Here is a 136254-nt window from a genome sequence, read left to right on the forward strand (position 1 = left end):
AACTCCCCAGGCACAGATCCTGCTGGTGCTCACAGCCCCAGCTCCACAGATGCTGGTGGAGCACCGAGATTACTGAAAACAAATCCATGCCCACCTGCGTTGTTGAAGGAGCCCTGACAACAATTTAAATTCACATTAGCTGGAATACGTGCTGTGCTATGGGAAGTGGCTGAATCTGTAACATAAGAGAAATACAGGCCACACCTGTAACATTTTGCATACAGAATTAAAGAACCACAACAGTACATGGCCCTTTTTTCTGGCTTTAACCAGATTAAGGCAAACATTTCTGCATTTTAAATTACATACTACCTGCCAATATGATGTTTTCATCAATTATATTTGCACCTGCCTGCCCAAAGCAAGACATATTCTGTATAGCATCAGTACACTATCTTGTATTTTATAAAGCAAATTAGCAGCTTAGATTTACAACATGGCTGTACCTTTTTAAAACACCTGGGTTGCACAGCACTGCCAGTGTGAATTATTTGCCTGAGAAAAATACCAGTTAAAAAAGAAAGGTACCAAAGAGCTTTAAAGGCTGGGCAGGCAGCACTTGCTGCCTGAACCATGCAGGGTCAGGGATGATGATTTCCCAGCAGCAGGCATCCAGTCAGCTTCATGGGAGCCTCCAGAGGAGGAGATATCAGGTGGAGTGCAGCAACCATGAGGCTTTGGAAAGTTTTTCAAAATGTCCAACATAAATCTTCTCTACTCTTAACTAAACCAAAATTTGCACACTGCAGTGAGTATAAATATTGATTCTACTTTTCTGAAACAACTTTTTATCCTTTTTTCTTTTTTGCTGTTTCTTTCATTTTCTCCTCCCTAGGGAAAGCAGCATCTAGTTCCTCACAGGTCGGTTTGGAGATGTATCAGTGATAGTCTAAATTCTACTGTTTTAAAGAAAAGTTTAGATTTGCACCATGGTAAGAGGCCATTCCTGGGGAGGAGGGAAGGCAGTGCCATACAGCAGCACACAGCCAGTTTGGCAGTCACCAGGGATACACTCTGCCCCCAGTTTGACAAGGATTTTGAGAGCAAGGGTGTCACAGACCGAAGCTGGAGCACGAATGGGCAGGACAATAAGATCTGCAGGCACCAGCATACAGGGGCTCCACAGGAGGATGAATTTCACACGTAGCTTCATTAAATCCATCTCCCTGCAAGACAGGAAAAACAATCACCCAAAGCAGCTAGATTATAGTGACACAATCTGACACAGAGCCAGATGACATCTTCTGATTTTATTTGAAGTTGACACCTTGAGACAAGGCGTAACAACTGAGATGATCACACCAGTAAGAAGGTAGCAGGGACCTTCGTGCCTCCCTCCTCCCCAACTCCAGTGCAGAGTATTAAAAATAAACCAGCATAGCCTAAAAAATTGCAGAAAGTATTTAAGTCAGAGTGGGGCAGGGAAAGAAAGAGAGAGTCTAAAATTTGAAACAATAAAGACTGTTGCTAGAAACTTATTTTAGAAGCTTCAGGAGTGACGCAAGGAAGTCCTCAATATCTAGTGAGTACAAATAACCACTTTCCAAAATCAATGGTAGCAAGTTAAACATGCACAGTTTTTATTCCTTGTATTTTCATGCAAAATATGCAATAGTTATTTCCAGTTCCATATTTCCAAAGTCATGGGAGAAAACTAATTATCACAACACCCATAGAGTTTTGCTGATTAACTCCACAATGAGTGCAAGTTTCCAGCCCTGCAGAGAAGTCCTGATCCCCGTCTTACATTTCAGCAAAGAAATGAAAGGGCTTAAATCCAAGAATGAGTTTCCCAAGAACTTTAGCCACTCCCATTGCTTAATTTTTTCCTTATAAAGTGATGGCTCAACCTGTAACTAGAAATGGTATAAAGAATCTGATCTGAGGAAGCTCAGATCACTCTTCAGACTAGAGAAATACTACAAAGCTGTTACATCCCCTTTTACCTGATCCATTAAAGTAAAATAGCTTTCATCTGTATTACTGCATATCTCATAAATAAAACCCACAGTGCTTCAGTTTAGAATGACATAATTTATTCATATAATTCACAAGTAGTTGGACACTACTTAATCTCCATATGCAAGTGATTTACACAAACATATAATACTAAAATTGATTGCTTAGAAGGTAAAAAATACCATGGGTATGAAATGCCATGGCAGATGCTGTTCAATATACTACACAATCTTAGTGTCAGACACTTTTATTCATTTATGTTTCTAGAAAAAAGGCAGTTTGCCATTTTAAATTTTTTTTTTTTTATAAGTACTCTGGGAAACTTAAGTGGTTTTGCTCTAAACCTTCTAATCAATTATTTCTCCCAGTTCTTAGGAACTGAATTGACAACCAAAGCAACATTTCAGTAGTTCAAAAAAATATATAGATTTTTGCTCCCCTGAATTCACCAAGCACAACGTGACCAAATCATGTTGCCTTCCAACATGCGACACAAAATACTAACCCCTGTATATTCAAAGGAATGTGCAGGAATTTAGACCGTGCTTCAGCATGGTGGTGGTGGTGACAACAGCCCAATGATATAATTTTTGGCCCCTGCCACTATCCAGTAGTTGTGAGCGTTTTTGCATTTCACTGTGAATGTATTAACATCACCAGACCATTTGGTATTCATGCAGCTGTGGAGTCTGATTGTAATTCTGCATAAACTCTTCTCACTGAAACTTGTATCTCATAAGCCTCATTAATTCTGCATTAAGCATATAATGGCTGCATGGAGAAAACTGGACTTTAATGTGTTTGCCTGCATCAGATTAAGTTACACGCATTATCTTCTAGACGAGGTCCAAACATATAATTTGCTTGAAATGCCAATAGTTATCTTAAAACATACGAAGAAGTTAAAAAGCTTTCACAATACAAGATCCAGCTACTTATTCCACATATACAAAAACACAGCTAGAGAAATACAATTCAATTGTTAATGCTGAATTATGAGGAAAGTCTAAAAAAATAGAAAAACTCTGATACCCGGACATCAATTTAGAATGTAACACTGTATAATGCGGCAATATGAGCACCCATTTGAAATGAGAAGTCCCCAACAAGAGAAGCATAAGGGGACCTAGTATGTGTGACAAAAATAGATGAATACTGCACCAAAAACATGCATACAATCTCCATGGTCATTCAGTATGCTAGTGATGGTCTAAACAGTGATCTAATACAAGAGCGAGACAGTGTTTCCAAATAAAATCAAGTGAGTAGCTACATATTGATTAAACTTTCTGATGCAGCAAAATGAGGGCACAGAGCCATCTCTGGGTTCTGGAGCTGTTTCAAGATTCGCTTGTGAAATTTCTCTCTGACACGATTGAACTCCATTATGTCCAGTGGATCCTCTTCAATCCAGAATTTGTGGAATTCATGCATTAAGTAGCCTGCAAAATAATAAAAAAGGAGAAGAGCTAAATACAGTAAAGATCACATACAAAATTAGAAAGAAACCCACAGTTCACAGTTATGATTTACACAGAGAATTCTGGTCACTGAGGTCTGACACCTCACAACACTATGCAGGGACAAGGCTAAACCCATTTTGGACAACCCCAAAATTTGATAAATATTATACACTGGCAGAACTTCTCACAATAAATACAAGAAGTCACTAGCTGCCTGGACATATGGATACATGAACTAAAACATTAAATTAACAAGTGTAAAAGCAGGGGAAGATACTGCTGATGCTGCTCCACCAGCCTTTTGTTCATATTCAACTTCTGACTCACAGGTATTTCCTCATGGGAATGTTGCTTACTCTCCACTAAAAGAGTGTACTTGTAGGTAACTTAACAGTTGCCATCATGTCTTTCTGTATTAACACTTCTTCCTCACGCACAATTTTACCTTGCGTGTACATGACCTTGCTGGAAATGTTGTTTAACACTCATGCCTATGATCCTGAAGAGGTGAATAAGGTGATAGGCAGAACCACTAGCTTTGGTAAGACCTCCCTGTTACAGGAAGAAACCTGATTCCAAAGCGGGTTTAATACACAGGCATATTTAGTATTTAGTTCTGTTCCGTCCTTGGACAGGAAGATCACCGACAGGAAAAGCATTACACCCAGCACTAGGGCTTCAATGACCTGGACCCCATCTCTTGATCCCAGCTTCCACAGCAGATGAACCATTGAAGAAATATAATCTTTCATCCCAACACAGCAAAACGTGCAGGTAAGTTTTCTGTATTCCAGAAAGTGAGGGTGTTTGTTGTAAAAAAAACCTTAGTTGCGTTTATGCATTTACTTCTATTGTATGACAATTACAACACACTTCTAACTTAGATTTCATGATACATTTGCATAGTTATATTTTTTCCCCATGAACAATTTGAGAAACTTCATTCAAAAGGTATTTTAAGTACATCTTCAAACCTCTTCCATATATTCCAACAGCCCCAGGCTGTTTCATTCCAACAGATGTTACTTTCAAAGAAAAGCTCAGTAAAACCCCTTTTTTCTAAAATCACTATATAAAATGTAAAACACTGTTAGATCTTCACCCCCCAAAATCTAGATTTCCAAGAGGTACCTTCTGTACTTCAGCAGTGACTGTGCTGAGCATGCCATTGAGCAATGAAGTTTCACACATTGCTTGTACAATCAGAGAAGGCAAAAGAGCCCACGAGCAGTGTGGCACATGCAATTCTCAGCCTTATGTGTGTCCCCATGGCCCAAGGGAACAGAAGGGTGCAGATGAGGTGATGTGGTGGTGCAGCATTTAGGAGATCCATGTAGTACAACCATTGTGTTCCTCTACCAGCAAGGCTGCTGGCTGGGCAATGTAATTTTGACTTTCCAGTTCAGTCAGGCAGCCCGTAGGCATTTAATGGAGCCTAATGGTGGTTGGGTTTGAAGGAAATTTGAAGGAAACCTAGAATGACTGCTGTAGGGAGAGGAGAGAAACTGCAGGAGATAAGATCAGGGATTTGTCAGATTCAAACAGATAATCTCTGGATGAATCATCCTTGCTCCAGGAAAGTTTGTCTGTTGATATTTTCTGTACAATAAAGTCCATTTGATAACCTCAAATTTTTCATAGGATAATCTCAAGTTTTTCCTAGGATGGCAGGCAGAGTGTGTAGGAACATCCACGAACTTTACTGGCCTATTACTACACCAGATACCCGTGTAAGTTTTATCCTGCTTCGTAACTCATACAAGCCTGGGCTGTAAAGGCAAGAGCTGTCAGTCGGCATCATTATGATGGACTGGCCATGCTGGACAGCAGACACACTGGTCCCAGGGCACAGTCCCAGGCTTAGCCAGCAGAACAGTCCCTCCTGCAGCCAAAACTTGGGCAGTAGCAACAAGACACTGTAAAGGTACTAAAACATGTCTCTTCCCCCCAAAAAATTCAGTGGTGGGGGATTTTAGACATGGCAGGAAACCAGAACCAAGAACAGGATACAGAATCATAGAATCAGTTAGGTTGGAAGATACCTTTAAGATCAAGTCCAACCATTAATCTGACACTGCCAAGTCCACCACTAAACCATGCTGCTAAGTGCCACATCTCCACGTCTTTCAAATACCTCCAAGAATGGAGACTCAACCACTTCTCCAGGCAGCCTGTTCCAATGTTTTACAACCCCTTCCATGAAAAAAATTTTCCTAATATCCATTCTAAACATCCCCTCTCAACTTAAGACCATTTCCTCTCTTCCTATCACTTGTTACTTGGGAAAAGAGGCTGACGCCCACCTTGCTGCAACCTCCTTTCAGGTAGTTGTAGAGAGTGATAAGGTCTCCCCTCAGCCTCCTTTTCTCCAGGCTAAATAACCCCGGTTCCCTCAGCTGCTCCTCATAAGACTTGTGCTCTAGACCCTTCACCAGCTTCACTGCCCTTCTCTGGACACACTCCAGCCCCTCAATGTCTTTCTTGTAGTGAGGGGCCCAAAACTGTACACAGTAATGGAGGTGCAGCCTCACCAGTGCTGAGTACAGGGGGATGATCCCTTCCCTAGTCCTGCTGCCCACACTATTTCTGACACAAGCCCAGGATGCCATTGGCCTCCTTGGCCACCTGGGCACACTGCCAGCTCATATTCAGCCAGCTGTCGACCAACACCCCCAGGTCCTTTTCCACTGGGCAGCTTTCCAGCCACTCCTCCCTAAGCCTGTAGCATTGTGTGGGGTTGTTGTGACCCAAATGCAGGACCCAGCACTGAGCTTTGTTGAACCTCATACAATTGGCCTCAGCCCATCGATCCAGCCTGTCCAGATTCCTCTGTAAAACCCTCCTACCCTCAAACAGATCAACACTCCCACTCAACTTGGCATTACCTGCAAACTTACATTGTCTGAAAATGTACTGAGAGTGCACTTGATCCCCTTGTCCAGATCCTTGATAAAGATATTAAACAGAACTGGCCCCAATACTGAGCCCTGGGGAACACCACTTGTGACCAGCTGCCAACTGGATTTAACTCCATTCACCACCACTCTTTAGGCCCAGCCATCCAGCCAGTATTTTTACCCAGCGAAGAGTACACATGTCCAAGCCATGAGCAGACAGTTTCTCCAGGAGAATGCTGTGGGAAACAGTGTCAAAGGCTTTTCTAAAGTCCAGGTAAACAACATCCATAGCCTTACTCTCATCCACTAAGTGGGTCACCTTGTCATAGAAGATGATCAGGTTAGTCAAGCAGGACCTGCCTTTCATAAACCCATGCTGACTGGGCCTGATCATCTGGTTGTCCTGCATGTGCCATGTAATGGTGCTCAAGACGATCTGCTCCATTACCTTCCCCGGCACCAAGGTCAGATTGACAGGTCTGTAGTTCCCTGGATCCTCCTTCCAGCTTTTCTTGTTGATGGGTGTCACATTTGCTAACTTCCAGTCAACTGGGATCTCCATGTTAGCCAGGACTGCTGATAAATGATGGGATGTGGCTTAGTAAGCACTTCTGCCAGCTCCCTCAGTACCCTTGGGTGGGTCCCATCTGGCTCCATGGAATTGTGTGTGTCTAAGTGGTGTAGCAGGTTGCTAACAATTTCCCTTTGGATTATGGGGGGCTTCATTCTGTTCCCCATCCCTGTCTTCCAGCTCAACTGGTCTTACTGTTAAAGACTGAGGCAAAGAAGGCATTGAGTACCTCAGCCTTTTCCTCATCCTTTGTCACTATGTTTCCTCCCACATCCAATAGAGGATGGAGATTCTCCTTAGCTGTCCTTTTGTTGTTAATTTATTTATAGAGACATTTTTAATTGTCTTTTACAGCAGTAGCCAGATTATTCCTAGTTGGGCTTTGGCCCTTCTAATTTTCTCCCTGTGTAACATCAAGACATCCTTGTAGTCCTCCTGAGTTGCCTGCCCCTTCTTACAAAGGTCATAAGCTTTCCTTTTTTCCCCTGAGATCCAGTCAAAGCTCTGTTCAGCCAGGCCAGCCTTCTCACTTGCCAGCCTGTCTTTCAGCACATGGGGACAGCCTGCTCCAGCACGTTTAAGATTTCCTTCTTGAAGAATGTCCAGCCTTCCTGGACTCCTTTGCCCTTCAGGATGATGGCCTCCCAAGGGACTCTGTCAACCAGGCTCCTAAACAGGCCAAAGTCTGCCCTCCAGAAGTCCAAGGTGGAAGTTCTGCTGACTTCCCTCCTTACTTCTCCAAGAATCGAAAACTATCATTTCATGATCGCTATGCCCAAGACAGCCTCCAACCATCACATCACCCACAAGTCCTTCTTTGTTTGCAAACAACAGGTTCCCTAGCTGGCTCACTCACCAGCTGTGTCAGGAAATTATCTTCCACACATTCCAGGAACCTTCTAGACTGTTTCCCCTCTGCTCTATTGTATTTCCAGCAGACATCTGGTAAGTTGAAGTCCCCCACAAGAACAAGGGCTAGTGATCATGAGATACGGGAGCCAGACCAATCGTACTAGACATATCCATTCACAAGGCCACAAGCACATCAGGAATGTGGTGAAAAGAAAGCGTAACTCTTCCAATGAAAAGATGACCTGAAGATGCATAAGTGGATATTTAGGTAGATACTTATCTGTCTTTTTTTTATTTATCAAGCTAACTGCCAAAGACAAAAGCCTAGCAGCTAAACTGCCCAGAGTTCCTACCAGCCAGTCTATCTAGGGCAGCAACCCAGAAACCAATGCAAAAAGCAAGAGCCCTGTTACAGTATATCTGCTCACACGAGTCTTATTATATAGCATCCTTGTTCTGAAAAGCCTATACTATTTAATGAAAGAGATGCACAGAACACTAATATTTGCCATTTATCCAGTTAAGCAATAGAAAAATATTCTAGTTGCAAAACAACAAAAAAAAATCTGTTACCTAAATAGCCAAACTTAAAAAAACCCCAAAAAACAGAAGAAAACCTTTGTCATTGTCATAAATGTGGAAAACAGTGCATTTTGACTTCTAATGTTTTTTAATGTATAGGGAAGAAACTGATAACTAGAAGTGTTGCTCCCACTGTGCAAGGATGCACAGCAGGTCTGTGCTGCAGGAGGGATGCTCAAATACAGGGGGAAGGGCTGGGAAAGCATTATTTTGAGGGAGGACAACTCTACTGAAGGGTGGAGCATAACACTTGAATGTAGATGCAAATATTTTAAGACAGTTGGATTTATGGAGAAGCAATCTCCAGAAGCTCTTTAAAGTACCTTTAGTTTATTATTATTATTTAAAACCAGTCTAAGAAGATAGGAATGTCACTTGTTCAGGCACTTGGTGGTTTTTTGTTTGGTTTTTTTTTGGTTTGGTTTTGTTTTTTGTTTTGTTTGTTTTACCTCTTGGTTTGGTAGTGGCATCCATGACAACAGAACTGAATGCAAGCATCCTAAAGACAGGAGAGCAATTAGCATATAGTTTCTGTGCTGTGTCAGCAGATTTTTTTTTTTTTTTTTTAAAGTATGGGTAGTGAAAAAGGGTTTAGCAGGAGTACAAATTCCATATTTCCCAACCCCCTGCGACTTACAGAACGTCTGCTGAAAGTGAGTTAGTGTTGGTGCTTCTGGAGCAACATTGTAGAAATGGGTCTTCAGAGCTCCACTCACAAGCAGGTTGTATGCGAGGTCTGTTATGTTAATGCCCACGATAGCAAAAGAATAGCTGTAAGAAAGAGAAGTAGCAACATTTGTGCAGTTTGTCTTCTTTCAGCACACTATAAGAAACACTGATGACACTGATACTGCAGATTTTGTGTGCTGCTGAGGTGTATTTATTCTCTCCTTCATAAGCTTCCAAGGTAGGGGGGTGCAAAACAAGAAAAAACATTTATCCTGCCTGCTTTGTACACTCTAATGACAGCGTTTCCCTTGTGAAACATATGGTCACAGTGAAAGCAGGAGTTTCATCACTGTGCCAGCATTTTCAGTGAGGCAGCACGGATTCATTCCTGCAGAATAAGAACAAGCCCAGGCATCCCTGTGCTCCTGCGCTCACCTCTGACAAAGGGCAAGCACTCCACACAGTGACTGTATCTGCAGGGTGATCCATCGTTTGCTATTTTAACCCATCTGCCCCACTGGAATTCATTACCCACAGTTAGGAACATCAGGTTTCAACAATCAGTCCTATAAAGACATTCATATGGCTAAAAAGCCTGTGAAGAAGATCCAGCTGAGTCATCTCCAATTTCTTCCTAACAGAAAACTAGATACACAGGCCAGAAAACAGGCAAAAACCTAAATCAGAGCATGCTAGAAACAGAAAATCAGACCAATGAAGCAAATTCCTGTCCTGCTAAGAGATATCAACAAGGAAAGTATATTCAGGCACAACAGAACTCAGAAATTGGAAGTTATTTCTTAATTTGTGAGCCTGTTGCATAAAGAACTTGACATTTCTGGCAGTGACTATTTCCCAAGAAAACATACAGTGTCCCACACTGACATTTAGTGATAAAAGCAAACTTGTTCCATGATTTTCCCCCCCCCCCTCCTCTAAACACAGCTGTCTTCTGTAGGTTGTCCTGAGTATTTTTTCAATTATCACTATCAAGCAAACCAAAATACTTTTCTTTAAACTTTTTTTTTCCCCTCCTGAAATATAAATCCTGAAGTTTACTGCAATGTGAGGTCTAATGGCAAGTTTCACAGAAAAATGAAATATGGGCATTAAAATGTTGTATTACAGATTTTCAGGTACACTCAGAAGGAACATCCAGTTCCACACTCATGAATAATGCAGCTATACCAAACCCACTGCTTAAGAAGAAAACACCTCACTACTATTTCTTCCCTATTATACTTTCCTGAAAGCAGATCAGAACCTGGCTCTGACAGTAAGAAGTGAGACTTAATCACGTTATGTGTCAAGAAGAATTAAACAGATATTCATCACTGCACTATTCATAGCATACAGAGAAAGCTTCTCCTTGCTACAACATCTGTGGGTTATTTTTCATAATTCTTACTTCAAACTGTTTTTCCTGTAATCTTTGATCAAAATCAAGGCATGGTTAAGACAATACATATTAGTATGTACACTGAAGTTTCCTTTAAAAAGTAACCAGGAAACACCTTTTTCCCCTCAAATATACAGCATCATTGTTAACTGCTGTGTTTGTGGAAACTTTAAAAAGAATTTTAAACTTACCCGATTGCTTTATCAAACTTTTTTTTCTCCCATTCGGCTTTGCTGAATTGGCTGAGGGGGGAAAAAAAAAAAAAATCATCCAGATATTGCCATGCATTACTAATCAATAAATATCTTCTTTGCATTTCTTTGACATTATAACATTGACGGAACACAATATTTTACCTCTATTGATATGGCTAATCACATTTAACTCTGCTTCTGACCAAACAGATTGGTATAAAAAGACTTGAAAGGGGTAACTGGCTTTATAGCTTTGCTGATAAACTTGTCTCATCATTACAAAGTATGTGCCTATGTCAATGCTCTCAGTAAAAGCCAGTTATTTTCTACATTGACCACCAAGATAATCTACTTCAATTAAGCCTGAGCTATACAGAAAGTTGAAAATATTACATTTCTTTTAACTAATAAAAGGTAGCTTCAACCTTTTGTGTTTTCAAAGATATACATGACACTCATCACTGGAGGCATGATTCACCTGAGGCAGCAAACATGAAAAATACTCCTCTGATAGAAAATTTTTATGTCCAGCCAAATTAGAAACCACTCAACAGCCAAAACCAAGGAACAGTATTTCCTATTATTTGACACAATAATTCAGAGCTTTTCAAGGACACACAAGGTCTCTCCTTTAAAAGAAAATTAGTTAGGAAACAGATTGATTTTAGACTGAATTTCTGCTGTTCAGCAACAGTTTTATTTAAAAGAGCTGTTTGATGCAACCAGTCAGCCGACATCCCACTAACCAGGTTTTAATCTACTCAAATGGAGCACGTTTAGCAGAAATCATTGCCTGCATTTGTCACCAGCTAAAAGCAGGCATGGAACCAACCCTAACCAGTGGGCTACAACTTAGATATGCCTGTGGGTGTTTTGCCTTGGTAAGGCAGATGAGAGTTTGCAAGCTTTAGATCCCAAATTCTAGACAGCTATGTATGAAAGAGTTGTTCTTGGACTATACTTGAACTACAATAAATATATATTACACTAAATACAATCCCATGAGCTTCATGTAAATATAGTATTTAAAAATTGTTGCCATTAAGTATTTAAGATGCTAATAGGTTCATATCCATCCTGACCTGAGCGCTACCAGGTGGCATGTGTGAGGACAAAACTTCACCTCCTAAATGGCTTAGTGTATAGGAATATATCAGTCTTCACTCATTCTCTAAAATCTTAACCATCTTTGTAGGCTGTGGCATAACATCAGTTAAAAAACCCTAAGCAAACACTGGATAATAAAGGTTGTACATGTAGGATGTGGACAAGCAATATAGTTCAACAGATATAGAAATTACATTCATCATGATCACACTGGAAACCAGCACAGCTGTTGAGCAACCACACCAAGAACACCACCACAGGCACCATCAGCAGCATCTATCTTCTGCTGAATGCTCTTTCAAGGAACAGAAATTGCTCATGCTCACACAGCACTCCAAGACAGCCCTTGGTAATCAAACATGTAAATGAAGAACATTAATGTGTTCGAAGTGCTTTTTGTCACAGAATTATCATTGGGAACTCAACCACGAAACACTGAGGAGATGAAAAACTTCACAGGATTCAGATGTGGACCTGCTATACGGATATCTACCATTACTGGCAGAAGAAAAAAGTATTTTAAGGCAACTGATTACTATATAACTGTCTAAGAAGCATTCCTCCCCCCCCCTCAGTTATTATGGAATAAATCTCCTTTTCATAAATCATTCATGACACAAATTTTTTGCCGCTTGAAGGTACCTGATCTCTCAACAGTCAGGACAATGGACTAGCCAGATTAGACCCATCATTAGTCAAGGTAGACAGAGTATGTGACTCTAAATAAAGGGACTCTTCAACTGTGCTAACAAGTCCTTGGCCTAGACTACCTCTGATTATCAAGTCAGTCACAGCTGTTGTGACCATAGTGGCGCTGCTTAGACTTTTTTCCCCACAAGTAAAAATCACACAAAATTTGTTTGTTAAGCCTGGTACTAAATAACTAAAATACAGTGCTTTAGCTACATCAAGCAAGGTTGATTTCATTCTTTATATATAAGCATGCTCAGATGTACCCAGTGTTGCACCATCAGCTACATTTGTATTAATTCTGGAGAAAGGAATATGGATCTCTTGGTGTTGCAACAAAGACTTTCAGTTTATAACATCCCAAATTGCACTATGGTTTGATGTTTATTTACATGTAGTGTCTCATAAAACTAAGAGAAAAGAAAAAAAAATACCTTAGTTCCTTCTTAGTGACTTCCCTTCATTATGAAAAGACAAAAGAATTAAAAGAAAGGTAAATAAAAATACAAAATCACTTGAAATTAGAAGTATAAGTGAAAACATTTAACACTAAGTTTAACTGTTTCTAAGATTCAGTATACAAGTTTGCCTCTTCATCAGTTTTCAGAATCAGTACTTAAAAAAAGATTGCATGTGGCAATACCCAAGCATATGCCCAACAAAAAGAAAAGAATACAGCCCCCTCCCCCAGACACCAGTCAGCACAGTGCGCTCTCAGGTTGTTTTTTCTGGTCTCAAGCATTACCTGTATTTAGGCTGAAGAGAATCAGAAAGAACTTGCTGAGCTATCTCAGTGTCCCATTCAGCAAAATACCTGCAGATATATGTTTAGGGTGAATTGTTAAAGAAACACAACAAAAAAATCATCTTAAGCCATATTAAGCTGTCCATACACATCCTTTTAAAAGTTCACTACATGTGTTATGCAGTAGGAGTATCATTTAACATGTTAAATTCATTAATCTACCACTCAGACCCCCAAAATGAAAGATTAAAGCAGCCTCAAATTACAAGTGCAATCCTATAAGCGTTTAGCGAACGTGTGTTACCAGAGTCCCCTTTCTACCCACCCTACAGAAAATCAGTTGCTTATTACTAGAGCATGTTGGCTGCTGAGCTCAAGAGAAAGCAGTTCAGGCTTCTTGATCTGGCAGATTAATTAAGCAGGATAAGAGTCATCACAGGAGACTAAGAAATGAAATATATGGTAGGGATTCAGCTCCAATGGATGTTCAAAGCCAGAATCAAGAGTCCAGATCCTCAGCTAAGCTTTGTTAGAGAACGATATACGGACAGTGGATGATTTATGTCCTTCAATCTGTAAAAGCAGGAAATATTTCTTTTTCCCCTCATAGGGAGAGGTTATTTTACCAAATGTTTCTATAACAGGAAACGGGCATTGATTGACCCTCAAATTACCAACCACAGATATGGTACCAACACTGGAGTGCATGATACAGAGGAAAAGTGATGTAAACTCACTGCTTAATTTTGAGTATCAACAGAAATTGAAGTAGTCCAACTACAGAAGTCTGCCATCAGTGGCTGCATTTGAAGTGTTTTGCCTAAGAATTTAGCATGAAATTCCCAAACAAGAAAGCTGAGCAGTAGCATAACCCTCCCACCTACTCACTTCCAGATCTACATATTGATGAAAATATACCTTAAGGTTTCTTTGTTACGGGAAGAGAGTCCTAACTTACTATGTCACAGAGAAACTAAAAAAAGGGTTTAGCCAGCAGTATTACTGAGTTGAATTAGGAATACCTAAAGAAAGGAGACCCCTTTGCAAAGAGAACACCCCACCCCACCCCACCCCCAAATTGGGCTAGCAAATACATTTTCAGTTTTTTTATATGAAGTCCCTAACACTTTTATAAATTATTCCCACAGACTTGCTAAGAATCTTCAAGTAATGCTGTTTTTCATTACTTCAGACACACATAAACCCATTTACAGAGGAACATACTTACACCAAGTTATATAAGCCCAGGAGACCCATCCCTCTAAAGTCTGTTTTAGGATCGTCACCTTGGAAACCAATTTCGCACCACTGCTTCGAAATCCGAGCTTTCAGTGGTGAATTGGGCTTCAAGCATTTCCACAACTAGAAGGATTACAGGTAAACCATAATTAAACTTTCACACATTAGTATGGCTTTTTCTTCTTTTTAAACCAAGCTAAGTTCTGACGTAGCATCACTGCATTGCTATCCCAGCAACCCAAACCTAAAATCAAATTAAATTCCTGGAGGTGAGGGGAAATCCCAAACCAATCAAGAATTGCAGATGTTTCAGCCCTGCAAGGCCCTTCTGACCTTATCAGCAGCTGCTGTAATGTCTCACACAAGGACTTGTTTTGTTCACACTTTGTGCATCAAACTAGTGTCTGCCTCCATAAGCACAAAGATAGGAACGGGCTGGAATTTGGTTGTAAATCACTGACAGAGTGGCAGGCAATCAGCCCTCAGGTCCCTGTGGCTCTGCAGCAATCTTTTCTCCAGCATCTTTTGCAAGTCTCTGGAAGGGTTATAAATCAAGGGTGCTGACTTGGCTACCACAGTGCTGAAAAGCAAATCAGAGAACATTAAAAAAAAAAAATCCATACAAGAATAGCATGTGCCACCTTCATATTTAACGAAGGGGTGAATCATTCATTGATCTCACATAAAAAAAGGACAAAGTGATTTAACAAGCCAGATGCTCAGCTGGAATAAATCCACTTAGCTGCACTGGTCCAATGACTTTAGGGCCTAAATATCATGTTGCTAGGCACCTAAAAGCAGCCTAAATTGACATGTCTGACAAATACATACCTTTCGGCACACCTCATGTGCCATATCACAAACTCACCCTTTTCAAAGTGTATTAAGAAATCATGTGTTCTCCATAAACCACGAGTTGGTGAGCAGGGTCTCAAGAAATGTACTTAGATAAAGCCTACCGCAAGGGAAAGAGCTGTATGCACATTTCCCAAATAAAAACCCCAGTAATCGTATTAATTTTAGCAACTCTAACTGCTTTTAAAATGAAGTGCCTTAGGAAGGTTAAAATTTTAATTATTTCATTTTGCAATGACTGCATAAAGCATCATTGTTTAAGTCATATTTGCTACCTTTCTTGTTCATCCATCAACAGTAAATACAGTATTATTCATTAGTTCAATCACATTAAGTTAATCTTTCTCTCATTCATAAAGTGCCTTCCTGGTAAACATGAATAAGTGACAGACATTAGGAACCTGAATTACCTATTGCAGAGATCACTTAGCAGAATACCTAGAAGGAATGAAAATCAACCAGCCTATTCTTCCCCAGCGTGGGTTGGAAACCAAATTAAACCTTGGACGTATTTCCATTTGACATGAGAATTCACAAAAGCAAAATGCCTGCTGCAAACAAGTGCTAATACACAGGTTACACTGGAGGCAGATGGTGAAACTGATACTTTCTTCAACATTACAAATTTTACAGCATAAACTGCACTGGTTAATCTCCCCTCAGACAGGCGCTCAGTTTCCCTTCTGTTTTTATTCTCACGCAGTTATGTTTTTCAAGCACTTGCATGACTACACATCATTGCTGATGTGATTCTCAGGAGCATCTAAGAACCAGGACCTTGCCCTCACAGGTTGGGTGGCCAGGAAGGAGACCACAGCCAGTTCTTTGGTGCTTCTCACCTGTGATCCCACCCTCAGATCCAACTTCTTGCACTCTGGGCAGTGTAGATGCCCGATGTATTTAGGAATGTTTTCCTGGTGTCAAAGGCCCTCATTAAACCTGCAGCCAGGTACCCGGTATTTTCAGGGACCAACACTGTAGGCTGGCACCTGGATCACCCACCTCCAAGACAAAGGCTTCTGCACTGGGTAAATCTGCATGACCTTTTAGTTAAAACCCATCCTAGTTAAAATCCCCAGAAATTTGCATGTTTGGCTGCACAGGGGCAGGACTTGAACAGGAATCCATCTGATCCATTCCACCTGGTGACTAGAGCATTCCTTCAAGAGGAAGCTCTGGATTTTGACGACTCCTGAGCAAGACTACCACCTCCCAGCAAGGAGCCAACCTTTGGAGCCAAGACAGCTTTCCAGACACCTGCAGGAAGTCTTTCACCATTTGATGCGTTTTTTTTAGAAATAGTTATTTGCATTGGTAAGTGCTTATATAATATACCTACTGAGATTTTTGGAAGTACCTGGAAGCCCAAGTAACTAAGGTAAACTTTCCAGAACCTCCCACTGTAACTTCTATAAAGCACTACACTGCAAGCTAGAGTGTGGAAGACAGCTTCATCATCATGTGCTATAAAAATCCCAGCTGAAGTCAGATGGAGGCAGAAGCACAGGTTGTATGTGTTTTCAATACTTTTGTTCAAGATAATTAAGAAAACCTGAAGCATGTAGTATCTTCTTATAAGACCTCTAAAAATTCTGTAACAAGGCATTTTGATTGTAGATAAACTCATTATCGCTATTCTTTGTTTCTTGCCATTTCTCTGAAGCATCTCTCACTAGCTACAGTCAGAAACAGGATCAGAAAAAATTCTGGGACTTGCTATTAGACTATTTTCCACCCCCTTCAGTCTTTCCTCAACTCCTTTCTAATGTAAGAGCTCTCTAGCTCTCCCTCTGCTTATGGCTTCAAGATTATGTTCCTGAAAAAATACTTTCATTATCTGCTCCAGTGCAAGGCTTTCCTGAAAACATGAAGTAAGTAAAACCCAATTGGTATGGTTTTCATGACTGCATTTATTATCTAAAGAATGGTTTCATTTTATTTTCGTTTGAAAATATAGTCAGTAAATATAAATGTGTAAGTCATCATCTCCCACCCTTCAATCCCACACAATGAAAGCTAGAGGCTTGTCATTGGGATACACAGACAAGGTCTTCAAAAATAGAAGAAATGGAAGAAAAAAAAAAGTTTATTCTGGTTAAGAGAGAAAAATACCCTTCTCAGGCTGAAGAAAGGTGTACTGAAGTAGGACAAAGGGCTATTTTTTCAGAGCTCATAGTGTAGAGCTGTTATCTACAGTAAGAGTTGGATATCCAGTGCCTAGATATAGTCAACCAAGACACACACGTTCATCAACTAGGGACTGAGCTGCTTGCTTGGCAGGTGTTACACCCAAACCAGATTAATATGCTGTATAGCCTTATCTTAAAAGAGGTACACAATAGAGGAAGGTGACGATACCTCTCAATGTTTTAAAAAGGTTTATAAACTAGGCCATTTGGAGCTGACACGAATAAAGGATGCCCTCTAACTACCTCTTAAGCACTTACCTTCAGAAGCATTTCCTCATGTTGCGGATTCTCCGAATCGTACGGCTCTCTACGCAGCTTTTCAACCTCTGCAATCAGATTTCTGTACCCCACAATCTGCAGCAGGCATGCCTGAAGAGATACTCCCAACCTGAGGGGGGCAGGGAAAGCAGCAACATAATCCAACTTAATCATATGTAGCCATGAAACAATACTACCACATACATACCAGTTTAATTCACATGAGAAATGTTACAGCAATGAATTGACAGTCTAACACTTTAATGACAATGGGACAATTTCCAAAAGATCAATATTACATTAAACAAGGTCTTGTGAAATGCATAGCCTTATTTAGGGCCTTCCTTAGATTATAAAATTTGGGATTTTTTTTTTTTTAAAACTTTGACAAGTGAATTTTCACATTTAAATCTCATTCTAACTATACACAGCAGCATTGAATGCCTGCAACAAGCACATCACTGAATCTTTCCACTCATTCAAATGGCAGCTTCTCAAATAATGCCCCGAGACCAGAGATGTGAACTTGAAAAGGGGCAAGGGGGAGACGAAACTCAGCAAAAAGCTAAAAATATTCATTTTGCTTCTATGCCACAAAAGCTAGCATAAAGAAGCCAAAACCCTGAAGTAATATAGTTCAGAGATCTGTCTCTAGGCAGCTTTTTTTTTTGTCTCATGTTAAGAATCACCATAATGGCTCTCTTTTCGTTATAATGTAGATGTTTTCTTCTTACATTTCCTGATGAATCATTAAAAAAACCCCACCAAAAACCAAACTACACACATGAAAAAAAATCACCCCAAAACCAAAACAAAAAACCCCACCAAATGTGTCTTCCAAGGCTTTAAATTACAACAGCTTATTTGGTTTTAGGTTAAGATTTAAAATTATAAAATACAAGTTATGCAGTATACAACAGCCATGCTCATAAGAATACTTAATCATACATGGGAATAAACCCTTTAATTTTTAATAATGTCTGAAATTATCTGAACATCTAGTATGAATTTAGAGGGTACAGCTAAATCTGTACATTCATTCCTCTATGGAACACAGGCTCCACTGATAATAAGCTGCACAGGTTCCTCATCTGTCTTGTTTGATATACTGAAACATTTTGTTTATTCCATAATACTGTTAAACTTTGAGAATAGGGATTTTCATTGTTTATCTTTTGAGATTAATCTACAGAATCAGAGATGTCATCATTAGGCCATTTCTCTTGCTGCAGTTTCATGCCATTTGTGGCTATAACCCTTTCAGAATAACCTATGCAGTGTTTTTCTTCCTTTGATGTTTGGGTTTTTTTGTTTTGTTTTTTAACATGCTTCACTTGCTATACCCCACAGTTTTACAGAAAGGCTGCATTTCAAAGCTGAAAAGCCTGACAAGACTGCACGTGAATTGCTGTAGTGCACCACTGAACCAGAGCTATAATGTTTTTAACTACTATACAAACTCAGAGTAGATTAGAGCAGAACAGCACAGGCAGTGGCAAAGCAGAGCAATTTTATGTTAAAAAGAGTAATAATTTTTAACTTCCAAGTTGCACATCACACACAAAGCAAGTCATGTTTGTGCTTTATCTAGAGCCAGTCAAATGCTCCGTGCAATGTTATTCATGGGGGAATGGTGGATGGGTGAAATTAGTTTCACCACTCTTATTTTCATTAAGTTTTTGCTCTCCTCCTTGCCAAACAGAGGATAAGGGTGAGCTGCTGGTGCCCCACATCTCCTCCCCTGCCATCCCTGTGCTGGCAGTGGCCAGGAGCAACCAGAAGCAACCTCAGAACACAGGACTAACCTGCCTGGAGTTGCACCCCCACTGCCCTCAGCTCCAGGTGTTCCACCAGATGGAAGCAAGTCCAAATTGGGGAGTATTTCATGGACTGCTTCCATAGTTAGTGCAAACTGCATGTGTCACCACCTGGATATTCAACCTACTTGCTCCCACCACTAAATATACACACATCTCAGAGTCATTGATAAAGAGAAGTTACTGTGAGCCTCCTCCTCTTCAGGTCATGGCAGCCCACAGCCTTCAAGAACAGCTCAGTGCAAACAGCCCTGTGATGCTCTGCAAAGGCGCTACATTAACAAAAATGACTGCATACGGATTTGCAGAAACACATATAGTATGACACATGTCCCCTTATCCTTACCCCAGGAGATTTCAAGTCTCTACTATGTAAGGGAAGGACAGAGTTTCTGAGCAAGACAGTCTGGATGCAGGTTTTTTATGTCCAATATTAGGCTAGCCAATGGATATTCCTTAATCCTAAAGAAATAACTGACTTGCTTTTGCTGAAATTTCTCCAGAAAAACTTCAGTATAAAATAAATAGCTCACATGTAAAAATTCAGTGCAGATGCTTAACGTTTAACAGAACTATGATTAATTTAATATAAGGCGCAATTCAGTGGCAGGGTGTGTTTCTATGTATGTGGCACCACCTTGCACATCCCAGGTCCCCACATTCCTCACTTTTGAAAAGACATTTCACCAAACTGAGGAGGAGCATGAGGGGGGATGGGATGGGAAGGAAAGACTCAGTCCTGTAAAATGTTGAGTGCAAGGGCTCTAGTCTAAAAACAATTAAGCATTTTTCCATGCTAAGCATATGAACATCATCTGGATTAAACAAAAAATAGTTCAGTTTTTGGTTTTTGTTTGTTTTGGTTTGTTTGGGGGCTTTTTAATATTAGGACCAGATCACTCAAAATGTAACTTAAGGTCTGGGGACTTGATACAAGCAAGCAGAAATAATTTTCACCTCTGCTCTCTCTCTCTTCTGCAAGACAGCATTTCTTCAGAGGCCAAAGGCAATGCCATGAGGAGAATCAGATGGTGATCTCTGGTGTCACACAACATACTATTTTAATTAATTCCTTATTTTTTCTTGGAATTATTCCACCCAGTTACCCAAGGGTCCAACACTAAGAAGTGAGTACTTGAGTCAGCCTGATTGCTAACACTGCAGTTACTGATGTCCACAGGCCAGGCTCTGAGCTGTGCACATTTACATCCTGCAGTTTTCCCTCATGTCACCTTCACTAATTTTGCCATTGCTGATTTTTTTTTTTTTCCTTCCCTGAATTTCAGCTATCAGCATCCTGTGCAATACAAGACTGCCAGAGCTGTGACACCCTCCTCAGATGGGCAGCCTCAGTGAGGCCTTGCATCCATTTGAAGCAGCTGCTCCTTCATCACCCTCCCTTTGGAGGTAATGTGGGCAAGGTCCTGTGAAGAGACACCCTGGAAAAGCTCTGGTCCCACTCCCATAAAAACTTCACAGGGCTTCTCATCTATGAGAATGAGATGTTCTCTTTATTTTGTTTCTCTCATTTTCTTCCCTTCTTTAATGGCTGGGTTGCCATTTGTTCAATTCAGGTGGACAGTGGTCGTGTCCACAACAGTTGTTTCTCTAACTTGAGAGACACCCAGGGTATTCTATTTCCTTCATAATCAGTGAAGCCTTATTTTAAGACTACCCAGTTACTATTCTTTTCACTGGGGGGTAGGGTTGGGGCGTCATTCCCGTAATGAGACAAAAAAAAAAAATTTTACAGTTTTCCAAATGAGCTTTTGGGTTTTGTTGTTGCAGCAAGACCTTGGGATCACCTTACCTGTTTATGCTGTTGACCACTTCAAGAAAAGTAGCTATCAATTTATGGATGCCCATTTTGGATTATGTACATCGACTTCAAGACTGGGAAGTGAAGTGAACATCAGACTGATCACCTGAATAATACAACCCTCAACATTTCTCTCACTGATTTCTGACCTAGACCATCTTGTGCCTTAAGCTAGGGTCTGAGAGGTAAGGCAATCACAAAAGCATTATCACTTACTCTTGAAATACACACTTGTAAATTTAATGGTTTGTTGTCAATCTCTTCTTACCACTAAGATCTTGTAGCGTTACAAAAATATCAGCTATGTTGTACCATTAAAACTTGCATTTGGATAATTAAAGGCAGTTTTAAAATGTAAACCAGTATACCGTTTATATCAGTTACAACAGGATGATTTCTTCCCACTCGAAAGACCGCATACAGCCTTGCTAAGAAGCCATAACTGTCAGGACCACCTGCCTCGGTGGTATTTTATCCCTGGGGAAGTGGCTCCCATAAATCAATGCATCAACAATATTCTAAGACAGCATGATTCAGGAAGCAGCTAGATAAACAGACTCAGGACTTGCCTATTACAGTCACCATAAAAGATCATTAATATTTCCATCAGCTTTTTGACAGCAAAGCTTAAATTGGAGTTTTATGCTGAGAGACAGAATTAATCTTCAAATTGTGTGCCACAATAGCTACAGAGAACCACTTCTCCATAGACCTAGACACTGAAGAAATCAATAATTCCTATTTGTTTTGTAAGGAAGCCATGAACTTACTGTGGATTTATATCTGGATTAATCCTTTTCAGCTCCATGATGTCATCTATCGTTTTTTCAATAGCATCAGGGTGAACGCTTACTGAAGTTTGCAGCCGCTAAAAAGAGGTTTTAAACACATTAATTCTTATAGAACCTATTATTCAATAGAAATTAACAATGGTAAATTTGATACCCAAAAGCTTCTACATTAAACACCCAGAAGACCCAACTCAATATATATATACACACCTTTCCAGTCTATTCAACCCTACCGACTAGTTTCAGAGCACTAGCCCTATAAGAACTCTAGTCCTCGCCATGTAGTCAATCACATTTCTGTGGTGGCTGCCAGTGAAGATGATCTGCACTGAGGCCTTTGATCAAGAAGCAGCTTCAGATCATCTGCCTAATTACACTGGAATTGCTAGCCTTCATTTGACATCTCCTATCCCAACATGTTGCAGGAACACAGCAAAACATTTTTCCTTTCTCTTGCATGTCATTGCACTTTGTAGAGATGCCCCTGGAAGTTCAGAATTCAAAAATCAACATGCTTTCCAAAAAATTAAGAGTTTGAACTTCCTGGTGCTTTCTCTCAAAATTACACAATAGCTTAAATGCAAGCTTTTAAATGAGATTCTGCCTTTCTGTTTGTGCTAGAAGTACATTTGGAAGCACTATGCTGAACTACGAGGTATGTGACATCATTTTTGCTAATGCTGAGGTAAGCTTTTCAACATCACTGATTCTTATGCCAAAGAGAAATGAATGGCCGAATGATGCTATTTAACACACACCCAAATGGTTTGCAAGAAGAATTTAGGTTAGCACAACCAGTGCTGCAGTGAAAGGATGAAGTGACAGAGGCTATTCTCCATTAATATATTTAAAAGGAAAGCAGAGAACAAAGTTGTCTTGACTATCTAGCTACTGCTGCCTTCAGCCTCTTTTATCCCTGCTTTCCAGACAAAAAAAAAAAAAAAAAAAAAAAAAAAGAGAGGTGTAAAGTGTGTAAGTGACTGACTACAGATAACAGAAATTCTAAAACAGGATGAGGAATCAAGCCAAGAAACCCCAAATTAGAACACATCCCCCTCGTCATATCCACCATGGTCTGTTGTCCCCTTCATCCCATCAGTGCCACAACATGCCTGTCCCTGGAGCACAAGACACTCTCCCTGACTTTGCAAGATCACCCGCTATTGTGGACACAAGATCCTCTTCAGCAGAATATGGTTTTAATGTAAAATCATATCAAACCTTAAAGTGATTTTTTTGGGCTGAGCGAACAGCAAACTGAACAAACCAATGGCACAGGACACAATAGAAAAGGTGAATGATGAGGTGTTTCACTCACCTTACTTTTTGAGCCTTTTAGCGATGCCTCTGTAAGAGAACAGCATTTGAAAGCATCATATCAGACAAGCTAAGTCTATATTGGATTCATTTAACAATTTATTTATTTACAAGAATGAAGTCATACTATTTTTAGCACATGCAGAAAGGTACAAAGGCATGCAGAACTAAGTATTCTGCAGTTACCTATTTTCATAGTTCTGGCAGCTCCAGGTTTGGTATTGTAACAGATCCTTTGCAATTCACATTGACCTGTTAGTTTCCTGACCACGAATTTCAGGCAGCGCCACAAGCATTTGCAGTAGAAGTACAGGCATACCTGGACAAACATCCTGGCAAAAGAAGAAGCCTGAAAATAAGAGTCTTGAGCAGAGTTTCAACAAGTTTACCACCCAAAGAGAAGGTACTTCCTCACCCCAAATTCCCATTGCCTAAGGCCGCCTTTAAAGCAAAAGCAGCATTCACACTGAAAATGTTTATCCTGGTAAGTGTTAAATCATGCTTTTTAGTCTTAGCCAACAAAAAAAAAAAACCCCACACAAAACACCTGAACTGGAAGCACAGAATAAGTCAACTCCATTGTTCTCAAGAGTATTTCTAAAAAAACTCTGTTCTCAAGAGTATTTCTAAAAAAACTCTGTCCCTTTGAAATAAAAGGCCGTATAATTCCTACTAATGCTTTGGGGAAACAGGACTAGAAGAGAAGACCGCACAGCTCACCCTGTCATCATGGCTGCTGAGGATCCAGGGAGCTACTACAACCTGGCTTAGCTTTGCCTCTTCATCCAGCTGCTCCAAGTAGAGTGGCTGGTTATCCTGACAATCACCACTCTTATCAGGTCCCTACAAGCAAAGAGTGACAAGGAAACCAAAGCTTCCTCGCCTTCAGGAGAGAAGGTGTTTAAGAACCTGTCCTGAGGACTGGAAGTTCTTCCCAATATCAGTTGTTACACAGCACTGATTCTGTGCCATTTCTCAAGGTACAAAACTGACAGTAAGCCATTACTTAGATCCTGTATCCAGTTTTGAGTCCCAGCAGTACAAGACAGACTTTGACAAACTGTATGGATTTCAGTGGAAGCCCCCGAGACAGTAGGGCTGGAGCACAGACCCTGCAAGGAGAGGCTGGGAGAGCTGAGCTTGTTCAGCCTGGAGCAGAGAATTTCAGGGGGACCTAACAGCAGCCCACAGTGCCTGTGGGAAGATCATGGAGGAGACAGAGCTGGGCTCTTCACAGATGTGCAGGGCAGGAAGGCAAGGGACAACAGTCATAAGCTGAAACATAAAAGGCTCAGCGTGGATATAAGGAGAGGCTTTTTCCCCATGAGGGCAGGCCAGTAGTGGCACAGGTTACCCAGAGAGGCTATGCAGTCTCCTTCCTCACAAGTTTAAGCCCTGACTGAATGAAGCCCTGAGCAGCCCAGTCTGACCTCAGAGCTGACCTACTGTGAGAAGGAGGTTGGACCAGAGACTTACTGAGGTCCCTTCCAGCATGAACTATCCTGTGATCTTATAAAATCCTGAAAAAGGCTGCATAAATGAGAAAAGCTCTATTTTAAAGTTTGTTAGCATTGCAGCTGCTACCAAAGCCCACATACTGCTACCACAGTTACATAACACACCCCAAAAACAGATTTCATGGGCTACAACATATTTGAACACTATTTAGCTTTAGTGTTTCTATGGCTATGAAGGCACAGATCCTGCCATGTTGCCCAGGTGTCAACCCTCATGGGGTGCACCAGGACTTGAGGGGGTGGGGGGGAAATCCACCCAGGATCCTTGGGTTCAGGAGCACATCTCAGAAAAGGCAGCTTGCAAAGACATGACAATGGGAACACTACCATCTGGACATGGTCCTGGGCAACTGGCTCTAGGTGGCCATGCCTGAGCAGGGGGGGTGAACTAGATGACCTCCAGAAGTCCCTTCCAACCTCAACCTCTCTTTGATTATGTTCTATGATTATATTAAGTGAAAACATCAATGCAGCTTTGATATGCTAGCTTGTATATCATAGCTTGGTCAAAAATAATTTAGTCCATTACGTTCTGAGCCTGTGTGCATGCGTATTCATTGTTAGCCCATTATTTCCTCCACATGCTGTTGATACTTTCAAGGGACAGTTATTTGTTAGGAGACTGTATTATCCTTTTCAATGGAGTACAGTGGTTATTCTGAAATACTGAATTCCAGATACTCAAAATCAGTTATAGGTTTAATAAAGCTTGAAGAGCTCCACCACTTTCTAAAAACACCCTGGAGGGCATGGTGTCGAAGGACATTCAGGGAAGGGAAGATAAAGTTAACTCATGTTAATGTCCACACAGGAGTTTAATCTGCTTTATGTTCACTTCAGCTTAATCCCCTTTGAAGAAGGATTAAGCTAAGGGAACTAAAACCATTTTATGTCTAAATAGAGAGCATCCACACAAGTATTTAACATACTTTAAAAGCATTCACTTTATCTTCACACTTTTAGTTAATTCACTTAACACTCCCAAATGCCTGCCTGCAGACAACTCCCTTGTCTTTATGCAACAGGAAGCCTCTATTTTAGATATGAAGTGAAACCTAAAGAATGAGGAATCACTCCCACACAGGAATCAAGTTTTAGACAAAAAAGTTTCAGTTGCTGACACTGAAATATTTGGGTGTCATCCCCCCCACCACACAAGATGTGCCAGAGCACACTACTGTGAGGAGTTCATATGTGCTTCACAGCAGGTTATCACCTTCAGTATTATGAACAAGACCAGCTACCAGGAGGCAAGTCCATCACCAGCCAAGCACCCATTCTTTAAGTTTGCAACAGTCAGAAGTGTAAGTCAGTTAAAGAGTCAAATCTCATATAAAGTCAACTAATGCCTTAAACTGCAACCTTTAATAGTGGCTTGAAAAAAACCCACAAGCTAACATTGGGCATTTTGGTTTTCCAGCAGACATTTGATAATCGACCTTCACAGCTTTGACTAGTCCACCAGCCCTGACAAATCCAAACACAACCTATAGCCATCCCTCAGCATTCTCAGCACACCTCAGGTCTGTAATCAGGCTGAAGGTCCAGAGAAACGAATGCAAGAGATTAATGCCAAACTGGAAGGTGGAGTGTGGTAAAACAAAGTTTTGGGTTTTCAGCACACATTTGTAGTAAAAATTAAAGTTGCTCTCTTTTGGGTGGCTTTGTTTCCAAAAGTTAGGTCTTTAATAGAGCAGCTCACTACCCAGAGCACTCATTTATATGAAAGAAGGGAGGAAAGACCCACTTAACTTCATGTTAACAGCCCATGTAAGAAGATTTCCTTCTGATGAGCAAGATAACTCCCATAAAAACCCCATGTTCTTTAAGAAAGTTCATGCCTACACATAATCGCCTCCAGGGCTGACATATCACAACCCATTTCATTACTCAAAACCTTGTTTCTTAATGCAACCTGATCTAGTGGAAGGTGTCCCTGCCTACGGCAGGGGGATTGGAACTAGACGATCTTTAGGTCCCTTCCAACCCAAATCGTTCTATGATCTCCTATGATTGTGTGATGTGGCTAAGGTTCGGGGAGGGGGCGAAGGTGTTAGATGCACTTGAATTATATGTTGCTGCCTTTAGGCTCAATGACAGATTTTCAAATCAAAGGAAAAACTCTAAATGAGATAGAGCTGTGACCACATGGTTGCAACCACCTTCCCCATTGCACAAAGATTAACTAATAAAAAAGGCATCTGCTAAAAACATGTCATTACAGCACACAAACACTACACCTGTGATTCACTAAAATATACTTAGCAGCTATTACTAATAAAGCAAACAAACACTAGTTTTGACTAGGTAGCTTAGAGAAGAAAGTTAGCCTTTGTGGATACCTTCAGTTTTCTACTACTCATCCATCTCAAGCTTACAACAGTTGAAATCTTCCATTTGTGACATGAACGGCATAAAAAGTAACACAAGTTTGTTTTCAAAGGGTTGTTCTTTATAAAAGGAAATTCTTGCTTGCAGAAGTCCTGTAATAAAAGCACACTAGTGATTAAATAAGACAAGTTTTATGTTAGCTGTTATGCACTTCATGTAAGCAAAGTGGAGACACTGGCAGCTACAAAACGAAACAGCGTATCATGAACCCACACGGAAGTGTAGCATGAGCCACATGTCTGACTCAGCACCGTGGCATTAACTTCCAGTTTGAGAGTCCAATCTCAAACCTCCTGTCCACTCAATCTCTTCTGTGTTTTTGTTTCTTCTCCTTCTTGCCTTTGCAGGTTTTCTCAGCACATAAAACAGTGTGCTTCACCAGCAGTTTGTGTAGTCATGTACAGCAATACTTCAGATGCCGAGGTGAGCTTTAAGAACGAAGTATTACAGAATTGAAGGTGTTCCTCAGAGACTTGCACTCTAATCCTCCCCATTCCGGTACAAGCTCCTTCTCCTCCTGCATTACATGCAGCTGTACAGACCTACAGAGTTGTGTTCATACGTGCAAAGTGCATTACAAGAGTTCATATGAACATTTGTTCAGGTAAAACAAATTAAAAACTGCATAACAAGATGCTGATGCGCACAAGCCCAATCAACAGGCAGTTCCCTCGCCAAGGATGTTGCATGAGTGGAAACACATGCAGCCAATCTCCCATGAGAAGTCAGGGCTACACGTTCCCAGTCGTTGATGCCTTGGACATCAGAAGCTACCTGTTAGCTCCTGAGCAAGACCAACACAACTCAGCATAGTTCTCCAAACTTGGCTTGCAGAAAGGGTCACTGAACTCTGAGATCAATACTACAGAAAGTCGTACTTGTTACCTGGACTCCAAGGGCATGGGGGGGGGGGGGGGGGCGGGGGGGAAATCAAGCCAACAAAATATTCTGAAATGAGTATTTCCTTGCATGCTTGGAAGAGACTTATGGAATACTACCCAGTACTTAAAGCTAACACCACAGTAGCCTGAAGTGCCACAGAAATGTAAAATCTTCTGTATAATTAGCAAACATCAGTTAAGGGCTGTTATATGCACCTATTTCATCACTCCTTCTTCCTTGCTCATCTACTTTTAATTCTTTCATGTCTTCCCTGCTGTATGTCACTAATTCTGAGCTCAATTTTCTGCTAAGAATAGTTTTAACAAAAAAAGAATTAGGTAGTCACTACCTTGCAAGGACTACCAGGAATGCTGCAAAACCACACAAGCCACTGATCACTATCAGCAATAATGGGGCTCAGCAGAGGTTCTGGCGAGCTCGCTTCCATGAGGGAGAGGATGAAGAAAGGGGGTTCTACAGTTGCTAGGATCTTTGCAAGACACAGAGAAATTTAGATCCACAAAGAGCAGAGTACTGCTGCTGCAGTCACAGCACTTCTCCACAGCACATGCTGCTCTGCCTGGGATAAGAAAGCATATGGCAGCAAGGAGCAGAGATAACTGAGCATATTGTTTCCCACCCTGACATTGCAAAGGGAAGGACAGAAGTGATTCTCAACAGGGGGTCTCAAGGTTTGCCCTTGACTAGACCAGCTGATGTTGGGTCAGTGTGATGGGAATGGCACACATGATGGTTACTAGAATTTACATCTCTTTGCAATGACAGTATGACATCACATTTTGATTAAATCTGGCTTTTTATTTAAAGGTAACTGGCTCTAGGCAGCCTTCTCCATTATAAACAGGCAGAAGCAAAATTGAGCAAAGGTTTCCAAAGTTGTCTAATATTTCTGTGAAGCTCTTCCCTGTGTGAGGTATGTTTGCCTAAATAGCAAGATGTATGAATAATGCAACATGCCATATTTCAGTGACATGAAAGGAACTAGAGATTAATTACTGTGCAACATTTTTGAAACTAATAAAATAGAAGGGTGCTTATTCCCTCCCTCTGGTAATTTAAAAACCTTAGTATTTTCAGAACAGAACAAATACTTTTGGTAAAATGAAAACTTCAACTAGATACCCAATCCTAGTGACTGTACTTAAGGTAGGAAGCAAGCAAAAAACAACAAAAACTTCCCAAATCCACTAGTTTAAAAGAATAAAAGTCACTGAGTCTACTTACACATAATTTTCTTTCCTCTGTGTCCTGTTTTAGATCCTATGGATAGGAAAGATTCTTACACAACTATTTTTCCTGAATTACATACTCAGCTCAGAGAATAAAGCATTACACATCAATATTTCCTTCCTGAGAATTCTGATTATGGCTTGAGAAGTCAAGGACACACTAGTTATGGATGACTAGCTGTCCAAATAGGTAAGCAAGTGATACTAACCCTGTTAGGAGCTAATTAACTTGACTATCTTTGGTTTATTTGTATAACTTACAGCGTTTACACAAGGTCAACCACGAAGTAATGTACCAATCACCATTTCTGCCATAGGCAAACCAGCTAACAGCTCCTTTAAAACACAGGAATTTTTTTTCATTCTGTGCCTTTGCAGACTTGACAACTGAAAGCCACCTTATCTCTCCATTTAGACATGAAAGCAAGTCACCATGACAGCTAAGGAAGACTAAAGAGTAGTTTTTAACAGCAGCTTTCCACACTTTCCCAGCTCTTGCTTTTTGCTGACTTGATTTTCATTTTATCTGATGTGACTCCAGTAAGACAGAACTTATGCTTAAAATCTGCTAGTGCTTACAGACTGTTTTGCTGTAGATCAAGAGAAGGTGTCAAGTTTCTAGGATTTATTGAAAAAACCTAAGTATCTGCTACAGTTGGTTCTCCAAGTTGTTATTATTTCAGGTGTTTAAGATAAATTACAAAGTGGAAGCATCACTGACAGACTCCTCAAAACCTCTTTACAAAAAAAGAAAGCACGGAAAGATTAAATATTTCACTGAGAAACAGTTTTATTTCATAAGTAATATTTCAGATTTAGGAATAATTCATATCAGAGCAAGCTGAGAAAGAAAAGAACTCTGTAACAGCTATCTTCATTTAGACATCACTTTGGATTAGAGATGAGCGTAAGTTTACTGTAGTTTAAGTCCTGTAGTTTACTGGCCAACAGCACTCCCCTAAATTTAGGGATTTAGAGCTATTCGAAGCCCTAGACTGTCTGTTTAAAAAAAAGCTTCTTCCACTGGAAAGCAGTAGCTATTGAAAGCAGGTAGATGAAAAGCCAGAGATCAGAGATGAACTTCTGTTAGTTAAGGATCCCCCAGTCTAAAAATTATATTCTTTTAAGAGATCTAGATGTGAAAGTAGCTGCCATTTGTGCAAGCACAGCCCCTTTCTTTGCTAATCAGATGTGAAATACAGTCCTGGGAAAGGCAGGAACATAGGAAGTAATTCATATTGAGAACTGAGACTGCACAAGCAACCCATTCAATTTAGGATTTATTTTGAAGTTTTGCTACTGTTCAAATACTGTAGGACTTCGATTTATTAAAATCGGTCTTAATACATTGCACCACAACATGTATCTACTTGTATCTTTTTATTGTCTCATTTAATGGCTGAACTTTATGTTAGAAACGTACTGAGACATTTTTAAGTTACTTTTACAACAATTTTACTTTCCAGTTAAAGCAGAGCTGGTAACTGTCAGCAAAGACAGATAATTTCATAGTTGAACCATTTTGCAACAGGTAAAGACTACCTTTCAGAGTATGTCTTAAAGACAAAAACCACACTCAAACAACCAACCCCTCCCAAAACTTAACCACCCACCCCACACCTCAAGTAAACACACATGTCAAGAGCAATAACACATTATTCTATAAGTTTTTTAAGGGATACTGCATACTTGTCTATTGTTCTAAATACCAGTAAAAACAAATTCATCACCTTCATATGAAACATAGTTTAGCCAGTGTTGTCAATGGCATGACGCAGACATCTTTTTACTTCCTTTAAATATGAGGATGTACAAGTGTTACTTGTATAAAACTAAGCAAATCACTTCAATTGTGGAAGAGCTGTCAGTGTCCAAAATTTTATCTTTTCCATTGCCTTTCATATGAGTCCCTTAAAGCTCCGTATATTTGTGGATCATACCGATTGTACTCAGCCCTGCTGAGAAACATCTGGAGTGCTAGGTTCAGGGCTGGGCTCCCCAGTACTAGAGAGACATAGACATACTGGAGAGAGTCCAATAAAGGGCCACGAAGATGATGAATGGACTAAAGCATCCGTTGTAGAAGGACAGACAGAGCTAAGGACTCAGGGGAATCTTATACAGGTGCATAAATACCTGATGGGGCAGTAAAGAAGACGGAGCCAGACTTCTCAGTGGTGCCCACTAACAGGGCAAGAGGCAATGGGCACAGACAGAAATGCAGAAATTACACTTAAACATAAGAATTTTTTTAAAAAATTTTGTTTTGTTACTGTTTTTAAATTGTAAAGGTCATCAGACAATCAGAACAGGTTCTTCAGAGAGGCTGCAGAGTCTCCATCCTTGGAGATGCTCAAAATGTGACTAGACACAGCTGTGAGCAACCTGCTGTTGCTGACCCTGCTTTGAGCAAGGGGATTGGACTTGGTAATTTCCAGGGCTGTCTTTCAACCTCACTAGCTACAGAATGGTTAAAGACTAAACAGGGCTTCTTAAATGGAAAGGTCTGGGGGGGAAAAAAAAGACAATTCACTGATATTAAATACAAAATAGACTATGTCAAGAGAAAGACAGGAGATGTTGAACTGATTATAAAAACCCATGTCAGTGGTCCAACAGATGAGTAGTAGGCACAGCAAAAGCAGCATGCAAATTACACTAACTCCTTATTATCTGTATGCAATGTTTTGTTTAGAAGACAAACTCCAGTAGCAATCAGAGAGCCCTGATGCAGCATGGCCTTTGATAGCAGCAGTAGAGACTACTGTGTGCCTCCAGTACACAAACCTAACTCAGAGCTGAGTGGTGAGTCTGTCTACAGGTGAGTCTTCTCTTACAAGCAGCTTGATTTGAAAGCCACTGTTGAAAGTCCTCCTTGGGTCTCCAGGTGAATAACTGCTGCATGAAGTTGCTGCAGGTAAATGACTGTCACTACTCAGGAGAGAGCAACTGAGGTTATCTTAACTTTACAGATGAAAGCCCTGCTCCTCTCTCCGTCTGTTTTATGGAATTTTCTGTGATGCAGTCAACAGACTTGCAGTTTGCATAGACTTAACTAAGCTCATTGGTTTTAAACACAGAGATAATCTATGCCATCAGCATCAGCTAGTACAGTGTCTGTTCCATGTTGTGCAACAAGGAAAACACTGTGCCACTGAGCAGTCCTTGCCATCACTACACCACATTCAGCCCTGCATTTGATCTTCACAAAGTTAAGGATGTTTTTAACAAGCTCCTGGGGGGCTGCTGCTATGGGTAATGGACAAATACTAGGGGACACAATATATGTTAACTTGTCTATTTTCCAGCTGATTTCCAAGCTAGAAGGCTTAATATCCTTGTCTTCCACATATTGCAGGTGCAAACCTCACTGCCTTATTCCCTATGACACAAACCTGCAACCACAACACATACTGGGGATAGTGAGTTTTGTTGCAAGTGCTTTTCTTGGAGGACGACCCCAGTTTATTTCTTAATCTCCACATATTTCTTCTATACTCATATTTTGTAAATATAGTACTCATATCAGTTCATGTCAAAGGATTAACATAAGAAAATCCAGATGCTTGTAAGCAAACAGAATAGCTTTCCTGTTTCAACAGTGTTTTCCTATTTGAGGTGCTCTGTATTCCCACCCCCACCGCTTAATCTGACTTTCTGTTCAGCATTTGGAATACTGGACTTTCCATAACAAAGTCCTAGACTGTGATATTTAGATAAGCAATTACTTTTCAGAAGATCTACCTTGGCTACTTAAGAGAAGCCAACACCATTAAGACTTCTCAAATCCTCTAGGATTCACTGACTTCAGAAATACCATGGAAAGAAGGAGGTAGTTTCTTCAAGACAGCCTCAGGGACCCAAATATTCAAAACACCAGGCTTTCTCCAACATGGAAAAAACACCAAGGGCCCAGGACAGCCAAAGAAAGGCAAAACAGGCAGTTTAAAGAGAGAAGCAAAACATTTACTGTAGTTAGGGAAGAGCTGGCAGCTTAGAAGTTGTCAGCAGCTCAAATTCTCCATCAGGAGGGAGCAAAATACATTATGCTCAAAAGATACGAGGCCATTATGAGGGCAAAATGTAACACTCTCTGTGACCCCAGCTGGAAGCTCCCACCCCACCCACAGGATGGTAGAGTCCCATTTATGCAGGATTCATGGACTAGATCCCATATGGCACCAATTTGTGACCTTGGGCCAGGCTGCTGAGCAAGTCCATACAGAGACAGAATGGTAAAAATTAGAGATGCAGGACTATTGAGATGGAAATCATTAGCAGGATCCAAGAAGGAAGGCTCCAACACAGGACATTGTAAAATTGTAAAGGGAAAAAGCACCACAGGGATGTTAGTCAGGCTAATTGTGAACCATCAGGTCACTGGACCAGTATCAATGGAGTTGGTGGAAGACTTAGGACCATCCAGGATCTGGGCCAGAGCTGCAGCGGCCAATCCTTTCCCTCCTGTCTGGTGCCAATCAGGGTGGTAAGCACACTAGTGCTTAGCCTAATGACTCATTAAACTTAGCTGTCTTTTGTGGGTGTTAGCAAATAAATAATTGCTTTATAGTCTTAACCTGTGTATGTCCTGCTTACAGAGCTCTTTTGCAGCTGGCTCAAGATACCTGAGGAAATGGACCCAAATGCTCCACAGAAATGCTGAAGCCAAGGCTGGTTTAGCAGCAAAATCATTACAGATGATCAGCCTAGAGGTAATGATGTTGATATCCACAGTGTACAAGATTCTTTGCTATAAACAGTCTAAAACGAGAAAAATATAGTGACAGATGCTCTCTACAGAAGCATATGTTTCAGCCCTCTTTGAAAAGGTTTTTCCCATCCACACAGAATATGATTTCTTTGGTTTATACACAAATTAAGCTCTTGATCTGTATTAGTTTCTAGGAGTGATCAACTCTCTCCCCTGACTATAGAACAAAGACAACATGGGCTTTCTGCACCTACAGCTGGTGTCTGCAAGTCCCCCACTTACCCCTGGTTTATAGAAAAACAACTGCAAGTCCTATGTAGGAGCAAGTAATAGACGTTTTTCTCCAAAGCAAGCACAATTGGCTTCAAAAACATTTGCACATCTTCACCAAGCATCTCCCCTCTCTACTTTCACAAATAACACTCCAAAAATCCAGACAGCAGACAAGAATGGGAAAGAAAGAACCCAACATTTTACAAGCACTGCTCTGTTACTGTTTCTCCTATCTTCCCTTGACATATCAGGCCTTGCTGATTTGATACATCACTGCTCCAATCCCACAAGACAGTTCCCACATTTCTTTGCTTCTATAAAGAACGGGAAAGGAAATTTTAAATTAAAATAGGTTTAATTAGTGAAATCTAGGTGAACAGAAAGCAATCTAGTATAAACTAGTTTACACACTTAACTCATTGCAGCACATAAGTAATTAGAATAATTTAAGACTTTTGAAAAGATACAGAACAGTTACCTCAGGAAGTGTTTCATGGTGATGGTTTGGTTTGTGTTGCTGGAGCCGTAATCTATTGATCACTGATGACCTCTTCTTTGCAGGTGATATCAGTGCTGTAGAAATAGAATTGAGATGTGTTTACTAACAGGAAAAAAACAAAAGAAGAAGTGATACTTCAGTTTTCTAAATTGCACTTCAAACAAACATCTATGGAAATACACGGGAAGGATGTTAAAAAAATCTCACGTCAATAAAAACAAAATGAAAAATCATAATTCACTCACACTCTTCAGCTTGAGAACATACTTTGACCAGACTGTACTACCCATGTCTCTTTTCAGAAAAGTAAAAAATTTGAATAAGAGTATAGAAATAAGTGAGAAAGCTTGAAGAAAAATCTAGACAATTTCAAACACTTGTTGTGTTCTTCAAACACCTGTCTGGATCACAGCAGCTTCAAGAGACACTTGTCTCTCCCATTAAAGTCTCTCCCTTCCCCAGAATTCGCAATAGCGTTTGGAGACCTCGGGTAAAAGCAGCATGTAAGCAAAGAGCTACTACTGGGTCCCGATTTAATACACTACAGGAGATGTCAGATAATCAATTTTCCTGGTGACCAACTTTATTAAATTATACATATGAGGTCTTAAAATAGATACAGTTGACCAGGTTGCCCATCCGTTCTGAAATCTGGTGTACTACAGTTAATTTTCATTATGATTACCATTTAGTTCAGGTAGTGGAAAGGAACAGGAAGAATTCAGGAAGAAACAATAATAACCATGCCCATATACTGCAGACTCTCCCCAGTCACCACCTCTTTATTTCAGGGTTCTAAGATGCAGTATTCACATACAAGTGGCATTTGACTAGGAAATGCAGACTTCTCAGATTACTGTACTTCATATCCTGTAAAAGGCAATAAAATATCTTCACTTGCTGCCAGAAAACAGGGTACTGCTACACGTCTGCTACTGGGACAGCTTAATCCAAGATTTAAAGGGAACAAAACCACACTTTCAAGCTCTGTACTAGTACAAATCACACACAAAGGCCTGAATGAAAGCTGTGCTGTCAAGAAATCATTTAAGAGCCCATTCTTCATTAACACTGCATGCAGCATGCTGACAGGTACCTGAAGGCCTTAAAAAATCTGGCCTCTTTTGTCACAAAGTTATAAATCTAGAGAACCTCAAATCTATTTTCTTTTGCAGGACCTGTTGGCACTGATGGGATAAAAATCTTCTCACCCTACCTTGTTCTCATATTCTTTCCCTTTTGTAACTTGCAAGTTTTACATTATGCTGCTGCCTGCTGACAGGAACAGAACAAGCATTTAAGATCAGAAAAATGCAGCTATCTTGTTGGATTACATCACATACAGCTTGCTAAAAATACATAATCCCTGAACTGTGAAAGGTTCATTCATTTATATGGTTTTTGACTGGCTGAATCATGTTGCTGTCCCCTGAATACAGCTGTAATTGGTGCTGGCTGCAGTGACACCTGCTTGCAAGGGCAGAGAGATGCTAACATCAAACTCTGGTTCATTAATGAACACAGTAGGCAGGTTCCTAACACTTCCTGCTACAGCTTTTGATAGGTCTTCAATGACAGCAAGCACAGGACACAGGCAAAAACTGGAGGGGATGTAACCTGCTCCCCTTCTCCAGTCTAATAAATTGCTGTTGAAAAGATACAGTTTGTGAAAGATTCTCACAGCTGAGTCTCAGCTTTTTAGCATCAACTTGAACAAAGGAAGCTTCACCACAATATTTGACCCATAAGGGCAGCACTGTAAGGAACACACCAGAAATGCCAGGAGCTATCAAATCAACCCCCTCTAAAAGTGTGTGCTGGCCTCAGCCTCTGAGGTCAGCTCGCTCTTGATTCTGATCAAGGTCCTTGCTGAAAATGATGCTGCTTCTTTACTACTGGTTCAAAGGGAAGAGAAGTTCCACTTGCCTGAACTCCAGAATTGGCTCATTCAAGTGTGGCATGGTAGGAGCTTCAAGACTCTCTCCCTTCAAGAACAGTTACCAGTTACAGCCAATTATAAATTTGTTTTGAATGCTCATTAACAATTAGATTGTTTCAAAAAACATTTTTTAAGTGGTCAACAGTGCTGTTCATAAACCCCTGGCTTGTACCCAGAAAACTAAACTCAAAGGAAGGTCACTGGCTGCAAAGAAAAAGCATAAGTAAGTGACACAACAAGCATGACAAGTGGTTAAACTGTCAATTTTGGATCTCTTGAAAAGCCCATCCTTGGAATTACAAGAATAACTATCCTTGCTCTCGCTCTTTTAATTAAAAAGGCGGGGGGGGGTTGTGGGGGAAGTCACCAGAAAGAAAGAAACTCTACCACTGAAGTCCTTATGCCACAGAAGTCAACATCAAAGCCCTCCAGATCAGAGAGGAACAGATCACCCTGCAGGCTTCAGCAGCTAGTCCCCTACAGCACAGGCCCAGCCAATAACCAAGTGATAGAAAGGCTATGGCCTCAAAAGCAGTTTCCTCCACTGTAGCCCAAAGCAATCAAATTCCACTTGACTCTACCCAGAAGGTTTTCAAGACCTAGAGACAAGACTTCCAGCACAAACTCCAGTACAGTGAGTCTATGCTGCTGTCTTGGTTCATAAAGTAGAAAGTTTAATGTCTGGCAGAGAGGCTTTGTAAATGCTGTCATCTGCTAAATACAGGGATAGAAATTAATGCCATGCTCTGGGATTCTTGCAACAGTTCACTTATGTGGACACACACATACATATGGCATTAACTACTGACATCTAGGCTAGACTGGGAAGCCAAATCAGAGGATGAAAATTTATACTCATCTTCAAACAAGTAGGACTGGAGGGCAGCATTCCCCATTTCCGTAATACCTCCACAAGTGATCCTCTAGAGGAGTTCAGTAAAGATTTTCTCTGAAGCATTTAAAGTTACTGCAATTCACAGCTGAGTAAGTTCTACTATTCATAAACTTGTAGAGCCACAAGATCTAATTTCTGCCAACCTCTTTTCCTCTCGAAATGTATTAGATTTCTATTAAGTGAAAAAAAGAAGTAAAATCCCATACAAAATAAACTAGTACTCTGTTTTACTTCCAGTAAAGTTGTTACAGCATCTCAATGAACAAGAGCAGCAGCTATAGCTTTGGACAATATTTACATCACTTCAGAGTTTGGCTGAAAAATTTCAGTCAATTGCCATTAGGTGTGTTTAGGAAAAAAAAAAAGTATTTGTGGTCAGGGAAAGGGACTTGACTTACAGCCTTCTGTTTTCTTAAGGAAAGAGTTTCCTCAGCAAGTTGGATGTCTGCAGATCAGGAAGGTTTTCAAGGTCCACTTGTGGGAAAGGAAGATACATATGAGAAAAAGACTTCTACAAGTGACAGGACAATGAATGTTTGTGAGCTTGTTGAAAGAAAGAGAACAATTATACAATTTAATTGAGAAGTTAATAGCAGTTATGGATTTGGGGAGACTGAAATACAAGTTTCTGAAGACTCAGCTACCTGCACTTTTGAAATAACACTTTTGTCAGAAAGTGCGAGACTCACAGCAGAACACCCAGAGCCAGCAGGTACCCAGAGGGGAGCAGCCTGTTGGACACAGCACCCACCCACCGCTCTGAGCGCCTGAGCTTGCGCTTTTACATGGTTTCACTGATGTGAACTTGCAGCTGTGTTTTTATGCAGCTTAAGAAAATGCTGCAGCTTTAAGTTATAGACAAATTTTCTCACTGGGGAACCTGCAAAATACTTCCCCTCTTTTCCTTTTGTAGGCAGCTTTTCAGCCTTTTCTGATTTTAAGTCATGCAGCTGGAGTAAACATAAGGACAAGTAGGTTTGACTTTGTTAGCTATCTTTCATTAATTCCCTAGAAGTAGCTTACACCAACAATACAGATCTGCCACTGAAAACCTCTTGGCCCTATATTTAAAGTTTGCTCTTTGGCATAAGGAGACTCATGTTCTAAGACTCTAGATTGAGGATGACTGAGCAAGGACACAGTTTGGATCTCCCATATGCTCCAGTTTCTCAGCTTGCAGGATTTTATCCCATACCACACCACTTCCACAAATCAACCTCCTCCTCCCTCCAACAACACACCCACGTACCCATTCACTGCCAATTGTTTAATCCAGTTTATCTTAAACCAGATAGGAGTTTCCCCTCCTAAAACTAGTGGCAGCTTTTCTTGGAAGAGAAGCAGTACTACACAGAACAGCAAAACTATTACTAGATCTGTCTCAAAATATAAATGAAGCTTTCCTTAAATAAACATTAACTATTTGAATTCTTGCAACTCTACGATCTTTTAAGTAGTAGCAGAACATGCATCAATCTGAAAGGTTAACAGCTGCTGGAGGCTGAAAGAACTCAAGAATAAGCCTTAAAAGTCACCTCTTTATCTGAAACTGAGGGTTTGCTTTGTTTGTCTTCAAGAAAGCTGAAGATACAGCTGAGGGAAAAAGTTGGGTTATTTAATATAAATCACCATATTTGCAGAGTAAAATGTAAAACCAAGGTAATTTTTTCACAATGTTTGTCTTGCAAGATAATGACTCACCTGGCATATCAGAAGCATTTTTAGAAGGTTTATATTCTAATTATAAAGAAAGAATAGCTGTGCTGAAGAGACAAATTATCAGAACCATTAAGATGAGCAGGCTGAATATAGGTCTTCATGTGGATCATTACAGTTCATCCAAACTTTCCTTCTCACAAAAAAAAAAGAGGGACATGTTTGAAATAGAAGGCAGTAATTGCATCTGCCATCTTGAGTGCAGAGAAAAAAAAAAATCATTCATTTATTTTTAGGTTTAGTTGTTACAGTTTCAAAGTAGATTCTTCTGAGCTGAATGCCACCAACTACCATCATGATGCTGATTTCAGGTTGCAACTTTTCTTTCCAGTAGCATCCTGTGTTGCCACTTATCCCTCATTCACCTCAGAAGTCTACGTGTATTTATTTGTGAGGGACAACAATTATGTCACCAAAAGTGTTTTGATACTGTATATTACTTTTTTTTTTTCTGATGGGAATGTTAATGCTTCTCTGTCCTGAACACCAATCTGCGATAACTAGAATTAGAAAGGGAAGAATGGGTGATATACATTACGTGATGTCCCTTGAGGTCCTCGTGGATAGCAAGCAGGCCATAAGCCAGCAGTACCCAAAGACAGACAACAGCACCCTGGGCTGCAAGAACACAAGCAGAGCCGGTAAGTAGATTGAGGGGAGGAATTATCTTCCTCTGCTCAGCACTTTTTTGACCGCATTTAGGCACTGTCTAGTTTTGGGCCCCAGCAATACACAAAAGACAGCAATAAATTTGAGACAGTTAAGCAGAGGCCACTGAGATGATGGGGGCAGAGACAGCTTTGGGGAGCAAGCATAACAGCACCTCCAATGCATACAGAGAGGTCAACAAGAGGTCTTAGATGGACTCTTCAGTTCATGCAGGAAGGTGAAAAACAACAGGCATAAACTTAAACAGAAGAAGTTCAGCCTGGATATAAGGTGAATTTTCTTCTCCCAAGAGGACAGCCAGGCAGTGGCACAGGTTTCCCAGAGAGCTTGTGCAGTCTCCATCCTTTGATGGTTTCAAGCCCCAATTGAATGAAGCCCTGAGAAGCCTGACCTCAGAGCTGACCTTGCTGTGAGCAAGAGGCTGGGCTGGATACCCTCCGAGGTCTCTTCCTGTCTTTGATTCTCTGCTTCCCCCCCAGTCACTATTATGGGGAGATCTCGGATATATAGAGTGCTTGGGTATAATTTAGGATAACAGTTAGGGTGCCTGAGTCCTTGCTATTTTATTCGTTTAAGAACTACCAACTTCTCACTAAAATCCTGTCTAATTTGCAGTGTTTTCCATGAAACAAGCTTAGCTTGAGGATGGAACAAGGTTACTCCCTCTACACCTCATCTCTACCCACTGTTCCCACCCAAAAGCCTCCACCACTCAGTTTGACCATAAACGAGTCATTTCAGGGAATCTACAGTTCAAGAATAAGAGTCTACAAGAGTCCTGCCAGTATCAACGTAACACACAAAAACCCCAAATACAAATAAAGCCCCAACAACTCTAGGACCCCAATTTGGTCAAGCCATACTAACTCTCAGCAGGTATTGTTTAATCAGGCTATCCCAGGGAAGAGATACATACCTACTTGCACCTTCCAACTTGCATTCATGCTCAGAAGTGGAATAAAAGTAACTTTAAAATGTATTTTTAAACCCAATAAAAACAGAGGATCTTTGACCATCTCGGTTGCAGCAGTCGCAGCACAGTCATTTATAGGTCTTTCAATGTTATAGCAAGAACAGTGCTTAGACCTCTCCAACTCAGAACACATCCTGGGAAACGACTGTATTGCTGAAAAGGCTCTCAGGAACAGGTCACCTCAAACCCCAGTTTCATGGAGTTCAAAAGTGCTTTGTATTGGCTCAGAAGTGGCTTTGCCCGACACCAACAGCCAGCCACTGGCAGGACCCACCTCAAAGATCTACAGTGGATGCCTGTTTTGTGTGAGTTCAGTTTCCCATCTCACGACAGAAGGGTATTTTCATTTTTGTGTGCCCAAGATGAGGCTGTATTCAAGCATTCTGTAGAAGAAAGTCTTAGAACAAAATGTCACACTTGATTGATGAAGTTAATAAGCAAGACTTGACTTCAGTCACACTGTCACAGATAATAAGATTTTTTTTCCCTCTCCTGATCTCCATCACACATTGACATTTTATGTTTCTGTATTTCACTAGGAGAGTGAGGGAAACAGTAGACATGAAGGCAAAATTCACTGAATTTTATTCCTGTCTAAAAGAGCCTGTGAGCATGAGGACATACAACACAATTAAGCAATACAAAGAAAGGGCCCTGAATAAAAGCTTAAAATCACAGCAGAGTTGGGAGGGTGAGAGCACAAAAAATCCCTTCCCCCAAGGCACAGAACAGTGCTTCAAAAGTCTCTAATTCTATAGTCCTAACTTAGCACTTCATTTCAGTCCATTACTGCCACTTTAAAGTGATAAATAGTGTCACAGGTGTAAGTCAGAAATAAGGAAGCATCAAGAGGGTCTTACAGTCCCTGTAAGAGACAGTCACTTAGGACTGCATTTGGGTTCAAGAAAACTTACTTGTCAAATCTCACATGGCAAGTTACCTCTAATACCATCCAGTTCAGCCTACACACTGCAATTTCTCAGTAGATTTTTGCTCAGTGATAACCCACAGTTTGATGAAGATAAACCAAAATTCAGTACTGTAGAAGCATCTCCACAGTTCACTGTTGATCTCTGCCCTTTAAAAGAAAAATGCTATGGTTCTGTACCTGGCTTTTTAAACCAAATTAAATCCCAAAAAATCAACAAAGGAGATGTACATGCATACAGACATATTTTGCATGCAGAACTGTGGCAATAATCTACTTTTACCAATTTCTATTAGCTCTGCTCTATTACAATGTTGAAAGAGGTTGAGGAGAAAATTATATTAAGTCACTTCAGGTCACCAGCGAAGACTTCACTGGGTACATTCTATTTCTAATACTAAATAAAAAGTTAAAAAGCAGAGGAAGCTCTCCACACCCCAGAGTACTGTAAACTTCTAGAAATGTAATCAGATGCTTAACTTCAACAGGACTTAAAGTATTCAAGTGTTGCCTCTGTCTATAACGTTTCCATCCTTAACAAGCCTACTTTACTTATTGAAGAAAGTGTATTTTATTCCAGAGAGGCCTGAGTAAATGATATACCAGCTAAAAATTAAGTCTCATACTTGAAAACAGCCTTCAACACCCAGCAATCCCCCCTCACCTTCATGCATTATAAAAAGGCATCGTTTTTAGCCACTTCTCATGAACTTTCAGTTGATCACTGATGAGTTCACCCAGGAGAACAGCAGCATCATCTGGGTGACTCGTGTGTGCCTATATGATTTGCAGTGCAGTGTTTCTGGCCTACTTGCTCTGTTTCCAGACGCACCGTACAACAGCTTGTACTGCGAGAAAGTCTGCTCTAAATAAAACATCACACTTCGTAGCAACATTCCTTCAAGTTTAGAATAAATTCTACAAGACTGGATGCATAAAATCCAAAGGGCCTGCCTGGTTAGCTCCCAGACTAATTACTGCAGAAGCTCAATGGAAAAAAACCCAGAATGACTATTTCCAGAAGTGAATGACTGATGCTCTTTTGCCTTTCCTTCTTGGTTTCCACCTCATTGCGTAGATGAGAAGAGGGTACAAGGTAAAAGACAAAGATTAAGTATTCACTTGCCACAGAAATTAACTAGTCTAGATCTGCTTTAGAGCCCTACCAATTCCTAACATGCAGTAGTTTGTGGGGAAGAAACATCATCCTATCAATGGGTCACATGCGGATCCACAATGTCAACAGAATTACACCAGAGATGCTTGTTCCATCCTTTCCCCTACCTTTCCAACATCTGTTATATTTGCTTAGACTAGGTAGAGTCAATTCAGCTGTTGGATCAATAAAACCTCACACCAAGCATCAGCCTGAAAGCATGTAGAACTAAGGACTTTCATATTTATTTTGTTATCTGACAAAAAAAAAAATTAAAACAAGGACACCAGAGGTGTCGGGACAAAAGCCAGAGAAAGCTTTCAGGCTAGAGGAGCATAAAGCAATTTATTTACCAGGAACTTGGTGAAGGTCAGACAATTCATACTGATCGAACAGAAAATTGCTCCCTGTGGTGCCCATTTTTCCCATCACTGCATCCAGATTACTTTGGCATGCAAACAACAAGTTTTCCACAGAGCTCTCTGAGACAGACACGCAAGAGTAGGGTACATGAGAGTTTCTGCATTCCCTTCTGTAATTTTACGGATGCACTGTTCCCTAAAACAGGATTCAAGAATAATGACCTCCCATGCAGTAAGCCAGTTAGATGATGTCATGAAACACCACATCTGTGAAACTGTGAGCATCCTATAACAAGTGTTATGTACCGGCCGTTAGCTGCCTGCGGTCCTGCAATCTGCAGAGGGACCACAATAAATGAGCAACATACTTAATCTGCAGACAAAAGGTCTGAAAATCCCACTTTTTTTTTTTTTTTGCAAACTTCATGGCCTACTATTTCATCTCCTGTTTGCTGCTCAGTGAGATGTTCTGCATCCCAGGAGACAGGAAACCAGGACAGCTTCAAGTACATAACCTTGCTGGGAAGCTCTGGTTACGCGCTTGCTGCCCAGAAGAACACACACAGGGTAGATTGCTCTGGTTTTACCAATGTCTGGGGTGAGGAGAAGTGGAAGAAATAATCTATTTGCCCATGGAAACCAGAAGGTTTACTTGAGTTTCTGCAATAAATATTGCAAACTCCATGCTTTGGTTGAAACAGGTTTAAGCCCTTCTTGAGGGAAAAGTTTTGGATTGCAACATGGTCCAAAAAAAAAAAAAAAAAAAAAAAAAAAGAAAAAAAAAATCACTTTAGGGTCATCTTCCCAAATCTGTTGTTCAGACAGGCCTATGTACCAGCAGCTACCAGTCAACTCGAAAGAGTCACAAGCATCTTACCAAATTTTCATTTCCATTAACAAGGGCTGTGAACGACTGCAAAAGTGACTGTATTAAGACTCACTACACCCTTCTGTAGCTTAAGCTAACTCCAAGCAGCACCAAAAATCTATAAGTAGTGGAGAAAGAAAGCTAGGATAGAGTTTGGCAACAGGGACATTCATAGCAAGGAGGGATGCAGTAACACAAACACCTCTCTAACATGGTAAAGCAAAATGAAGAGGTGAAGATCTGCAAAAGGTAAAGATGGAAACAATCGTTTGAAGGTCAGTAAAGTTATACCAGCTGGTAAGACAGGCTTATGAAACACACTTTCAGGCATGGCCCAGGAACCATCCTTATGTAGTAACTGCACAAGATGCCTTTGCTCAACCACGCAGGAAAAAAAAGTCAGTGGCAAGGGAAGCGTGAGGTACCATGGTGCTCTCCTTCCCTCTGCCACTTCCTGCTTGGTCCTACCAGGCATTTGCTTTCTTTTAGGTGCCCAGTCTCAGATAGAAAAGGATGCTGGCAAGGATTTGATAGCAAAAAATTGGAAAGAGGGGAGAAGACAACATGGGAAGAGAAGAGAAAGAAGAGACATGAAGACTGTTGGAAACTGTTCCTGCAACATCATTACCGAGGTGAAAGAAGAACAGCACAAAGCCAGGAAGAATACAAACTAGGACAGGATGATTGACAGCACTGGCATAACACACTTATTCTTAACACAATGCAACACTGAAAGTCTTCTTCCTTCAGCATGTCTTTCTACTTGGAATAATGGGGCATACATTTTTTATAGTTTTACCCTTTACCTCATAAGTGTAAAGTGAGTTAGAAATATTTCTAAAAGAAAATAAATAAAACAAGTTTCCAGAACACTAGCAGCAGATACACCCATAATAATTCAGTAATATGAACTGATCTCATTCTTGAGATGGCAACCTGTATGATATAGCACAATGTGCGGACCCAAATTTTCTCCAGACTCAGTGGGTTGGTTGTTTTCAGTGGGTTTTGTTGCTGTTGGGTTAATTTTTGCACTGAACAGTGACCACAATCTCATCTTTCATGCTTTAGCTCTAGTCCCAAATTGTTTGGCTTGCATATGATGTTAACTGGATGTTCAAGATGCACAAGAGCACTCCCTTGCTCATGCTGCAGCACTCAACTCCCACTCTGGAAGAAAAATATCCCCAGAGTTTCAAATAATCCCTACAGCAAGACAAATAAGGAGGGTTGGGAAGAAAAGCCACTCCAGCTGAAACAGGCTATAGTATAAAAAAAAAAAAAGCTGAAACATTTTTCCCTCCCAAAGGGAAAATCTCAATCCAGCAGTTCTAGGGCATCTCATTAGCATATAGGTGCCTAAAGACTCCAAAGACTATGTATAAAAACAACAAGCCCCGATTCAAAACATTTGTACTGTAGGTGGTCAGGTTCAAAGAACATCGTTACTATCTCAGATCCTTGGAGATATTGTTGTGGTCCTCCACCAAATAGTTGTAGCAGATTGCATGGCCTTTTCTTAATTTGCGCCCAGGGTATCTCCTGTTTTCCATATCTTCCTCTGGAACATCATCCCTCCTCTCCCTCCCTTCCTTCCTCCTTTCCCTCCTCTCCCTTCCTCCAATGGTTCAGCAAGAACTCCTCTTTTCCTCCTTCAATCCATCTGTTCTTGTCAGGCTGCCTTAACACTGACAGCATGAAGGCCTAGCAAGCCCAAATTTAACAAACCCCACATTGATCTTAGTGTTTCAGAGGCACAACCTGTTTGATGGCATGCATCCAAGCCAATGTTGATATGGATGTGGCTTTGTGAAAGCAGAGTGGGAGAGGGAATAAGAGACTTGCTCTTATAACTGCCTACCAGAGCTATGGAAGAGGACTACAGTTTCCATGACCACAGGACTGCTTTGTACTAAGGCGCCCAATTCCCATCACCTGCATGCCCATCTAGTTGTACAAGTATTATCAGTGCAGTAACAAACTGTTGCTACACCATGGACAAATCTCAATACCTGAAACATCCTGAAGGACAATGAAACGTAGGGATTTCTTTTTGGTTTTAAAATATAAATAAGACTACTGAAAAGAAAAAAAAAAAAAAATCAGAGGCAAAACTGTTTGCTATTAGTGCAACCTGGAAGTGGCCACAGGAGCTCTTGCTCAATATGCTGATCCCAGTAGCATCACAATTTGGGGGTTCTAAGAAACTTCTCAGTTCACTTTTGGCAGACTCAGACACAGGCACGCAATATGGGTTTGTGTGGCAGATGGTGTATACGCTAAGGAATAAGACCTATGTTTGTGAAATTGATAGCCAGTTGTACACAGTCCTAAATAAGCATTCTTTACAGAAACAGCCTTTCTTCCTTATGCACCTTCAGAAGACTGTTAACTGAGTGGATTAGCAGCATGATACAGGGAGCTGTGGAGACAGGATGTCATATAACTAATTTTCTTAGGTTTGGTCCTGTCCCTTAATCTCTCTACCTGAACATTCTTCCCTGGAGAAGCAAAATACATACCTACCACAGGAGCTACAGCTACATCAATGCATAGCACAGACCAACTGAAGTGGCTCTGCCAAGGAAAAAAATGGTGCCAAGCATATGAAATTGAAACTGCATAGATGAGGGAAAGGCTGTTTGTTTTTTAAACAAAACACCCAATACAGATGCTGGAGTAGCTCCAACCTGGTCCCTGGGACTGAATGCCAAGTTGCAGTTGGTGTGCTCCCAGAACAGCCCCTCCAATTTATTCTCAGGTGCTCCAAGACTAGTCCACAAAATGAGATAAAGAACAAAAAGGCAGGGACAACTGGGACATTTGCTTCAAAAACACACTCTCTGTCTCAGCTAAAACATTAGTGTAGATATGTATATTAAGACTAAAAATGCCTGTGAAGTAATTCTAGGTACAGTATCACCAGAGAGGGGAGAGCTCACAGGTACACAGTTTCCTATACACAGCCATGGGGACCACAGTATCCTGTACCTCCTAAATCTGCTCTAAGAAGTTGCAAATTCACCTGCTCAATCTGCCAATTGTTTTCAATTCCAGTCTTTGCACCTCCTGTATCTCTCCTGTTCTCCAGGCTCCTTTGTACGTCTGTGACTGTAGCTGGCTGAAGCAGAATGGAATGATCTGCAGACAGATTAGGACATGTTAAAAACACCATGCCCAACCACTTGGTTCCACTCAGGTACTATACCTACTGTAAGAGCTGGAAACTATCTTCTTGAAGGGCCTCTCAGCTGTAACAGAAAGCTGAGAAGTGTTTGCTCACATTCTGAAGGGGAGTGGGACATAGCACTCCAGAATAAACTGCCAGAAATGTCTGAAACTACAAACTTGGTGTGGGGCTCCTCATTAGTTTTATGCTAAAGTGGATGAGAACTGCTCACTCAATTACAGCTGAAAGGTACTTTTAAGAATCCAATATCTTTCATGCAAGACTCAGTAATCGACTGGGAGTGCTCCCTGAGCAGGACTGCTGGTTTAGCTTCATTGGGAGAGTTCAGGTCTCTTGTAGTGAGACCGCTCCGAGACAGGAGCCACCACGAGGCAACTGGAGAAGGTCTCCAGAGGACGTGTCAGATACTCAAGCTGGACGCAAGCCAAATCGCTAGTGTAAACATTGGCTTGAAACAAATTATGGGTAAGTCAAACAGGTCAGTTTACCACTAAAATGCTTGCTTTGCCTTGAAAAGGAGTGCTCCCACAGTCCAAAATGCAACTGAGGAAGCTGTTCCCACAGCCTCTGCTGTCAGACTACTTTTTCCACCACCTGACAGGAACAAGCAGAGTTTCCACCTTGGGCTCAGGCTTGACAAATCCTACGGTGCAGCACAGCTTCTCACTCAGGCTCAGTTACCTGGCTGAACTCATATCATGTTACATGGATGCTGAGGATGCTAAGCCCAAAGCATAGCCTCAGTCCTGCACTACCACAACTGTTCACATCTCTTTACATCAGTCTCATTTTTTATTTTTCCTTACTTTATCCTTCTTTCCTGATTGGAATCTCACCACCTTGATTCCTTCCCAGTATTCCAGCAAACCCTACCCTGGAGTTTACTCTTCTTGCCTCCTGGCCAAAGCTTGCATTCAAGGAGGGTAACAGATAGTTCATGCAGTCTTTTGGCCTACATCACCGAGCAAAAGATTTCAAAGGAATGTCAAATAAAACAAGCTTTCCAATGAACAAGATTTTAATTTCATTAAAAAAATTAAAATAAATAGAGTCTCATGAGCCAGAGGGCATTAAATTCAAGAAGATTTGATCTCCAGGCAGCCCAAGCTTGCTCTTCCCGCAATCTTCTGCTAACACTTCAAATGACCCTTTGGGAAAAATAAAGCTTGCCTGGCTCTGTATAGCACTTATGCCGTGTCTGTACAACTAAACAAAATTTTTGTTAACATTGGTTACAGCTGATCACAGCTTAACTGTAAGTACAAGTTCTCCGAACACCTTTAAAATACAAGATGATTTAAATACTAGCAGCAGTCTGGAGCCCTACACACACCAGCATTTTTGCAACAGCATTTTCTCCGCTTCCATCACTGCGAGCAGCAGCAAGACTCTGTTTGTGCAGGGGAAATTATAGATAACAAAATAACCTCCTAATGCAACGTAGCCCTGAAGTTTCCCTGCTTAAGTATAGCTTAGCTCAAGGGACAGTAATTCACCAGCAAGAGTGACAGAAAGATGTTTGATCAGAGGCAATTCTTAGGTTCACAAGTGTCAGCACAGCTAATGTGATGCTGTCCCACAGCTAATAAAGCCCTGTCTCAAGAGCTGAGCAGGCAAAGGATTCGTAGATACTTTGGTTCTATGCTTTGCCCTATCACGTTTCACACTAGCAGAACATGTTTTACTGTATATCAGTGAACCTGCAGGAAAGTTAACAAATGTATTCTGTTACATTATTTTTCCATTGTTTAGTGCTTTCCTGGAGATATTTTCTGCTGGTTTTCTGTCTAGAGTGATACATACAGCATCAGATGCTGTCACATGATTTCACTCACGAAAATCATAGGCTTCTGTCTCCGAGCATCTATTAGGCTTGGTGATAAGTCAATTGTAACAGCAATGTGGTTTAGCATTAGTTTTAGTTAAAATGCTGCTTAAAATGATATGCAAATTATGAGACTTGATCAAGTCAAAAGATATTTCTAGATGTAACTCCACCTGTTCAGTTTGGAAATGCAGCGGTCCACATTTTTTAAGAAAGTCGAAGAAAAGCAGGCTCTCTTAAGAATCAGTAAGTCTCCTCTGTACTTCCTCTTTGCTAAATAGACATAAGTATGCTACACCTACCAAATTACTGCACATTACGAGTCTTTTGCTGTTCTTGTCTTAGAGCCATGAGATGTTCTTATCACAAGCACACTCAACGGCTTCAACTATTCACAGATCTACCAGTACAAAGTAACGTTCTTTAAAAATGCACAATGAAATGTTTGAAAGAAAAGGCAAACAGTAAGCTTGCTGTAGTGTATAGGGATGATGCGGGATTTAAGAGATGCCATTTCTTCTATTCTGCTTCATTTTAGGATAAATTAGGATAGCGGGGGGCGGGGCAGAAGAGAGAAGAATGAAAACCTGGATTTACTAAAGCATGCAAGCTACAAAATAAATTTCTTTCAGTTTCTAAAATGGCTCCTTTGTTTCAAACGCCTTTGTCACAAAAAAAACCAGCTTGTTGTGATCTGAATGTTGAGTTGACTGAACTGGGACAAAGGTGTTGTCTCACCCCCCCGCCCCGTCCCCCGTCCCCATTCTGACATACAGTTTAGCTACTCTTTTAGCCATCTTCATGGAAATGGAAAGAAAAGCTGAAACGGTGAGGACAAAGAGAAACATAAAAGACTACAGACATCAATCCTAGAGTTAACTCGGGAGCAAGTGTAACTTCAATACACAATGACCATGCGGAGGGATGAAGGGGAGGCAGGGAAGAAGAGTGTCACGAAAAAAACCCCAAACAAATCTCATCAGTATCATGTCCACATGTCGGTGTAACCGAGGTCCACACGCCTCAGGGCAGCTGCGCGCCGCGGCGGCGGGGCAAGTCAGGCCGGGGCAGGGCGCGGAGCCCACTGCGGAGCCGCAGAGCCCTGCGCCTGGCGGCCGCCCAGCGCCGGCCTCCTCCGGGTGCCCCTTCGCGAATTACACAGGATGGGGGGGTTAAAAAAAAAAAATTATTAAAAAAAAAGAATAAAATTGAAAAATTGTGAAAAATCTACACGCCCTCCCCCTGAAATGCGCAAACCACCCAGCGTCCCCCTCAATTTCCTTACGCCGCAAGGTCTTCCTAGGGAAAGTCCCGCATTCAGAGGGGTAAAACTTCGCTGCCACCACCGGGAGGAGGGGGGGGCAGCGCAGGGGGCTGCGATGCGATGCCCGGAGCCGCCTCCGGTCGCTAGGAGACCCGCGGGGCCGCCGGCAGGGCCCCCCCCGCCCCTCCTCTCCCCGCTGCCGCGCACTCACCGCTCCGCGCCGCTACATCCCCGTGGCGCGGCGCAGCGCAGCGCAGCCGCCGTCCCGGGCCGTCCTTCTCGGCGGGCGGGTCTGGGGCTGCCACAGCCACCGTGATCTGGGTCACCCGGCGAAGGTGAGGAGGAGGCGGAGGAAGGCGGGTGGCGGTGCCGCCTACCGGCGAACGCGGGGGGAGGCTGCGGCGGGGACCGAGCCCGCCCCGCGGGGAGGGGAGGGGGCCGGGGACCGCCGGCCCCCCGGTGCAAAGATACACCTCTCCTCGCCTTTTTGCCCTTCCCCTGTCCCCAAATGAAGCTGAATTTCCCAGAGCTTCCCTCCCGTCCTCCCCACGCGTGTCGAGGAAAGGCGGTACCTGGGTGCGCTCGACGGGAGCCCAGCCATAGGGGCACAGGGAAGATCCTAGAGGAGAGCGGGGAACAGCTCCAAGGTGTGATGGTCCCGGCTAGCTAGGGAGGTATCCAGCGAGTATCCTGCCTCCATATCCCATCCCACCTGCTGTTAAGGAGATCGACGGCCTTTCTTCCCCAGCAGTATCTCCCGGAGGCTTTTGATCTTCAAGTGTAAAATCGGCTAATCAGAATCACGGGCACGCCCATCTACTTCTAGGGCTCTCCCCTCCAAGAGAATAACGACCGCTCTCTGAAGCATCCACAGAATCATTTAAAGTTGCCCAGTGCTCTAACTACTGCCAGTAGCCAAACAGTCTGTGTTTCTGTGCATCCTTACTGCTGCATGCATCTGTCCAGATGTTCCTCTGAAGCTGCAAGTAGGCTGTCAGGCCACACTGGCATCCCCCCATTGTCCAATAGTCTTGGGTTTTCAGATGTCCTTTGGAAAGGCTAATTAACCTCTTTTTCGAAGTGTGTTCCATGCCTAAACTGAAAATAGCTTTCTGCATGCCTGTTAAAAGGACGTGGTTTAATTTCTTCTGAATCTCCTTTTTCAGTCCTTTTGATCCGTCACATTCACACAGTAGGTTCACTGAGTTAAACATTTAATGACTAGGAAATGCTGTTCATGTCTTATGCTCGAGGCCAAGCGGACTGCTAGTTAATCCTCCTCCTAGCTAGAGCTATGCAGTCCCTCTTCCACTCCTGGACATCAGCATCCCTGATGCACCTGGCTGGCAGATGCTGCGACCTTGCAGAGCTGACGGAGCAGCAGGGACGGGTCTCAGCAGCCTCTGCTATGGCCGTGCTGTCTGTCAGCAACCAAAGTCCAATGCTCAAAGGAACCCACTAAATGATGAGTATCAGACTGCAGCTCTACTACCTCATCTCCTATTTGTGTCATGTTTTGCACACTGAAGTAAGCTTTCAAGCCTAATTCCATCCATCAGTGCAACTAGAAAAGTAGTTCTTTCTCCTGTCTCCTGCATTATGGCAGTGTTTCCAGTTACTATATCCCAATGATTTCCACCCCCAACACACAGATCCTTGGTCTCTGTTCCTGAGCCTGCCAGGAACTGCTCTAGCACTAGGTTGGAGGAGCCACCACAGGTGACTACATCTCTGAACAGAGTAAACGCAGTATTGTGGAACTTCGCAGAGGCTTCAGGAGCCTCCCAAATAAGTTCTTCCCAAAATAAGTTTGGGAACAGAGCTTTATGAGACAATTCATTCATAATTATGCAAGATACATCAGAAGCATGAAAAGCCAGATCCATGTTACGGAAGTAGCCTTACTTTCCCATATGCCATACTTTTGTCCACAAATGTGGAGGAATTAAAAAAGTAAACTGGAAAGGCTCATTGACTCTAGTTCTTTACTGTTACAGCAAATTTAGGGGAGCAGACCAATGGGTTTGAAGTTTCCCCGATGGCCTCCTGCCCATTCTCTGGAATCACGTACTAGTACATAGCCATACGGTAGTCCACAGTGCCATTTCAGACTTGACTGGATTTTTATGAGGCCCTTGTTATCAAGTTGCAGTTTGATGTACCCCTTCACTCAATATCTTGTGATGGAAGTTACCTGGATTACTATGCCTCCTCTGTTCAGCATCATTGTTCTCATAGAAAGTTGAGGCAAAACAGCATTTTAAAGATAACAAGGGCCTGGAATAAAAAGCCCCCGACTCTTTTGATTATAAGCAGTTTACATTTTACTATGCTGTACTTTCCTTTTAATGGCATAATTATTTTTAATTTATGGAAAATGAAAGAAACTGTGCATGACAGCAGAAATACAGCCTGTACTTAGAAGTGTCAGCGAAAAACATATTAGGAAAAATAGATACAGGACCCCACTAGTTGAACAATGTCACGCTTTTCCAGCAATAGCTCATACAGCCTGCTGTGCGTAATAAAAACCAGCAAGGTCACCTGCATGATTAATTTGGCATTAGAAAGAAGGTGACAGAAGCAGCAAAAAAACCCAGATAGCAACATACCTAGCTCAGTTATTAGTGAAAAATCAAAACCTCAAGTCCCTTATTGTTTTGGATAGAGGTTGTTGTTGTTGCACAATTTACTGATAAAGACAAAATTGATAGAGAGTACACATGTTATGCCCTTGTGAAGAACCTAATGTGTTTTGACACCATCCAGCACTTTTGCCAGAAAATGTATCACCCAAGCATTATTAAATGCACTATAAGGAGTTACATTTTAGTTAATGCTTTTATGGTATTAGTTTTCTTTTTAACAAATAACATTTTTCATTTTGTGACAAGGCAGATGGTAGCAGAAATACTTTAGTTATATTTGTATTCTTTTATTTAAAACAGGCAAGAGAAAAAAAAAATATTTTTCCTAACAACCCTAGTATTCCCAGAATAGTCTTAAAAGTTGTACTAAGGAAAGATAAGGAAGGAATAAAACATAAAGAAATTTCTTACCTCAGTTTTCAAAACCTATAGTCCAGATTATCAATCAGTTTAGGTTTTACTCAGAATGAGACAGGCTAGTCTCTGGATAAATTAAAACCTTCTCAAACTGCTTTCAATCTTCCTCACCTGCCCTGGGCATTAGGGGACCCTTTTGTCAGCTGGGCATTATCAGGGTGTCACAAACCACACCCTTGTCTTTATTCTGCTAGAAGTTTTTCTGAGATCTGTGGATCAGCTAAAAGTTTTTATTTTTTATTTCTTACTGTTTGATCTTCTGGCTCTATTAACCCAAGCATGATTTAAGAGACCATAATACATTAGGCAACTGGTGACAGTGCTGTGCATTTGAAAGAAAACTGCTGTAACAGAAGCATACTGCTAAGTATAATGGTACTTGTGATATCAAAGGAACAATAGTGGATTAAGTACTGCAAGACCAGCTGCTGTGTTTCTTTATTACTTTGACTGAACTGATCAAACTTTTTTGCTCGTGGGGAAAAGCATTGCATTAAAAAGTCTATACCCTTCTCCTAGTACTCTTGGCTACTAGAACACATGAAATCTGATTTCACTTTAAACAGCTATTTGCCCTCACTCCATAGGGAAAGGCATCTCACCTCTTGTTATTTGGAAACCCATATGTTTATATGAAACTGTATGGGATGTTGGTGTTAGACCTCTGTAAGAAATGACCAAACACTAGTATGTGGTGAAATGGAGCATTTCCAAAGCCAGTAGCAAGCAGATGACAAAAGAATGCTGTAATTAGTGAGTCTGATAGTAACTACAGCTTTTGTTCACAGAAGAATCAAGCTCAGATTACCTTAGATGTAGGATGTCATCAAGATACATCCAGCTATGTCTTCTGGGAGGTGTTATGGGGTCCAGGTGAATGGGATGCTTGGGTAAAGGTGCAGATGGGAGGACAACATTTGTCTGAACACATGGAGCACCTCCCATGCGAGGACAGGCTGAGAGAGTTGAGGTTGTTCAGCCTGGAGAAGAGAAGGCTCTGGGCAGACCTTACAGCAGTCTTTCAGTACTTAAAGGGGACCTACAGGAAAGATGGGGAGGGACTTTTTACAAGGGCATGAAGTGATAGGACAAGGGGTAATGGCTTTAAACTGAAAGAGGGAAGGTTTAGATTAGATATAAGGAAGAAATTCTTTCCTGTGAGGGTGGTGAGACATGGAAGAGGTTGCCTGGAGAAGTTGTAGATGCCCCCTCCCTGGCAGTGTTCAAGGCCAGGTTGGACGGGGCTTTGAGCAACCCGGTCTAGTGGAAGGTGTCCCTGCCCATGGCAGGGGGGTTGGAACTAGATGGTCTTTAAGGTCCCTTCCAACCCAAAGCATTCTATGATTCTGTGCATTTAGGGTGTAAGTTTCTTGCTGAAAAAAAAACTTCGGTAAGAATCATTGCAGGGGAGGAATCTGGAGTCTTGGAGGTTGCCAGTGGGAGCAGGAATCATGTGAGAGGTATACTAACTATAGCGAGCTCTGTAGTGAAAAGTGTTTATAGTAAATCAATTTTTAGCCATGTACTACCTATGTAGCTGGACAGGTGCTCCCAATACAGTTCTTCCTCCTATGTCAGCATAGCCAGAGACTTTTATATATCTGCCTGGAGCTTTATAGTTCTAATAAATAAAGGATATAAAAGATTCAGAAACAGGCCCTCTTGGGGATCCATGAGAATCTAGAAACAGAGTGCCAAACATCTGTAGGTTTGCTTATATGTAAAAATTATTGCCCTTTTGGAGCCCTTCATCTGAGGATACTCATGCACTAGCAGGAGTTAGCATCCCTGTTTTATGTTTGATACTACGCAACATATGTAGGAGCCATTTGTTTTTATATAATCAAATATACCCATGCTGGGATTTACTGGGTGGGATCTGGGGTTTGTAGTTCATTCCTCCCCATTCCAAGCAGTGCTCAGGTAGTAAGCATGATCCTGAATTATGTAATTCAGTCATGGATTCCTCTGTTTGGTCTCCATGCACATTCAAGTAGGTGCTGATTCCACTCCTAGGACAGTGTCCCGTGTAATTGATAGGTGTATGGGGACTTCCCTGCAGATATACTCCTGCCAAATGCATCCCTACAATTGAGCTGCTGAACTCTATAGAAGTGAGTTATAAAGAACCATCCTGCTGTGGTGAAGACAAGGATGGGGTGAAAAAATATATTTCCAATCTCTAACTCCTATAATTTTGTTTGCTTAAGCAATCTGGTTCCCCAAATTAAAAACTATTTTCTTGCTATGCCTGAGTATCTATTTCAAGTATCACAATGTTTTCATAATCATTGTGATACTTCAAATCTGTGTCAACATTCTACTTTGAAATATTGAGGAGCTGGCAATTCTTTGTGCCTAGCTCAGGACAAGTGTCAAACACAGAATTGTCCTGAGATGGTGTATTACACAGCTCTCATGCACTGATATTATAGCAACTGAAGAAGTCTGCACACAAGCTTTATGATCATTTCTTAAACCTCTCTCCTAGTTATTTTGTTCATTTACAGTGCCACACTTCGTTTCACTTGTATTCCTTTGACTGAAGATGCCATAAAGTTTAACACAGGAGACAATAACAAAAGCATGTAGAAGATGTTAACATGAGAGATGAAGTGTGTCAGGCTTACTCATATAGCCTTTAGAGAGATGAAGCTAAGGGAAGCAGCCAGTATGCTCATTTAGTTTACCAATCTCTTGAAGCAAAGAATTTTGCCAGAAAAGACTTTGTCTACATATGAATTAAGAGCATTTAATGTTATGATGTTTTAATTTAAATAATTCCATTTGATATTTCTATACAGAGAGAGTAAAATAAAGTGATGTAGACATGAATTTCAAATACTATATGCTAACAACGCTTGCTTTTTTATCTTAATAAAAGTGAACAAACTTGAATATGCTGATTAACTTCAGACTGGGTCCTAATCTTCTTCACTAAGATGTGTACCATATTATGTCTGTGTGAAAAAGAAAGATTTTCATTTGTAACAGAGAATTTCTTTGGAACCAGTTTTGAACAAGGGAAAAAAAAAATGATATGATCATTTTTTATCTATTCTTTCCATTTATCCTCTGCCATTAATCAGGTCCATACTCTGAATGCATATGCTACGTTTCATTCAAGGATTACAAAGTGTTACACAAACAATGATTCATGAACATTCACAACCCTTGGCGAGTTGGGTAAACATTTATGTAAATGTCATACAGATTGGCAAACTGAGTCACAGAGAAGTGGTGTTTGCAAAAAAATTTCCACTAAGTTTGGTTGCGTCTTTTTTTTTTGGCCTATTCAACTGAAAAACTTACAACTTCTATTTTTCAGATGTTTTGGTTACGTGTACAGATTCAGAGAATCCAATGAAAAATAGATTACAAGAGCAGGAAGTGGGGTGACCCAAGAAACTGACCGTGTTTTCATGTAGAAAATTTTAACTTATGGTCGCACAGCTATTTTTCTTCCAAAGAAGGCGAATCTATTGCATGAGCAACAGCTAATGAGACCTGAGATGATGCCTGAAATGGGCTAAAAGGATAGAGTCTCAGTCTAAGGAATACATTGCAATATTCTCTCCAGTCTCACTGAAGGCACCAAGGATCTAACTTATGATGGAAATGCAATATTTTGTTTGCTGTACGTAAACAATACTATGTCTTTAAAAATTAACTTTGCAGATTCTTTCTGGACTGCAAGCACTATATCCTTAAAAATGTATTGACTGATGAAGTAGACAAATTCACTGCATGATATTCCCTGATTGTCCTTATGATACATTTATGCCTTGAAGTCATAACTGTGAGAAACAATGTGATATGCAGGAAAGCAGACTGCCTGCCTAGTGTAGATATCAGGGAGGATCCCTGTGTAGGGTCGCATTGCTTTCTGAATGCCTACCAATTGCTTGTGACAGAACTGGGTTTTGCCAGGTTAGTGTAAAATTTTGACTGTAGGGCTAGAAGAGAATAATATAATTCAATCAGTAATTCCAAAAACCAATTTTCTCATCATGGAAAACAGGCATAAAGAGCAAGGGGAGAATGTAAAATATGTGCAGGCTTTGAAGAAGAGATGATAATTTTCAGCCTTTGTGCCAGAGAAAACAGAAATCTTTCTAACAACGTTGCTTTCAAGGCTAAACTAAACCATGTGTTGGTGGGTTCAGTGATTTGGAGGGAAATCAATATTTTGTATGGTTCTTTCAGTACTTGATATTACTTTTCTGACACTCTGGAAAGTGTACTAGACTGGTACAAGAAGATCTTCCCTAAACTTTGCCTGAATTGCAGAGAAAGAGTCACCTGGGCAGTGAAAGCAGTAGTTTCCTGTACAGCAGAAAGCCCACAGAGGATTCAGGAATTTTTTTGGAGAAGTTTTTCCAGCAGTGATTTATGGATTTAATAATCTCCAAGCTTCTGGTAGATGGTCCATGGAGCTATCATGTAGTATTGTCGTTTTTTAGTATTTTCAAACAAAACTGTGATGATAAAGGTCCATAGTGCCTGAAGAGAACCTGACAGTGGCCCATTGCTCAAAACTGCACGAGGTTGCCTGTTCTAGAGAGTGGAAATGTCAGTAGTATTCTTGCAGCAGAGAAGGCACAGCGTTGGAAAGATTTAAAGCCCTAAGTCTCCAAGATTACTCGTGGCCAGAGAAAATTTAGAAAATGAAAAGTGAGGGCAAAAGAATTGCCTGCAAGATATGATTTGCTTAGTGGATGCATGTGGGACTTCAAAGGCTGGGGACCATTCACTGAGACATTTTATGTGAGCAGAAAAAGCTGGCAGGAGAGAGCATATCAGGAGCTGCACTGGGAACTTTTAGTTGATCTTCATGGACATTATGCTTTCTAGTAAGTGTGCCTAGGGAATTTACATCTCTTAGATTCTTCCTTAATCAAATGAGGAAATTCTCTGTTGACATCTGTATGCATGTGTTGCATGATCTTCTCAAGAGCTGGAGCTTTGGACTGGTGGTATCTATAATGAAAGGTCTTCAGACTTGCAGCATGCACATCATAATTACAGTAATTTCTGTCTTCTGCCTGAGAGTTCACAGGAATTTTCTGAGGACTCTCCAGGCAGGAATCAAAGATTTTCTGTTTATTGAAGCCTACAGAATTGTGCTCCTAGTTCTAGTGAGATATTAATGGTGACCCAGCAATGTGGGCACACCTCTGCGGTGTGTCTGACAACAGAAGTTAAAGCTGTTCCACCCTACCTCTGATGATGCAGGCTTAAATTTCATTAATGCAATCTCATGGCAGAGCAGAGGTGCTCAATTTAGCTAACCTCTGCCCAATCCTAAACATTCACTGATCAGTTTGGTTCTCTGGATAACAAGATCTGTAGCTGTCCCAGCTGAAATCTGCCTACTCAGAAAAAGTTGTGTTGTTGTGCCTAAGAAACTTGCTTCACAAGAGGATGGTACCTCGTAATGATGGAAGTGAACATACCAACAATTGTGCATTTGTGCCACAAAACCAGTGTTGCCAAATCTTACAATTTTATAATGAGATTTATGCTATTTAATGTATTTCTTAAAGTTCCAGTACCCCGAGTCTAGACATTTCAGGAAAATTTCAGCTTTTATTAAAGAAAAGCAAAAAAAATGTAAAGTCTTATGTTTGTGGAAAAAAGCTTGGAGGCATGAAGAGAGTGTAGCTTAAAGCTCAGAAATCAGAAAGCATACTAATATTACTGCACTTTTTAAGTCTCTTGTGAATAAAAGATTTTTGTTTGCTAGTATTTGCAAAAAAGGGTAAAACCTGCCTTCATTGTAATAACTGGCACAACTCACATTGATTTTATCAGGGCCTAGAATTCTCACGTCTTTTTGGTCTTATGCAATTGCTAAAAAATTCTTAAAGTTGTTTTTTGGCTGTTTTTCTTTTTTAGAAAGAAATATGAAATTTAGCATTGAACAGCACAAACGCAGAATCAAAATGACATGCAGCACAGAACAAGCCTTGCTATCTTCCTGAAAAATATAAGCCTTTGACATTGCAGAGGTTTGTTATGGAGAATTTTACTATCGCAAGCAGCAGCAGCACGTTTCGAATTTAGGTCAACAGATACTTGTCAAAATCCTTCTATTACGTGAATCCCATCCTAAAACAATTAATCTTGTGTTTCATCATTTACTATGGTACTCCTCTGCAGTACTAGTGGTGGATGATTTTGGGTTGGATTCTGTGCTAAGAGGTTTCTTATTTCTGTAACAAACTGCTATCCTGAAACATATCCTATTTGTCATGATTCTTAAACTGCAGCTTCTTAAATCAAGAGATTTGATACAGCAAATCCTACTATCTTCTTGGGATTTTCTTTTAATTGGGTTTGAAAGTGATGGAAATCCAGTGTGATCACATTAGGCTAAAGCATGGCTTGGCTTCCATTGGTATAAAAGACAGTAGGATTGTCTTTGCACGTATGGACCAGTAACCTCTAGTCTGTTGAGGGAAACAGAAATGTTTACTTACTACATATGAAGTGGATGGGGAATTAGAAGGAACGGACAAATGCCTTGACTCTCCCTGGGAATGTGGCAAATGTAAAATAGCTAACAGCATAGTGAGTATTGTAATTTGCTCATGTGAAAAGTCAGCAGCATTTTATTACTCACCCATGAGTAAATGAGAGCATGATATTCTGCTTTAGAAGACATGTTTATTGGTTATCAATTAAAAAAAAAAAAATTAGAGCCAGAGCCAAGATTTTATGACAGAAACATCTTTTTTTGCTTAAGAAAACTATGAAATTGGGTAAGCACAGCCCTACCTAACAGTATGGGTAGACTCTTCCAGAGTGTGGATCTGGGACAAAGTTGAGGAGCTGGCTTCTGACTACAGGTTTACAGGCTCATCAGTCACCTTACATACCATCCACCTGGGAATCCAACACCTAATGGAACTTGAGAAAGGTTAAATACCCACAGGAGGTTGAGGGAGGAAAAAAAATCAGCTTGGTATTTAAATAGAAAAAAAAGGGCATGTTTTAGGTAATAAGCTACAGAGAGAAGTAGATTATTTTTCAGGTAAAGACAGCAAAAGTACATAATGCTGAACTTCAATACTTTGGATGAAGAAGAGGGAAAGGGCTGTGTTGATCTAGGGGGCATTGTATGAAGCTCAGTCTATGATGGCAGAAAAAAATGAAGAGAAGCCAAGACCTACATACTCTCAGATTTAAGGGATCATTTTCTTGCACAGGGAGCTAGTGAGCTGTGAAGATGCTTTCTTTCAGTGAGGTGCAGATTAGTCAATAGTGTGGGTTTACTAAGCAGCCTTAGTGGGGTTGCTAGCGAGCTGAAGAGTGGTGTGAGGAAATATGTATGTACAACCAGAGGCTTGGTTTTCCCGTGGCCTTGGCTGCACCGCATGGTTTTGTCTTCTATCCCTTGTGTGGGGCATGCCAAAGGCATAGTGGCTGTGATGGTGGCCTGCCTAGGTGATGGTCTCTTTGGGGGAGCGCCTCAGCCTGGGGGAAGCTGTCTTCAATCCACTGTGTGGATATGGCTGCCATCAGCTTTTTTTGGATCCCCTGTGCTGGAAAAGGCTCTACCCCAAATTGCTCTCACTGAAAAGCAGGCAAAGGATGGTGCCCCACTGCGGGTGGGGTTCAAACATTGCTTTTCTTCAGTTGCAGCTTCAGAGGAAGACACTAGCGATGGGAAGGAGGATGACAAGGAGCTAGTTCTACTGACAAAGTGGCAAGGGGAGGGCCCGCAGGCAACTGAAGCTGGGCCGCACAGAGCGAGCAGAAATAAGGATATGGAACAGTTACAGTGTGTGTCCAAGGTAGGAGGCTGACGAGGGCCACTTTCACGCCCTTCCCCTCGCTACACGGGCAGTGTCCCTCAGCGCTGCGAGCACAGGCCCCGGACCCACCCGGCACGGACGGAAGTCCCTCCGCCGAGCAACCGCCCGACGGCGACCGCACGCCCCAGAAAAACCCCGCCCTAGTCGTCAGGAAAACTTGGCGCAGAGCACATCTTGATGTCGGAGAGTTTTGACTTCCTTCACCGTGTGATAACGGTGATTTTTATCTCGGTGAAAATCCTCAGGGGCCTTGCCGCCCGCCCGGCAGCGCGAACCCCCCTGCCCAGGGCGCGCCGGGGGCGGGGCGCCGCCATGACGGAGCGGCGGAGGCGGTGGCGGGCGGGTAGCCTGCCCCAACATGGCCGCCTCCAGCCAGGTAACGTGCCGCGCCGGCCGGGCCCGAGGCTGCCGCGTCCGCCCTGCCCGGCTCCCGGCTGGCGGGAGGGCACCAGGCGTGACACCCCGGGGTCTGCGGGAGCGCGGGCGGCCCTTGCCGCGGGCTTCCCTCCCTTCCCCGCCGCCGTGGCGGGGGAGCCGAGCTTGCGGCGGCCTGAGCCCGGCCCCGTCAGGGCGAGGTGATGTGAGGGGGGACAAGGCCGAGTCAGCCCCTGCGCCTGCCTCCCAGCTTTTACAGCCTCCCCTGTGTTTACTCGGGGCAGAACAGCGCACATTCCTGTTGTTATTATCGTTATTATTTTCAATGAGTGCCCAGTGCCCGTGAATTTGAGGAGTTTAAGTGCTGGCTGTCACTGGCAGAGATGGGGTGGAGATAGCCGCAGGGATGTACTGGCGAGTTTGGTCAGTGCTGCAACTCTTAAATCACCCTATCAGGGCGCCTGAATTTCGTTTTTTCCACGGGTTTTGATGTCTGTGTATGCAGTGTCTGTATACATTTATGTTTAGTGTCTGCGGCACAAAAGCAAGCCAAAACTGAATAATAAACTGACAAACTTCATAACTGAGCGTGGTGCTCCCTCTACTGACGGTTGCCGTTTAGCTCCACTCCAGTAACGATGCACTTCCTTTTCAGAAGTGGCTTCTGCAAATTATGTTCCCCCTATATGTTAAAGCTTTACATGAACCCTTGTAGTAATTTCGGGCCAGTTGTGTGACCTGAGCTAGCATTGCAAGGGGAGATTGTTTCAATGTATTTTCAGGAGCTACTTTTTAAAATACTTGTGAATGGAGGTGGTAATAGTACCTGCATGCTTTTTCTTCTGTAGTTGTGTTGTCCTTATAAAGGGGGTGTGAGATGCTACCAAATAAAGTTTTCTGCTTATGTACAGTTGAGTGAGATTCCTTAACTCAGAAATCAAGGCAGGCTGTTGTTTTTTGTGCCTGCAGAATTGAGCCTTGGGTAATGATGCAGCAGACGAGGCCAGAGAGTTTAAGGCCCAGTTCAGACAGAGACTAAGGGAAGGTTCCGCTGTCTCAGCAATGCAGGTAGTGCTGTTTGCAATGCCTTCAGGGGCTGGAGGCATCTGGGTGATGCTGTCAAGCATGTCACAGCACGTAGGGAAGGTCTTCAGCTTTTTGAGCAGCTGGTGAAAGGCCAGGCAGTGTGGGGTAGGGCATCTCTGCCAGTTTTAGTTGTTTAGGCATCTGAGTCACACCTCATCTGTACCTTGTTCTGTTGTTTAGTTCAGAGGTTATGAAAGAATGGAAAGTAGTCTTCTAACTTCAGTTTCTGTGCTAGTTTGCCAAATACTGGGCTTTTTGCCTGGAGAATGTGGGGGTTTGTGAGACCTGACTAAACTCAGAGCTGCTTTCCCCTGAGACCAGATGAAGTCTTCCAGTGCACAGAGGTGTAGATGTTATGGGAGACGCCTGAGCCTTTCAGTTCGATATCCTTTTCTTCTGGCTGGGTTGGTTCTGCAGACACTGCATGACAGTTGTCTGACTGGTATGGGTCATGTATGTAGCCTCCATGCTTTTCCATCTGAACCAGATTTGCATGGTTCCAAAGAGTAAACTCATCTCATATTTTTACTCTCTTTCTGTAACCCCACCTCACCAAATCAAATCTATGTCTCTCCTGTACTTTCCTGTGAAGTAGTTTGAGATTGCTTGTCCCCCTCTCCTGAAGGTAAGAACTTGCACATGGGCGGTCTGTAAACCTATTGGCCTCTGTTCACCTGTGTATGGCAAATAAAGTTGGGCAGGCCAAGCCTTTTGGACTTGATCTTTTCAGCCTCTACACGTTATGTTTCTGAAGTCACATGAAATAATTATTTCAGTAGTCTACTCCTTTTTCTGAAACTGTGCCCTGTCAGAGTTTTGTCACTTGTGAGATTTCCTTCTCATACATTTTGCCTCCATTGCACATTAGCATGGTGACGCTTGAATTGGCTCTGAGCAAGAGACCCTAGGAACTGGCAAGAATCTGATGGTAGTAGGATGGATCTTGGTGCTGAGTAATTTATTAGGTTTTTTTGTCAGGCTCGGATGTAAATGTGATCTTTATATGGTCAGGATATGTGTAAAGACTTGAATAATGCTTGTTTAAAATGCAGGAGGCCAGGAGGTCCAGGTTCAGACTGTTACAGCCATGCATGCACCATCTCAACTTGACAGCAGGCATCTGAAACCATTTCAGAATAGAATTGTTGGAGTCTGCTATGCCAGTAACTTGCTAGGTTTTCTTGAAATTGTTGTTGCCAATTAATTTTCTTTGAGAAGTATTTTAATTCATTTGAGACTGCTGTAAAATTGGATTTGGGAGTGGAAAAGCAAGTGTAGGAGGAAGAACCAACAAATGGTAAGGAGTGGCAAAAGACTGAGTCTTTTGGCAGCATTTATTCTGTTCCTTTTTTGGAATATTAGAATTTGTTATTTCCATGGGGTTCTTTTGTGATTCTGATTCCCTTTAAAGGTTTTTCTGTTTCGGTGCAGTTAATAGTTGTGCATGTTGATGGTAATGCTGCAGCAGCCACAGGGAATACACACCTACAGATCCTATGCAACTCTTTAATATTTTTCCAACAATTTTACTAGCATATTTGTATTTGTTTAAAAGAAAAACTTGCTAAGTCATTCAATACAAAGTTGCATCAAATACTAAGATGAATTTTTTTTTTACCTTTTTAGTTTTCCTGTGGTACATCATGATATTATCATGATTGTGTCTGCAGTTTAGGTATGGGGAAGTAGCTACGCGGTCTTGCAAGCCAGAAGGTACACAAGTGGATGACCAACTCTTGGAGCAGTTGACACGTTTAAATAAATACATATAGAGGTGATTGGCATAGTTGTTAGTTGTTTTTTTTTATTTTCTTAAAACCCAGAAACAAAAACATTTCTTGAGGTGAAGAGAAGATGAGGTGGAAGGATTGTTATCAGATCAATGATAATAAAAGATTGGAAAAGGAACTGCAGTTGGGTTGTCCAGTGTACTGTTAGGAGAATTTTTGGGAAAGAAGAGAAGAAACCCCTGAAATGTGGGTAAGGGATTATGCTATAGGCAGAGAAAAAGAGAAAGGCAAAATCTATCCACATCAGTGTCTGGGAGCTTTGTCATAGTCTTATGTGAGGTCTGGACTCTTCCCTTGGGTTTGAGGGTAGAAAGGGAGAAAGGAAAATAAAATAGGCTTAGAAGAATATAGGAAGGTACTGTATGGTCTCAATATAGCAGTAGACCAGAAGTGGCAAAAGATGCCGACAAAACCGGGAGAAGGCCAGTGACCCTTAAGTAACTCACTGGTAGGTAAATGCTGTGTTACCACTAAATTCAATAGTTAATATCTGTACACAGTTTTCCATTCCTTCTCATGACAGGAATGTGATTTGCCTGAAGTTTGCCCTCAGGAGATGTACTAAATGAGGTGTGGAGCATCCAGTTTGCTAGTTCTTGCACATCTAAGTATTGAACACATTTTTCTAACCTCAAAAAAAGCAATTTTTGCCAAAAGTCATCTTCACTTGAAAGTGGCAATTAGGAAAAAGGAGCTGAATGGGAACAGTTCATCTCCAACTCAGGCATTTGGTGAGGCATGAGTAACTTGCTAAGATAAGACAATACAATACAAATCTCATGGCAGTTCCACATATATTTTTTTTCTCTTACTCTGCTCTGGAGAGACTGTAGAGAGAAGGACATTAACTGAAACTACTATGTGAAAACAGGAGGGGCAGGCAGGTTAAAAACTGCAAACGGGTATAGTGATACTGGGAATAAAGAAGTAAAGAGGAAGAGAAGAACTGGAAAATGAAAATCTTGGAAATCTTTATAAAGCTTTATTTTTGGGAGGGTTCCTCTGTTATTAAACTCTGTTTTATTAAGAACTCCAGAGATGGGGAAAACCATGCTACTGACTGAGGAAGAACGTACTTTGCAGACTCAGTTTTGTCAGCCCCAAATAATTAATAAAATCTGGAGTTATCTGAAGTCCTATTATCATCCTAGAGATGACATATGAGGTGGGGAGGCTATCTTTCTAGAGCAGACTGAAGTATTTAATTTTTCAAGCAGGACAGTTACTATGTGTTTTTATTCTTCTTCCCAGATCACCAACATGGAAGATAAAACCAGCAAAGATCATTTGAAAATCCAAAAACTGAAGAAGAAGGTATTGAGGAAGCAGGTCAGAGCTCAGCATACATTGATGAGACATGAGGGCATTGAATGCATCTCCCATGCCACACAGGTGACTGGTAGTTCTGATTTTGATGGTAGCATGAAAATGCTGCTTATCTGTTTTCTATGTATTCTCACATATGCTTTGTCTAAAATGCAGTTCTCCTCCAAAATTCACTTCCTGAAATTGAAGGTTTTCTTGCCTCTTTGATTTCAAAGCAGAACTGTACTTCATCAATTTAAAGTCTGTGGAGAGACTTTGATGGCCTTTGGATAAGTTTTTTTTGAAATCTGAAACTGTGGTTCCTTGGGTTGGGGAGGAAGAGGAAGCATGGGTAACGTTACCTTGTTGAAGTCAATAAACTTTTCTTCTCTGTGTGATTTCCCCCCCCCCCCCCCCCCCCTACTCTGGCTTTATTCTTTCGTATCTTTCTTTTCTCTGTTTTTCTCTGTCATGTATAATTTGTCTTGTCTAAACTCTCTGTTAAAAACATGTCTATCTTAGAAATCTTTTCCACATTGTTTTCTTCACCTAAATTGATTTAGGCTGTGTGGTTCTGTGGGAGTTGAACTGATTTGACTGACTTGCAGCTGTTGAAAAGGGGATAACTTTATCTTCCCTTGCGCAAAAGGGCACAAGATAGGAGGGAATTCTGCTTTCTTATGATGCTCAGTGGCTTTTACCATAAGCCACTTTATTTCCTAACCTAACCTTTTTGATTTTTAGTTTTCTGTCACAGTAGAGAGTTACAGCAGATCAGAGGGTGACTTCTCGGATACTGTGTAGCAAAAAGTGACAGGAACACGCAGACAGAAAGGGAACAAGTTAGAGAAAGAGTTTATAATTTCCCTCTGTCAGTTGCGGGGAGATGCTAATGGCTTGAAACAATGTAGAGCAGTATCATTTACTCTAGCCTTTTTCATCTTGATCCTGCAAATTCTTCCCATTCAAATATGGAAATATCAGTTAGATTTTTATGCTTTTTAATAACAAAATTTGGCTTAGTCTTCACTTGGATTTCACACCATGTGGACATATGCTAAAATGACCCAGCAGTCTTGTATATACTGTAAGCTCGTTGGAGCAGGGACTGTGTTTTTCTAGTGTTGCTTGGAAATGAGTCCGTAATCCGGGACTTGTTCCCCTCCTTGACGGTGCCCCAGATACCAAATTATCCATCTAAGAAACCCAAAGAGTAACCTTGAGATTCAGCAAGACCCTCATTGATGATAGAACATTTGAATAAGTGATGTATGAAACAGAACTGTAGTGCTAGTGATAAACCTGTGTCAAGAATACAGAAAATGCTTTCAGGCTTTGTGCAAGAGTCTATGTTGAAATTGCTCTGTCAGGAAAACATGATCAGTTGCTGTACATGTTGCTGTTGTGTACTGATGGTCTTTGTAGATGAAGTGCCTACAGCCAGTGAAAGCACTGGTTTGAATCTGCATCTTCGCTACAGACATGGGCATCTCCATTAATAACATTCGAGAAAATAACAATAATAATAGTGTGGTCACCTTAGAAAAATGTGATCAGTAATGGACAGCCTGATGCAGTGCTAAGAGCAAGTGTTACCACAGTCATCACAATAGGCATAATCATAGCAGTACTCACTATATAAATTTTCATTTTAATAATCCTTCTCTTCAGTTTTAAATCTAATTTTCTGTCTTCTAAAGAAGTGAAATGCTGTCATTTGAAACAATTGAACGCTTTACCAGCTGTCTTCAAAAAAGGTCATAGAACATTTATAGACTTTAAGGAAAAGATTGTCTGAAAGCTTTCTGGAAAGGTATTACATAGAGTCAATCTGAGTAAATTGTTGCTAGCAGTTTGAAGTCACTAGAGCTCAATCGAAACTTGAAGACTGCATCCTCATTTTGCCTTAAAAAGGGACTTAAACTTCCTTCAACCACCATGATTAGATTGAACATCCAGTTATGGCATATAGCTATTTAGATGTCAAAAGAACTTGTTAATTTATTTTGAAAAGGCCTATGTATTTCCAAAGGGTATCTCTCGAATAATAGTCCTTTGAAAAGTTCTATTTTGTTGTTTGTTCTAATATTTGGCAAACCAGCAACAGTCCTCACAAACTACATACTCCTTGATAATTCTGGACATAAATCACCATGGAAGTGTAGAATTAAGCAATTAGGCATTGTGCATGAAGTAATCTGTGTTAACTAAGGATGGGACATAAATCCCTTTTGCTTATAAAAACAAGAGGGAGAATTTTCGGATAAGAGTGCTGGAGCAGAACTAGATGCTCTGTTTCTAGAGGCTGCTGCTTTTTTTGGTGGACCTGATACATGAGGAACTTGAGGTGGAACTGGGAATATCAATCTTTCTATGCTTGGAGAGACTCCTTGACAAAGATGAGAGAACTTTTCTTGAAAAAAAAAAAATCACAGTCTTCAAAGGTTTTTCTGTTTGTTTTTGTTAGTGGTAACAGGTCTCTGGAAAAATTCCATTTTTGAAATGTCCAAAATTTTGTGTGCCAGTGTCCTGCTTGCCTGCAGTACACTTGACACACACATGCTGGTTCAAAGCTTAAGCATCTTGTAATAGTAACTACATGCATTAATGGAGGAGGTATCTTTGATAGAGGTTGTAAGTCTTTCTGCCAGAATATGTGCTGGGCAAACAAAGGTTCCCTTAGGCTCATATACCAAGTTAATGGAAATGTAAATATCTTGTGTGGAATACATAAAAGAGTAGTCATGGGCTTAATTTTTCTTTATAGAGCTGCTTTCTTGGTAGAGTGTTAGCTTTAAATGAACAAACAGTAATCACTAATTCTCCATTTTTTTTAAATTCCTCTTCAATTAGAGCCTGGTTATTGCCAATGCTGGTCTTGGTAATGGGATGAGTAGACACCAACTGCTCAGGATAGTAGAAGAATATGGATTGGTGGAAACACTCTTAATGCCACCAAATAAACCATATTCATTTGTGAAATATGGGACAACAGAAGAAGCCAAGAAAGCCTTTGATGCCCTTAATGGAAAAGAAGTAACACTGGAAGACTTTGGCCAAAACATTGTTCTATATATTAATTTTGTGGAAAAAGGTAAAACTTTTCTGCTCTCCTATATATCCAACTTCCTGCATACTGCTTCCTTTTGCTTTTACTTCCTAGGTTGTAAATATAGCTAAAAGCACACTAGTCTTTGTAAGCAGACACAGAGGATGAAAGCCAGAATTGAAGATTCAGGACATAAAATAATCTTTGCTCCTTGTATTTCATGATGGGATACTCTAATTTTAACTCCTCTACTTGGAGGCAAAAGGAAAAAGGATTTAGGTAGTTTCCAGACCATTCAATACTGCACATGAAGGTTTTGTGATTAAGGAGCTAAATTGGAACCCAAGAGATCTCTGGACAGTTCATTGGATTTCTTGTGTAAGCTTAGTCTTGCAATCTCTATCTCAACCCCAGGAAGGAAAATAGGCACAATATGATTTCTGGCTTTTTTTTTTTCCCCCGCTTCTCACCAGGCTTTTTTTATGGCTGGCTATAAGCTATTTAATACAAGAACTGTTGCTCTTTCTATGAGCTTTTAGAGTGTTCAGTGAAAAGGGTTTCTGGTGCTGGTCTGTACATGCTTTTTAAGCTATTAGGATAGCAAACTGAATGTCCCTCCATCACCAACATTTTGTGTTCACTTAGGTATAGCATTATACTCCTCCATATTTGATTTCAGACTGCTTCTCTGCACAGAGAGTAAACCTGGTAAATCACCAGAGTTCTAGAAGATTAAAATGAAATACAGGTAGAATCCTGAAGTGATTGGGAAATTATTTTTACTATTATTTTGACAGGAAAATCACAAGTGGTTTTGCGTTTGAGTAGTGTGGAATCTTGTTGGTCTTATGCAGTAAAATTTTTAGAAGGTGTTTTGCATGATGCAAAACTTGGGCCTTATCCTGTTTTGTCATGCCAAAAAGGGATCATTCATTCACCAAATAAGACCCCAATGAGGGCTTCATTGTATCATTAAAGTAAATATTTCTACAGCTGTACTGTATTCTCATACATAGCTTTAACCGGTCAGATGGAATAGGGTACCCATGGTTTTGTTTTTAATAAACAGTGACAGTATTCTCTTTTTCCATACACCCTAGTTTTCTGGCAGAATGCTGCTCCTACAAGCTTGCCTCCAGGTCTGATGGTCATTGAAAAGATTATTTCTCCAGAGGAAGAAAGGAGGATGTTGGAAAGTATTGACTGGACAGCAGATGAAGATACTCAGAATGGTGGGCAAAACCATAGAAAACCAGACCTCCCGTACTTTTATGCTGTTTTTTCCTACAGTTTCAGTTGACAAGAAGTCTCTATCTTGGTAAATGTATTGTTTGAAATCATTGTGTATTGGTTCTTAGCATTTTAGAAATTAGGTCTTACATTGCAGGTGATGAACTCCTGGGTGCAAGTGGTCTGTATTGGTATTCTGGTATGGATATACTTGAATAATGTTCCTGCATTCAGAAGCATTTAAGGTCTTTTTTAGATGTCTTTTGCCAAGCACAAGACTGTTCTGTGAAGGTTACCCTTGTAATTTGATGTCCAGCTGAGGAGCTGTGTCTCCTCTTAAATCAAATAGTCAGTGAGACACACATTCTGGATGTTTTGGTGCTTTCACTTGGGCTCTGTGGAGTTAAATATCTTAATAAATGAATTGTTCTTGGAATTTGCTTCAAGGTTTCTGGGTAAATTTTGTTCCTTAGAACAACACAAGAGGTTATATTGACCTTAGCTAACATGTAACTTGGTGACTGGTGAAAGTGAAGGAGCCTGGTGTATCCACAGGATATCAATCAAGTGCAGGTTCAGAGATCAGGGCAAGAATAAAGATGCATTAAACATGGGTCAAGAGAATTGGTACTCTCTACTTCTTGCATGTATAGAAACACCATCAGTTTGACTTCAAACAGCAGTGAATGTGATACTTAATGAAATACAAAAGGTAATAAGGCAGAAGAAGTGTGCGCTGTGAAGGACAAGGGTCACATATATTGTGTTAATTAAAGAATGTTTGTGTTAACGGGTCAGATGGAATAGGGAAGAATAGCAAATTGCCTACACTGTTTTATGTAGTCTAATCTTACTTCAAATTTGTGTGTTTTTACAGCCCAGAAGACTTTAAAGCATAGAAGAGTAAAACATTTTGGATATGAGTTCTGCTATGATAACAACAATGTTGATAAAGACAAACCTTTACCTGGAGGTAAGAACTTCCCTGTTAAATCATACTTAATTTTGCACTGATGTTTGAAGCATTATATAAAGCCTTTAAGCCTCACTGAGAAATGGATGTGAGATTCTAATTAAAGGAGAGGTGAGATTCTCATGAAAGGAGAGCTTTCACTGCATCTTAAGCACACACTGAACCGTGCTTTTCAATGAGATCCATTCCAAATTACTGTGAGTGCTTGAAGCTTGTTTTCCAATCAGTTGCAGCCCTTTATTGAGGTCCAGTCAGATCAGGCTTTTGGGTTTGTAATTGTCATTCTTTTTAAGCTTTTGTTTCATAAAATAATTATGTGTTACAAATTAAATATTTGTTTGGGGGGTTGTGATGTATCTTGTGTATATTTATCTTGACTAGCTTCAAGCTTGCTGGATTCACACCAAAATAAAATTTCCTTTGGACTGAAAGCAATTTTGAGAAGGTTTGAATAACTTATTTGGAGTTGAGAGCTGTGAGTCAGAGCAAAGCGAGTGAGTCATCTTATAGTCTTAGATTTAAAAATAGTAAAATAGGGGAGTTAAATTCCTGTTAAACTTGAAGGTGTCTAAGGTGACGTACGTGTACTGGGTTGGATGTAGCTTCCAACAGAAGGATTCTGGTTATATTGCTGTTTTAACAAATTAAGCTATAAAATCATTGATATTTGAGCTGTTCTCTAGTTTCACAGCTAAACTATTTTGTGTGAGAAAAGCATAAACATTTCATTGGGGGAGAGCAAATAGAAAATAAAAGTCAGTAGATTCATGGAGGGGCTATTACTGACATGTTTGTGGGTGTTGCCTCCAACAGAATTCTACAATGAAGTCCTCAGGTAAAATAGCACACCAGAAATTCAGTGAAGGACTGTAATGTTCATTCCTATTTCAAGACCAGTTGAATCTCAGCAGATTTTTTTTTGGTGATACTTAATCTAATTCAGTAACAGCTTTTTAGGGAGTAAGTTTTTTGGAGAGCTCTCTGCACAGCTTCTGACTTTCTGCATAATAATTTTGCTTCTTGAGTGCAACTTTTTTACTGTAGTTGGTGGAAACTTTGCCTCTGATTTGATGTGCTTTTATTTATGCATAGAGATAGTGCAGTTTGTATTTGTAAGGAGTGATCCAGTTCTGAATGTGGAGACCTTGGAGGAACAGTCTTTCTAATTGGTAGATGTTATAAATATATCAGGTTTGCACGTCATGCCCCCAATTCTGATGTGTGTGTTACAGCAAATGCAGAGTGATCATTACTGAAGATGGACTTACATATCTACAAAGCTGTTTCTGTGTATTTTGTCCAGTTATTATGTTTATTGTAAATAAAAAGGATAAAAATGTAAAAAGATATCCCGTCTTGCTTACAGTTTTTTGTTTCTATGACTAGGTCTTCCTGAAATTTGTGACCTATTCTTGGAGAAGTGCTTGAAGCAGGGATATATCCAACATAAACCTGATCAACTGACTATAAATCAGTATGAACCTGGACAAGGTAAGTTTGTTTATCCTTCAAAAATTATGAGCTCTTTACCTTACATTGTGATTTAACTCTGGTAGGCAACTAAGCGTCACACTTGCTCACTCCCCCTCATTGAGCTAGGGAGGAGAATCAGAAAGATAAAAGTGAGAATACTCATGGGTTGAGATAAAGATAGTTTAATAAGTTTGGTTTTTTTAAAAAAGGAAAGAAAACAAAGAAAAATAAGTGATGCAAAAATACCCCCAAAACAGTTGCTCAGTACCAGCCAACCAGTGCCCAGCCAGTCCTTGAGTAATGGCATCCCTGGTAAACTTCACCCCTAGTTTTACTGCTGAATGTGACGTCATATGGTATGGAACATCCCTTCGATTAGCTGTCCCAGCTGTGTCCCCTCCCCACTTCTTGTGCACCCCCAATGGACTCTGACAGGGAGGTGTGAGAACCAGAAAGGACCTTGATGCTGTGTAACTAAAACATCCCTGTATTATCAACACTGTTTTCACCACAAATCCAAAGCATAGCACCACACAAGATACTGTGAAGAAAATTAACTCTATCCCAGACAAACCTGTACAACTTAACTGAAAATCAGGAGGGAGTATCATCTAAATGTGACATGGTATAGGAACAGGGTTTAAGCACATGCTTGGTGTATTTCCTCTGTGACCAGAGATACCTTGAATCAAAACTGAAGTCTTCATACTGGTTTCTGAACCTGGGAACTTGTGTTTAGAAGTACAGTTTTTGATACCACTGTTATGGAGATTGATGGTGTTTCAGAGTCCAAGGCCATAATATGGAAACTAACCATAAAAAGATATAGTAATAAATACTCACATTTGTTTTTGTAGTGAAGTGCATTTTTTCACTCCAAACTCTTCTTGTTCTGTGTACTGTGCATACAGTCTCCAGGAAACTGCTCTTGCTGTTAGCACATGTGATACAACATTAGTATATGTGATATATGGACTTTTAAGTATGATGCAAGCAGTGTTCCCATATCTGAGGAGTAAGAAATGACTCTGTTTCTGTAATCTTTCCCAAACTGGAGACATCTGAAGAGAAATTTGCTCCTAATCACACCTCTAGGGAATAAATGACATGCTGTGCTTTTTGCTAAGGTCAGTCATCAAGGCTAAGTATCTGGCTTGCTTTCTAGAGTGGATATCTCATTTGTCCTTAGGAAGAAAGGACAGCAGCTTTTCTTTCAGAATTAATGTCTGACAGCTAATACAGTGTCTGCCAAACAAGGGTCTGAAGAGCTGAGCCTATTTGTTTATGTATCTGATGATCTGTTAAATTGATACAGTCATGTACTTCTGGCTGGGTCATCAGAGGAGACTAGTTAGAATTGTAGATTTCTGTCAAGAAAAGAAGCTGGTTTTTTTAAAACAACAAACTCAAAGCAAAATACTCTTTAAGTGCAAATTGTTAGGATATGAATGAGCACAGAGTGCAGTCAGATTAATACCTTTAGAATCTGTGTTCTGAGACAGATTGTCATTGGAAATTACACTTGAGATTTTAAAAAGTGACTGATGACTTTGGGTATCTAAGCTGTAGGGGCCACACTTAAGACACATTAAATGAATTCTTTTTTGAGAGCACTTTTTTCATTCAGCGTCCTAATAATTACAGTTTAAAGTTGTAGATTTATACTTGAAAGTTACCATCCATTTTTGAATGCTTAGGTGACTGTCTCTTACCATGTACTGCATATATGGAGTATGAACAGCAGGTACGTAGGTCAGTGTAGTCTTGATTGAAATGTCTGGGTGATGCTGAAAAGAGCAGTAAATGTTCTTCTGTTGCATGGTGAATTGCACTGTCTTCAGACAGAGTTTCAGTGCTTTATACTGAAGCAAAGTTATGAGCAAGCACAAACAGATAATGTGTCCTTGGTTTTCAAGTCTTGCTGATTTTTCTATCAGATTAAATGCTGACCTCATAAAACACTTGTATTGCTTTCACTGAAACTAGTGGAATTCAGAATATTTACATCTAGAGGTAAAATCTGGCATATAATAAGGGTGCTTTATAGGGCTGACTGACACTGTTAAGAGAAAATATTTTCAGCTCAGGAATTCAGTAGTGTCCAAAATGAACATGGGTAGAATTTTTAATAAGCAAATATAACTGTTTTGGTTTGGATCATGTAGGAGCTACTCTATCTGTCTGAGCCTGCTAGAGTGTCAAAGGAAGGTGTAGTTCTCCCAAGCTGTCTGCTGGCCTTGCTTCACTGCTGACTACAGTTCCCCACCACGGGGTGAGATCTTGCTGTGGCATGCACGCTGCTGTTTCAGCACTTGGTGTTAAAATGTGTGGTACAAGCTGTGGGGAATGGCAGTTTCTTTCCAATTAGCAGATCTGAAAGAAAGATTTTAAAAAAACCCATAAAAATTACTGTCCCTTTGGTAATTCTCACCTGTGTGTGTTTACTCATACACACACCAACAGATGTACTACCCAGGGGTTAGCCTAGCAATGGTGTGTGGAGTTCTCCTGGGAACTGCAAAGCAGAGGCAGGGTTTGACCCTGACAGGGCCTGCGGTCGTGGTAATAGGCCCTAATTCTGAAGCTGAGACCCATAGCACAGTCATTTGCTTAGCAATAGAGGGAGTATTTGGGATGATTCCTTCTCTGTGAAGAAAGTGAGGGAGAAATACATGATCATGGATGAACTAAGGCCCAAAATCACCTAACATACCATAACTGTTAGTGCTAAGGGCTAAACTGCCTAAGAGGAGAACATAGTGATTTCAGGTGCTGTCTGCAGCAAGGAGAGCATTTGGAATCTTCAGAGGGTGAGGCCTTTGGGTGCTCTGAACTGTCTTCTGGATATTTCCACTGATTATACAGGACACTTATGTTAACTGTGTGCATTTAATCTGGGCATATAAATCAGACAATTGTCCTGAATTCTTTTGGAAGGCATCTGCCTTGTTTATGATAAGTTTTGTTTGTTCAACCGTACATACCAGTTTTCTGTAGTTTCTGTTTTCTGTATGGACATCCATGGAAATAGAGCTTGTTAACAGAGATGGCACTCTATTATACTGACTTTTTTGTTTTTTCTTATGCAGGAATTCCTCCTCATATTGATACACATTCTGCTTTTGAGGATGAAATAATCTCTCTCAGTTTAGGATCTGAGGTAAATTTAATGTTTGTATGTGTTTTGATGATGCTTTACTGAGAAGTTTCATTTTTATATTGTTCAATACAAGTTAATTTGATTTTCCATGTTATCTGTTCACACTCATCTGAGTTAAAAATCAAACATGTAAGGTAATGTCAGTTGCTAATTGAATAAGTAACTGCAATGAGATGTTGTCACTGGAAGATTTGCCAGTGATATTGGTGATACCCTGTTTTTAAATCTTAGCATCCAGTTCTCCATCGACCTTCCTTCATTTTGTATTCATCTTAGAAAGCTTGTCACTTCTGTTTATGTTTCTACTTCAATTTTTCCCTGTGTCATCCCCTGTTCCCTTTGGTCTGCATAAGCCTCCCATTATTTTTATATTCAGTACATTACAGAAGGCTAACGTAGATGTATTACCTGTAGAAGGTCCAGTCAAAGTCTAAACCCTACTGAGCTGGTCGTGGTGCAGGCAGAGGTAGACCCTGATCCCGTGTAGACAAAGAGGGGGAAGAGAAATGGAAGAACAGTGGACTAGTATGAAGTCATGCAACATATCAAGAATAGGGCTGAAAACAGTCCGTATCATCTAGTCTCAGTGTTTTAATTAATGTCTTTACTTTTACTCTATTTGGATTCATCTGCTGCATCTGTTCCCATCCTTGTTTTACAGATCTAGTGTTACCTTCTCTACCTTAAGCAGTACTGCAGCAAGTCTTTGCTACTTGGCCTTCTGTATTGAGTTTGTGTGGCAAGGTTTTGGTAGCAGGGGGCTACAAGGGTGGCTTCTGTGAGAAGCTGCTAGAAGCTTCCCGTGTGTCTGACAGAGCCAATGCCAGCCACCTCCAAGATGGACCCGCTGCTGGCCAAGGTCGAGCCCATCAGTGATGGTGGTAGAGCCTCTGGGATAACATATTTAAGAAGGGGGGGGGGGGAACCCCCAATTGTGCAACAGCAATTGCACAACAGCAATTGCAGCTGGAGAGTAGAGTGAGAATATATGAGAGCAACAGCTCTGCTGACACCAAGGTCAGTGAAGAAGGAGTGGGAGGAGGTGCTTCAGGCACCAGAGCAGAGATTCCCCTGCAGCCCATGGTGCAGACCATGGTGAGGCAGGCTGTGCCCCTGCAGCCCATGGAGGTTAATGGTGGAGCAGATCTCCACCTGTAGCCCGTGGAGGACCCCATGTTGGAGCAGGTGGGTGCCCAAAGGAGGCTGTGACCTGGTGGGAAGCCCACGCTGAAACAGGTTCCTGGCAGGACCTGTGGAGAGAGGAGCCCACGCTGGAGCAGATTTGCTGGCAGGACTTGTGACCCCATGGGGGACCCACGCTGGAGCAGCCTCTTCCTGAAGGACTGCACCCTGTGGAAGGGACCCATGCTGGAGTTGTTCGTGAAGAGCTGCAGCCCATGGGAAGGACCCATGTTGGAGAAGTTCATGTAGGTCTGTCTCCCAGGGGAGGGACCCCATGCTGGAGCAGGAGAAGAGTGTGAGGAGTCCTCACCCTGAGGAGGAAGGAGCAGTAGAGATAATGTGTGGTGAACTTACACAGCCCCCATTCCCCGTTACCCCTGTGCTGCTGAGGGGGAGGAGTAGAGAAATTGTGAGTAAAGCTGAGCTTGGGATGAAGGGAGGGGTGGGGGGAACGTGTTTTTAAGATTTGGGTTTATTTCTCATGATTCTACTCTGATTTGATAGGTAATAAGTTAAAGAGTCAAGTCTGTTTTGCCTGGGATGGTAACTGGTGAGTGATCTCCCCCTGTCCTTATCTTGACCCATGAGCTTTTCATTATATTTTCTCTCCCCTGTCCAGCTGAGGAGGGGAGTGATGGAGCAGCTTTGGTGGGCACCTGGCATCCAGCCAGGGTCAACCCACCACACCTTCCCATCTTCCTGTGCATTTCTTGAGAGGATGTTCTACACACCTGCAAGGCCTTCTTCCATTGCTTGGGCTTTTTGTGACAGGGGAGTTACATTTATTGCTGTATATTCCCATGGTGCTGGATTACTAGAAGCTTAACAAGGCTAAAAACAGGTTATTGCAGTGGGTAACAAAGGTTTGTCTTTTGAATCTTACCACTGAAAAGTTGTGAATGCTGGATGAGAATGATCTAATCTGCTACTTGTTTTTTCTGGCAGTGGTGTGCAGATGACACAGATGTGTCTGTTTATGGAGTTGTACCTGTATTATCCATAGCATTCTCCTGTTACAAAACAACAACTTTGATTATTGCTTTTGGTTTGCCTTACTCTTTAGGCAGAGAGAGAACATGGCTGGATATTCTGAGCACTGACATTTTTTGAATCTTTAGTCTGGGCTTTGGTATTGACTTTTACTTTTCTTGCAAGTTGTGTAGCGGATGTGGAGCTCCTGGGACTAGGGATGAGTCTAAGGAAGGACAGCTTTTTCATTAATGTCTGTGGCAGTGGCACATCTGTGTTCTTGGTTGCTTGAAAATGGGGATGTCAGTGTTGCCAGTCCTCTCAGCCTGACCATGGATGTATTTGTCCACCATTCACAAAAGCATCCTCTCTAGAGTAGGAACGTCTGTTAGGGTGGTATGCACAGTGACAGTAGAGTTCTTGCTGCTCTTGTTTTGGAATCTCCCAGTCTAGGGTCCACTTCCTCACGTGGCTTCTGCACTTAGCCTTGTCTCAGAGATAGTGTGTTCTCCTCTGTTCAACTGCAGTGTTGTCTTTTAACAGTGCCAACACCTCTATGCTAGGTAGCACATGGGAACATCAATTTCTTTCATGCAGTTTTCTTTCATGCAGATAATAAGGCTTTAATTGATCTTCTGTGCAGTTTAACTTTTCTAATGCATTCAGAGCAGCACAGCAACAATAGATGTCCCTAACTTACAGCTGTTCCTATGTTGATCCTGTAAATAAAAAGAGGTTACTTTAGTTTACTTTATAAAAACTACATTGGTGCTGTAATTTTACGTATTCTGCCTCAGTCTGCAGTCCGAGGCTTTCTTACCTTTTCCATTGCAATTAAAGGGCTGACTCTGGCACAGATGCTCTGTTACCTCATTGATGAGGCACCATAGGCAGTGCATTTGTAGACAATTATATTACAGCATACCTTTGTGGTAGTTTCAGAGATGGCCAAAAGAGGAGCGATTTTAATCACCCGAGACATACAAACCTTTCTGGCAAGTGGACTGCCTGGAGCATTATGATGCTGTTAAAAATTGGAATGAGTACATTTCAATCAGGGAAACAGCCAGACTTGGGCCATTTCTAGGTGTTTCAGGCATAGGCATTGGATACAGTTTTTAGATAGCTCTCAAGTTTCAGTGCCTTTTCCTAATGGGCCATTAATGCACTTTTCAGGTGTAGACAACCGAAGCACACATGTAAAACAAGCCAGTGGCTGATGAAATGCTGCATTATTTAATGGCTTTTCTTTCTGGTACTTTTACAACTTTTTATGATTTCTTTTAATTTTTTTTTTTTTTGTGGACTTAGCTCTTCATCTAATTTTCAAATGTAAATATCAGTTGCAGTAATAGGTGAGTTAGCTACTTTAGGAGTGAAGCCCCCTACTCTATTCCCATTAAAGCATACCATGTACAAAATTTACATACTCTGATAAATAATTGGAGTTGCACATACAGCAACAAACTTTCGTATCTGTCTCTTCTCTCTGTTCTTCTCTCTGTAGTATGACTATTTTTTTTTCACCTGATTAGGCTGCAAAGTAATGGAAAACATACATAAATAAAGTCTTATGTCTTGTCCTTTCTTTACTCTTCTCAACAGTAAATGCACACATTTAAATAAAAAGTGCCGTAAAGAAATAACCTGGCAGCCCAGCTGGTTCCGTGTTCTATTTCAGAAGTTGGCTAACCAGACACTTCAGAGGAAGAAAAGAAAGCAGAATGTGTCATGTAGTTTATTTGTATACTAAGTCATGGAAAGAGCTTTTCTTTCATTTGTTTGTATGCTTGTCCTTCCAGAATCTGAGCCGGGCAGATTCTAGTAACTAGTAACCAAAATAAATGCTTTGGCTTATGAAAAAGAAGTCTGTGGCAGCAGAGCAGTGGACTAAACACAAGTGCCTTCCTAGCCTCGTGCTTTAGTTGTCAGCATAGGTTCTCAGACTTCTTATATCATCTTCACAGAACCACAGCATTGTTTAGGTTGGAGGGGACCTGCTCAAGCAGGGACAGCTGAAGCAGGTTGTCCAAGACTGTGTCCAGTTGTGTTTTGTATATCTCTGCAGCTGGAGATTCCAGAACCCCTCTGGTCAAGCTGTTCCAGTGTTTGACCTCTGTCACAGTAAAAAAAGCTGTTTTCTTGTGTTTGATGGAATCACATGGGTTTTAAATTGTGCGTATTGTCTCTTGTCCTGTTGGTGGACACTCCTAGGAAGAGTCTGGCTCTCTCTTCTTCATTCCCTCCTGTCAGGTATTTATACACATTGATAAGAGCCATCTTATCTGAGCCTGAGCCATCTCTTCTCCAAGCTGATCAATCCCGGCTCGCTCAGCATCTCCTCATATGAAGATACTCCTAAATCAACTTCATGGCCCTGTGCTAGACTTGTTCCAGTAAGTCTGTATCTTTCTTGTAGTGGGAAGCCCAGTCCAGTCCCATGTCACGTCCTGCTCAGGCGAGGGAGACAAGTGACTCAGATTTGCAAATCCCCAACGGAGCGGACAACAATTCTCCAAGTCCAAGCATTTATTAACTACCCACAATGTACTAATTGAACACATGATAATTGGCTAAGTATATAGCAAGTTGTGGCAAGTCCAATTTTTTTCTACAAACTTGATTTATGTTGAAAAAGGAAGTTATTGGCACGTGGCATATATGTTCATTTTAAATATATGTTCATAAATGAACAAGCAATCTTGAGAAGAAAATAAGGGCATGATTCTTCACAAACACTGTGTTTATCTTGCATCAGATAACCTACAACAATCCAAATTCTTATGCTTGTGTGAAATGATGTGGAAATGTAGGTGTGAGATTCTCTTTCTCAGTCACATGGGACAGCTTTGTCAAGAGGCATAGAGAAACCTAGTGGCTGAATTTTGTTCTAGCTGGTGCAATACATTGTGTTTTGGGGAGTTTACAAGACAGATTAAACTTGATTTGAAGGAGAAAAATCTCATTATTACTTTATAAGCTAGGCAGAAGTACAGAAGCCACTAAATAGTTTGAGGGCAAAGCAATGGGACATGTGATATGTCTTGTTCCATAATACTCCAGGAAAAGTAAGGGTCTCAGGCTAATCACTTCTCTGGTTTTGACCCATTTTGTTGGCATCTCCTGGGAAACTGAAGAATAAAGTGAGACTTCTAGAATGTCCTGTGGGCTTGTAATGGCATTTTATAAATCAGCACATTCACTCTTTATAGGAGGTGATACACTGAAAATATTAATGAATATCAGTTTCAGTGTTGTGTTATTGAATACAACTTTAATTCAGAAGTTGTCATAGTAGGAGAAGAAAGGCAGTGGGGTAAATCTAGTGTGATGGTTACTAAGCTTAATGGTAAACCCTATGACCTGTGTCCATAAATTTGAACAAAGTACTGCAAAACAGGGAACAGTCTTTTCTGTTGAGAATTTTCTGGTTTTATTTGAGTTAGGTGTTATTTTCAGTGCCTCCATTTGGTGTCTCTAAAGATACGTAATTTTGCAGTATTTCATCTTAGGAGACTGGCCAAGTTTGCAGCTGTCTCAAAAAATCCTAGTTAAAGCCTGTGTCAAATTTGCTTTTGCAGGTTTGTAGCAGGAGCTTGATCAATATTGAGATTTCAGTTTTTCCACTTTTCCTAATTTGCCATTTTACATGCTGTCATGTAAGCCTTGATTCATTAGAATTTTAGAAATACAGAGGGAGCATTTCTATAATGAGCTAAGTAGTGCTTTGAGCATATCCAACCCATAAAAGAAGTTTCCCTTCCTGGCTGATGAGGAGGGACACCCTGCAGTCCCTCCTCATTGGCACTGCCCCATTCTGCCCAAGACTGCTGGGGGATGCCCACTGCCCTATGCCAGAGGGTGAAATGCCATCATAGTTTTCCTGAAGGGTGTGTTGTGTTGGCACCATACTATGATTTATGTTGTTCTGTCCCATTTTCCGACTATCCAGCCCTGATGTGGAATCCCCTGGCTTGTCATTCTCTTTTTCTCTTTGAGTACCTTACTCTGCTTCCTGTCCCTGTGCCTTGGCCTGGCAGGAGGCTGGTATAAACACTGAGAACTGCTGTGATGCTCTGGGTTAGCCCCTGACCTAATGTCTGTGAAAGGGGAGCTTCAGAGTTTTGAGTCAGGTTTGTGGCTCAGGGTTAAATAGTGGGGCTGTGTGTGGATCATCCTTGATCTCTGCCTAACTTCTGTTCATCTGAACACATACTCATCATGTCTTAGCCTGCAGATACTAAGTGCCTTGATCTGTAAAAGAAAAGCCGTGACTCTCAAGCCTTGAAACCAGAGCAATATTACAAAGAAAATCTCCAGAAGACCTTTTGAAATATGTATGACTGATGGTTGTCCTAGAACTGATAGAATGAGGCACACCACTATTACTCATCTCAGGCTGATAAGTGATCATTTTTCCAGCACTTTTGCTTCTTATCTGTTGATCTATTTCTAATCTGTCTTGGTTAACAAACAGAAACCTGTAACTGCTATAGCAGCAGCTGTTTCTGTAATAGCTGCTTGAGAGATTTTATCAGGAGCCTTTAGAAAGTCTAGATTGTACCCAGCCTTTGACAGCACCTGTTTCATGTCTTGTATGAGCTCTGACAAGGTAGGCAGGCACTGGATATTGTATTAAGTTTGTGTCCCACTCTTATTTTGTTTATCTTGGTTAGTTGCTGATCCAGTTTAATTTATTGTTTACATTTACATTGCTTTATTTTTCTTTTAAGGGAAGGCAGAAGGCATCTTACCTACTTAAGGAATTACCCTGGTAGTGGCTATACCAAAGTTTTTCCTCTGTCCATGCTAGCAGCATGACTGTAGTAGGTGAAATTATAGTAATAGTGATCAATATTTAAAAAGAGATTGGATTGGCAGAACCAAAATGTCTCTTAACCCAAATGGAAGACATTCTAGTGCTGAGTTTAGAAGTTTGTTCAAGTGAGTCTGGTGGGATTCCCGAAGCTTGATAGTGTGCTTTTCAGCTCTGTTAGACACATTTCTTGAGCTGTACCCTTCTTACAGTCATGAATTTTATCAGTTCTTGAAGAAATCATTTAGCTGGAAATCCAAAGGGACTATGTTTATAACTGTATGCCAAATTTAGTTGGTTTGTTCCATTTAAAATGGTATTTAATTTTTGAAAACTACTGAAGAGCTTCTCCAGCTGAGAAGTGCCCTGAGTACCACAAGTTATATGCACCAGGCTTTATAAATCTGCCTCTCCTGTTTGCATTTACTCTGTATAAATATGTCCTCTGTGTGTGTTTCTGTCCGTGTCATCCCATAATGTACTGTCATTGATTGGATCAGATACATGACCCATCAAAATCAAGGGAGAACTTTCTGTTGATGTAATTGAACACTGAATCGTGCCCTCTGAGATAAGTAGCAAAGCCTGCAGCCCTTCATGGGAATATTTATAATAGTCTTACTGTCTCTTTTGAGGAAGGTGAATATTCAAGAAACATACTGTTCTGAGTTTTTATTTGTGCTGGATGTGTCTTCCCCATTTGCATACAGGATTCTGTTCACAGCTATCGATGTGTCCTGCTGATGTTTCCACCTGATCAGTTATTTTAACTTTTGTAAGGATCTTGAAAGCCCAGCTTTCATGTAAATTGTTCAGAGGGAACCTGTCCTGCAATACCTAATTGCCTCCTTCCACAGCCTTGGTTGTTTCTAGGCTAACTCCTATTTTAGCCAAAGGTAACAACAGCGAGGCACCCACTGTGTGCAACTAATGCAGAGGAGCATTTGTTTCTCAAGCGCTGTAGGAATCTGCTAACCAATCTTGATTTGCACTGAGATGCTACAAGACGAGCATTTGGACAGAATTGCCCCCAGAACAATGATACTTGCATTATTTCTCTGGAAGCTGTGTGGCAGTAATTTGTTGAGAAATGAGACAGCGTCATGGAGATCTTACCTTCTCCACTACCTCCACAGCTAGTTGGGAGGAAGAAGATCAAAGCTGAGCTATGACAGAGCCTGTATATTAAAGTTTTGTATGTAAAAATATTATTTCTTTTTTCTCCCATTTCATATTGGTGAGACATGATAGTTTCCAAGTGCTTCTTTGTATGAGTTGTCCCTGTGGTGAGTCTCTGAGCTCTGGTGTTTACTACCAATGGGCCAATACTGGGCAAATAGCTCTGCAAAACTTTGTCTCCTGTCTCCCTTTTGTTGGATTCATACCAGCCTTCCTTCCTCTCTACAGAAGAAACTTGTCATCTCCTGTAACTTTCCATAAAGCTGTTCCCCACTGTGCAAGGCCTAATGAGTCCTAAACGGGCTAGAATCCTACTTCAGTGCTGAGGAGGGAAGGGCAGCCTGTAGTCTGACTGCTGTGGGATCTCTCATCAGCAGAATAAGCTGTGACTTGCTGAGATACTTCTGGGTCTGCTAGAGTGGGAAGTTCACTTACTCCATTCTATGTAGCAGTTTTGTTTCTTACACGTGGTCCATTTTGGCTGTTGAGAAGGAAGTCAGAGCTGTGGCTCCTCCTGTTCATACCACTTTGCTTTCTTCCCAGTCAGTTGGTTACTCTTTTAAGCATCCCGTGTTTTCTCTGAGTTGTCAGTGTTGAGAAAGGGATGTGGGAAGAATGTTCTTGTTGTCTCCTGAACTCCTCTGGGCAGTTGCATCAGCAGTGCATCTGAGGTGAATGTGGAAAGAGACAAAAGAAATTGCAGTTAGGAGGAATTTGAAAATTAAGTGCACTCAATATCACATGGAAAAATACATAGAGATGCTGTGAAAAATGTCATATAGTTCCAGTTAGTTTTCTCACAATCACACTAAAGTCCTACTGTGAGTGAAACACTTTCTGAAATGTTTGAAGTCTGCAGTAGGGACTTAGGATTTTCTGACTGTGGTCATAGCTGCTAAATAATGAAGGAAAACTTCTGCATAATTCCTTTACCAACTTGATTCTGTTTGAACAGAACCTGTTGTCTCCAGGCTTTTTGCTGTTTCTGTAGTGTACTTATTTTGTATGCTGAGGCAGCAGCATTTCATTTCCAGTTCTCAAACGTCTGGCTGTTATGGCTTTACTGTGACACACAGATACAGATACTGAATTTTTCAGTGGAAGCAAACGTACTCTAAAAAGTGTCTTGCTATTGCTAGAGATTTCTAATTGGTTTTCATGTTATAGGAAATATGTAGGTAGATAACAATCTTGAAAAAATTTTAATTATGATGCATGTTATTGCTCTTTTTAAACTAAAACTTTTTTTTCCTCTTGTTCTACTTCACTTCCCCCATGTACCCTTCACTATGATACATGAACTACTTTTCAGTGGTGGTGAGATGAATTAACTGTTTAAATATGAAGCTGCTGTTTACTCCTGTTGAAAATGTAATCATTGTAATAGAAGAAAACTAACAGAGTGTTTAAATTTACATTTCAATTAATATTTTTACAGCTGAAATTATCTTTGAGTCAGGTTTTGGATTGTCACTCTTGATATACAGTTCAATTTATTTTTTTTATTGAAACCTCTATTGTTGTTTGAGTAGCTACTAATTTATTTTTTTCAAAGAATTTTAAATTTCTTTCAAGAGGTTTATCAGTGGAAGTTACTTCTATTCTCCATATTATTTTTAGAAGATCAGTACTTGATGCATGAAATGGAATCCTGGTGTCTGCCACAAATTAACAGCAAACAGGCTGAACTCTGGGGCATTAAAAAGTCGTTATCTTTAGCTGTTGCATTTCAGCTGTACTTCAGTTCGGGAATTCAATAAAAAAATCTAATTTCATTAGCCAGTGATGTCATCTCTATTGTCATAGGAGCCTATTTTAAGACTGTGGCAAATTTCATGTAGAAATGACAAGTAGTTAGTCAATGATAGTCACAAGTAGCCTATAAGCTTTGAACTGGACTTTTATAATACCAGTAAGTGTAGCAAATGGGGGTTTGAAGTGTGTCTGCATTTAAACTATCTTTACAAATCTGAGCATTTTGCTTACTGCGGTGTTCTGTTTCTGTTTTTCTTTCCAGCTATGTTGAGTGTTTCAGGAGGAATTTCTCCACGGAGCTCTTGTTTCTGTAGAGCTGACTCTGGAAATTTTCATTGAGGAACTGGCAATTTAGAGTGGTTAAAAGCATGCTGGAGCCAGAGCTGCGTCAAGCCTGCGATGCTGACACACTTAACAGAAAAATTCTGATTCAAGGCAGGGGAAGAGGTGTGCTCTTAGCAGAGAAGCAAATAAGCAGTCAGCCTTGTGGTGCAGTGCAGGGGCAATGCAGGTGAAGCTCTGGTCTGTTTGCTGGGGCAACAGAAGAATGGTTCGAAGGAACCAAGGTTGATGGTGCAGCTGAAAGCAGTGAAAACTGGACACTTCAGTTCCTTGTGGGGTGTTCTTGTTCCTGCCCCCCCCCGCCCCCCCTTCTGGTGTACACAGTAATCATTCTGTGATCTCTCTGCAGTTCATGCTCATGCAAGCCATTGTGAATTCAGGGCCAGATGCTGAGGCCCTGATAGAGCCCTTTTGTATAACTTTCTCCAGTATTATGTGAAGACAGTCATTGGGCTAATGAAGCAGGAGGGAATGAGAGAAGAAAGAGATCATGTTGCTTGTGATGAAAATCAGCAGTGTTGGAATACTGCCTATCCAAACTTCAAGATGTGTTTTTCCTGTTTGTTTTACCTTCTTTAAAATAATTCATATATGTCAGATGTGTGGTATTCTGTGGGGTGAAACATAGCAATTGTGTGAATTGAAACAGTTTTCTTCAAATGATTTTAAAGAAGTCTTTCTGTGTCATGCTGCGTTTTGAATTATACTTTATGACCCTAGGAGACATCATTAACCAAGAGGATCGCTTTCATTTGTTCTTTGGTGGATTTTTTTTGCTTTGAGTATTACATGCTTTTATCTGCAAGGGAGTGACTTTTATGTATTTAAGCCATTTCTGTAAATTCATACCTAGATCTTTGTTGCTCAGTAGATTTCCCTTTTACAGTGAAGATGTAGAGGATTAAGAAACAGGCCATATGGTAGTTTCTATAGCAATAGATTAAAAACTGTGTCTTGTCAGCTCTTGTGAGGTATGATGCAAGAATTAGTTCAGGAAGGCACAGTTTGCATGTCTGGTATTCTGGCAATTCTCTGTTATGGTAATGGACTCAGGCAGTTATCAGATGGAGTTGAGAAGGACTAGTTGACCTTTGTTTCAAACTTACTCTGACTAAACTTGTAATTTCATCCTTTTGAATGACAGATATTCAGCAGTGGACTATTTACATACTATTTTCTCAGTGTGTAGCGGGCAAGATTATAGTGATAATAGTGCAGGAAGAGGTTTTAATTAAGGCATTACTGTTTTAAATGGAGTTGAGGCATCTGCTGAATCTATACATGGGTCCCTTATTTAATAACTTCTTGTCAGTGGTATTCAGTCCAGGATTAAGACACTGAAGTTCTAGTGTTTACAAGTAGTTGTGCGCTGCATGCCTGAGCTCCTCTGTAATGAATGGGGATTGAGACCAGCCTAGGGGGTGATTCAGCTCATGCTAAACTAGACATCTAGTATCTGGTTTCACAGGTTTAGTTCCCTAAGAGGATTTTTAAAAATCTGTGTCCAAACGTAGATGTCTTAATCTTGAACTGAATTAACTATTCCTACCCTGTGATTTGTAGTTAGCTTGGATTCCTGTACAGCATTACAAGCAGAAAGCTGAGACCTGCAGAGGAGAATAAGGCCTGATGAACAACCCCAATGTCTGCAGAGAGTGAGGGAAGGTGTTTTTCCAGTGTACAGGATTATGAACATGCAGCATGTTTTGCCCATGCCTTGAAATACCCTGAACCTGTAAGGACTTGGGCTATTACGCAACAACTGGTGGGTCTGTGCCACACTAGCATGTGGTATGAGTGTACACCCTGAACGTAAGTATTTCAGGTCCTCTTTCCTGTAAACGACTCTCTCATTACCATAGGTGTTTTATTCCATGTTTGGCAGTATTACTCAAAGCCCGGTTTGTCCTGTATCATTTATGTTACATGGAGGCCCCTATTCACAGTCCCTTACACTGCTGCTGTTGTAGAAAACTTGCAATTAAAGGTTACGGTGGTTGATGGCAGGATGATAAATGTACAGGTATGATGGGATGGAAATAAAATTAGCGTTGAATAGAGTCCTGCTACATGCATTTTCAGCCTCAGTAATATGGAGATTGCTGATTATAGTGTGTGTTTCCACAGATATTTTTAAGTGATCAATGATTTTAAAAGGTGATATGCTCTTTTTGAACCTTGAAGTGTTTCCTTTTCTGCTTAGATATTAAAAATCTCTTGAACTTTCAAGTTTTTAATGTGCAGAAGAATAACAGATATGCCACAGGACTACATACGAACATGTGCATACCAGAATCCTGTTCATACTTGCATATAAAGTTGTACTCATTACAAAACAGCTGCATCTTTGTTGTAAGGACTAGTACAGTGGTTTCTCTGTAGACATTTGGTACAGCATTAAACATGTAAATAAGGATTATTTGCTTTCAGGACACAATGTAATACATTAAGTGCAAATCTGAGGAGATGTATTCAAGGATGCAGAACTGCTTTCTTGCAATGTCTGAGCATACCTTGAACAGATTGAGCCCTCTGGAAGCCACTAGGATCAGGATGTGTAAGAGTCATCTTGTGCTCTTCCATTGAACTGTACTCCATTAGAGAGCAAGGGATACAAAATCTTGGAAATTTTCTTTCCTTTGGAAAGGAAAATGAGTGATTTCATGTGTGGGGTACGTTCTGCCCTGGTGTAGGTGGATGCAATTCCCTGTATGTCAGTATAGTAGCACCCACAGATGTGAGGGAAGACATATGACTGAAAGAATGGAAAATATTGCAGAGGATGCTAAGTCAATAAAAGAAGTTAAATGAAGACTTAACAGCATTAGCCTCTTGTTTTCTGTGTCCTTAAAAGAGTTTAAGCTAAGAGCTAGGGAGGCAATATACTAAAGGATGAACATGGAATGTTAGTGAAATTGAATAAACTGGATGTTGTTGAGAATTTGACTGAATTTTTGTCTCTGGATTCACAAAAGGACATCAAGGTCATATGCTGTGGTTGGATAGCATTCTTCAAAGGAGAAATTTATACCTGAGGTGGTAGAGAGAGTGAAGCAGTGGTAATTCAACTATGGCTTTTTACTGTAGGGACTGAAAGTATTTTGTGTAGGAGTCTAATATTCAACATTGAGTCTTAACACAGGTAATGATCTGGGAAGGTGCAAAGGCCACAGGTAATGTCCTGACATGCAAAAGAAACTTCATATTTTTAGAGTTAGTAGGAATTGGCGTATTTGATGGGTAGTCTTTAATGGATTTAGGTTCCTTGTGTTCTTTTTTTAGTCTGGCTGTTCAGTCAGAAAGGTTAAACAGTAACCCTGGATTTACAAAGAGGCTTTTGAAACAAAGAGTCAGCTTGAGAAGACATGAGTGAAGCACAAAAATTTGTAGCAGGAGGGAGAGCCCTTGGAGTGGGAACAGCAGCAGTCAAAAGTTGATGTGCCAGAAACACCACCAGCATCCCAACCTCTGCCAAGGCTGGGCAGAGCAGCTGCCCTGTTGGACACCACGAGGAGCTGGCATCCAGCTAGTGGGGTGACTAATAACTTCTAATAACTTGAAGTTGGTGAACCTTGAGATGCATCCCTGGGTACAGGAGGAGAGTGGTATATATTCCAGCTAGCTGTGACAAGGCCTGCAGAGGATTGGAAGCTCCTCCATCCAACAGGAGTTAGCTTGGAAATTGCAGTAATTTTCCTCTTTTTGTGCACTACCTGAGTCTTATAAACAGAATACAGTCAATGAGAGAAGTTTATATCATGTAGTTGGTGCCATACGTAATAGCTAGGAGAGATACTGGAATGCTATTCAGTGGATACAACTCTCCTCCTTCGGGTTATCAGGAAAATCATAACACAGTGACACCTCAGAGGGAAAAGAATGAAGTACTGTCTGTATATTGAAATGGTTTTTAAACATTCATATGCTAGACTTCAATTAAGAGGAAGAAATATATAGATACTTAAAATAACACAGAAAATTCAGGAAGATAGTAATGCATTGCATGGATGGAAAATTGAATACAATTTTTGTAGAAACAAAACCTATTAAGTATATTAAACATCTGACTAGCACCACCATAGTACCTGAGTTGATAAACAGGCTTAGCACGAGATAGTATGCTTTAGTGTAAAGCTGATATGGGGGAGGCCTGTGCATTTGTTGAGATTTTTTTTTTTTTTTCAGTAGTACTGAAATATTTCATCATCATGTTGTACTCGTTTTCTGAAGTATGGTTAGAGACCATAATATGCCATGTAAATATCAGCATAGGTTACATAAGATATATTTCCTATGGCATGGATTATTCTGAGAAGATAATCCTATTCTCTTTCCCCTTCAAATTCAGCATTTTTCTGAATTCCAAATTTTGGAATTTAGCATGGTTTTTGCAGTGAAAGGCGCTGTGTATTACTGATTGCCTCAGTCCCGTGTAAGCCAGCAGGCTCTTGTCTCTGTGTAGAGCCCCACTGTGTTGTTCAAGTTCCGTGTGTGGGCTTTAAACCTCTCAGCTGTCTTTGAAGTAGACATTCTTTTTCATCTGTTTTATGTGTGGGAAACTGCTACGTAGGCTGATAATGTGTCTTTGCTCTCTGAAAATTCAGTAAATAATGTCAGAGACTTGAGAAGCATTCCACATGGTACTTTTTTTAGCTTTGGAGTCTGTTTCGTCTAAGGTAGTCTATTAACATCAAATACAAATTGCATCAGAGATAAAGCGTAGAAAAACAACATTGTCATTTCACACTGTAGCAGTGAAATCCTTATCAACGTTGTCCATATAGGCCTGTTGCATCATTTCTGTTTTGCCTTTGGATCATTACTTATTTGATAGACCAGTCATTCACCTCCATCCTTCTGGTCTTCCATGAAGTGCAGTACAACTGCACTGAAAGGCGGTGCAGACTTCTCATTCCCTGCAGAGTTAAGAAAAACATACTTTCTTTGCTTTCTTTTTTATGTTGGATTCTTTTCTGGTTTTTGCATTTTGCTGTATTTTATGCCACAGGAACAATGTTCGTGATATGGGTGTCCCTTTGCTTTGATGTTTAGCCATCCTTGAAAGCTGTTTACTGCTTCATGTGCTCCCTCATCATGAACACTCTCAAATAACCTGGCATCATGACAAGTTATTTAAAACCACAAGTAGGTATTATTAGCTTCTTGTTTCTTTTAAGTTTTTCGGTGTATTTAGAGACACACTTTCCCCATAGTACAAAGAAAGAAGGTAAAAGTTGTATAAGATCAAAGCATCCACTATTTTTATTTTTTGAATGTAATCCCTGGATGATGCACCATGGGCTAGCTGAAAATTTGATCTTTATTGACTCTGCCATCTAAGAGAAAAAAGAAAATAGGTAAAACCGAAAATAGTAATTGGAAATAGCTCCTGTGGAGCAAAGCTGTCATGAAGCAGATTGATTCAGCAGTGGCAGAGTTGCTTTATTGATTGTGAGTCCTTAGTAAATTAAAAAGAGGACCAAACGCATTAATCTTTTGTGTGTGTGTGTGTGACAGTGACAATTTAGAATGTTCTGCCAGGATAAAGACACATATAGTGAGTGTGGGAATGTTATCTACCTCAGTCAGTAATAGGCTTTCAGAGATAAGAACAGAGTTCTTCAAAAACCCTTCTGGGTTAAATGTTCTTTACTGTACTGTAAACAAAGGGTAGAAGTACTCTTGCTTGGTTTTTTTTAAGCATTCAGGTGCAATTATTCTAGATAAAGGAATGAAGCATAGGAATTGCACTAATTTTCTTCACATGTTCACAGTGGGTTCCTTAAATTTGATTATCTGTCTGAATTGCAATGTCAAATTCGTTGTTAATAGAAAAGAATGCAAAACTTAGATACATTCTATGTGAGGATCTCCATCTGCTTCATAAGCAAAGGTCAGTTTTGGATTTGGATTTTTGACTCTTCCAATTACTGCTAATTGCTTAATGTCATTGCCCATTTGCAAGTAAATTAATCCTTTGTTTATATTTTCCTCCCCAAATCATCATGGCTTGTCATAAGTATGAAATTTGCTTAGAAGGGGAGCAGCCAGACAGTATGAGATGATAGTACAGAAGCTTTTCCTCCACAGAAAAGTAGGGAGCAGGGACAGAGCTGGGATCCTGTGCTGGTGAGGACTAGACTTGCCAGATGTTACATAGATAATCTCCTGCTTTTCAGCCTCAAATCCTGTTTTTCAGCCTCAAATTCTGCACCATCAGAAATTTTGTTTTACATATTTCTTGTTGGCTTAGCATAGCTGAAATTCAGTCAGGAGGACAAGCTCTCCTCTTTTACTGTCTGTTTTCCTGCCACTTCTGCCTGAAAATCCAGTTACCAGGGATAGTTTTGTGGCCTCTCATTCCCAACATGCTGTCTGTTATACGCAACACTCTGCAATTCTGCTATATTGGATGTACAGTTGTTAACAGGACGGGGTTTGAAGAGCATCTTCTGTGAAGAGTCTCTGGGGCCATGCAGTTGGTGGGGTAAAGGGAATTGGAGATGCACAAGGGAAAGTAGTGGACGAGGCAGGGAGCTGGAATAACTGTTTCCTGCTGCTTCATACAGAGTCCCCACCCTGGCTCGCAGAATGAGGTCCTCTTCCGGGCCCTGGAGGGAGGTGGGAACGGGAAGTGTAGGAGACCCCACAGAGGTCTCCTCTTTGACTCTTGGAGAAAGTGCAGTTCTTGAACATTATCTGCAAGAACAGAGCTTGGTTACTACTACTGACCCAGAAAGAGGAACAGTGGAGTAACTGAGCCTCCAGGAAGGAATCTGGACAGAGTCTCATGTTCACTTTATTCTGCCATACTTCTGAAGAACCCAGTCTCTATATTGTCCCCTCACACCTGTCCCTCAACAGCAGTGAACCAGAGAGGCAAAAGACAGATGGAGATATTATTTTGCCCATTTCATCCAACCACTTCACTCCCCACTTGTGTTCTTTTCATGCTTTTCCTTTCCTTACTTGCTGGTCCTGATTAGTTATCCTCTGGTTTCGTTGCCTTGCCAGATAGCTATATCTTTTTACGGAGGCTTGCACCTAGTCGTGCTTTATGGGACAGCCTCCCAATCAGATCTGTGAAGCCACTGTGTTTTCGTCTTCACCCCGTGCTTCTTGGAGGATACCTAGAAGAAATTGCTAAGTGCAGGGGAAGGAGCGTATTAGCAAGTGGCTGCAGCAAGTGGCTGCCATTCATCTATTTGTGTAGCTACTGAAGTGTTTCATAATCATTAATCAGGGCTTATAGGTAGGCTTTATTCCTGTTCCCCCACATCTCTCTTCCTCTTTCAGCCCCACTGTTTGTCACCCTCGTCATTTCTTGACTTAAATTTAGATAGCTGAACAGGAGAAGCTGTGTCACTCTATGTGGGTGGTACCACAGCGTAAATAATTTTTTTTCCTAAAAGTGTAAATGCCATTGTAGCTTGCTCCAGTGTGCACAACATTAAATAGTAAATGTTGTAAGTGGTAATTTGTAGTGTTTAAAACTCTTGCTTATTCAGTCTCTGTCTTGCTGTTTTTTTATGTTGAATGACTGATCATTGCACCACTATTTTCTCTTTGTTAAATGCATCTGTATGCAGAAGCAGAACTGCTTAATTTGTTTTGCTCTGGCATACTGTAGTAAGTCTGCTTTTAAATTGCTTACTTAGTAGGTTACAAATCAGGTGGCAGCACTTTCATGATGCTAATTCTCCAGTGTAGCTAGAACCACCGACTTGAATAGTTTTTGACCACTTTTCTTTTTTGGTAAGCCTTCTGTCTTCTGTAACTCTTTTGGCTTGCTTAAATGACCTGCTCCTTATTTTCCACAGCAAGTGTTTCTCTCATTTGGGAAATGTAAAAGGATAACATTCCTAGCCGGAGCAGAAGCAGAATGTAGCGCTGCCATCTGGGCTGTGAAATTGGAATAAAGCTGAAAGCATTACCTCAATATATTGCCATGGCTAGAAGCCAGGTGGCAAATAATGAAAGGATGGTCTGGTAGTTGGCATGTTAGTCAGAATCTTGGGAGACTGCATGTGCTTGTTGTGCTGCAAACCTCCAAGAATGTGGGCAGGTTGGCAGTGATTTCTCTCACCTAATACTGGTTAGCTAAATGTTATGTATCTACTCTGAATTAATTGTCTCAGCTCAATCTGCTGTGAATGGATAGGCATTTCCAGAGGGCATAGGGTTATTCCATGTCACTTAGCTCTACATTTTAGACTAGGATGAATCACTCTGTGGAGATACTTGTCTCTCTCTGCATAGACGTCACAAAAAGACAGTAGCTGACTGCCTGAGCCCAGGTACCTAACTTTCAGATGGCTGAGTTACAACAAATGAGTCCTCTCTCCCTCTTACGCAGTTGCCTTTAGTTGAGGGGTAGTAATACTTTCCTACCTCACAGGTACACACAGATATTAAACGGTGCTACCATGTTCTCACAAAGAAAGTGATTACTGTGAAAAGAAGAAAACGTGAATTTTTTTTTTTAGTATTTTACTAATTATATATACACACATATTGGTGACTGCTTCAGATTTTTGAACACAGTGCTGAAAAAAAGGGATCTTAAGGACAGAGACCTAGAGACTTTTGCATCCCTAGGAAATAAGTAGCTGTTTCATGGCAATATTCTGATGATCACGTTGACAAGGCAAACAAAACTAGGACTTGAGAATGCCTGGCATGTATATGAAGCTCTGTAAGTCATGCTCATTCATGGTGACTGGTTTTGCTTCTTTTTAGATTGTGATGGATTTCAAACACCCTGATGGCCATGCAGTGGCAGTTATGCTGCCCCGATGCAGTTTATTGGTGATGGCTGGAGAATCCAGATACCTGTGGACACATGGGTATGTGCAAGAGTCCCTTCATTGCTGATAATAGAAGAATAATATATGTTGTTTATTTGCTTTGTTAATGACATTCTGTGTTTAAAATTGCTCTGAAAGAAATCAAGTCAGGTTTTATAATTAATATACAAATTCACTCCTCTGCTCAGATGCTGTTCAGGTTAAATTGAAAAAAAATGGGGATTTTAGGAAGGTAATTGCCAGTCCCTGAGCTGCAGTTACCTGCTGCTGTCACAAGTGAAGTTTCACTTGGAAATTGCTCTCACTTGTATCTGTGGTGTAAAAGTCCTCAGTGACTCTGAGCTGGCAAAGATTTGATTGTAGTGCAATTAGCTTCACAATTTCCTTTCTCTCTTTTCAGCCCCCAGCTTTTCCCATTGGCTCACATATGCCAAAGTCTTTAGAGAAGGGCTGGTTTAAGAGAGTGACTTCCCCTGCACAGAGGGCATGAGGGTGACAAAGTGGAGTCTTCCAGAGCTCTTACCAGCTGCTTTAAATGATAAGGCTGCATTGTACTGAGACGGTTTTGGGTCCTGGAAAAGAGATTTCTTGAAATACGTCTTGAGGGTTTGCTTATTTTAGAATTTAAACACAGGCTTTTTAAATCATGCACTGCTGGGAGATACTTACAATAGGAGCTCTGAAATTGGCAAAAAGGCTAAAACCTTGGCAAGCTCTGAGAGTGATAGTAGTGCACTTCAGGAGAATATGGAAACCCTCATATTGGACAGAAATGCTCATGGTAAATGTTTTTTCCTTTGTTTGACCCAAGCCGTCACTGTTTACAGCAGTCAATTGGAGGCACTAATTACATTCTGTGTAAATTAAACATCAAATCCTTTTATTGGCAGAAGATACTCTGCCTTTTAATTTTACTGGTTAATTTGTATTATGAAGAAGGGTGACTATGAACTCCCCAATGACCTTTACATTGTTAATTTTTATAGAGTGCTTATGCCACCTGTATATTCTCTCATTAAATTAAACAGTTGTAAAAAGCAGCTGGTACTACTGACATGCATCATTATAGAAGCCCAGGGCAGTGAAATCCTTTGTTTTTTGGTATACAAGACTGAACATGGTTACCAGCGTTATAAGCTTCTTATTCGATCCTGTCAAATACTGTCAGTTGTTGTTTGGAAAGATTATCTACAACTCTGAGAACATAGTGCAGTTTCCATGTCATGACACTGCTGGCCAGGGGGCAGTCCCCAGCCCTGGGCATCCAGCAGCTCCATGGGGCTGGGCTGAGGCCAGGTTGGGATGCCCAGTAGGACACCCTCTGTTTAAAAGCAGCTCCCAGGGGAAGGACGGGTGGCCCTTGCTGAGGCCTCTGGCTGTCTTCACTGCCTTCTCTAAGGCCACCAGCTCTGCTCTTTCCAAGCTGGCCCTGGGCAGCTAAATTCCCAGGAGGGGGAAGGATGCACACAGGGCACTTGCCAGCAGGCATTCAAGTTGGGGTAGTGTACCTGCCTACTAAGAACTGGAATGAGATTATTACTTACCTCACTTGTACCTTCAAGTGATGGTTTTCTTTTGAGAACCAATGACATAAAATACATTTAAAATTAAGATCCCAGATCTGTCTACTCATGTATAAGTTATTCCTGTTCCAGTGCTTGTCCACGTTTCCTAAAAATAGTTTTTCTGTATATTTTAAAAGCAGTAGTGGGTCAAGATACTCAACTGGAGTAAGCTTTCCATCATGGTAGTGGAGCATACTATTGTAATCAATGAGATTAATCATCCAGTGAACAAATGTAGTTAATTTACTTGCATGCATCATGTCAGGATGTATTTAAGGTCATTTGTGATGCCTTTTATTTACTCCTCAGAAGTCAAATTAGAGAGCAAAAGGTTCAATTTTGGAATTATTCTGGAAATGTTTTCAGTGTGTCTTATTTGGATGCCAAGGGAATTAAAGACTTCATTTTGACCCTGTTAACAAAGTGCACAGGGAAGGGGGTTTTGTTCTGTTCTCTCTGAAGGAGAAACATATGGTTAAGAAATTAGCTATAAAGTGTCATCAAGGAGAGCAAAAGATATGTGCTCTTTTTGACTCATAGATGAAAGTAATATTACAGCTGTTCTGATGAGGTTCATTTGTGATGTTTTCTCTGATGAGGTTCATTTTTGGTTGGGTAACCTGGCAAAACACCATTCCTGACACTGCAGTAGTAAAACAACTCTGTGCCAAGCAAGATGTCCAGCATTTAATTTTTGAAATTGTGAATCCTGTTTTTAGCCCAACCTTTATCTAGAGTTTTTGCTTGTAGTATAGGCAACAGGAAATTCTGTTGGTTGAAACCTAGAAATAAGAACCTTGAAAAAGAAGACTTATCACTGCAGGTACAGAAGAAAATAAAATAGAAAATCTGCAAACTCGGGATTTGAAGTTCTGTCCAGGGAGTCTTGAGCATCCTCAGCTGATTATTTCATCATAGCTTCCTTATCTGCTGTGAACAAGGCAGTTCTTTATTAGATCCCATCCTTCCCATAGCTGCCTCTGGGAGATTTCCGTTCTCAGGATTGCTTCATGTCTCCTTTTTGCAACAGCTAGATGGAGCATCAGTGTGCTGCTTCCTGATTTCCAGACAGAAAGGACCTGCACTCTATTTCCCTGTGACTGGATTAGAGATCGGCTTCCCTGCAGTAGGAAAGATGGCATACAGCAAAGTACAGGAATGCTGATCAGATTGCCTTCTTGGCATTTGGATCATTCTTCTTGGTTAAGTACAGGCACTGGTCACCAGTTTCATGTGACCTGCAAAAAAGTTCCAGTAGAAATTTGAGACTGAGTCTGAATGCTCTGCTTTATTAAAAGATGTAAGACACTTTTTTTTTTTCCTGCTTTTGGCTCAGCCTGTGGGGGTTAAACTCAACTAACCAATACAGAAGTCAGTTTTATACTGAGAGTTTGCCCTGTTGGGAGTCAAATACTTTGAAGTCAGCAGCTCTGAAAGGGCTTCCCTGAGAGGCCAATTCCTTAGAGATCATTTTTTCCTTGAGGAAATTTCTGCATTAATCTCCTTGATGATTAAGTTCAGGAAGCGTTTCAGTGTGACAGTAACAGCTTTGAAGTGCTAAGCAATGTATTTCCCTGAAGAGTTTCCATTTTGTTCCAAGAGTATCTACTTTTTCCCATGTGCAAGTGATGGGAAACTACATGTGGGTGCAGCTGTTTATCTTCTTTCATGTTGTGTTTTGCATTTTACTTTCTCAGTTTCCTCTTAGCTTTGAGAGAGATCCATTTGTAGAGCTATTAAAAACTTTTGGGTTTGGTAGTTCTTTGTAATGTAAACCTTTTCATAAAATTATTTGAAACTTTTGTCACCCCAAGAAAGTTCAAAATCACTTTCATTTTATGAATTTTGTCCTTGCAAAAATGTTTTTGTGTTCCATTAAGATCCATGCCAAATCCAGAAGTAGCTTAAGAAAAGGTATGCTCCCAGTTTGCTTGGCTGATAGATTTTGATCAAGAAAGATCTACAGCAGAGTTTCTCCCTTTTAGGTATTTTAGCAGATCTCGCAAGTGCTACATTCTTTGCATCCTCTGTTGTCAAGGAATGGAAAAGCAATTCTGTTGCAAAGCAGAATTCATTGGAGAGGCCCATTTGTAACACGAAACTTCAATCTGCTAATGTAGAGCTCAGTCAATTCTATGCTTTTATATGCATAGCCATCATTGTTAGTAGTGTATTTCATCTTTAACAAATATATATTTTTTTAACATAAAATAAATATATTAAAAAAATATGTCCTAGAACAATAAACAATCAAACTTTATGGAAGGGAAGGAAGGAAAATGTAATTATTTTCAATTAAATAACACTTTAATTAGCATCATTAGTTTGTGTAAGCTCCTCTTTTTTCTTTGAAATTGAATAATTTGAAAACTGAGAAGCAGCAGTATGTTAAATAGCATGTTGTAGTCACACTTGTCACAGTATGTAAGAATTACCTCCTTATAAAGATGGATTGGGTTTTTTTCTGATGCAAATTGAATTATTCTTTTATTTTGTGTTACTCTGTTTTAGGATTACACCCCGAAAATATGACGTAATTCAGGCATCTGAGCTTGGGCAAAAAGTTGGAACACTCACTGCTGATGTTGGAGATTTAACACTGAATCGAAGGGAAACAAGGACATCGTTTACATTCAGGAAAGTGAGGAGAAGCCCTTGCAATTGCAGTAAGTGTCTTGAGGTGATCTTCAAGTCAAAATTGTTATTTACCACCAATACATAATTTTTTTTTTTTTTTCTGGCAAACCGGTTTATCCCTTTGGGTACTTTTGGCAGTCCTGGTAGCCATTCTTGAATGGCTTGGAGTTGGGCATACTATATGGCTTGAATTGGTTGCATCCATGTGGTTGCTGGAGTTTCTCTACAGAAAGTGATTTGGCTTGCTCCAGAGCCAGGCAAGTAATCTGGAATCTTGCATTTCATTGGGTCCTCAAGTGCCGGAATAATGTAACAAAATAGAAGTAGCTACTATTCTTCAGGTTCCCATCTGGTTTGGTTGTTTTTTATTTGAAGAGGACTGTAATTTTGTGAAAACAAATACATTAGAGAAGGCGAAGTAGTCAGATCTGCAGTGACAGGGCCATGTAAGTGCCTTAGGGCAGTACAGATAATAATAGATAGGTGTCTCAATGATTACATGGAATTGAATTCCATTTGTGCCCTCAGAACAGAATTTCAGAGGCTGAATTGCAATGATGTCATGGTCTTTGGTATTAGGGGCACTGTCTCAGTTTTGAAAACGTAAACCTTGTCAACATAGCAGGATGAATGATCGCTGCAAACGGCCTCTGGTACATGTGAGCAGGTTGCTTGTTTTAAGGTCATCAAACACTTCTGCAGTTTGACCTGTATTTCAGTTTTTAGAAGGTGAAGGAGGAATGAAGCATCTTTTTTTTTCATTTTAATATTTTGCTTTTAACTTTATTTTGCTAAATAAGTTTAACCACAAGGCATTACTTTAATAATTTTTTTTTTGTGTATCTGTTGCTATATCTAGTTTACCCATCTGTCTGTGACAGCCAGAAAGGACAGCAAAGACAGGTACAACCTTCATTTCCCCACAGTGAGATGGAGGCCTCAAAGCTGGAGCAAGAATATGTGCACAAGGTGTATGAAGAGATTGCCACACACTTCAGCAGTACCAGGCATAGCCCGTGGCCCAAAATCGTAGAGTTTCTCAGGTCCCTACCAAAAGGGTCGATAGTGGCTGATGTTGGTTGTGGTAATGGGAAATATCTAGGCATCAACGAGGATTTGTACATGGTAAGTAGTGGCTACTGTCATTTGTTTTCATTGGTACTAGTGTTTATTCCATTGTGCAGTTGTAGCATGTTGGAGCTTCAGTAGTGGGAAGAGCGCCAAGAACAGAAAGCTGTTTCCTGATCCAAGATCAATTACCATTTGTGTTAGGTTTCCCAATCCATTCATTATGTACATTACCCTTTTCTTTTTTTTTTTTCCAAAGCCACTTTTGCTTTGCAAGTCAAAATACGTTGATAAAAAAAAAAAAAACAACCCAGTAATGGGTGCAGTGGATTGAGAAATTGTAATGGATGCTTTAGCCTTTTTTGTTTTGTTGTTCAATAAACTTATTAAAAGGGAAAATGATTGGGCAGTTTGAATACTTCCAATGAGTTTTTCACTTGGCTGGTGGGTGGGGAATGCAGTACACATGTCTCTGAAATCTCCATGGGCAGCATTGCTTTTCATATATCCTCTGCAGTTCCCTTTGGCCTGGTGGCATGGCTCATTTGTGAATGATGTCATGTTTGGCTGTCCCACCTCTGACTCCGTGCATAGGTCCAGTAAATATGCCAACATAAAATTCATGGGGGAGTCTCGTCTTCAGCACAGACTTCTGGCCTTTCTCTCACTCCCTTGTCTTCACCTTTAGACAGTTCTGACATCATTCTTGCTGATGTTCTCATCACCTGCTCTGTCTCACAGTCTGTACTTAGCCCAGTTTTATTTCTCTCCTTCGTATCGGGCAGACATGAAGCTCATACAAATATGAATCAAGCAAGAGTTTCTATTGCAAATATTTCAAAGACTTTTTTGCAAGGGTCAAATTTCATGTTTTTTTTACCCAAAAGAAATCTTTGCGAGGTATGCATTATGATATCTGCTCTCCCCTGTTCCAGAATTGTCTGATTCTTTCATGAGCTTGTACTGTGAAACACTTTGAAATACATCAGACTTGAAAACTTTTATGTAAGGCAAAATATTAATTTTTAGTAATAAAAGTTAGACTTGTTTGTCTGTTTCAGGAGTTTCTGTCCTGCTATTTATATTCAGGTATAAAACCTAATTTGTTATTTACAGCCCTGTCTATATTAGTAATGGATTTATTTCCATTACTGTTGTTATAAGCTAGAACAAAATCAACTGATTTATAAGTAGGCATGTTTATGCCTGACTGCTGTAGCCTGAATATAATTATTAATGTTGAGAACATTTCACTCTTGCACTCCTGACTCCTATAAGAAAAGTCAGCTAACCTAACTAGAGAGAAGGAAAGTTCATCAGGGTACCATGAAGGTCACCTGGTCCTAAAATGAATTTGGTAAATTGCTGTTGTTTAGGTTTGTGGTAGACTTTTAAGGCGAAATCTCTGCAAGATGCTGTGTTCAAAAATTGCCAGCATCAGTCTGTTCTCTGGAGCCCACAGTTAACCAGCTAAAGGAAAGATGACATATCTATTGGCAGTCAAATGAAAGCCAGCCCCTCTCCTCTGTCACTTTAGGAGTTACCTCATTTCATATGTGCCTGCAGGAGAAATCCAAAATGTGAAAAATAACAGTGAAAGGGAGGAAACCTTTTAAAGAGGCAGTTGAGACAGCTGAAAAACAGAATCTGGGAATTGCTTCATTCAGTTGGCCTCCCTTGACATTTTATTTTCCACTGGTGACAACTAGTTGTTCTTGGTTGGAGTTAGACTCCAGACTTTGCATTTGCTTATTTTCATCTGCAAGCCAGCACAGAGTCTCAGGAGGATGGATGTGGTTCCTTCTTTCTACTGTATTTATTTTTATGTGTCAGCCAACGTGTGGTTAAAGAAAAACTGGTGTATATTTTGTGTACAGATGTTTTTTTTAAACTGTTGACAAGGTATCTCAAAAAGACTAAGAGAACTAAATTATTATAGGTGAGAGGAACAGCGTGGTGTTACACTGGTTTGGACACGAAGGTAGGGGCTGTTGGATGTCATTCAGTGCTGATGAAGGTTTATCAGTGGGTGTCACTTCAATCACCTAGCATGGATATGAGTAGTTGCTGCTAGTGAGGACAGTGAGGTGATCTGAGGGGACCTGACAGGTTGGAGCAGGTTAAACTGCAGCAAACTGTTTTCTACTGAGAAAACAAAATACTTTGGGCACATTTGGTGCCATTTATTGGATGGAACTTATGGTCACAAAATGCCAGAAAGCCAAGCACTGAGCAGCAGTCATAAGGATTGGGTCAGATTCTTCTATGAGACATTGAATTGCTTTGTTCGTAAGTAATACAAAGCCTTTTTCTTTGGCCTGAAGGAAAATGCTGGTAGGCAGGAGTTAGGAGGATGTTTTTCTTATGGTCAACTTTTTAGAGAGTGAACAGTCTTGATTTTTTTTGTGCATCTTCCTCTAAAGCTGGTAATGGCTATTTTTTGAAGCAAGGTACTACTTTAAATACTTTGTTTCTGTGATTGTGGAAGGGACCAACATCAGTGGTTTTTTTATTTTGTGAATCCTGATTTGTGGGAAATCAATACTCATTTATTCATAAATGGAGGATCAGTACTCGTATATTCCTTAAGGGGATTTTTACCTAGATTCCCTTGCCGTACTGCTCTATAGGAAGTACTGTAGAATAAGTGTCAGCAATATATCAGTATTATCACTGGTAGCCAGTCTCCTTGGTGTGGTGACTGTGTTGGATGAGTCAGCCTGTTCTTTTTATCTAAGGGAGAAAGGAGAAGTCTTTTCCACTATGTGTTGTCTTCCTGGGTTCTTATTTGGGCACAACAGAAAGGTCTGATTATACAGAGCTGTTTCTCATACTGTGTTACTTCCATTTACCACGGCCTGGGCATGGAGCAGAATATGCTTTGTATATCAGGTGCATTGTTGGGATAAGGGGAGTGCTCTCTAGATGCAGGGCATCAGTTTCTGCCCTCGTTTGCTCCTCTTGACTTGGGAGCATAAAATCCAAGCAGAAACTTAATCAATTGCTGCAGCCTTTCCTTCATGGCAATTGCTGTGGCTCTTGGTAAGTTTTTATGCACAGTGCACTGCAGCTCTTAGCCTAAGTCCCACTGGGAAGGAAGCAATAAAGCAGTGCTGTGAAATTAGGAGTTATTTAGGGGTTGGGTAGAACACTGGTAATACAACTATGTAGCTTGGAGTATTTTGATTCAAATACTGAAAATCTGAGGCAAGCACTTTCTAACGGCAAATGATGTGCTCTAAAGGTTACTGTACATTTTTAGATAGGCTACTTTAAGTAGCAGTAGTAATGGTAGATCAAAGCTAAGGTAGCTCTCTTGAAGGTTTTACTCTTCAGGCACTGTCTGAAAATGTCTCCACTGTGGCCTGTGCTATTGTATTTGCTTCAGTTTCTTTGGATGATTACATACAGCCTTATCTACTTGAGTATCCTTGTGTGACAATGAAATGCACCTGAGTCCAGCTATGCTCAATGAAAATGACAGTGCTGTAATGGCTGCATTATTCTGACACAGTGAAAAAGCAGCAATTTCATGACAAACAAATTCAGATTAAGAATGTTTGAGCGAGAGATGGAATTCAAGTCTGATGTAGTTAGGACAAAGACTGGAGAAAGATTGAATTTAATAAAGTTTCAGATTACTTTTTCTGTATCGCCCAGCTTTTTTATTGTTTGAATGAATGCAAAAGAGAGAAATGGTTTCAGGGTAGTTTTTACACAATCCCTCCCCACCCAACCTCATTTGGGGGAAATATTTTAACAGTTTAAGTGCTTTCAAACTTAATCATATCTGTAAGCAGGGCTTCTATTTTCACAGAATGCTACGTTTCAGCCTTATGCACCCCCCATAACCACAAGGGTTTCATTCCAGAGACAGCCGACATCATTGCAATGTATCCTATCAGTGTTTACAAGCTTTAGCTCTGTCTCCCAGTTTGCACTGTTCAGGTATGTGTGGCGATGTGTAAATTCCCCCAGGAACGTTCAGCATCCTCACAGGGCTAGGGTGTGAGTGAAGGACAGTGAAGCCTTTCAATTTTGTGGTTTGCATTCTTAATTGAACTGAAACTGGTGGGAAATCCAGTTACAGACAACTGAAAATGCTATTTCCTTGCCAGAATATTGATGCTAGGAAGAAAAATGGCAACACAAGAGCCCAAATGGTTTGCTTTAATACAGACATTCCTATTTCTGTAGTGTGTGTCATTCAAAGGTAATCAGTAACGTAGCCTGTACTTCACATGACCTTGTAAGACACCCTTTTGCTGTGAGATGTGCATTTGTTTTCTGCATTACCGTCCCAAACTGGCTTCCATGGGAACTGTATAGAAGTTTGATTTTTGCTAGGGTGTGGGGAAGAGGGAGGGTGAATATTTGCTGCCATACAGTTGCATAATGGTGGGTGGCTTTTAGTTGCACTGGGTCCATGTTGATTGAGAACAAGTTCTGATCCAAAGGACTTAGTAGTAGTAGGTAAAAGCAGGAAGGACAAAACTAATTGTAAAGGTATACCTGGAGCAAGTTCGCTGTACCTTAGCAGTCGGAGGGCAAGGCAGATAAACCTTCCTGCCCTTTTCTCTCAATGAATAGGAGTCATTAAAATGATGGGAGGCCTGGGAAGAGAGCTCAGAAGGAACTGGGGTAACAGTAGCACAAAACCAGAATGAATGCTGAATTGCTCAACTTGGTTCTGACGCTTTGTCATTGAGAAATGAACTTCACATTTCAGACATAGCACTTTTTTTCCACAGACACGCTGACTGTATGCAATGGAAAACCAAAACACTACGTGAAGGGAATGTTAAAGGCCTGACTCAGACCAACTGGAGCAAGGAGATTTGTCTGTCTTGCTATGGCTGTGCTGGTGTCTCTTTTTCTATGTATGTGTGTGTTTACTGGAATGTAATTTGGTTCCTTGATGCTCTCATGCTATTAGTTATAGCTGAGGTGTTTCTCCAGGGAGCCACATAATTCCATTTGGCAGCTGGATTTCAGAATTAGATGTAGTTTTCTTAATCAGTTTCTAATGTGCTGAATCAGTCAGGTTTCCAGATACTTAAATGAACTAATTCTACCAGGTAAGTTAGTTATAATGAAAAAACATAGAAAGAAAATATATAATGGTGGGCAACATCAACCTGTCTTTACCTATCTTTATTTAAGCTTGCAAAGAAGATTTATCTCTTGCAGACTTGCAGGACCATTACAAAGCAAGCTATTTATTTAGTGTCTTTTGCCCTCTAATGATCTATTCCAAAGCACTGCATTAAGGAGATTTTGTAAAATTTAGTTTAGCTGTTCCTGGCTGAAACAATGGAGGTGAAGGTGCCTGGGAACACAAAGGAGTGGAATGGGATATCTGCCTGTGTTATCCTGTTCCCAGGAAGCCAGTACAGAGCTGCTGCAAACTCGGACAAATGACAGGTGTTGCATTTGTTTCTCTCTTACTTTATCCTCTTTTATCTTAGTCTTTTTTGATACTTCTGTTAGTCTAAAAGTTTGCATCACCTGGTGTGCCCTAAAGAGAGGGTGTTGTATGCCAGAATGACAACATGCTTTTGTGTCTTTTATAAGTTTTGTGTTTGGGGTTCTAGTTGCAGAGTTACAGGCCTTCATACTAATACAGATTTCCTGGCTTAAAACAAAAGTTGGATGCAGTTAGTGTTTATCCAGATACAATGAAAATCAGTGCCTGAAATCCGTCTTAAAAATGTAAGTGGATTCTGAGCCGCAGTACATAGGTGTTAGTGGCCACTCTGGAACTCCTGTGAGCCATTGTCCACATGACAGAAAGCAGTGAAGAGAAGCTTGGTGGTATGTGCCAAAAAGGCAGGCATGTGGGAATGGCTGTCTGGAGTAAAATCTGAGAAAACTGAGAAGCCAGCCTCCTTTGGGGAAAAGGTGTAGAGCAACTTGCTGAGAGGTGGACTTGCTAAGAGGTGGATTCAGCTGAACAGTCAGCCATGCTATTTGAGATATATGAGGGGATTGAACAAGGACTTTTATTTGGAAAACTGGGAAAACAGGTATAAGAAATGATTGAGAAGACTCACAGATAATAAGAAACAGGGAACCTTAAAAATGTATACAACTTGGCTCACCAAGAGGTGTACTAGGTTCTGTTGGTTTTGGACATTGAACTAACAGTAATTTGTCTACCTTTCTTCACTCTCTAGAAGAGATGTCAGAAAGGACAATATCTGGTGCTGAGCATCAAAATTAGAGATATGAACTGGCAAAAATTAAAGCATTCCAGTCATATTTTGAGATTTAAAAAGTTTTGACTTGTTTAATTAGGGAGAGAAAAATAAACTTGTTCTAAATTAACTTTTGAACTGTTTTCTGTAAATGAAGATTCATCACATCAAAGCTTCCATGTGCTTCAGAATTTAGAAATCAGTAGCAGAATTGGGAAGAGTTGAGTTTGGGGTTTCTGCCCCTTGCTGTAAATGTTTTCTGCACTCATAAAAATCATAGATAGGTTCATTTTCTAGCTGTAAGCTGGCATTGCACCACTGAAGTTAGCTGCTTTTTGCTAGCTTATTGTTTTCTAAACAACTGAAATTAATGAATCTTGGTTTTTAGTGAATGCATGTTTCTTGTAAGATAGAAAATGCAGGAATGTGGTGATTTATAATTCTTTTAAAATATGCTGCAGAGAGAATTCTAGTAAGGATGCTAAATTTGCTTAGCTTCAGCATCAGGCATATCTGTGGTGACTCCCTATGTTCAGCATTTATGCATATATGCATAGCACCTATTATAATGTTTACATTTAAAACCACATAAAGTTTTAGCCTGATACACCTATTTTAGAGCAGCTATGCATTCAAAGTGATCCATTTCAAGGTCTCCATTTTCATTGTGAAACAGAATCTTTCTGCTTTGGATGTACATTCACTTTAATAAGTATGACAATACAAGTAAGCCTGACTTCATAATTATTTTATATAATTTAGATGCAAATGAGGACTTCACATTCTGGCAGTCATGCCTTTGTTCTCATTCTCAGTTCATTGGATTTCATCAACATACGGTGTAGTCCTTTCAAGGTCACTTTGGGAGGGGAGGATTGAGTTCCATTTATCCAGCCTGTTTTTACTATAGACGTGCAGGGCCAAAGCAATTTAATATAGACGTGCAGGGCCAAAGCAATTCTTTCTGGGAAAGCTTGTTGTCAGTGGAATTTGCAAGTATTCTTCTCCCTCCTTCTGCCAGCAGTGAATTTGGTCCTTTGAGTTTTATTAGATACTGCATGCTAATGTCTTAATTGCAAAAGTAGTTGAAGGCACCAGTAATGAGGTGTGGAATCTAACATGCAGGTTGTCAGCTAAATCCATTCCATGATGAGAGTAATTTAAAGGCATTTCAGTTGGCTTCCAGTGTGAAATGATGGGCATTTATGTTTACTTCCAAGTAAACAAGTGTTTCCTTTTTTTATTTGTAAATAACACTATTCACTCAGTGCTTTAATAAATGCAGAGATGAGGCCAAGGAAAAAATAGGAAGAAAGCAAGGATTGAACTTTTCAGGTCTGTGTAGAGCTAATTGGCAGGAAAATATGTACATACTCGTAGTACTGTTTTTGTGGAAGATTATCTTGGGTTGTCAGGTTGGCATTTTCACAACTGTGTCATTTACTTTGGACCAAAAGTTGGGGACCTGACTAGAAAGCAGCTCACCTGTAAGCTTTCAGGACATATAACTGGAACAAAATCCTGGTTTTCTTCAAAACTGTGATGGCAGACTGAAAGCTAAAATGATTTGAACTGATAAAATGAAGTTATGACCAAAAAAAAAATAATTTTGATTAATCATTGCAAAAGAGATTTTTAATTTTAGCAGTACTGTTGTCTTTGCTGAGTTGATTAACCAGAGCAAGCTGTTTGCTATTCTTGTTGCATCAAGGATAGTTTAATACTCTTTCTGTGTCAAATGCAATAAACACTGTCAGCAGTAATTATTTAGGATTCTGAATCTGTTCTCTGCTATCTACTTGTTGCTGATCATTGAAAACAAATAAATTTAATATTCTCATACAAGCTGAGTTTGATATACAACTTGGTAGCAGGGCTTTGGTTTGAGTATTCAGTGTGCATGGCAGACATGAAAAAGTGATGCATGCCTTGCTCTACTTGTTCTTGCAGAAGGGTCTTGATCAGTTTGAATTTATTGTTTTTATGCAAGCACGTAAAAAACCTCTTCTAGATGCTTTTTCTTACTATCTTTGACCTAGAAACTGGGCAAGGCTCAAAGGGGGGAAAAAAGAAAGATTTTATGAAGTGTCCTGAAATGGTTCCTAGAGGTCACTCCACTTGGACTGTACAGAACCTGGGGAAATTGTGTTAAATTTTTGTGGATTGTGATACTGAGGGCGAAGGGGACTGTACCTGAGCACTTCCTTACTTATACTGAAGTGATGAAACCTGGGTGATTAGTATGTGCGACATACTTTGGCGCTGCCGCCAAAGTCACCAGATTGTCATTTACACTTGTAGATTCAGCTTTTGTGAGTTCAGTATTTGTCTGCTTCAAATGTTGTCAGGTTACAAATGGCAATTGGAAGGAAGAGAAAATACTGAGGTTAGGTCACCTCTCATTTTGCTGATTTCAAGATAACCTAAAGAGCCAGTTTTGAGGAAAATTTAGGTTGAAACCTGTTCTGTCTTAAACTGTTTCAAAATGAGGGTGCTATAATGAGCTAATATCCAATCTGCCATCTTTGTTTTAAGTCAGCATCGGGATTTTTTTCTTTTTTCTTTTTGTACATGGGAACCATATATTCCTCTTACTTAAGGCTATTTTCTCACACTTGCTCTTGTTTTTATTTTGAACTAAAATGTGTTACCTCAGTAGGAGACTGTGATGACTCTATTACTGTAAGCATCAAGTGAAAATCATTTTCCAGTCTTGTAATTATCCTGTTATGAAAGGCTTAATGAAACACTTTCTGTTATAGGTTGGCTGTGATCGCAGCAAAAACCTGGTGGATATTTGTGGAGAAAAAAATTTCCAGGCTTTTGTCTGTGATGCCCTGTCAGTACCAATCTGCAGTGGTTCTTGTGACGCCTGCATCTCTATTGCTGTAATCCACCATTTCTCAACAGCCGTAAGTCACCCCTCTCTGTACTCCACTGTACTGTTGTATTGCTGTGCAGAGCTACTGATACTACAAAAACCTGCTAGTTTGGGCTCATGAAAGCAAAAGGGGAGAACAAAATGGGGAGAAATTGAAGGTTTGCATTTGGTGTAAGCAGTTGGCAGAGTTAAGCTGTTGTGCTGCTGCTGCTTCTTTCACTTCACATTCTCTCTCTGCTTGTCAGATGCCCCTGTTCCTCTGGGCACTTTGATCTAGGTGTTTGTGTTTTGTTTTCATCTGCTTGCAATTAATGACACTGGAAAAGGGGGCTCTGTTTTGGGAGTCGAGAGATATTACTTCCTGGCTCAGATCTGGAGTAGATCTCATGGGTTTTTTTTTCTCTATGCCTTCATTGTCCATCGGCAAACAAGAGGGACACTGCTCACTAGTCTGCTTTATCTCTGGGCTCTGTAAGCTTCTTCTGGCAGGAACTGTGTGATTGTAACAAGCTTCTAGACCACAGAGCCATAATCACAGGTGGGGCCCACTGGTGTCTCCATACCAGAAATACAGCGAATGTTTTCAAACCCAATATAAAAAAGTAGGAAGATGTCTGTTTTGGAGAAGGCTGATGCCTCTTTGTTTGGGTGCTCAGAGGACCCACATTGAAGCTGTAAATCTGACTCCTTCAGCTGCAAATTTTGGGTGTGTATCATCTGGTATGGTAGATTTGAATCTGGGATTTTAGATATTGAGCAACCTTCTTGAAGAGGCGTGTGTCATTTCCAGCTGGGCTGTATGTCCAAGAAATCCTGCTCACCACAGCACTGTTTTCAAATGGAAAGAGAATCACAGAGTCATTTAGGTTGGAAAACACCTTTAAGATCATGGAGTCCAACCATTAAGCTAACATGGCCAAGTCCACCACTAAACCATGTCCCTAAGCACCACATCTACACTTCTTTCAAATACCTCCAGGGATGGTGACTCAACCACTTCCCTGGGCAGCCTGTTCCAATGCTTGATAACCCTTTTGGTGAAGAAATTGTGTTTCAGTGAGAATTGTGTTTCAGAAAATGTCTTGGCTTGTGCATAGCGATGGACTATATTATGAATGAAAATGCATAGTGGAAAAAAATTTCTCTGATTTTTATTGTATCTTGGGAGGGACAGTAAGGAGGAATTACTGCCATTCCATTCTCCTGTCTTTTTGTTTATGTACTAGTTTCACACTTCTGCTTTTCCTTTATAGGAGAGGAGACTGGCTACTATCCGTGAACTAGCCCGGCTTCTAAGACCTGGTGGAATGGCACTCATTTATGTCTGGGCAATGGAACAAGAATACAAAAATCAGAAGTCTAAATACCTTAAGGAGAAGAATGGTAGTAAAGACAAAGAGGAGGAAATCAGTACTGGCATGGCCCAGACACCACTTAGTGATCAAATGCCTGATAGCAGCAAAGACTCAGCATGTTCTGACCAACTCCTTAATGACTCAAAGGACAAAGGCTGTGATGCAGAGCCAGTGGCAGACTCCAGACTGCCTGTTCACACTAACCGAACCTCCTTTCACTCTCAAGATTTGCTGGTTCCCTGGCATCTGAAAGGTGGCCCTAAAAAGAAAGGGGAGAGCGCTGATACAGTGTTGTTTCCAGCTGGCTCCAAGGAATCACAAGAACTCAGCCCTGTTTTCCACCGCTATTACCATGTGTTCTGTGAAGGGGAACTGGAAGCAGCATGCAGATCCCTGGATTGTGTGAGGGTTCAAAAGAGTTACTATGATCAGGGAAATTGGTGTGTGGTTCTAGAAAAGTTGTAGCCTGTGGTGTTTCCTCCACTATTGGTGGTGTTTTGTTTGGTTTTTACAGTGCGAAAAGTATTTTTAATGCAGGATGCAGCTATTAACTCTTTTGAAACAGCAGAATAAAGATTGTTTATTGAGTTAACAGTAACTAACACTGTGTGCATATGTTAACAAAATAATGGCCAAACTCAGATACTACCTCTGCAGAGTGTTTATTTTACTTTTGTGAATTAAGTAAGAAAATATTGGCCACAGAAATAAGTAAGGCCAGTGTTGAGCTTTTAAAGACAAAGGGACTGTTTCTCCCTTCTCTTACATCAGTTTATGCTGGTGAAGCTCTAGTGGCCGCTCTGCAGCCCACAGCTAATTGGAATGGAACTCTGGGCTGGAAATGTAAAGCTGTTTGCTGTATAAAACTGTGGGTCAGGGAATGAATGGCATGGGAAGCAGTTTAGCTGAAGAGTCAAAACGTTGCCTGAAGTTTGGTCCTGCCTGTTTTGGTGTCTGTCAGGGGTCACAGATCTCTTTCAGTGGGGAATTTACTCTTCTGGTTGTGGTAATAACGATTTCCTCCAGGGCAACTGGGAAACTAGATACCACAACCCTTTTTCTCTTCCTTGACCCTCAAGCACCCACAATTCATGCTGTTGCTCCCCAGATTTCTCTGGCTTTTCATTGTAGCGTTACTCGAAAGCTCTTCTGAGGTGTGAGGTTGCCCAGCTGGAACACCCTGACCAGCTCTGCTAAATGCCTGCCTGCCTGTGAGTGCAGGGCTCTGTGCCTGTAGCACCAGGGCTCATGGTGTGGGGTGTCAGCTCAGATGCCCCTGGAAAAAAACCAGGAAAAACGTTAAAGTGAAGGCAATATTGGTGCAAATTTTCTGCAGGATAGTTTCAACCCCTAAAAGTTGGCAGTGGAAAAAATTTTATGTGTTGTGCGTCAGAAGAACAAAGAGCTGGAGTAGAGGGGAACTGATGCAGGGCTGGCTGACTCACAGCACCCATTGCTGGCATTGCCTGCACTGACTAGCACAATTTATTTAACACAGCTCTTATGCTGTCAAAGGAGTGTGCCACCTGCAATGTATTTCCAGAATTAAAATATAATGGACTGGCTTTTGCAGGGTGAGTGGCTCTTGGTGCCTCTGGAAACCAGTACTGCTAGGCTATGCCCTCATATTGCCCTTTTCATGGATTCATCACCTGTAGTTGTAGCAAGATCTATGGTACAGGCAGGTAATTGCTGCTGTAACTAATGGCGTCTAAACTGAGGTGCCCATCCTGAATCATGTGGGGACTTGGAGAAGAGCTGTGTGCCCTTGGCCTACTCCTGCCAGCCTCAGACTTGCAGGTTAAAGGCTGCTGCGCTGACAGCCTGCTCCCGGTTACCATTTCTTCTAGCTCTGCCATTTTCTCCACATAATGGAGAAAATCTGAGGGGAATGAGAGGAGCTTGCTGCCACCATAATTCATCTGGTGTGTGCCTTGCTTGCTATCTGCTTCCAGACAGCCCTTGTTGAAGAAGATCTCATTCCTCAACTGCACATGTTGTCCACATAGCAGCAGCCCTGTCCTAGCTGATTTCTCTGGGCCACGGGGAGGTATATCCATGGCAGATGAGCCTTCCTGGGGTATGTTCAGGAGTTGATTTGCACACGTTCACTAAATACCATGTAGCTGGGAAGCGTTGGACTTCCCATATGCATGCAGTTTGGCTCTTCTGGTGTTACGGTGGCTGGTGAGTTTATGCAGGAGAGGAGCCTTCCTTTCTTCTTGATAACATCTGTGGTCGGGCTGTTGGCCATTGCTGATCCAGACCTGGTGATGTAAGCAGTCCCTGGTGTCAGGGCAGATGTGGTGCTGGAAAGTGAAGAACACTGGCTGCCCAATTGTGCAGCTCCTATCACAGGAGCAAGTGAACAGTGCTCTGGGTGGGCAGGCACACAGGAGAAAGCAGTTGACACTCCCAAGCCTTGGTTTAAGCAAGAAAGTCCAAGATGGGAAGCAGAAACTGAGTCCAAAGAGTGAAGAAAACTGGTTGATGCCATAGGCAGAGGTGGAAGTGTGATCCATTCCCTGACTGCATTGCAGGACCAGGCTACCCCTCTAATCTTAAAGCATTTATGGCGTAGCAAACTGTTAATTTCCCACTTCCAGACAACTGCCTCCTCCTGCCCTTGCCCAGAGTGGGGCTCCTGCACACTGTTGGAGTGAGAGGGGCTAATCATGACTCTTGCAGTCAGTATGGAGTTCCATACACTAAAGCGTAGCCTGTGGGCAGTAATCACATGTGTGATATTTTGTAGGGCTGGTGCCTGTTCTCTTATTCTGCTTTTCGCTCCTCTTTTGACCCTTGTTTGTCTCTTATCAATCATTGTTTTTGCTGTTTCCTATTTTCCTCTTCTTCCTTTGGCCTAGAGGGGAAGTTGCTTGTCCTTGCTTCTGCTCACAGCTGACATGCCATGGGCAGAGGTTGGCTCTGGGGAGACATGCAGGAAGGTGCTATGCTGAGAGTTACCATGAGTAAATGGCAACACTGAGTAATATGTTTACAAGCTAAGAAAACTTAGGGAAGCAAATCAGCTGTGAGACCTGGGTTGATTTACTTTTGCTTGGCATTACATAATGCTGAGAAACCTGTCTACCAGTTACTAGGACTGCACTGTGTTTTGCAGGGGTGCCCCAAAGTGCTGTCTCCCCTCTGGGACACTTCCCAGAAAGTTGCATTTCGCACTGGGGACCGGTTTTCAGAAGGGCCCTGCATTGACACAGTTTTGCATCCAGGCCCCTGAGCTGGCTTCAGCACTGGGATTGGCATGTTTGGGTGCAGCAGCACACCCAGTTCCCAGGTGGGCTGTGGGACCAGAGCTAGCCTGGATGACTCCCCACTGCAGTGCCACACAGCGTCCGTGTGTCACTGGTGACAGCGGGCAGGGACAGCCTCTGCTGGGTGTCTGTGCAGTAAATAATTCACTAAATTGGACTGCCTATTATTTCTGATTACTGTGGATTGCATTCATGTAGAAGAAAGTAGGAGGACTGCATCTCTTATGCTCTTTTGCTGCATGGCCATGTGTCTGGATTCCTGCTGAGCACACAGCAGCTGCTGTTATGTTTGCCTGTAGGTGTATTTTCCATAAGGATATACAGTGTGCTGGCAAGAAACGCAAGCACTGTTTGAAACAGTCCAAAGTGTTGCCGTGTCTTGACCTTGTGTGACAAATTAGGAATCGGGTCTGCAGTAGTGCTCGATTACTCAGTGTGCTCTTGTTTTGACTGGGGAGAGCTCACAGGTGCTGCCCCTGAGTTAACTGCTGGCTCTGAACTGGGCATGGGGTTAAGTGCTGTTCTGACATAGGACTTGAATGCACCAAGTAGACATAAACCTGAACAGTCGAATGTGGCCTTCATGTAACAAAGTGATCTCTTTCTTGAGCCCTGTCGCTCACCCAGAGCTCTGCTGCTTCTCGCTCCTTCCCAGCAGAGGCATCATTAGGCAGTGTCTGGTGTGGCATTAACCATTTCTTGACTGCCAAGGCTGATTAACGTAATTTCTTGACTGCTGCATAAATGAAGACGACAGATTTCCCTCTTTCACCTGTGATGTCTGAGAGAAGAGTCAGACTTTGCTATCAGCCCTTGAATATCATCGGTATTCCTGCTGCGAGGTATTCCTTTCAGCCAACTGCTTTTAGCTAAGTCACAGCAGTGTTTCCCATCCGTTTCACCGTGATCGAGAGCAGAAAGTGTTGCTCTCCCTTTCCCTGGCAGCCCAGTGGTGATGGGTCTCAGCTGGTCCTGGTTCTGGAAGGAGGTTCTGGCATGGAGAACCCCAGCTTGGGTAACGCTGATGTGTGGGTTGAACATGCAGTACATAACTTGTTACCAAAGGGGCTTTTGCTGGCATTCCTGGGGGCTGTGAGCCAGAGGCTGGTCCCAGGAGCACATCAGCTCTTCAAAGGCATTAGAAGAGTTGAAAGAACTCTGACATCCTGTGAGGCCTGATAATGTTATGAAATATGTCTTTGAAGTCAGGCAGTCTCTTCAGATGCTCAGAGAGGAATCAAGTGGTGAAGGAGAAAATGACAAGGGAGGACGGCAGGTAGATGTTAACAAAATGTATTGCAGAGGTTTATCGAGGAGTTCATTACAGTGTAGAATTACGTGCCACCACAGCTGCCCTCTGCAGTACTCGCTCACCCCTTTTTACCTCCTGGAAGTGTAATGAGCTGAAACTCTTTAAGGTCAACAGTTGGATTTAAATGTTACAGGTTTCATAGTGCAGTGGTTTTCATAATAATTATGTTCCTTTTTTGGCCTTATTTAAATAACAAATTTGGTTAAATGGTTATTCATTTGCAGCCTCGAAGATAAAGGGAAAGCAGAGCTCCATGTGGGTATGACCTGTGCTGTGAATGCCAATGCCTCTCCTGCAGCAGTCCTCCCCCATCTCCCAGTTATCCTCAAAGTGTCTCAGAGCATGCAGGAGTAGGGAGGTGGGAATTTCTGCTCTAGCCCAAATATGATCCTTGGTTTAGCTCTGGGCACATGTAGGAAAACATGTGGTGTGACCAGAGGTGGCTGTTTGTTTTGGGGGTCGCTGTCCCCCTTGTTCCCAGCCTCCTGTTCCAGGGACCACCAGGTCACCCCACCTGACTCTGACCTGTCTGCTGATGTGTTGCACTGTGGGCTTAAAGCTAAGTACACAATGATGTGATTTGTTGTCCTGGGGGCAGACAAAAAATGAAACCTGCAAAGCACTGAGGGCTTCTCTTAACTTCCTAGAGGTCCATCAAACTGACATCCTGGTGCAGCAGGGCCAGTGACAAAACTCCCCCAGACCTCAGAGGGGCTGGATCTCCCTGGAAGTGCTCGACTTCAACTTAGTAGGGAGAGGCATAGGACAGCAGGTGGCAAGGGACAACATGCTGACTGTGTTGCTTCGCTGACTGAGACCCCTGAAAAGCTGCGTGGGGACCACAGCTTCTCTTCAGAGAGCTTGGAAGACTGGCCTCAGCAGAGTGAGCAGAAGATGAGCTCTTGTACTGCTCAAGGCTATACGAAGTCAGTATAGAGGAGAATGCAGTAGGAAAGGCAATTTTCCCTGTTTTGGGCAACTTCAACAATTTTAATATGATGGAAGAATTCTTGATAGATTTATATGTCAGTCCTTGATCAAAGCGTCAAAGTCTACTTGAGAACCTATTTCTGGTGGAGCTTCCAAATGATCGTTCAAAGAGAATATTTAGGTCTTTACTGAGCAACAGAAGTCTCAAGTTTGCTACTTGCCTGTTTGTTTTTTGTTTTTTTTTTTTCTGTGTAGTGTTTGTTTGTTTTTTTCATAACTGTTTCTCTATTTTTAGTGAAGTTTGTCAAGATCTTTATTTTAGTATGCACAACAATTTCCAACATGATTTTATTGAAATCTGTGATGAAATATCTGTGGATGTGTTCAGTGAGGTTCTGCATGTGAAAAAAACCCCAGCCGTTTCCATGTGCAAGAAACAATACAAAAAAAATTTAAACTTTAATTTTAAGTAAATTCCTTGTTTATCAAACATGAAAATAAAAAAAAACATATAGAAGAATCCCAAGTACTCTTCCCCCATGGCAAGCCATGCTTCAGCCATTGGACTGGCTGGTTAGTCTGTTTTTCCCCATGTTTCATGAATCTGGGAGGGGTCTCAGTGTGCAGCCCACAAATTTCCCTAAATACTGGGGTCCGTATTTCTGCATATTCCATAAATGGAGTTTGGTTAACTTTCCTGCCTTGTCTTCTGTATGGTTAATAGTACATACTATCTTGTCCCCTTATTTCTCTCCTTTGCAGCAATGCCTGGAAAATACTGGAGCAGTGTGCTGTCAATAGTTACTGCTTGTCCCACAGCCGGGTGACTCCTTGCTCCCCTCCTCTGTATCCCTGTTTCCTTCTGCCTTATTTTATACGTTCTCCGAGGCATGTGCTCTTTGTGTTTGTGTAGCACGAGTGCAGCTGGCTCCTCCTCTGCAGCTGTATTTCACATAGGGTTTGGTTCCACAGGTGTGTTCCTCACCAGCAAAGGCAGACTGAGATGTGTCTTTTCTTAAGCTGCAGATCCCATCTCTCAGCTATGCTGAAAACTGCATTTGGGATGGCTGCATGGAGAAAAAAAATACATGAGATACATCATTTGTAGGAGTGATGAGATTGCCCAAGCTCAGGCTTCTTCTGTGGACCCATGCAGATCTGTATTGAGAGTCCAGATGGCAAGAGATGTCATTTGACCCCCTTCCAAGCTTTTGCTTTGCCTAATCTGTCCTTATTTTTTGTAAGTATATTGACATGTTTATAATAAGCTTTTAATAAGTGGCAGCGGAATTATGAACTGTCAAGACAGAGAATTAACTCATTGCTGTGTTAACAAAGAGCATTCCAGTTTCTTTCTTCTGGAAAAGCTATTGCTGAAGAAGGATGAGGATTTAGGAATATGTGCAGTTCAGAAGAATCTGCCAGGTATTCAGCCTTTAATCCTGCAGACCATCAGTCTGCTCTTAGCAGATAAAGCAATTAATCTGTACAAGAGATGCAGATATTTAGGTCAAGGTCTTTTCTCCTAATTTGTGTACTCAGAATGGTTTGAGAGGTACAGGAACAAAATGTCTTGAGCTGAGGATAATTCATTCTTGTCTCAGACACATTGCAGACTTGTTCAAAGGGGCAGTATTTTAGTGAGGGTTTGACAAACAGAACGATAGTCTGGTGCCAATGCAGAGAGAAGCCAGCAGTAGTTCATGTTGAAAATGAAGGATCTCTTGGGCAGAATGACACTATTTATAGTGCACCTGCATGATGGGTCTAAATCAGGCCTGGCTGCTGATTCGGGGTGCATCTCTCTAGACTGAACAGAGCCAGGTCTCTCTCTTGCATCTGTCCATGCTATGACTGATTCATGATTTGATCCGGAAAAGCTCAAGGTATCTCTGAGCTTCAAAGAGGCTGAAGACACCTGCTCTGGTGTCAGGTTATTTGTTCTTATGGGGTCAGCCATGGCCTCAGCTCTGTGTGGCTCAGGTGAATCACAGAAAGTCAGATTCCCCTAAAATTCTTCTGTGCTAAACTTGTAGGTCACTGAGTTCAAGAGCTGAATTTACAATCCTGCATATCTTCCATGCTCCGTCTGACTCAGAGGCATGGTTTCAACACAAGGGGCAGTAAATAGGCAGAGTGTACTGATACAGAGAAATGATTACTTGTTTTAAGACTTACTTACTTATAGAAAACTGCTTAGCAACTTATTTACTTACTTCTAGCAAGTTATAGTATTACTTACAGTATTTTTTTAATATTGCTAAGAATCCTGCTTGCCCAGACTGTTCTGTGGAATTTTACCAAGGACTACTGTGTCCATCAAAACAAAGCAGTTTACTGTGAAAATCTACCAAGAACTGCAGTGTTCAGCAAAATATCATGTTTTTGTCCTTGAGGAACAGGTGTGCTCTAACTAGTGGGGCCTTGGTAATGAGTAAAGATGGTAGAAGTTTCATTGGTTCCCTTAAATGAGATGGGATGAGTAAACCAGCTGAAAAACATTTTTGTTGTTCAAGAAATTGGCCAAAAGAATCTGTGCATGCTCTGGGGAAAAAACAAGGTGAGAAAGACTACGAGCCTTCCTCCCAAAAACCCCCAAAGACGCCCCCCAGGAGGCAACGCGCAGGTGCAAAGAGAACATAAACTGCTGACACCAGCCTTTCGCACTAACCCAGCCTTGCTCATGCATATGTATGTTTGTGTTATGTGATCCCATGAATATGTATATCCACACTCTGTAAGTTTTTGGTAAAATGTGCTGTGGGTGCGCAAGCTTTGTGGAGAAATCCCCTTGCACCCCGGCTGGAGTAAACATACCTGCTTTATAACTCTATTTTGAGTTGTAAAGTCTTTTTCCGCGAATCAGTACTTCTAGATGAAAATGAGTGTTTGGGGTCAAGAGCTCTGAGAAGCTCTAGACATAGGAGCTTGGTCTCTTGTCTCCGGGTACATATTTTTACAGTATCACACTGGGGCTTAGTCCTGTGGAGCTGTGAGGAGGATGCCTTCAGAAAGGGCCACCTCCTGAGGCTTGGGCACAGCTTTGAAATGTAGATAGGAGGTAGGTGAAGAGCTGCTTAGTGATGCAAATACACAAAGCAGAACTGCAAGTACCTTGTGCAGACACTCAAGCCCACAAGGCTACAAGGCATTGGAAGTTTTCTCATTGCAATTTTAGTTGTGCATTATTTTGGATCTATCTTCATCTTCCCTATTTCCATGTTGCTAGGAATCAAGGTGCAGCACAGACTTGCTAACAGGACAGATTGTTCCCTTTGGCGTCAGGTGTCCTTAGACCAGCTTTTGTGTATCAGAGTCAGAGGTGGTCAAGTAAAAGGCCCCAGGAAGCACATTTTGACTCTGGAGTGGCTGTGAAATAAAGGCTTTAGCAGAAAGAGCATGTCATATTTCAAAACTGGCAGAAGGAAAAGGCATGGGTGTGAGGGCTCTGTGGACTTGCTTTGCTTTGATGTTTTCTGTTTAAGCACAGACGAGGAGGAGGACCCACAGGAACGTGCATGGAGAGCTGTGCTCTTCTGAGCTCGCTGGGGATCTGCCCGGTCTGCGTGGTGCCGTGGGGAAGATCACTGTGCAGGTGTATGCACAGACGGAGGTACAGAAAGTAGTCATTATTCTTGTAATGCTTCTGTCTCTGATCAGTGTCAGGTGGTTGAGAGGGGCATTTGCTCACTTTCTAGCTGTGCAGGGATGCAACATGACAGAAAGGGCAGGACTGGTGGGATTCCCTGAAAATGAAGCAGCTTGTAGAGAGGGACTTCCAGCAGGCTCTGTTAGCTCAGTGGTCTGAAAGAGTGACTCTTGAGACAGGACTTGCCTGCGGGATTGCATCTTTGATTTTCCTGGAATATTTTAAAGACTGAGCTTGTGGCCTAGCTGTCCAAGAGAGACGGTCAGGGAAGTGGTGTGATGCTATCAGTGGGAATCTCTTTCATGTTTTGGGAAGGGGAGGACCTACCTTCAGGTGTGGAAGGAAAATTACTTCTAGAGCAGTGGAATTTGGAAAGACAGCCCTCACTACTCCTAGGTTGCCTGACTTCAATATTGAGTTGCTTTGTTCCCTGGTGTTGAGAGGTCATGAACAGATGTGCCCAGCAGGAACTGGTCAAGCTTAGCAAAGACAAATGCAAAGGCCAGTTCCTCGGGCAGAACAACCCCATGCATTGGCACAGGTGAGGGGCTGACTGGGTAGGTGGCATTTCTGTATCTGGGTGATAACAAGCTGAACGTGTGTCAGCCCTGGGACGCAGTCCAGGGAGCTTGTGCAATCTCTGTCCTTGGAGATTTTGAAAATTCAGCTGGCAAAGTCCTGAGCCACTTGGTTGGACTTTGAAATTTGTTCCACTTTGAGTGTAGTTGGACTATGTGAGCTCCCAAGGTCCCTTCCAACCAAAATTATTCTATGACCACAACTAACCTCCGATTTTTTCTTGTTATTTTTCCCCTGACCTTGTCACCAAACTGCTCACCTGTGTGGTTTCCTCACTGTTCCCTCTGTGTCTCTATTGCCCTTCCTTCAGACTGATGCTCTTCCAGTGTCTGCTGCTGATATGGCCACGCTGGCCATTTGCTGCAGCAGGGAGGGGACAGGGCAAGGAGCAGCAGAATGAGGCCAGGAGCTTCCGTGCTGTTCATGGTCTGATTCCCTGCAATGGTCTTTCCCTGCCACAGGAGACAGGTGCTGGCAGTCTGGCACAGGACCAGGGTTTGAAGGAGATTGTTCTGAAATCAATGAAATCAATAAAGCCAACAACTTCTGTTTTTACCTGGATCTTTCTAATTTCCTATGGGTGTAAATACCTGTGATAGCCCTTGACGCAGGGAATTTTACTCAGTACTTTGTCTAAGTGCTTAGGGTCAGCTTGCATGCCACCAGGCTGGACCGGTGTGCCTCCAAATTCCTCCTAGGCTGAGGAGATTGATTTGTGGTGGGGATGTAAGCAAGCCCTCCCCTGCCCCTAAAAATCACAGAGCCCCAAAGCAGCTCTGTGTTAGTGCAGCCAGCACATACATGAGGTGGACGAGTTTCCTGGGAAAGCACAGGATCTTCCTCAGCCAGGCCGCTGCCATACTAATCCTGGTGCTAAATCAGGCAGGTAGGTTTGAGACCCAGCCTGGCACTGCCTTCTGCCCAAGACTGCCATCCACAGTGGGCTGCCAGACCCCTTCTGCCTGATTTAACCCCGGGAGAGGGAAAAAAACCTGAAAATCCCACAGGGAGAGAGATGCCCTGTATAGCATTAAGTCAGATGTCTGTATCTCCCAAGTGCAGAGTCAAGACATAATCTGAATTTAGCCCTCTGATGTCTCTTTAGGAAGTGTGGCCATTTGCCATGGGCCACCAGGATTGTGCTGTGTCTCTGGGGGCGGCTGGTTGAGGACCTGGTCTTCACAGTTTGTCTTTCGGCAGCAACATGTGGTAGTTTAGATAATAGAGCTACAGCCTTTGCAAAGGTTTCTTGACCCCAGTATTATGTTGGATTATGTGAGAAACACAAGGAAAAATACAATCCTTTTTGTTGGCAACTGATGCTTTCACTGCTATAGCACATTTTCAGAATTTAGGACAAAGTCCTCCGAAATGTCCTCTGGCACAAAAGGTTCACATGGTTTTCTGCTCTACAGAAACACCTATGTTACTGTGCAGACAGAACCAGCCTGCTGAGCTGGATAAACACATCCCTCTTACTCCTTATTCCTGATCTGAGACTGAATTTTGTTCAAGGCCAGTTTGGACGGGGCTTTGAGCAACCTGATCTAGTGGAAGGTGTTCCTGCCCACGGCAGAGGGGTTGGAAACTTCTTCAGGCTTCTGCTGCTTGCTCGCTTGTACTAATCCCCACTGGGGGATGTTTTGTTTTTTAAAGATGTCTTTGAATAGAGACTGGGAGAATAAGGAATGGACAAAGATTCTGCTAGTCTGACTTAGTTTCAACTTCTGAAATGCAGTAGAGGATTGTGTTGCTGCAACTTGAAGGTGAAAGAGGAAAAAGATTATTTTATGCCAAATTACTCTTCTGCCCTTTCCACCTCTCTTTGTTTGTTCTTAAAGGGCTATTTTAATCAAACAATCACAAGGTTGCTACAGAGCCATGATCTCTAAATGTCACTGTCTTAATGGGCTGGAAAAATGAATAAGTAATTTATTGCAGCAATACTGTACTTTGCTTTTCCTCCCAGTCCAGCTTGGACTGCAGCAACCATGGGGTTTTGTGCCTGCAAACTGGTCTGCACTACCCTGGGGCCAGCCTGTTCAGTCTGCAAAGCCACAGCTGGCAGGTATAAGTGCTAAATTGTGCCGATTAGTTTGAGTTTTGGTAATGCAAATATGCAGCCTACCCCTCTGAACTCTCCCACATCCTTACCCTACGGAAACTGATGGACAGCCAAGGATTTTCCTCTTCTGCTGAAACTCTGGATTATTTATACAGTTAGGTTTTGGGATCCCTCTATCAGAACACTTCATTACAGCTTCAGTGGGAGTCAGAGATCTCTGCCACTTAACACGGTGACAGGTCCTGATGCTGTCCAGAACATGGACTAAGATTGTGTCCACCACTGGCACCTTTCCCGTGTGCCTGGAAAGCTGGTTGTAGAGAAATCATGGTTCTTCTGGTCAAAAAAGAGGGGATTTCTTTTCAGTTTCTTGATTATGATAGATGATGTAGCGCAGTATCCCTCACAGCTGACCCTCCCCTCAGATCCCTGATATGTTGGCAGGCATGCCCAGTTCAGGCTGTTTCCTATATAATACAGTAAGTAAGCTTATAAAAGTTGGGTGCCGCTTGATCAGCTGTCTGTGGGGGACCCTAGAGAAAGCAAAGAAAGGTGGGGAAGGGGGACAGTGGTTGACAGACACTACAGAAAAAAATAATTTGGAAGAGCAACTAGTGGAGAAATTCTTTCACGTGCTGTTAGTAGTGAGGTTCCTGTGCTGGAAGAATATGAAAGAGAAACAATGGGGGAGGGTAGGAGGAATGATGACCAGAAGAAGGTTAAGAGTTGGCAATTATGTTTAAAGAAGGTAGCTGCAGAGGCTCCCTCAAAAATTGATGACGACTGCTAAGGTGGAAAGATCTAAAATGTCCTAAGTATAATGGGCACTTTGTGCTTGAAAAGCTGCGAGTCAGAGATTGGAAAGGGGGAAGCTGTTGGTCAGGTCATGAAGAGGAATGCTGAACATATGTTACTAGTTTTTTCTTGCCCAACACTGTGTAATAAAGGGTGGAGGTAGGAGTTGAAAAGGAGATGGAAATGAAAACTCTGAGTCAGAGACAGGAATGTGTAGTTGGGAAGGTAGAAACAGCAAAACAATGCAAATGACTGATGAGGGGTGTTACAAAGTGCGCAAGGGTCAGGCATAAGACCATAGAAAGAATAAGGTTGGAAGGGACCTCTGGAACCATGTAGTCCAACCTACTGCTTAAACCAGGCTTAAATTCAAAGTTAGAGCAAAATACTCAGGGCTTTGTCCCAATAACTTAAAACTTTTTTTCAAAGATTTTTTTCAAAAATTGTGGTACCATAATATGTGTGGGCATTTCTCCACTAACCTTGATGCAGGCCAAGGAGGTCTTTTGGCTAGTGCTGATTATCAGTGAAAAACCTCTTCCACGGAGGCCTTTGTATTACCAGTTCCTGAAGTAATCCATGCAGCTCAGGGGAAGCATGTTCTGTTACATTGTTATATATCCTAAAGGGTGGCTAGCATTGGGCCTTGTGAAAATGTTCCTGTTCCCTTGTCTGAAGACTAGAATGGAGTGTAATAACTTGGTGTTAGCTACCTACATTGAAGTCACCCTTAACTCAAACAGTGTTAAGGGCAAAGCAAAGTGTTTATTTATAAAATCTAAACAGTGAAGGTGTTCATGCCAGAAGGAAGAAACCACATTTGATGTACTTTCCCAAACTCAAACCTAAAAGATTTCTGTCCTCTTATTGTAGAAGTGTTTACCTCACCCACGTGGCCATGGACGACCCGAGTTCTGAGCTTTCCTTTTGAGGAAAGAACCATGAAGAACAGTGCTAACTCTTATGCCCCAAATCTTATTTGGGACTTGCTTTGGTCTTCATTGAAATAATCTCCCTCCTTTTACTCACTGGACTCTTTATCTTTTTGATTTCCCCGACTTTTAGTATTTGTTCCTCTGTCTGTCTTCGTGCCTTGGGAAATGGTGATGCCCTGTTCTTACACCAGAACTAGGCATCTCCTTCCCTTGACAGAACCATTATGAATATGAAACTTTTCCATGTGCTGAATCTTCTAGTCCATATAAATACAAATACAGATGTGCTTCACTTGTACAAGTAAGATTAAAGTGTGCATCTTGCTACTGGCTTTTGACTGAGAGTTGATTTCCATCACATCCATGTTGATACTGGATATAAGGTAACTAACTCGCATTTCAGTCTTTAAGAGGTGTAAGTGTAGGAAGTCAGGAAGTTGCTTTAACATACTAAGAGATGGAAAAGCAGAGAGATTATAAGAACAGGTTATAGGGAAGAAACTACAATTTAATATCAGTAGAGCATGACAACAGAGAGTAGAGACTAATAGTGATCAGTTAAATGGCATGATCCCAGTGGGAACAATTAAAGTAAACGTCTATCAGAGACATTAAATATGGGCTAGAAAAACAGCAATCAGTCTGAGTGATAGCAAGGTGCTGGTGTGCATACAGGATGAAGACAACTTCTGAAAATTATATGGAAAGTCAGATGTGTAGGTAAGTCTCTCCTGAGCAGAGCTCAGACATGCTCTATATAAAGTGAATGGCAATGAGCACATTTGGGGAACCATGTGCCAGAAATTAATGTCACGCAGCTGTCACTGCATACAGCAAATGTTCTGAATTGTACAAAGTATTCCCCTGACAGTATGGGAAATACTGGGTGGATGGGGAACCATCCCAGACACTTACATTATGAGAGATTTAGAATGATAACATTTTCCATACATTACAAGATTTTCAGGTTTACCAGAATGTGGATGAGTTTTAGTCTCAGAATTACAGTTCAGATATGTTGTCCCTGTAAATATCACAGAAACAGTTTCCATTTGCAAATGAAAAATGGTAAAGATTTGTCTAGAAATACTAAAGAAGATTAATAGTTGCTGTCTCCAGTGTGCTTTGTTTTGTGTATTCTTCTTGCTGCTACAATTAAGGATTTCTTGTCATTATCACTTTCTGTGTGTCACTATGGTTTTCTATAATTCATTGGGAGAAAAAGAGGGAAAGACATTTCATTCATCATTGCAAATCTCTTTTATATGTGTTAATGTGCTTTATATGAAGTGATTACACTGACAACAGCAGCATTTGGACCCTAATTTATTACGCAAATAACTTGTCCTGAATTAACTAATATGTGTTCTCCTGGGGCAGAATCAGAATTGCAAGGCTTTGTCCAAACTGCTCTGAAAGACCATACCTGACGTCTCAAGTGGCCACAGATGAATAATTTTCTGTCTCTTGCCTGCCTCCTCACCAGATATTTGCTACAGAGATGCTTTGTTGAATGCAGACAGCTTGTTGCTGTGCCTGATGGTGCTCTCGTCCACCATCTAGATACAGATTTCTAGGCTGAGCCACCTCTCCTAACTTTAAGAGATGCCTACATCTTCGGTCAACAGCAAAACTCTCTGAATAGCTGTCACAGACACATAGGGACTTTATAGTGCTGTTTATCTGACTGACTTCATTTTGTACAGAATATTCAATACTTCTCCTGTCAGACAGTTATAAAATTAAGACTTAACCAAGATTTTGAAGCATTATCTTCTCTGACATTCGCTTTACCTTTGAGAATGCCAGCTGTTCTTTTGAAATCTTGTCCTCCCCTTGCACCTGTGATGCTTTTCCTTTCTGAGTTTTCTGCATTTCTAATCTGTGCATGTCTTTGAGTGAGCTCCTGGTTCTTTCCCTTGGCTATCTGGCAGACACAACTCACCGTGGCTAAAACAAAGTTTGCTAGCTTTTCTCCAGCTGTAGCATTTCATGGCTTGCTTGCTGCAACATTTACTTTCCTTTGGCCTCAGCAATGTAATCCTACACATTTATATCTGGTTAGGTACCTATATCCAGTGTGCTACTGCAGAGGTTATCTTCCCAGTTTCTCACTTTCACTGTCTTACCACTCTCTTTACATTCCTCTACTGACCCTCTCTTTGTCACATCCTGTTTTTCCATTGTTTTCAAGGTCTTTGGGATGTATTGTGAATCAATGTTAAGTGAAAGGTAAAGGGGGTCAGAAGAAGTCCTGGAAGTGAGAGAAAAAAAAAAAAAGCGTATGTGGTGCAACAGCCAGCAATACCAGCTTTCTGCATCTAAGACTTGCAGGGGTGCTCCTGTTCTTGCCCAGCATGTGTGTGTGTCTGCATGCAGGACCCTAGATGAGAGTGACAGGCTCCTGCAGGCTTATCTGATCCCTGCTTTACTTCAGACCACTTCTTATGTTCTCATCCTTTTTTTGGGTACTGAAGGGAACCCTTCAGTACTGCTCTCCTTGAGTTTCTTCCTTTGCACCTTCTCAGGAGCTGCTCTTACACTGAGAAAATGCCTGTATCTCACTTGCTTTCCTAGTAAAGGGGGAGAGAGCTCTACTCTTAGCTTTCAGCGCTGTGAGGTACCCACTTGTGCAGAAGCAGCTCTTGTGCTTTATAGCTGGCAGGGACCCCCTGCCATTCAGGGCTGCTGTGCAGGGGCAGCATGTGTCAGTGCAGGGTGCTGTGCTGCTTGGCCTGGTGCTCATGTCTGCACTATCTGCACTTGGTGCAAGAGGTAAATAAGGCTCCAAAAAGTTTTACTGATGGCTTTGAAGTTCTGGTGGAGATGGACTCCACTGCTCCCAAGGTAAGAGCTGCCCCTGCATCAGTGTTCCTCCTTACTGGCCTGAAATTGGGAGGAAAGAAAAGCCTAATTTTGACCTGTGAAATAAGCAACTTGCCCTGTGGTCACCCCAACTCACCAGATTATCCAACCTGCATGTGGGTAGTATGAACGTATGGCCATAACTAGGCTAGATGATGTCTGAGCTATAGTGAAATATCAATATAATTTCTGTACGGGTCATCTAAGCCCCAGTTCTCTTACTTCAGCAAGTTGCAGAGATTATAGGCATTCCTATCAATGCATTTGATCCCTGAAACTATGGATTTGTTGTTTGCTTTTATTTTCATGGGAAGTTTTTGCATGTGGATGAGTAGCTGTGGTTAATATAGCTGAGCTAATGTAAGCAGGGATAACAGTCATAAGTAAAACCATGGGCTGCAAGGAGAGTTAAGACTTTTCACAAAATATAATTGTTTTTTTATTTATTCAAAGGAAGAGGGGGTTTAAGGTTGCAGTATCCCTGTTGTACTAACACAGTTGCAGCAAGTGACTACTGGGGTTTAAATACTGCAAAATTATTAGAAACTTTGATATTAAGCTATTGGTAGCTTTGTTCAAATTAGTCTAACCTCTGACTTTGTCATAGTTTCAAATATCTGATATTGTGTGAGTTGACTCTCAAAACTAGACGTTTTTCCTGTCAACCATAGCTGTGGCTTTGAAGAGCTGAGGATAACAGAAGGAGGAAACTAGCGACAGTCCAGTGGGATTTCTTCTCCTGTCTGTTTCTTCTTCCATTCACTTCCAGTAGATAAGGTGGTCTAAGCATTTTATTTTAGAACTTTAGATAAAGCCTTCTGGGAATCGATGCAGAGTTATCTCTCTGACCTGTGCGAGCTCTCGATCAGGCTCTGAGGAAGGTGGCTTAGCCAGCAGGGCTGGATGTGCCAGGCCTGACATAGCATGAGAGAGAAGTGGAGGTGCTTGTAGGTCTGAGGTCATCGGGACCTCACTGTAGGCAGCGCCTCCATACAGGCAGTTTTATGGAGGTACATCTGGGCACTGACTGGATCAGGGACACAGAGACAGCTCTCTGACATGAAACTTGTCTCTCCCCCTTAAGCAGGCTATGCCTATGGTTTACCCTTACAAAACAGCAACCCCAATGACAGCAGTAGTTTTTCCTTTGATTTTACAAAAGCTAAGGCAAGACGTTTCCAATTCACAAGCAAATGAGGTGGAGAGACGTGTCATTGCAATATTAGTAATTAAATTTCTCCTTCCAATGCAGAAATGCTCTGTATTATCACTCTAACATGATGGTAAGCTTTACCTTTGTTGTAAAACTAATGCCTTTTATCTAAAAAAAAAAAAAAAGAAAATCAATCTTCTATCACAACAATCAACATTATCGATGTATTTATTCTTAGCTATGTCTTTGTCTTATATTCCTACTGAAATTTACATTAAAAGGAAAACTACTGAACCATGCATGTCAGTAGAATAAATTAGTGTGAAATATATATTTTTGTAAATGATTTTGTGCTGCGTCATGTGATGTCTTGTTCAGAATCTAGATCAAAACTGAAATAGTAATTCCAAGGCCTAGACAGAGTTTAGAAATTATTAACGTTAAAAATAGCTCATAGTCTGTTGCTGAGCCATCCTGTCTCCTCAGCTAGTTTATCTTCGATGCCTTGTGCAGAGCAGAAGATGGAGAAGCACATTTCTCATCACATTCAACTGCTCAAACACACATCAGTCCTTAATGTCAGACTTCTCATACCCATGGATGAGTTCAAAGTATAAACTTTCAACCAAGGAACTGCTAAAGCATTCATCTCAGGGAGGCAGAGTCCTTTACAGTATGCTGCATCTCTCTTTGCCAATCATTCAAGTTGCAACCTGATAATATCTAAAGCTCTGTTAGAACAGTTACAGTGAATCCTGCACTTCTGCTATTGGCAGGCAAACCCTGCCTTCAGTTTTACATTTTCAAAGCTCCCAAGCCTTACTCTTTAGTTAAAGATAGCAAGGATGAGAAACAAAGAAGTGGTTCATTCTTTTTTCCCCCCTTGTCTCTTGCTTAGTTTCCAAAAGTGATTTGCACAGTATATAGTCTTTATACATTTTTTTTTTCTTTCTAAATCTAGCAACACAAATCTGCTGTTTTTCTTTCCCTTTTTCTTCCTTTCCAAGTCAATCTTCTGTGCACAACATCCCTTTCTGAGGCCTTGTTTGTGTGTGCTGTCCATCTTTTCATCTTCATTAATGCACGTTTCCTCTCTCTGGTCTCATGGCCTCTAAACCCTCACTCACATCAGATTTCCTAATATACCAATACTGAAATAACCCCTTGACTCACAAGTAATGCCATGGCTGAGTCCCTTGAAAATCCTAATGCTGTATATTTCCCTTCAAATACTCTCCTCAGATTATTTGCTCCTCACTGCAGCACATGATGCAATCTTTTGCATATCTGCATCTTTTTTTTTTTTTTTTTCTTTTTTTTACTTCTAACCACATCCTTTTATGGCTCTTTTTTTAATCTAGTGCTTGGCTTTTAAAAGAATATTGGCCATCATGGGGAGGACTCTGTGTGAAGGAATTATGTGAGATGTGAACCCTCGAGCCTCAAAGATCAGGCCATCTCATCATCAGGTCTGCACTCCTGTTGGGGGTGTGGGGATTACTGACAAGCCTTGACACTGGCCAAATGTTGCTCACTTTTTGGGTGAATCCTTGACGCCTCCGTCTGTCTTAGGTATCCACAGAGGAGCAAGCATGACCAAAGACCTGGCTTCCACAGAGCTTAAAGGAATTACTCTTAGAATTTAACAAATAAGGTTCAAGTCTACATGAATTATCTGAGACCAATTTTTGTTTCCTGAAAAATGGATTCTTTTTAGGCATCTCAGGCTGAAAATTTTGACATAAAGCCCTTTAGTAAATAGCCTGTCTGGTAACTAGCCCGATGCTGTTTTTTAATTTACCAGAAGAACCAGTTTCTAGCATGACCCTTTTCTTGAAGGGTTATGCCCTTCAAGATAGCATAGTTTCTTTGAGGAGTGCTTCCTATCTGACTTTTTATTGCCAGTCTAATGATTTCTGCTGCATGTACTCACTTCACATCTCACTTTCCTTACTCTGCATCCCATATTCTGAGGAAGGATGAGAGGATGCTTTATTTAGAGTTCATCACTGCCTCTCACCAGGCCACCAGAATGAGAGGATATATTTCATCCGGCCCAACTGTTTGGTTCCCCGTCTTCTTTTAGATTGCTTCCTCTCAAACTGCCTTGAAGTTAAATTACTGCAAAGACACTGGAAACTAACATCCATATTCAGAACATAAGAAATATTTTTGAGTCTTCTAACCAGTTGTTGTGGTTTAACCCCGACCAGCAACTAAGCCCCACACAGTTGCTCACTCTCCCTCCTCCCCTGTGGGATGGGAGAGAGAGTTGGAAGGGTAAAAGTAAGAAAAACTGTGGGTTGAGGTAAAGACAGTTTAATAGGCAAAGCAAAAACCGTGCGTGCAAGCAAAGCACAACATGGAATTAATTCACTACTTACCATTGGCAAGCAGGTGTTCAGCCATCTCCAGGAAAGCTGGGCTTAATCACATGTAACGGTTACTTGGGAAGACAAAACGCCATAACTCCGAACTTTCCTTTTTCCTTTCCCAGCTTTCTGTGCTGAGCATGATGTCATATGGTCTGGGAATATCCCTTTGGTCAGTTGGGGTCAGCTGTCCCAGCTGTGTCCCCTCCCAACTCTTTGTGCACCCCCAGCCTCCTCGCTGGCGGGGCGGTGTGAGGAGCAGAAAAGGCCTTGACTCTGTGTAAGCACTGCTCAGCAATAACTAAAACATCCCTGTATTACCAACACTGTTTCCAGCACAAATCCAAAATGTAGCTCTATACCAACTACTATGAGGAAAATTAACTCTATCTCAGCCCAAACCCGCGCACACCAGTCCAATATCTTTTTTAATTAATGAGAAATGAATTAGGCTTTCCTCCAGTATCAGTGCTCTCCATTCTGGCCTTTGTGAACTGGGATTTGCAGAGAGCACCTCAGATGGAGCATTAAAAGGCATTTGGTTCTGGTAGAGGGTTTGGTTTACGACCTTCTCCGGCACTGTCAAGAGAAGGCTGTCACCTGCAGCTTTTAACACTGCATGTGGGCCTAAAGGCAGTGCCTATTGCAGGCCTCCATGCTCGAGGCCAGAGAAAATCTGATAGACGTTCCTATCTGGCTAAGTGCAGCCAGCACTTCCGGCAGTACCCAAGATCATGGAGGGATGTGTGAATCCTGCCCGTGGTTTCACAGCTATGCAGACTAGGGGAAAACTGTTACAGTACTTTCCCCTCTGTTGCTTCACAAAGTAACATGGTTTCCTTTCTCATCTAGATTATTTTAAGCCTCAAAGAAACAAAGTTTCTAAGGGAGTCAGAGCATCACGTTGTCTGTATTCAATTAAAATTAAATGAAAGAAGACTGAAATGCATACTAAGATATGTCTAGCCCATATCACCTTATTCTGCATTGCAAACATGTTCAGTGAAAGCAGTGATTTACCACACCATTCATTAAAGCTGAACCTTTCCTCTCATGAATGGTTCTTGTGCCAGTGTATAGGAGGCATATTTTTGAGCATGGGCTTGGGTTTTGTTTCTTGTTTTTGCCAGAAAAGATCTCTAACCCTTCTTTCTGAGTCAGTGCTATCAAGAATATACTGAAAAAAAGCATGTTTATTTTTTGTGCACTTTTCCTGGATCTCAGGCTGTAAGTGGCAAGGATGTAAATTAGAAGGTGATCTGCAGTAAAACATATTTTCACTGACTCCTTTTAATGAAGCAATGCTGGGTATGCTTTGAGCTAGAGGAATTACTTTGATTAATCTGTCTCTTTCTGTTCATATCTCACAGATCAAATAAACACAGTTCTGCAATGTGTGGCACCGTTCCTGTTCTCTCTCATTTCTGTTACCAAATCTGAAAGACTTGGAGTCAGCTTGCAGGCCACAGTTATATTTATCACACCAGGGTCCCTAGTAGGATGTTAGGATGGCCAGAGCTCTTGCCTTACCTTTACTCTTCCAAAATAATCCTCCCTGAGTCAATCCACCTGGCCAGGCTGACATGCTAGATAGACAGTCTCCTGAGGGAACAGGCAGGAGAAAATACGGGGGCAGAAATCACTTCTTGACCATCTACCCTGTCTAATATGTGCTTGGCTTTATAAGGCATAAAGGTCTTATAATAAGGCATTATTCCTGTGTGACTGATTCTTTTCTGAATCCACCATCCAGGCAGGATACACTGCAGGCGTGTGTGTATGTCTGCCTCTGTCCGCAGCTCCCCAGGATGCTTCTGACAGGCAGGGTCAGAGCTTGAAACCACATCAGGGAAAAATACCGAGTGGATCTTGACTATGAAAGATACAATGTTTGGCCTTTCCCACTCTGAAACTCCTAGGACAGAAGAGGCCAAAGAACACCCTGAAAGAAACCCAAGGTCCTCCCACTGTATGGTCTCTTTTCCAACTCAGTGGTATCCAACAGCATGACATTTACTTGAAGACACGCTTGCTTGGTGTTGTCTGTGTGTTTGCAGTAACAGGGGCCTGGAGGGGCAATTCTGCTTAAAAACGAGGTGAGAAGCAAGACAAGCTGGTAGTGTTACACTCCTCAGAGTGTTTCCTGTCAAGAACAGTGACAAAGACTGTGACTTGGGATGTCAGGCACATTACTCAGTATTTAGAGCTATTTCTAGGTCAAGGGCTGAGACAAGAATTGGATATGAAATTACCCTTCCCTCTTAATACAGTACTATAAAATAAAGAAAAATGAAAAGCAATTTCAGGAATTGTGGGGTGAAAATTGGAGAGAAGTAAATTGTTCAAGTTGCTGCCAAAAGAGACAATTATGGGCACTCTCTGTGGCAGTCAAATTCTCTTTACAATTATTATTACCGTGCTGTAGTGCCTTGGAGCCCTTTCCATGCAGCAAGACCTCACTGGTCTCAAGAGTTTTTTTCCATGGGTGTTCACCATTTCATTAGAGAAAGACATCCTCTCATCCCCGTGTGTTTTTCGATTCTCTATTGCAATGAAAGGAGGAGACTCTCCTATGATATTCCACACATGGAATCCAGCTGGGAGTGTTGCAGCAGCTTCCTTTAGTTTGCTGGGTACTACCCATGTGAGTGCGCATTGGACTGAGCAACAGCACTGCAGAAGAAAGGGGCAAAGACAGCCCCAAGGTCTCTGGAGCAGCCAAAGGCTGTATTTTCTCTGTACGGTGTCTGCAATATCAGCTTAAGATATCGCTGCTCTTGTAACTAATGAGCTGATAGAACTGTCTGTGGGACTAGGCTACAACCTGGCTTCTGGAACTGACCTACCTTTAAAAAGCAAAACTATACTTTAATCTCACTTTAAAAACAAAACCAACCCACTGCACTGCACTGAAGCTCTGCCTAAGATTGTCCGAGTTATTATTGCATTGGTCTGATGCATAAGGGCTGATAAACTAAAGCCCCATAGTTTTAATTTCTGCCCTAGCCAGGTGATCTGAGCCAGTATTTATGTCTCATTTTGAAAGCAGCTGAACATTTTGAAAGCAGCTCCCTGACATATGTCCCTCTGAACCTCTCCAGGCTGAGCAGGCACCAGAAAAGACCCATTTCTCTCAAAGAAATGATTTTATGAAAAGATGTGTTACCAGACTCAGCAAATCGAGGGCAGGATGGGTGTTACCACTGCTGTGAGCTTCCCATCTGATATAAGTCTTTGTTTTCAACTTCTTGAAGGAAAAAAAAAGCATGTAATAGCCCCACAAGGAATGAACCGAACAAGTTGCCATCTCACATGTGTAACAGCTTCCTCACAAAACATTTATGAGAATGTCCCAGAAGAATGATTCTCTTTATTACAGTCATGAAGCTGGGGTGGGGAAAGGGAAAAATGGATGTTCCTAAACCCCATCCCCCTGGTCTTCTGAACTACAGCTGAAGAGATCACTTGTTTTCAAAGTAGCTGAGCAAATTAACAAAATAACTATTGCCTAGGGGCAAACAGCACACGGATTTTCTATTGAATATGGAACAATGGGTGAATCATTCTTCGATCCACCACAGTCTCCTCGTTTGTTTTCACTGCAAGTTGAGCTCTCCTTTCCAAGGCAGGCTGTCAGGATCCTCATTGTCACAGGGGCTCTTTTGTTGCCACCAGGAGCACTCTTTTTGATGGCCAGTAGAAAGTTGTCTAGTTTTTCAATTCAGGTGCTCACTGCACAATCCAGGCATAAGAAACTAATAACCCAGGCATTGCTACTGCATTGATTTTTGGGAAAGGTGTTCTATCATTTTATGGCACAGAGTTTAGACACAGTTGCTTTAATTTTCTCCTGAGGAAACATAATGAAATTTCTATGAAAGAAATATGCTTTTCCCCATAATTGCATTGTTCTTTTTTTGGTTTGTTTTTGTTTTTGTTTTTTTCTCCCCTGCACTTTATCCAAGAACTGACATTTTTATTTCTTAGACAAGTCATTGAAAATTCCCATCCCAATCTAGGTAATCCGTCAGAATTGAATGTAAATGACTGCTCAGCAGTACCAATGGCAACTGAAAACCAGGTGGTTATAAAAATGAACAGAATGAGAATTAACTGAAACTAAGTACATGTTGACTTGGAGGTACCCCCTCTTTGTCCTCTCCCCAGCATCCTACTGGATATTGTTCTTCTTTAATATGAAGACTTCAGAGTGTGTTGTTAAAAATGAGGTAAGAAACTCTTCAGCAGCACTGTGGAAAAAAAATTTCATATTCTCAAAGTAAAGAACCCCTTCTCCCTAGTGAAACATTGCCTTTCACTTAAAGAAAACTGCACAGGATCACACTGAGGGGACGATTTTTTCCAACCTTTTTCATATAAAAATAAAACATCAGAGTGCTGAAGGCAAACAGTGAAGGTTAGCAGCATAGAAGTTTATAACACAGGTCAGTTGGAGAGTCACCAGCTTCTTTCAGAGAAAGTGTAAAATGTGCCATTAAATGGGAAATAATAATTCACTCTGCAAGGTCAGTGCCTCCCTGTAGGAGTTCAGGAAAGATCAGTATCTCTGAAACATTATTGTTTTATTAGTGTGTTTAATTTTGGCACTGAGAATGAGAAAACTGAACTGAGGTGCCCAACTGACCATTAAAAGTGGTATACTGAGGACTTGTTCTCTAGGCTCACTGGAGATTTCTGAGCATGTGTGGAGATCTCAGACATACTAATATCTTGAAAGAAATAAGACTAAACTTTCAATTTTGCCTGCTTCCTCTGAGAAAATCCTTTTCTTGGATGAGGAGAGGAAATAAGATTAAATTATGGCATCCTTTTCCTAACTGCTGACTTTAAAATTAAAGCCAGCTCTCAAAAACCCCAACAGCAGAATGATTGTATTTATAAAATAGCTTTCTAGTTTTTATTGTTCTTCATTTTTTGAGATTCTAAAGCATATTTGCATCATGTTTTCTCTCCTAAAAATGAGAGTGCTGGAAATGTGTTTTTAAATGAAAATTTACAGTACTGCCTAATAAGGTGGGTATGATGTGGAGGGTTACAGATATCAAGAATAACACCAAATACTTCAAAAGCTCACACCCTGCTTTGAGTTCTCTTCTTTGGCTGTAAGTTCTTGCTGCAGAAAACACATTCCCTGTTCTCATTCCCGTACTGAAGGAAGACATTGTCCACAGCTGTCACTATCCATGCTCTGCCACAGTTGCCAGGCTTTCTGTTCTCATGCAGCTCTTCCAAAAACTTCCTAAACCAATCCAGTCGCAACTAGCTGGGTCAGCTCATGGACTATCAATTTGCTGTTTAGATTTAATGTAAATCTATTAAGCCAGTATGTCTGGCTGTGTGCTGAGTAAATTAGGGAGCACCAACGTGAGATGCTCTGCTGGCTGCCTGGAGCAAGTGGTAACACTGGGATGGAAAGAAACCAGTTTGTTGGTAAGAAGAGCATATCACATCAGAGAAGAGGTTTTCCTTACTGGGCCAAATGTGCTTTTCTTGCTTCTCCTCT

At 41.2% G+C, this 136254-nt stretch overlaps 2 protein-coding genes across 10 annotated transcripts; one reads left to right on the plus strand and one right to left on the minus strand.

The window, feature by feature from the left end:
• Window positions 1–1558: 1558 nt before the first annotated feature.
• On the minus strand, window positions 1559–51462 carry ELMOD1 (ELMO domain containing 1). 7 transcript variants are annotated; one of them, XM_074816139.1, is made up of 13 exons: window positions 50933–51024; window positions 34916–35010; window positions 27273–27413; window positions 23600–23745; window positions 23415–23443; window positions 22076–22173; window positions 17670–17799; window positions 14357–14490; window positions 13129–13197; window positions 12818–12841; window positions 10584–10634; window positions 8962–9095; window positions 1559–3401 (listed from the first exon to the last, which is right to left on the minus strand). In XM_074816139.1, exons 4-13 carry the CDS (start codon window positions 23742–23744, stop codon window positions 3229–3231), a joined length of 987 nt encoding a protein of 328 aa, XP_074672240.1. In that variant the 5' UTR covers window position 23745; window positions 27273–27413; window positions 34916–35010; window positions 50933–51024; the 3' UTR covers window positions 1559–3228. The 7 variants fall into 7 exon arrangements, with proteins under 7 accessions (XP_074672240.1, XP_074672239.1, XP_074672241.1 ...); XM_074816138.1 differs by lacking the exons at window positions 27273–27413; window positions 50933–51024 and adding exons at window positions 38169–38244; window positions 50743–50910; XM_074816140.1 differs by lacking the exon at window positions 50933–51024 and adding an exon at window positions 38169–38186.
• Window positions 51463–61842: 10380 nt separating this feature from the next.
• On the plus strand, window positions 61843–111398 carry ALKBH8 (alkB homolog 8, tRNA methyltransferase). 3 transcript variants are annotated; one of them, XM_074816143.1, is made up of 13 exons: window positions 61961–61982; window positions 64738–64841; window positions 66109–66249; window positions 69016–69256; window positions 70312–70443; window positions 71319–71414; window positions 72801–72905; window positions 75977–76047; window positions 95030–95136; window positions 99174–99328; window positions 100159–100424; window positions 109327–109476; window positions 110699–111398. In XM_074816143.1, the coding sequence occupies exons 3-13, from the start codon at window positions 66118–66120 to the stop codon at window positions 111263–111265; spliced, it is 2022 nt and encodes a 673-aa protein (XP_074672244.1). In that variant the 5' UTR covers window positions 61961–61982; window positions 64738–64841; window positions 66109–66117; the 3' UTR covers window positions 111266–111398. The 3 variants fall into 3 exon arrangements, with proteins under 3 accessions (XP_074672243.1, XP_074672244.1, XP_074672245.1); XM_074816142.1 differs by lacking the exon at window positions 64738–64841 and having other exon boundaries at window positions 61843–61982; XM_074816144.1 differs by lacking the exon at window positions 61961–61982 and having other exon boundaries at window positions 64698–64841.
• Window positions 111399–136254: the final 24856 nt, after the last annotated feature.

Source organism: Strix aluco, chromosome 2 (assembly GCF_031877795.1).
Source record: "Strix aluco isolate bStrAlu1 chromosome 2, bStrAlu1.hap1, whole genome shotgun sequence".
In the NCBI taxonomy this organism is placed as follows: Eukaryota; Metazoa; Chordata; class Aves; order Strigiformes; family Strigidae; genus Strix; species Strix aluco.

Excerpts from the sequence above, each read along its gene's own strand:
- ELMOD1 (XM_074816137.1), bottom strand. Across the intron at positions 14,491-17,669 it reads ATGAGGAAATGCTTCTGAAG|TTGTGGAAATGCTTGAAGCC; the intron begins GTAAGTGCTTAA and ends TAATCCTTCTAG. Across the intron at positions 3,402-8,961 it reads TCACTTTCAGCAGACGTTCT|GCTACTTAATGCATGAATTC; the intron begins GTAAGTCGCAGG and ends ATTATTTTGCAG.
- ALKBH8 (XM_074816142.1), top strand. Across the intron at positions 76,048-95,029 it reads CTCTCAGTTTAGGATCTGAG|ATTGTGATGGATTTCAAACA; the intron begins GTAAATTTAATG and ends GCTTCTTTTTAG. Across the intron at positions 95,137-99,173 it reads AGATACCTGTGGACACATGG|GATTACACCCCGAAAATATG; the intron begins GTATGTGCAAGA and ends ACTCTGTTTTAG.